This window comes from Sphaerodactylus townsendi, linkage group LG09, assembly GCF_021028975.2.
Source record: "Sphaerodactylus townsendi isolate TG3544 linkage group LG09, MPM_Stown_v2.3, whole genome shotgun sequence".
Classification (NCBI taxonomy): Eukaryota; Metazoa; Chordata; class Lepidosauria; order Squamata; family Sphaerodactylidae; genus Sphaerodactylus; species Sphaerodactylus townsendi.
The window spans coordinates 85,402,542-85,546,720 of NC_059433.1; the positions used below are offsets into that span (position 1 = coordinate 85,402,542).

At 42.0% G+C, this 144,179-nt stretch overlaps 2 protein-coding genes across 9 annotated transcripts; both read left to right on the forward strand.

The window, feature by feature from the left end:
• The first annotated feature begins 6,081 nt into the window (after positions 1-6,081).
• Positions 6,082-91,662, forward strand: UBR5 (ubiquitin protein ligase E3 component n-recognin 5). Of its 8 annotated transcripts, none has more exons than XM_048507414.1 (60): positions 6,082-6,449; positions 17,651-17,695; positions 18,207-18,288; positions 18,453-18,529; positions 19,237-19,356; positions 19,804-19,860; positions 20,978-21,167; positions 24,126-24,285; positions 30,048-30,197; positions 33,386-33,597; positions 36,450-36,566; positions 37,161-37,271; positions 38,633-38,787; positions 39,342-39,459; positions 40,452-40,636; positions 41,096-41,205; positions 41,718-41,830; positions 43,359-43,502; positions 44,280-44,391; positions 44,596-44,750; positions 48,596-48,793; positions 49,528-49,738; positions 51,129-51,255; positions 52,876-53,027; positions 54,590-54,685; positions 54,919-55,042; positions 56,665-56,762; positions 57,576-57,724; positions 58,610-58,701; positions 59,174-59,320; positions 59,416-59,534; positions 60,118-60,244; positions 60,355-60,484; positions 60,646-60,806; positions 61,354-61,593; positions 63,285-63,408; positions 63,496-63,607; positions 64,717-64,848; positions 65,408-65,665; positions 66,278-66,546; positions 67,105-67,316; positions 67,559-67,789; positions 69,505-69,578; positions 70,726-70,898; positions 71,830-71,943; positions 72,955-73,172; positions 74,319-74,439; positions 74,521-74,619; positions 76,239-76,482; positions 78,878-78,992; positions 80,719-80,854; positions 81,851-81,981; positions 82,961-83,021; positions 83,896-84,071; positions 84,251-84,335; positions 85,928-86,083; positions 86,251-86,364; positions 87,321-87,465; positions 87,878-87,963; positions 89,079-91,662. In XM_048507414.1, exons 1-60 carry the CDS (start codon positions 6,388-6,390, stop codon positions 89,289-89,291), a joined length of 8,445 nt encoding a protein of 2,814 aa, XP_048363371.1. In that variant the 5' UTR covers positions 6,082-6,387; the 3' UTR covers positions 89,292-91,662. The 8 variants fall into 8 exon arrangements, with proteins under 8 accessions (XP_048363371.1, XP_048363369.1, XP_048363368.1 ...); XM_048507412.1 differs by having other exon boundaries at positions 51,132-51,255; positions 80,710-80,854; XM_048507411.1 differs by having other exon boundaries at positions 6,083-6,449; positions 80,710-80,854.
• A 5,090-nt stretch (positions 91,663-96,752) lies between these two features.
• Positions 96,753-106,844, forward strand: RRM2B (ribonucleotide reductase regulatory TP53 inducible subunit M2B). Its single transcript, XM_048508348.1, has 9 exons — positions 96,753-96,965; positions 97,921-98,076; positions 99,012-99,128; positions 100,252-100,385; positions 102,044-102,138; positions 103,809-103,942; positions 104,646-104,750; positions 105,137-105,250; positions 106,406-106,844. Exons 1-9 carry the CDS (start codon positions 96,906-96,908, stop codon positions 106,556-106,558), a joined length of 1,068 nt encoding a protein of 355 aa, XP_048364305.1. The 5' UTR covers positions 96,753-96,905; the 3' UTR covers positions 106,559-106,844.
• Positions 106,845-144,179: the final 37,335 nt, after the last annotated feature.

The window sequence follows — 144,179 nt, forward strand, 5'->3', positions numbered from 1 at the left end:
TATTTAGGACAATTGCAATCCAGAAACAAATTGGACCTTGCCCAGCAAATAGTTCTCTGACCATTAATCAAGGTCTCTCAGCACTTAATCAGGACAATTAGCCTCAATGGAATCTTGCCTAGTAGAATTCTGCCATAGAATGCATTAAACTCACAAAAGCATATCCCAGTAAAAGGCTCTCCATTCACATTGATCAGATTCTGAGTGCTCTGAATTGCCCGTTCAATGAGGCTTGAAAAATCCAGTTCCAAACATGGTTCTGCCTGCCTGGTGATATCCACTCCATTTTCTAGTTTGGAAATATTCACAAAACCCTGAAGTTTCCTCCTTATCTTCTTTGGCCAATCAAAGGACATACCAATTGACTACCAGTCAGGGTGGTGCAGTGGTTAAGAATGAAGAAGAAGAAGAGTTGGATTTATATCCCCCCTTTCTCTCTTGTAAGGAGACCCAAAGGGGCTTACAAACTCCTTTCCCTTCCCTCCTCAAAACAAACACTCTGTGAGGTAGGTGGGGCTGAGAGAACTCTGAAGCCCAAGGTCACCCAGCTGGAGTGTGTTGGAGTGTACAAGCTAATGTGAAATCCCCCCAGTTAACCCTCCACAGCTCAAATGGCAAAGTGGGGAATCAAACCCGGTTCTAGAGTGCACCTGCTCTTAACCACTACACCACTCTGGCTCTCATCTGCAGAATGGTGGACTCTAATCTGCAGAACTGGATTTGTTTCCCCATTTGTTTCCTCTACACATGAAGCCTGCTGGGTGACCTTGGGCAAGACATAGTTTTCTCGGAACTCTCTTAGCCCCAACTACCTCACAAGATGCCTGTTGTGGGGAGAAGAAGGGAAGGAGTTTGTAAGCCACTCTGAGACATAGTTGAGAAAAACAGAGTAAAAATCCAAACTCTTCTTCTTCTACCTTGCCCCAAGGTCACCCAGCTGGAGCGTGTTGGAGTGTACAAGCTAATGTGAAATCCCCCCAGTTAACCCTCCACAGCTCAAATGGCAAAGTGGGGAATCAAACCCGGTTCTAGAGTGCACCTGCTCTTAACCACTACACCACTCTGGCTCTCATCTGCAGAATGGTGGACTCTAATCTGCAGAACTGGATTTGTTTCCCCATTTGTTTCCTCTACACATGAAGCCTGCTGGGTGACCTTGGGCAAGACATAGTTTTCTCGGAACTCTCTTAGCCCCAACTACCTCACAAGATGCCTGTTGTGGGGAGAAGAAGGGAAGGAGTTTGTAAGCCACTCTGAGACATAGTTGAGAAAAACAGAGTAAAAATCCAAACTCTTCTTCTTCTACCTTGCCCGCTCTCTTTTTTCCAAACCTGGGAGGAAAGGCTTATTTTTTCAGTTCAAGCCTCCAACCCTACCAGAATCTATCCCCACTAAATCATACCTGCCAAGGACTGTGTGTCGAGTCAGTGGCAGAACATCTCTTTTGACACATCTCATTCTTCCTCGTTGCTCTTCCCTTTTGGATGTAATTCCTGAATTACTGGCTTCCTGGACATTTGGACTATTAATTTGGGAAACAGCCTTTTGCCTGGAACCTGCATGGATATATAGCTATATCCTTGCTTTACCCTCTTCCTCTTTGGCCTGTTATCTATTATTCTTGTATGGAACACATTGTATGGTGTATACTTGGTGCTTAGAATATCTGGATCCTCTTGTTGGTAGGGCTGCCAGCCTACAAGTGGGGCTTGACGTTCTCCTGGATAAAATGGCTGCTTTTGGAGGGTAGACTCCATGGCATTGTACCCTACTTGAGCTTCTTGATTCTCCAGGCTAATAAACTTTTTTTATTTAATTTTATCTAGATCCTCAGTATTCTTTCCAGGTTTCCAGGGGAGTTTCACTGATTTGTAAGCAGATCACTTTGTAAACAATATCTCTCTCCCTGATCTGAGATATTTCCTTAAACCAGACGTACGGTAGTAAGTCATTCACCGGTTCCTTCTTTATGTTCAGATTTAGCGTGAATTTGGTCTGAGCTGGAAACTGGGTCACATTTGCATTGACTTGTATATACTTTACATATTCTCCCCGATAATACATAGCAACAACTTGATTTCGCACATCTAATCCAAATGCCATGAACTATGTTTGAAGATCACAATTTCTGCCCCCATGCCACTTCTTGGCATTCCCTACGATAGAAGAAAATTGGCTTATATTTTGCATATCAAATCCAGTGTGGTGTAGTGGTTAAGAGCAGTGGACTGTAATCTGGAGAACTGGTTTGATTTCCCACTCCTCCACATAAGCAGCGGACTCTTCTCTGGTGAACTGGATTTGTTTTCCCGTTTCTCCACATGAAGCCTGCTAGATGACCTTGTGCTAGTTACAGCTCTCTCAAAACCAGTGGCATATTTGCCCATGTCCCCGGGTGCAACTAATCTCGTCACGCAAAATCGCCCCCGCGTTTACACACATGACCACATGCCATCCTTGTGCCATGGCTGCTGCGCCGGGAAAGGGAGCTGGCCGTGGTGCAACCAGCTTCTCTTCCCTGCCCAGCAGCCCCAGCAGGAGAGAAACTCTTGCAGCCGGTGCAAGGGATGGAGAGAAAAGCCTGCCAGCTTCTCTTCCTGCCCCTCTTGCGCCGCCAGTGCAGATTCAGGTAAGTGGCGCGTAGGGTGCTGGTGAAGGGGTGGGGGCAGGGCTTTGCACCGGCCGCCATGCCGTGCCATGGGTGGGGGGCGGGGGGAGGCGCCCAGAGTGAGTTTTGTCTCCGGGTCTCCATACGCCAGTGATGGTGAACCTTTTTGAGACCAAGTGCCCAAATTGCAACCCAAAACCCACTTATTTATCACAAAGTGCCAACATGTCAATTTAACTTGAATACTGAGGTTTTAGTTTAGAAAAAAAAGTTGGTTAGGAGCTTGGTGGTAGTTGTTGGCTTTGCTTTGAAGCAACCATGCAACTCTTCTAACGTGTGAATCATGGCCCTAGGAGGGTTTGCTCAGAAGCAAGCCTTATTGCCAGCAACTGAGCTTACTCCCAGGTAAAGGATTGCACTTTAGTTCTTTGCATGAAAATCAGTGGGCTTTAACAGCGATTTACAGGGTTACCTACACTGCTTCCCCAAAACTAGGTCTTAGGTTTAATGCTAATATTCGAGCCCAGCGGCCCAGGCCAGCCTAGATGTGGGGGGTGGGTGGGCGGGATTCCTCCCCTCATATGATGAACTCTGTTTGCACGTGCCCACAGAGAGGGCTCTGAGTGCCACCTCTGGCACCCGTGCCATAGGTTCGCCATCACTGCCATACGCCTTTGCTCAGAACTCTCCCAGCCCCACCCACCTGTGGGGAGAGAAAGGGGTTTGAGACTACTTACAGGGATATACATCTAAACTCTTTTTTCTTCTATCTATTTGAAAAGCTATTTCTTTTCTTAAACTGCAGATTGTAGCCAAAAACACTATTGTTCGTTAAGTAACTTGCTAGGTAACATATGATAGTGCTTTTAGATAAAATTTGCGGTTTAACCTTATGTCCATAGTTGCATGCGCTCAGGCCCTTTCCACACAGCAAATGTAAAGCGGGTTGTAGGTGGGACTCTGATATTAGGAATGATTACTGATATTCGGAACTATCAAATTTGGATTCAGATACATTTGGAACCATCTGAGTATGGCATTAGCTAGTGAATTCTAAATATTTCTGAATTGGAATGTGCACATCCCTAGTTAGAACCCCCCAAATTCTAAGTATTGCAAAGCAATCCCAGAGATTAAACCAAAGAGGGCAGATTCTGACCACACTGGTGGCCAGCCTCCCTCCTAGACTTTTAATATCTTTCCCTAAGTCACAGGAAATAACTGAGTGTCACTCCCTTTGTTAGAGGCAAATAGTAAAGACTATTAATCCCACCCCATATTTTTGTTTACTGTGTTACTTGATTTTATCTCTATCATGATATGATCTATATTTTTATAACATACTTTTGTTTCTCAACATAAAAATGCCTGTCAGAACATTCTTTGAGACTGTTATGATTCTGCCATTATTGGACTTTATGTTTTCAGTGTTGCTAGTGGCATCTGGGCATTTTCCGCCGAGTTTCCCCCTTTTAGTAAATACTGATGAATTCTGGGATCTTCAGTCACTCGTTATCCCAAACATGCATGTAATCTGTTATTGGGGTACCCCTTACATGTGTGACATAGTACTGTACAATCTAGTTATTACAGAGATTTCTGATAATCAGGAACCTGTGAACCTCTGTGTGGATGTGGCTCAACAGCAGTTATTTATCTTAACTGAGCTGGCACAGAGTCAGTGTAGCATAGTTTGTTCTCATTTCCCTTTGCAACTTCTGGGCTCTTCCAGGTGAATCCACAGACCTCTCTGCCCCAACCACTGAGAAAAAAAGTCTCTTAAAATGAGATCAGAAGTCCATGTGTCATCCCACCACAACATCCTGAGGGGCATCTACAAGGAAGTTCTTTTGTTGTAAAAATCCATTTGGAAATGACCCAACTCTTCTTTCAGCTTCAGTTGTTTGCAACTGCTTGTAGTTAGATGTAGTTCTATCATTGTCCCCCAGTCTCAGTTTCTGATGAAAAACTACACTAGTCAGGGTCTGAAATAAATTTTGTTCAAAATAGCAGGCCAAACACACAGGTATCACCTCCCAGTATCCTAACTGTGTATCTAGTTATCACATCCCAATGTCCCAAAGGATAGGAGATCAGACTGCGCACAGAAACAATCCCAGGTTCTTGGAGAATGTCCTGGGGAAAGCACATGTGTGTGCACACGCATATGCACCTGTGATCAGTGATGCAGCCCACCAGAGCAACTCTAAGAAGGATAGCAATTTTCACTTTCAGCACAAGTAAGTAAGGAAACAAAATACCATAACTGGTTTCCTAATGCTTGCTTGTACACGATTTCCCTGTAAAAGAAATTGTGTATTGAGAGTCTGTCATCAAACCAGGAGGGATTAGTGTGCACATTTACTCCAAAGCAAGCTTCCTGGGTGTTCACTCTAGGAACTGATCCCAAACCGCTGAGCTAATAGGAAGTGCTGGTTAGAAAAAGGATCCAAAATGGTACATTTATCTTCTGCTTTGAGCTCTGTAAGAGATACAACACCAGTAAATTTTATTTCACCCCTATGTCCAAGTAAATTTGTATATGGGTATAGCCTGAAAGTGAGCAAGTATTCTGTAGTTTTATAACTCAACCTTAGTTTAATGCAAAATAACCCCAGTTATTAGACTCATGATCCAGCCCCAAAGCTGAATCACCTTGGGAACTGGGAGGAGATGACTTCAAACCCAACGGATTGAAAGCACTGAATTCAAGAGACAAAGGCAGTTTGTAGGCTTAGCTCATTTTCAAATAGGGAAGCAACACCAAAGGATGGAGAGAGTTCCCTTCGTTTGTCACAACCTCATGCTAAGAACCGGTTTGCAATTCAGCAGATCTAAGTGGTAAGGGTACGATTATAGGCTATGACTGGGCGGGCTTCCCCACCCTTTCCTGCCCAAAGCAAAATAGTAGGTCAAATAAAACATTATGCTGACAACCCGAAAAACCCACAACATCCTATTATGCTGAGAACTCTGCTCTACAGCGTGCTAATTTCCTACTACTTTAAACTTTTTTTAGTAGGTAAGGCTTTAGACATCCTCTTCCAGCAACCTAAAGTGGTACAGTCAGTGTAGGAAGTGCTTTAACCTCTCTTGATTCTCTAGCCGATTAAACAGTCCATGAAACCGCCTCTTCCTGGGAGACGGCTCATCCATCATTCTTCCTGTCAATTCACAGACCGAGTTAAGCACGCAGTTCTTTCCTCAGGGAGTAGGTGGCGCTGCAGAGCAGCGGCGCCTACGCCGCTCAACCTTTCTCCGCCCCGTGCGAGAAATAAGCGGCGCGCGCACGACGCGACTTTCCCCGTCCCTCCTCTCGCTTTAAACGTCACGTCTGACGCCATCGCACCGAGTCGCCACTCCCCTGGCCAATCCGCGCCAGCCTTACATTGACAGAGTGGTCTTGATCTTCAGTTACTGAGCGCCATTCGCTATCGGAACAGAGACGTCCCGCCTCCCCTCCCCGGCGCGCCGCAAGGAAGGAGGGAGGGAAGAGAGGAGGCCACTGGAAGTTAAGATGGCGGCGCGTGTGAGAGTGGGGCGCTGACCGAACCCTTCCCCGTTGTCGCGAGCTGTCCCCCGCTCCTGGCCCTGCGCCCCGCGCCGTTCCCGCCTCATTTCCTCTCCCGCACGGAGCGGAGCCTCCTGAAGTGTGACCGAGACTCTGTGAAGGAGGCTCCCAAGTTCCCCCTTGGCCGTCCTTCTCCCCCCCCCCCCCATCTATTTCCTCCTTGTGCGCCCGGCCTCTGCCCGCCTCCCTCTGGGAGGGGGAGCGAAACATGACCTCGATCCACTTCGTGGTGCACCCACTCCCGGGCACCGAGGACCAGCTCAATGACCGGTGAGAGGGGAGGCGAGCCCCGGCGGAGGGGGGGAGGGACAAGGAGGAGCCCTGCGGCGAGTGGGGAGGAGCCCCTCGTGTTTGGGCGACGAGGGGGAAGGGGGAACGGGGGAGGGGGCTCGAGCGGGAGACCCCCGACGTGGGGTTTTTTTCCTGCTCTTATCTCTACCGCCCGGGAGGTGAGCGTAAATAAGGATCGGATCGTGGGTGTCGCCTTCCTTTTGGGGACGGATGTCCTCGCAGTGAGAGGCGGGTGCCGAAGAAGCATGCAGTCCTGAGCTTTAGAGCAGATCCTATTCAGGGCAGGCTTTTTCTGAGCGAGCGTGCATCGGGTTGCACTGGGGGTTATGTGGATGTGGCCCTCCCCTATAAATAGTGGCTGTTCTCGCCAATAGAACTTCAGTAGCTGGCTTTCATCCTCTGGTTCCATTATGGTCTATGGGACGCTAAACGTCATGTCCTGGTTTTAAAACAGGAGATCCTTGATATCTTGGCCATGATCTCACTCTCCGCTTGCTTTGCTTTACTGGAATATCTGAGAGGGCCTTATCATGAACTGCTCAAATGAAAAAGGATCTTCCTTACCTTCTTTAGGAGCCCTGACAATTGTAGGAGAGACACCAAAGAGGAACAAAAATGTATTTTGAATGGAGTATGGTTGCAAGGCAGACAATACCAGTTCATACTGGTGATGGGAAGTATGACACAAATTAATATGAATTCTGTCCAGTTCTTATGGAAGTGATATTTACACCGAGAGCAGAGAAGGTATTGTTGAAATAGGTCTGATTGAATGGGTTGGGTGGGAATGGGTAGCCTTGGAACTACTTAGTAAATTAGATTAGGAGGATAATGGAAATATTAAATCTCTAGCAGTTGAAGATATTTTTCTGGTTCTGGTGGGTTTTCCAGGCTGTGAAAGCCTTCAACAATACAACAAAGATATTTTTGTTAATTTTCAATTTCTGTGTGCAGCCTGAAAAGTAATTCTGTGACCATTGCTCTTAGTCAAATAAATATTTACATCTTTCTACCTGGACTCTCTGAATTGCTGCTATACTTGAAAATGGAATAGGCCGGTGTTGTTTCAGTAACGTAAATGTGATAGAACATGATTGAAAAAATACTGTTGCAGTGAAATCCTAAACAGTGGGCTTAGAAAGATGTAATTGTGCTTAAGATTGTGCTGTCGGAAACAGATCCAAGCATCTAGTGAAAAAATTCATTTGGGAATTAATCCTCATGTAGACTGTTAAGCTTCTGACGTTAGATGAGAAAGGGGCCGCAATTTATAATTTGCTAGTGGGGTGTGGTTTCTTCCTTTTGAATGACCTGGTGACACATTTTACGTTGCAGTATGTACTTGCTATATGCTGCTTAGATGTTTCAGCCTCAGTTATACATAGGAACATAGCATGTTGTTTATGGCATGGGGCAAATCCTCACAATTTTTGGAACTTCAATTATAGTTATGTCCTAAATACCTTCACACAGAAGTAAGTAAAGCAGTAAATCTCACTGAGCTCAGGGGGATTTTCTTCCTAGTAAATACATTTTCCACATAGACACCACTTCTTTTGTAGATTATGTGTCCTACCCTGTAATTTTTGTTACCATTACTTCTTCATAAACAGTACACCTGATATCTTATATTAGATAAAGACTAAAGAGTGTATATGAAGCTGTAATGTTACAAACAAATATCTAATATTCTTCTGAGGCACTGCTTAACATCTTTACAGGTGGCATTTTAATGAGCAGAAAATGTTTCTAAAGTGGCAGGAAACCCTTGCTACAAAGTTTCAGCTACAGATGATTACTTTATACATGTTCAGTGTACTTCAAGTATACAAACTGTGAACTGAAAGTTGAAAGAAATCAATAAGATGGATTTGCTTATCTCTATGGATAAGTGCTGATACATTATGATTTATTTAGTTTTGTTTTCTTAAGCCATGCAACCTGCTACAGATTTACAAACAAATGCTTACAAAGGTGAACTAGGTTTATTTCCCGTCCTTCTTTTAAAACATTTTATTGCTATCAAGCTTGGTCTCACAAATTAATATTCAGAATCTGGCTGTAGCCAGAACATCTTATTTTGAGCACTTGCTCACTGTCCTATAAAAACAAAACAAAATGGTGTCATGACCGCATGAAGCCAGGGACAGATGAGTAATATTAATTTTATCTTTTGAGTATATTTGTTCTATGAAGCCAAACAGTGTTTTTGAATAAAAAATATTTGCGCTTAGCACTTGTAACATGTGCCCTCATGGTAATTTGAGAAAGAACATCTGGGCTATATTTAACAGTTTGAAAAAAAGCAAGCACTTTAGAGCTTCTCCCAGTAGAAAGTTGGCACCTGGCTTTCCTCCATTGCCAAAGTAAGAAAGATTTCAGTCATTTTTAACAACTGGAAGACAGCAGAATAGGATGCAGTAGAACTGGGGGTAACCCTACTTCTTCCTGCCTTCTGCTTCTGTTTGGAGGCTGTGATGGTTTGTAACCGTGGTGTTTTGGTGTGTAGCATCTTGAAGAGCCAAACAGATTGACTCCTGAATATGAATTGTTTATTGCCAAGCCTGACTATAATATTTTTATAGTTTTCTTTTAACACTTATGTAACAGACTCTATGACCTTGCCTGGTGAGCAGTTGGGGTGTCATATTTTATAGGCCAGCCTGCTGGATGAGCAAGTGTTAGGGTCAGACTGTTCAGTTATGCTGTTATTCTGTCACTGGAGGGAAACGCAGGTGCTCTCAGTGTAAGAAGGGAGAAATTAGAACATTCAGGAAATGTATTTAAACAAACTTGGTAAATATGAGACTTCTGTTTCATTTATGATACACAGTTTTGCTATCTAAACTGAAAGGCCAGGTGCTATCAGTAAGAGAACACCCACTATCAATTAGTTCCTCTTTCCTTTAACATGATAGTATCATTTACTTTTTGCAGTATTTTCATGATGGGTTTATATGTACCAGCAATAGAGTTGTAAAGGCTAAGAACTGGAGCTGGTATAGCCTTGTGACAAGGAAAATGAACTGTGATCTGAGATTACTTAAGTTGAAATCTCAACTCTGCCACAAACTTACTAGTTGGCCTTAGGAAAGTCACTCTTGTAGCCTCAGGCCTCGACCTTTCTAACTGCAGGATGGTGAACTAACTGTGGTATAATTTATAGAAGCTGATCACTTCTGATCACTGATAGTGCCTTTGAAGGACTTTGAATACTAAATGCTTCCTTATTTTTCTGAGGTGTTTTCGTAGTGGAAATTTTAGCAAGAATTGTGCAGGGGAATCCCTGTTAAGCAATATATTTTTCTTTCAAAATAAGTGAAATATTTTCAAAATAATTTTAAAAACAGTATCATTACATCCAGCCACACTGATGCACAATGCCGAAATCCAAAAGTGAATGGTGGTAATATTAACAATGGCAGTATTAGCTCTGCATTGCTGAACTTAGGGGTGTGTGGAAGGCCCCTTCCGCACACGCAAAATAATGCCTTTTCAAACTACTTTCACAACTGTTTGCAAGTGGATTTTGCTAATCCGCACAGCTTCAAAGAGCACTGAAAGCAGTTTGAAAGTGCATTATTCTGCATGTGCGGAATGAGCCGAAGTATTTCAAAAAGGTGCCGAATACACAACATCTTCAGGTACTGGATCCAAAGTTAGGAGTCTTCTCAGCATATTGTTCTTGCAGCCAGGTGTTGGGTTTCGTTTGCTTTTTAAAGTCTGCAACTTGACACATTGCAAATTCCTCTGTTGTCTGCACCTGTTGAAATAAACTCTGAGAGCAAGAACATAATGGTCAAAGGACAAGTTGAATTAAATGACCTGAAACGATTGAGATACTGCTTTTTATGGAGACCGTACATTTTCAGAAATCTGTGAAGCTGAAGTGGAAGCTCAGAATCCCAACTATGGATATGTGACACTGATTCAAGAAATAAACTTGAGTTGTGCTCATATCAAGGATGTGGTAGAAGCTGATGGATCCAGATAGTTCAGGTCTCGTTATGTTTAGCTCTCCAAGAGGTATCAGAGTAGTAGTAGTCCAATTTGGAAGGCATTTCTTAGATAAAATCACACTCATTCTAAGTTGGGCAACACTGGATTTATAGATAGGGGTTATTTCTCAGATTTCTGCTTACTTGGTTTTGATTCAGATGCCTTCCAGCTTGCTCAATGTTGTGGTGTAGACATGGTCTTTGGAGAGGCGGGCCTAACACATATATAGTCACCCTCTTCCCTTCAGGCTGATTTGAGCTGCTGGATGTGGGGGACATTGCATGGATGGCTAAGAATAATTAATAATGCCCTTTTAAAAGAGGGTACGGTTCCTGGTCAGTTGAAGCTGGCTGTGGTGAGGTTGGTACTTGTGCAACGCTCCTTTAGTCCATCTGATCTTTGTAACTTCCAATGGATAAGACTTGTTATGTAGAAACTGAGTTATGTGCTGAAGTGCATGATGGCAGCACAATTGCAGAGATGTCTGGATGAAACTGCTAACCTTGGTCAAGTGCCTGGGCAGAAACCAAACAGAAATGGAACTTTTACCTTGGTAGTATTTTGCACTGGGAAATGGACGGGTGAGTTCACTGTTAATTCTGCTTCATGGACTCTATTTCAGTGTTCAGTACTATTGAGCATAGCATTCTTCTGAACTACCTGACTGGTTAAATTGGGCCTGAGGTGCCAACTCTTCTGCCTTCTTGTGTGTGGGTGGGACAGGGGGGATAGGTTTGCTAGATTTGCTGTGTGTCTTATGACATATCTGGTTTGACTCTGCTTTGCTCATAATGCACGCTATGTTCTTAAAACAGTGAAGTACATTTAAATTTGATTAAAATATTGCATAACTTCAGAAACCATAACTCTAAGCAGGAGCACAGGGCCACCCTATTGTGGGACAGTGTATGTGAGGGGAGAGGGTGGAGAAGGAGTAAATGATTTTCAGTAATGTTTTCTGTAATATATAGCAGCATTGCTGGAGCTGACCAAACTCTATTATTATTAAACATATTAGCATTAATTGTTTGCCTAATTGTATACATTTAAACAAAAAGTTCTTGTATTTGTCTACAACAGGAGTTTTTAAAATGTTTCCTAAAATTTACCAAATTTAGAAAACTATGGAAGTTTTTTCTGCTGTGCATTTTGAATGAGTGACATGCTTTGTAAGGTGAGTTTTTTTTAACTCAAAAAGTTCTGAATTTTTCATGCTGTATGTTGTGAAAGTGAAGAATTCCTTAAGAAGCATTTTACTCATTCTAAGAGGACATATTTCATAGATTCTTTTTCTGCTTCCATCCCTCCCACATTTTTCAATTTTTTCCCATTGGAAAAATTGAAAAAAAAATGTGAACAAATTCAGGGAGGGAAAGCTTTTCCCAAAGTTTCCCCTTTTCCCATGTAATTGCCAGGTTTTTTTAAAAGGTTAAGGTAGTCTGCTGTGCAAGCACCGGATCATTACTGTCTCATTGGGTGATCTCATATCGTGATGGTTACTATACCGTGTGTTACCAAAAAATAGAAACTCAGTTGTGACCAAATACTCCTCTTCTTCCTGTGGAATTCTCCACTGGCTCTTCAGGGCAGACCTACTAGTGGAACATTTCACAGGAAGAAGAGGGGCATTTGGTGAGCTTCTGTCTTTCGGTGAGACAAGGCATAGGCAGACTATATTTTTGGGTGGTTTGCCATTATCTTCCCAGTCATCTACATTTTATCTCCAGCAAGCTGCGCACACACTTTACAGATGTTGGAAGGATAGAAGACTGAGTCTACCTTGAGTCAGCTACCTGAAATCAACTTCCATTGGAACCAAACTCAGGTCGTGAGTAGAGTTTCAACTGCAGCACTGCACCTTACTCCTCTGCACCGTGGTTTCACTAATTATTCCAGAGGGTTGTAATAATTAGTTGACCAATAAATGGTATCAAAGGTGGAGGAGCACAGCCGAGCCATGGTTTTTGGATCTGTGGTTACCAACTTGGGAGGCTGAGGATTCGTGGGAAGGGATGCAGCTATTCCAAGGGGTCTGTGAATCATATGAGCATTAAGCGTTGTCATGTTGATGTATTTTGCCCTTATGTATTTTCTCAGTTCAGATACTAATAGTCCAATTACTGTCATGTGCAGGCAGTCCAAATTTTTTGATGTTACAAATATGTCCTCATGCTTGAAAAGACTGGGAACCACTGTTCTGGATAATCTAATAATGCATCAGAAATGGCTACTCTCTAAGCACACAGGACTAATGGAAGGGTACAGGGAACCCTTCCCTCTCCCCCAACGCCTGCCAAGCTGACTAAGGCTTTGGATCAAGAAGCAAGACCTGGGACCACTTAAAAGAGCAGAAACAGCCAACTACTTTGATTCAAAGTACTTGACCTGACATCTGATAAGGAGGAGAGGAGAGCTGTTAGATGAAAGAAAATATCAAGAGCAGGTTCTTTTCACAGGAGGACCTGTCTCCTTTAATAAGGGCAACGACAGTTTTAGAACTATTCTGATAATAGGAAACTACTCTTAAAGAAGAATCCCAGGATGGACTTGGGAGAGCAGGGTGGTCTTCCATAGGGCCCAGAGCTCTTGTTTGCCTGCATACAGGTTTTTGAACTAATGGACCTTACCACAAGATTTATCTCAGGACATGCTATGAGAATGTGTTTCTTTATTTCCAGAGCTACTAACTTGACTCCTACTTTTGATAGATATGGTAGTAGCTGCTCTGATTTCAGAGGCTGTTGTCCCAAAGGATGGCAAAATTCCTTATGGGCCCTGTGGGCCACAAGAGTGATCTAGCATTATGAACTCCTCACAAAGCCAGCAACTTTGTTGAAAATTATTTCATCAGTTGGCAATGCTGTATTGGCAAGGACAATTTTAATTGAAACAAATTTAGCAGTGAATTGAAAAACTGAAAAACTGCAAGGAAGCCAAGGAAAAAGTATAAAAAGACATGGCTACGTGGAAATACCATTGAAATGGCACTAGTGTCTTGGCTGGACCATTTAATCATTCATCTCATTCTAATTTTAAGATAAATTACCTAAATTATGCTAGGCCTGTTAAATAAATATAGTCATATTTTCAAGGATTTAACATGGCCTTAGTGGCTCTTCCACCCAGTAGGGAGGAGACAAGAGTAATTTCAGAGAGTCTTGTGATATCCTTTGTCAGACCTGAGTTGGAGACTGTAACAAATGGTGACTCATTAGGTATTCCTCCAGTTTCTCATCTCTCCCTTGTTGGCTCACCCAGGTCAAAGGAACTGCACGACAAATACATCTTGGGATTTGCACAGCAAATTTGTGAACCATCTCTTGGGCACCAAAGGGATCGGAGCAGGTGCCATAATGGGAAAAATTCTCCTGTGTGCTGTTTTCTTCACAGTTCCTCAGAATAATGGAGACCAGAGAGATATCCAAGACCCCAAGTTTGTAAACAGGATAATGAGGTTCAGTTCTCCAACTACAGAATATTTTTTGCTTCTGTTAATTCTGACCATCCCGTTTTATTGGAGATTACTAAGGATTCCCTTCAGGGGACACCTTTTTAAATGTTCTTTGTTCAGCCTAGCTTGTACATCCTGGCTGCTTACCAAGTTGATGGTGGTCATAGAGGTCAGTCTGGGAACCTGGGGGACTTGTATTCTCTGTTCTCATGGCAACTATTTTTGTGGTGGCGCTCACAAACTGGTAAAAAAAAGTTCACATCCGGTCAACTGGGACTGCCAAACCTAGAGATAGACCCTTTCAAATTGGGGATACCTATCATATCACAATAACCACGAGCCTGATAGGCAGAGGAGTCCACAACATGATCATTTACATACAAGGTTTGTTAAATGATGCTAAGATGGCATGTATTTATTTTAAACCCTATCTTTCTCCCTAATGTGAATCCATAGAATCCCAATGTGAATCCTTCGATTGTTCTCCACTTGTCCATTGTATTGTCAAAAGAATTCTGTATGGTAGGTTAGGCTACAGTGGATTCCGCATGGGCCAAAAACAGCGGCGTGAAAACAGTGTAAACCCTTTTACACCGTTTTAAACCCATTTACACTGTTTTCACACTGCTGTTTTTGGCCCAGGCGGAATCTGCTTTAGAATGTGACTGGCTCAAGATCATCCAGCAAACTTCCATGGAAGACCTGGGTCTCTCCGATTTAGTCCGACACTGACCATTTCACCCTGTTGGCTTTGAATCATCAGTTTTATGGAACTGAAGTCAAAAGTTTCCCATGAGTAATCCCAGTGCCTCCAGTGACAGGCCTTCGGCAGAGTCTGTTAAATTTTAAGAAGTCACGTATGATTTACCCTTTGCCTATCTAGGGCGAAGCCTGCTTACACTGGGTACAGTATTTCAGCCACACTCTCAGATGCTTGGTAGAATGGATGAAAAAGATCTTAATATCTATATTTGTTAGTCAAACAGGTCTGTAGCTTGCACGTGAGAGGGGATCTTTTCCAGCATTTAAGAACCGTGGAATATAAGCTTCATATGTTGTTTGTGGTAAAGAAATGAAACCCTGTCTATTTTTAAATAGTCAAAACAGGTGGGAACCAGCAAGGAGTTCTCATTTCCCCCTCCTCCACTATTTCCTCTTTCCTGAAAGCCCCCATAGTTCCTTCTCGTTTCTTGCTTCCTTCTGCCCTTCACACCTGACAGCCAAACCTGCATTTATCTGCTTCTTTGTCCTAGATCCCCACCCAGCAGCCTCTACCTAGGAAAACTATGACACAGTTGGGCTGTGTTGGCCACTGGGCCAGACCCACTTGCATTCTAGAGAACCCTCAAGGACTTGTGGGGGATACCTCCTTTTCTCCTGTATCTTTCACCTGACACTATTTCCTCTTCCCCTCCTCCTGTCAACCTCCATATATTTCCCCTTTTCCTGCTTCATTCTTGCCTTCTCAGCCATTCACCAATTTATCTTTTATCTGCCCTCCATCTTCAGCTATATTTAATATTTATGTACTTCATTTAAATCCTACCTTCCTCCATAGTAGGGACCAAAGCAGCTTAAATTATTTTTATCCACACAACAGCCCTGTTAGGTAGGTTAGGATGAAAATATGTGACTAGTCCAAAATTGCCTATAGCAAGAGAAGGGTTTGAACCCTAGCCCATTTCAGTTGCCTGCCCTCAGCGCTATTGAAAAGGAGATATTTGCATATCTCTTGCTCTGAATGTCTGTGTTCCAGCCAACTGAATGTAGTTGAAACAGGGGAACATGTGTTACTATATTATCCATTCTATAAAGACATCTGTTCCACATATTTTACCCTTACTCTACCCAGAGTCCAGAAAGATCTGGGAAATTCTACACATATCTCCTCTTTGCAGACTGCTCCAATGAGATAGTCTCTAAAATGTTCAATTCTATTCTGAGACTTTGTATGTAAAGAAGCAGATATTCCAGACTTTTTAATAAACTTTAGGCATAATTAATTACAGCACAGTAAGATTATGAATTTTAATTTTGTATATTAATTTTACATTTGTACCTAAATTGTGCTGTTAAAATGTTGATTGGTTTCTTGATTGTGATAAATGTTCGTTGGTTCATAGAAAACAGACTTTTGAACTTTTAAATTTCATGAATATAGCACAATTTTTAAATTCCATGAATATAACACAATTTTATAAGCAGTTCATTTATTTATTGTTTATTTCATTCTATTTATAGGATACCCTTCCTTTTTTTAAGTAATAAAAAATAAGTTTGATAGGAAAGCCGGCATTGCATGTATTTCGATTTTTCCAAAATTTCTAGAAATGTTACATTTCTAAATCCATGACTGATGTGATAATGCTGAGATTCTAGGGAGCAGTGTCGTTGCAAATTCAAAAGCTATGCTTGTTTATTAGAGCAGGCCAAAATGTCATGAATATTTCCTGTGAAATCTGGTACTGAAGCATGGTGATGGTGGGGGGGGGGCGTAGTTTTCATTAGCTAGGCTATTTGCCCTTTTTCAAACCTGCTGTCCAGAGGCTGGGAATGGTATCGTTGCATCCTAATAATTTGGGATGAGGTGCTCAGCAGCAGCAGAAGGCCATTGCTTTCACATCCTGCATGTGAGCTCCCAAAGGCACCTGGTGGGCCACTGCGAGTAGCAAAGTGCTGGACTAGATGGACTCTGGTCTGATCCAGCAGGCTAGTTCTTATGGTATCTCTACATTGAATGATCCAGAAGGTGCTTGTTCTACTTCCAAATGAGATATTGTCTTAGCAGCATCTGAATTATGAGATGGTGTGCTGCTTTTGAACTGGTAGCGCTGTTTGCCTTTGTGGAGTTTCTTTGGGAGCAATGCTGCTGATAGAGACTTTTAAGATAATTTCTCATTTGCTAGGGAACAGTATGCTTAGCATGAGTAGGGAATCGGGTGTCCAGGTAAAAGCAAAAGAGCTGAATGCCAGTTGGCTATTCTTGGTATCATCACACGTTCAAAAGAACAGCTGTGTGGATATATTCAGTGGTATGGGTCTTCTGGAAGAATTTGCACCATAAAAATTTCTTGATTTTTTTTCTGGAAAAATTTCCGATTCTGTTATGAATAAATCATTTAAATAATGTTAGCAAAAGAAGGCAAATATTCTGTGTACCAACTTGGACTGGGTCCAAGCACTGGGACTTGCCCATACCTCATAACCAACTTTTAGCCCGTCTAATATGATTGATTTGCAACACAAACCCTTACAGCTTTAGAGAAAGAGACTATTTTTTATACATATGCGTATTTACAGGTTCTTCCTTCTTGTTTCCAGTATAGAATTTTGTGGAGTTCATCAGAGTTGTTCATTTCACAAACAAATGTGTTTGCACACATTGAGGAAGGCAAGCGACTTTCCTAAGTAGCCACAGAAAACAGTACTTAACCTTTTGCACGCAATGTTTGATGTTGTCTGCCTCATTCAGTACAACAACTAGATACGTGGTTCTTATATTTTTGGCTTAGTGAACTGTTTTTAAAGTTTTTAATGTTGACAGCTATTGTATCCTGTGTGAAATAAATACTTTCCCCTCCTTTCTGACCATTGGAACTGTACTAAGCCCAGTACTAAGCCCAGCCCTCACTATAAACAGATCTCTCGGCCTAAATTGTTGTAAAATCATGCTATTTAACCGAAGCATTTTGTAAATTCTCAAAGAAGGTTTTTTTTTTTAACCTTCCAGGTTAAGGGAAGTTTCTGAGAAGCTCAACAAATACAACTTAAACAGGTGAGATGCGATGCTGTACAATCACAGGAAATCATTTGAAGTAAATGTGTAGTGTTTTCATGTTCTTGCTTTTAAGTATTGGTAACATCTTACTTGAATCACTCAGCTGGAAATGGGCAGAGGTAGAGGTAGACTGCTGCCCTCACCTCCAGATCCCTTCTGATCTTCAGAAGGGAAAAACCTTTGGTAATTGATTTTTTTAAAAGAAAGAGGTATGTGAAATAGATGTAGAAATAGAAATAAATACAGAGAGCCACTCGTGGATTGGAAAACATTAACTGGCAGGTTACGTTGAAATATAATGTTCCTTAATCACTTCAAAGATTTTATTCTTCATTTTTTGTGTTTCATGACTGAAAATATGTCGGTTGTTGCAACTAATGTACATTTTAAGTCATTTTTAGATGTTGTAATTAAATTCATCGAACATTCCATATGCCACTTATTTTCTTTTATTTCTCAGAGTAAAGAGTCTTTAAAAATGTTACACATGCTCACTTTTTGTTTTCAGCCACCCCCCTTTGAATGTATTGGAACAGGCTACTATTAAACAGTGTGTGGTGGGACCAAATCATGCTGCATTTCTTCTTGAGGTAAATTGCTCAAAATACATTCAGAAACAAGTCTTATGGTTATTTAGTGAAACCTAATTTTCCCAACCTCCATTAGATCAACTTTACCAATTACTGAAAACTTGATTCCTCCCCTCATAAATGTTTGTTTCAACATTGTACATTCTTTCTTGTTTTAAATCTAGGATGGTAGAGTCTGCAGGATTGGCTTTTTAGTTCAGCCTGACAGATTGGAATTGGGTAAACCAGATAATAATGATGGGTAAGATTTTTTTCTTTATTCAACAATTATCTTCTTTTTAATCATTGTTTTGTAAAGTAATAATGATTTTGAACTATTAATCAGGTATCTCAGTTCATCAGACTAATGGCGGGTGGAGAGCTCCTGATTAAAAATAAAGGCCAAGCCAATATCTTTGTTAAATAATCAGAACTGCATCTTACAATGCTTAGAATAATACAAGCATTTCATCAAAATTTGATTTCTGAGTTAAATACCCAAATATCTAAGCCTCAGATTATCTCCATCTTTGTAGTAGTTCCATTTGCCAGGACATTCTTTCTGGATTTACATCTTTTTGTGTCACTGCTATAAGATTCAAGTTTGGGTTTAAAGAAGGTTCTTGATTTTGCATTTCTTCACAAATATATTATGTATAACTGAACATGTAGTCTTTTATTTAGACACATTCAGAAAGGGTCATGGGTGCTAATATGCAAAGTTTATTTTTTATAAGAGATCATTTTGTCTTGAAGCAAATGTGTTTGGCGTGCTTTGCATGCTTTGTCTATTTTTTATTACTATTATAGATCACATCCTGCAGGTAAATTTGAAGATTCCCCAAGGGTGTTGCTTAAGCTGGTGTGTTACCAGACTGAGTCCCTGAGAATTTAAGCCTGGGATTCCAGGCTTTGTTTTTAACCCGTTTGGGATTGTATTGTGACTGATCTACCATCTTTTACTTTCAGTTCAAAGTTGAGCAGTGGCTCAGGGGCAGGAAGGACATCCAGGCCAGGCAGGACTAGTGATTCCCCATGGTTTCTGTCTGGTTCTGAAACTCTGGGCAGACTGGCAGGCAACACCCTTGGGTAAGTTTTGATAGGGACAAGGCTGCAACCTGTTTGTACCATACTTGATTGTGTGTGGCTACACATACATTGTCTGCAGTATGTATAAGGACTGTTAAAATGCAGCAGTGGTTTAGTTAGGCTTTTGGGAAAGAGCTGTTAAATGCGGTCTTGTGTTTCTTCAAATCTTAGATTTAATGGGACAATATGTAATTCACCTCTCCCTTCCTTGGGGAAAAAGGTGATAAATTAGGTAGTCCATTAGAATTAGACTTTTTTTTGCCAATAGTGATAACTTGGTTTTGGAAGGAGGTCTGTTGAATTAAATGCTGTACTTCTTTTTGAAATTCCTTTATTGACAGCATGGCACTAGTATTTAAAATATAGTACTGAATTTCTAGTTGCAGTTGTTTCATTGGTAATATATTTGACAATTTTTACTTCTGTTGCAATGTTGATCTGGTATAGGGGTCTGCAACCTTTGAAAGTTAAAGAACCAAACTGTGATGAACTTCAGAGCAAGAGGTATTTGCATAACTGGAACTATTCAGTTGAACATTACTGATAATTGGTATCTTGATCCATAAAGTCTCTGCAGCCCAAATACTGGTTGTTTAAAATTCTTTATTTTGAAGTGGCATGTTCATGATCTCACAATAAGTAAAAAAATAAATAACAGAGACCCTATATTATTAGTGCACTGTCATAAATCTGTGCATGGTTCGCACTTGGATTACTGACAACTGTTCATCTCTATCATTTCCGTATTAGTAAGAAATACTTTCATCCCATTAAAAAAGCTTTGCCTGTCATTTTCTTCACATCCTACTTACTGTTAAATATTTCTTTTTTTTTAAGAGCCAAATTTGGTTTCTTAACTAGCTACATCTGGTTCTATAACCATAGGTCGCAGACTCCTGGGCTGATATATTTCATTAGTTAAGAGTAGTCATTAAGATATTGGAACTTCTTCCTGTTTGGATTGAGTTAAAGTATAGTCAATAAATATTTTAAAAGTTGAGAAGTACCAGTAGATAAAGGATCATACATTTCCATTAATCAAGAAGTTATGACTTAAGATGAACAGTGTTTTTTTTTCTAATTTCACAGGAAGGATGAATAGGAGATGCTTCATAATTGTTTTGCTATTTACCTAATAAGATGCAGAAGTGTGCAGAATGTTAGTCTTCTGTTTTTTACACTTAAAGTGCTACTTAAATTTAAAGGGGTGTTTCCATTTTAATAACTAGTAGGAAGGTAAATGGATTCTTAAATTCAACAGGACATAACAAGCTCCAGAATGTAGAAATTAAGCAGATTGCCCTTTTATGCTATGGGGCTTAATGTTACTTGGAAAAAAATTCAAAAGCTATTTTAAATTGAAGAATGGAAAGAAAAAACAAAAAAGGCGATCACCTTAATTAATGCCAGTAAGTTTGTCATGTTCTGTTCCAAAGGAATCTAATAAAGAATCATATTTAAAACACTGCTGTATAGGAAAGACCTAATTGTATCAGACATGCTAGCTTCAATAAGATAAACTATACTATTAAACTTGTGTGCTGTAGATAGCAATGACATTGAGACACCGCATCTCTTCAAAATCACATTGATCTTGTTTGTTTTTCAAAATATTCCTCAGGAGTCGCTGGAGCTCGGGTGTCGGAGGGAGCGGAGGAGGATCTTCAGGCAGATCCTCAGCAGGAGCTAGAGATTCTCGGAGGCAAACACGAGTGATTCGGACAGGGCGTGATAGAGGGTCTGGACTGTTGGGTAGTCAGCCACAGCCAGTGATTCCAGCCTCAGTGATTCCAGAAGAACTCATTTCACAGGTACAAGCAATCTGTTGTAAACTGCCTTTAAGTCATTTGCATTCTTTATTTTGTAAATATATTTAATTTCTTATATCTATACATTTTTATGTATTCAAGAAAAAATGGGCACTTTTATGTCCACTTAACGAAAGTAGGGACTTGTAGGAGAAGATGCTTCCCGCTGTTGATAACAAGGGGAAAATTCTGCATCAGGTTGTCATGCTAACATTGGCTGAGAGATAGCGCTTTTTGATTGTAGTCTTGAATGAGTTTTTTATGTCAGAGGCTGATTCCGCATGGGCCAAAAACAGCGGTGTGAAAACGGTATGAAAACAGTACAAACCCTTTTACACAGTTTTGAACCCTTTCACACCATTTTCTCATTGTTTTCACACTGCTGTTTTTGGCCCATGCGGAATCAACCAATGTTTGAAAGGTAAGTTTGTTAATTAACAAAATGCAATCATTCAGAGAGGGAGAGATATAAATGGCACCATGCCTAATGCTCCTTCAAAGCAGTTTTTGAGTAAATGCATGAGACACTTATGCCCTGAAGATGATTGATAGGCAATATATAGATCACGGAGGAGTAACAATATCTAGTAGCAGTTGGGTTGGACAAGATTTTCAAAGTGAGTTAGCTGGATAATATTTGCCAAGCCATTTCCTTCCTTGGGAATTTTAGAAGTTAACAGATCTCAAGGGCTTATTTGTGCTGGATTTCCAGAAGTTGATAATTGCTCTGAGTTTCATGTTGATTCTTATTATGCGACTAGGTGATTTTGTCAGACTCTGCTGATATGCCTGGTTATGGTGTTTTGTCACACATTTCTTCCCCTGGGTTGTTTCTTTTTTTCCTGTTCTTCTCCCTCCTCCCCCCAAAAATGTTTAGATTGCCAAGTACCTTGCCAATTATTTTTTAATGAAGATTAAAATGATTTAGCATTTTTTATTTTTTGCATTCTGTTGACCATTTTTTGCATTCTGATGTATTGATCAACACAAGGTCTGTGTACTACATTTCTATTGTAAATCTTCATTTCTTGTTTATACCTGAAATTTAGTATTTTTATCATGCTTCTTATCCGGGGCTATTTTTTTTCTCTTCCCCCCCCCCCCCCCCCAGTTTTATGTACAGATTGTCAGGTACCTAACCAACTTATTTGTTTTAATGAAGAACAAAATACTTCATATTTTTTAATTTTTGCATTTCTTGTTTATTTTATCTATCAGGTGTTTTTATCAGTCTCATTATTCCCAGGAGGGGGCTTCCTATGTAAAAGAGTAGGGACATGTTCAATGATGCTAGGAAATAGGGAAATCAAAAAGCCTCTTCCAACTGGCTGTCTCATCTGCCTTCTTCATTCAGGACATACTGCCCCAGGAATCTATACCCTGCTTGCTGTATGGTACAGTCCTAAGAAGAGTTACTCTAAACTTAACAGATTGAAATCTGCGGCCTTAGCCTGGAGTCATTCTTTTTAGGATTGCACTGTTTGTCTTTGTTGTGTCCAGGCTGGCAATATAGAGATGGATTGAGTAGGTGTAATGTCTTGCTCTTGCCACCTCACTAGAAGAGAGCTTTGTGTATTGACTACCTTGAACAGTGTATGGAGGAGGCCTGGAGGGGCCTTCAAGGAAGGTGACAGTATATTGGCAGCCTCTGTGCATCTGGTTTCAGTGGCGTGAAATTAATTAGGGAAGTCCACATGCCAAACTTACTACAGTCTTGCTTCATATTATGATTATGATCGTTATTTATATTGTATTATTATATTGTTGTGAACCGCCCTGAGCCCTTTCGGGGGAGGGCAGTATAGAAATTAAACATTGCATTACAAAGTGAGAAGGTGAACATGAAGAGTTTTTAAAGATGAGTGAGATGGGGGCATGCATGAAAGTGAAGGAAATGGGAAACAGGAAGAAAAGTGAAAAGGAGGTGGGGGAGAAGACAAGTAGTGGTCAGGAAGAAAGAATTCTGAGCTCAAACAAAATGGTGCTGACAGCATGATTTTGGCAACAAGAGGACGAATAAGTGTGAAATTTGAGTATGGCCATCAAGAATCTGTTTGTATATTATTTTTGGATTGATAGGTTTATGAGAAGAGGTGATACATGTAATGGGGAAGCATGCCTGTGTTTTCAGAGGAGTAATTCCCTATAGCTCCATGAACAAAGATTTAATAACCGTTAATTTTAGGAGACCTGGCAGCCTTCTGCGAAGGTAACAGGCCTTCATTAAGAATATTATAGCTTTGGCTGGCAAAATCTCAAAATATAACTTTGCAAGCTTCTTGATGAATCACTTTTCTTATGTGAAAAAGTCCCTGGCCTGTTACTCTTTTAGTAATGTCTGCCTTGCTTATTCCCAGGATTATCTTAAATGGGTTTTTGTTTGGTGAAATTCATATGCTTTTTGGACATTTGTGTATTATACTTTGTCTCACTGAAAGAGAGAAGCTCAATTGTGACCAAATACCCTTCTTCCTCCTGTGGAATGCTCTGCTGTGGGTGTGGCTCTTCAGGAACAGACCTACAAGCAGAGCATTCCACAGGAAGAAGGGGAGTATTTGGTCACAATTGAGCTTGTGTCTTTCGGTGAGACAAAATAGAACTGTTTCTATAATAATGAAAATATTGATTTGCAACAAATTAGAGGCTTTGTACTGTCAAGGAGAACGATCCAAATTCTTCATCTATGTGACCCATGCATTCTTTGTACACATAGGTTGTAGATTGCAATAAGTGGTGTTCCTGATCACTCCCTTGTCTCTTGGAGAATGTGCTCTCTTATCTCTTAGAGCAATTGTTTTAATTCATGCTTTCATTGCTTGAATTATTACAAGTAACTGTTTCAACACTGGCTTTTTTACATGCTTAGAGTTTACTTTCTGGTGTATTTCAGGGTTTGTTCTTGTCAACAGAAACCGTTTGGAGGATTCTGTTAAACTTTGAATTCACTGTGTTTACTTATAGGCACAGGTGGTTCTACAAGGGAAATCTAGAAGTGTAATTATAAGAGAGCTCCAGCGGACAAATCTTGATGTAAATCTTGCAGTGAACAACTTGCTGAGCCGTGATGATGAAGACGGAGATGATGGTGACGACACGGCTAGTGAATCATATCTTCCAGGAGGTTTGTGTGGAGTGATGCTTCTTCTTCCTTTCTAAAATTATTTTTGTGCTCTTCTGTCAATTTAGAACAGTGGTAGAATGTTTACTTTGTTTTTTCTGCTGCACACAGTACTGGAATATAAAGAATTACTGTTTTTTCCCTTAAAGATGACAAATTAGAGAATCCTAGGTAAGACAAAGCTAGAACTGGAGCATAGGCATTTATGTAACCTTGAATTTCTTCATTCCTAATAAAATGAAGAATCAGTGGATTTGTGTAACAGAGTTCTGCATTGGCCAGAAACTTGTCATATAGTTTTGCCAGGATATTTAAACTAGTCAGAGTACTTTGTGTAACTAGTTTACGGCATTCTGGTGAAGGGATGTATTGCACAGAGCTTCTAATGTCAGAAATGTGGGGGGAGTTCTGCTAGCCACATACTTAAAAATGAGTGGTTATTTTATTCCCATATGAGACTTGGGGCTTTGCATAATTGATGTTCATGTTTGGGGCATGACTTTCCATGCTTCTTAAGAACAAATACTTATTAAAACAAAGTGTTCCCATGCAGAAAGCAGGGTTTTTGTACGCATTATAATTTTGGTCCATTATATTTTTGTCTAAAGCAGGGTTCAGTAACCATTCTAATATCAGGACCCATATTAGGAACAATCAGACTGAGAAAGCTGCAATAAAGTTGCAAATATATTTTGGCAAACAAAGATAAATTGCATTAATAATATTAGCAGTAAAATTTGCACCAGCTAGGCTTTGTTGATAGCGGGTGACTGGAGTAGTGGGGCATAAATCTATGATATGTCAGAGAAAGAAATTCACCTCTGAGTTGCACATGTCCTCAGTCTGACTTTAAGCCATGTGTGCATCCCCTTCATTTCAGTGATTTTGCTGCCTATACCTGGAAATGTGAATCTCAGATGAGTGAACTGATTTCTTATGATTCTAGGAATATTTTGATGTTTCTTGGTGTGGTTTGCAAATTATTAGTCGCCTTGAGGCCTTTTTTGGCCAAGGGCAGCATATATATACCTCTCTAATATATAAATGCCTTCAGCTTCTTTGCTTTTCTTTAAGTGCACCCCCAGTCATCTTAGGTGGGAGTTCAGTGGTCTGTAAATATGCCCAATACCTGAATGTCTTCCATAAAGTTTATTACAACTGTATCTAATTATGAACCTGATCCCCATGTGGATAGAAGAAACAAGTTAATGGGGGCATGTTCAGATCAAACACATACTTCTGCAGATCTGGGTCACCCTCTGGGATTACTGAAAAATGTGTGAAGGCAAAAACAACAGAGCAGACTTTCAAGAGAGTGTTCCGAACTTGTGTAAACAATTTAAGGCAGGGGTCTGCAACCTGTGGCTCTCCAGATGTTCACGGACTACAAATCCCATCAGCCCCTGCCAGCATGGCCAGTTGGGGCTGATGGGAATTGTAGTCCATGAACATCTGGAGAGCCATAGGTTGCAGACCCCTGAAAGGGATTATCCTTGTGGATGGAGGTGGTGGGAGTAGGAGTTGCTACTGCCTGAGCCAAATGGGCATGCTGGCAGGGGGAGAGGAAGGGGAGCTGGAACCACCATGATAATAGGCTTGGGGGTTTGTGCGTGCGTGTGGGACTGGAGGTGCTGGAGTCACCATGACCTGTTCAGCTTGAATTAGAGAGGTATATAGAATCTTGTGAATAGATTGAGTCTGTTACTGGCAGGCCTTATTTAGAGAGTTGTGGCAAAGGGAAGACTGGATGTGTCTTATGGACAGTGTGAATCTCTGCTGCATGCCAGTTACAAATAAATTACCTTGGAGCGAGAAGATAATTCTGTAAACTGGCCCCAAGGCGGCATGACAAAGAGCATAATTTGGTAAACAAATAGCACGCTGATTGGTTTTGTTAAACTTACGTATCAGGTATTTGGTCAGTAAAACATTAGGTTAGTTGACTGGTCCGATTTATTTATAGTAATAACTTCACTAGAACACTGGAAAAGATACTTAATCAGCAGATCTGTTATTTATGGTAATTGCAAACAAAGCAGTCAGCTGTTAGTGTAAACAATGAAATTAACTTAAGCAATGGCAGTGAATTCTATCTTACCATGGGCACTCTTCAGCAGTATTTTTTAATGCTGATTTCCTGCATGGAAGTTCCGGCAGTTATATTTGGTGGCCAATAGAGAACCTTTGATATGCTTTTGTCTTTGCTCTTGACTTCTGCAAGTCTCAGGGCACCTGCCTTTGCTAACAAATAAAGCCATAATGAAAGGAAGAAACATAACCTATATGCAGAATTATATTCTTGTCATCAGAAAAACATCTCACAATATTTGACAGGTTAGTTGATCAGCACATTGAATCCTGCTTTGTTTTTGTAGAGTTTAAGACACTGTGCTTATTGAGTACATTAGTCTTATTTAGTGTGCCAAAGACATGAGTTCCTACATTTAAAAATGATATATCAGCCGAATAACTCCCTTGGATGAGCTGTACCGGCTTTTGAATGTTCATATTGTTTGACCTCATGGTGAGTGCCGGCTTGGCCTCAGTGGTGTTGTATGTGGATGGCTTGTGACTAAATAGTAGCTGTTGTACATATTTGGTAGCACTGCTATTACTGTGCTCTCCCAGTGGCAACGAAGCATTGTCTTTTACAGCATGTTACAGGACATAGTGTAGTCCAATTGTTTCAAAGGGCCCTTCAAAACCTTTATCCAACAGCGTTGTATAGGACTCAGACTGATTTCAAATGGAAGGAACTGTTTGAGGCTTTGAAGAACACAGTAGGAGATGTCAAGCGTAGAGGCTGCCAGAATGTGATCTGGAGATTTTTATTGCCCTTCTGCCTTAAGATTCAAAAAGCAGTTGCTCTTGGAATATATGAGGGTAGTATTTCATTTTGGCATATGTAACTGGATTTAAACTACTCTAAGTACTTATGTGGATTTGGCTACGTATAGGATATTCAGGGGTGATTTGTCGATGTAAGGATGAAGTGTTTTCCTCAGTTATCACACAGCTTCAAAGGATTAGAAGAGGCCGCTCTAATTTACCTAATCATAATACTTAAATGTTTCTGGTTATAGAACATGTGCAGGTACATGATTGGCTCACTTTGGTACATTTTTGTGATTTTAATTGCTGTCAGCTGTCAAGCTATTTCTTAGATTCATGATGGTTAGGTTGTCTTTGTATCTGCCTAAAGGAGCTGGGAAAATGAGTCGTGATGTTCTACATCTGCATCGTCCCACTTGGATGATCTGAGGATGAGAGGCTGACAGTTTAAGTTGACTGTCTTATTGATCTTGAAATTCAAAATGGATTTCGGTGAACACAGTGTCCTTGGAAATACATATCTTTAGTGTAATCCCATGAGTTATAGAAGTTTGGGGCAAACCCCCCCACTGTGTGTTTCTGACTCACTGGGTATAATACAAGCTTTTTAAGCTTGTGGGCACATTTGGAATTCTGACACAGCATGGCTGGCCCAGCAACAAAATGGCTGTCAGGAAATGGCTGCCACAAGAGGCGGAGCCAACTCCAAAATGATTACCATATCTTAACTTCAGTAACAGTGGAGAAGAACTTTGTGATATGGTGACAATTTCTGCTAAAGCAATATTTTTTAAAAATCTGCACGGCTAATCAGAAGCCTTGCTGGGCAAAAGCCCCACCTGGCTCTACTCACGAGCGCTACTGTTGGACCCCTTTGGTTTAATATTTGCTAAAGAGATTAGACTATTTGGTATCAAGTTTTTTCCCCCTTTGTGGGGAGGGGCTGAGAACAGCACATCTTGATGCATCCCCTTTCTGTTCCCTCCCTGCTTAGGACTTGCCTTTTGCAGAGGGAAGTAGAATCATGGACATGTGTTTTCTGATGTTTTCTTTTCCCAAGTCCAGTAGGCATTACTGTGGAGTCTGTAAGGAAGACTGAGCAGAAGTTTGCGTGTGGATGGGTGTGTGAAGGCGAAATAGGGAGGGAAGGGTGCTTTGTGGGGAAGGGGTGAAGCTAGTGAGGAAAGGAGAGTGGTTTGGATGCAGCAGGACGGGGCTTTCTCCTGGAGGCGACTTAGGGCATCTTGGATGGGTGATTTCCATCCCTTCTTCAGGGAGGCAGGAAATAGAATTTTCCACTTCCTGCTGAGGAAAGGAGAGTGGTTTGGATGCAGCATGACCGGGCTTTCTCAGCTCTCGTTTCTCACTGTGGGCTGAAATGCTGCTACTGAGAAATAGCATGAAGGATGAAATGAGAGTCTACAGTTGAAAGAAAAGATTGGTGGACTGGATGCCCCTCCCTTCTGTTTGCAGAAATCTACTGCTGGGACCAATCCATTGGGAAGAGGACCCCTCATTTCATTTATCTCATGTATCTCTACATCCTGACTTTATCAAATGAGTGAGGCTTTCGTTTCAGCATTAAGAAATTAGTATATGATGTGAACTTATTGCTAAGGTTTGGAAAACGATTCATGGAAAAATAGTTCTCTTATTCAGAATATGGCATTGTTGTAATTCACACGTTTGTTCTAGAGTAGAAGAGCTAGCGACTCTTTAGTGGTGAACTTCTGACTCATTGCAACGTATTTACTTAGATATGTGCTGAAGGAATGGCATAGGTCACACAATTTTAAACCCAGAGGTGAGTCCCATGAGGCTGCACGGACATCTGCCTTTTCCTGTGGAACCAAGGGAGAAGGAAAATGTTCAGGCAGTTTATCATGCCTTATTGGTAATAGATGCGCTTGAAAATAGGCAAAAGTCAAGGTTTCTCAGAGTGGGAGCTACGGTTTCATTTGGTTTGCTTGAAAGGGAGAGATGTTAAGTTTGAGAGTGTTTGATTGAGGTGGGTTCGTTTAAACAGGAAATGAAATGGGCAGTGTGTAGGAGCCAGTGAGGAAATTGGGGTTTAGAAGCCAGGTGACTGAAGAAGTCCCACTTGTGTTTGTTGGAGCTGGGAGGATATCTACTATGAGGCTTTTGGGGGATTGGACATGGAACGTCTAGTAAATCTAGAAGTGAGTATGACTTCATACATTTTGAGAAAACACTTGCCATAAATTAAAATATATTTGCTCTCATTGTACATTTTTTACTCTGTACTAGAAAATAAATTCTTTAAAGCATAGCAGAGGAAACTTGAACATTGACAGTAGAGTTGTGTGTTTTCATGCCAGGAGTCAAAGTAGAATTAAGATTTCATCCTCAAATGGAGCATTCCAAAATGGAGGACTTCTGTGCCAGAGAATGCCTCTTAGTATGGCAAATATTAAAAACACAGTACTGTAAAACAATTTCTATGGGGGCATAATTATTAATGCTGTATATATTGGTAAAATTCTGTCAAAGACACTTTTCAGCTTAGGACATTTGTAGAAGGCAAAATGGAGATCGCGTGCTGTCTGGAAGAAAAATTTCCTTTAATTACCTGCTGTGTTCTGGATTTTAAATTTTTTGAGTTTTGCTCTTTTTTAATGTTTCTTAACTGCTCACAGCTTTGTCTAACATCTTGAGTTTTTAGGATTAGATTAGTCTCAGTGACTTGAAGAAGCAATTGGCCAAGCGGTTGACATAGATAATATTGATTTTTGAGGTTGCGGCCTCGTGCTTAACTGCAAGCATGGGCAATAGGCACGCTTGCATGCACAACGACATCTGAAGAATAGAACATCAGTCTCTGTTGGTGGATTTGTCTTGTTTGGTGATGGTCTTTTCTAGTTGATATTTCAAGTAGCTGATTATTCACCTGAGATCCTTGTCTCCTCTTGTAGAGGATCTTATGTCTCTCCTGGACGCTGACATACATTCTGCTCACCCAAGTGTCATTATTGATGCTGATGCTATGTTTTCAGAAGATATTAGTTACTTTGGTTATCCATCCTTTCGGCGCTCATCACTTTCCAGGCTAAGCTCGTCCCGAGGTAATTTTGCACTTTTTTTTTCTTTTGTAACTAAAGTAGTATTGCTGTGGAGTACTGTAGTTATAGCACATGCTGGTGAATTTGTCTTCGATCTGTGTGTACATTTCCCCCCTATTTTAAATGTAGGTATTAAGTATTTTCTCTTAAAGTATATTTCTGAACTGTCATCTGACATAATTACGAGCTGTATATTTGAAAGATCTGGTAGGTGAAATGTACATGGGGCTTTACCTGTGTACGTATTTCATTGCCCAAAGTCACCTTAACTAGACTTACTTTGAGAGTATGGATCTTAAAAAAAACAAGCCCTGACATGAATCATTCTGGAATCTGGAACATAATTTACTTTAGATTGCTCTGTAATCCATGTCAGAGCTGATTTACTAGTAGCGGCGCACAGGACATTTTCTGCCTTCCTAGATCTGGAGGAATGTTTTTGTAGTATAATTAAATGTCCTTCTTCTGTTTTGATAGGTAGCATTGAACTCTGTTCCTCTGCTCATTATGCACTGCTCTAAGAGTAAACAATTTATTTGCAAGATAGAAAACCTAATGAATTTTTTTTTCAAATATAGATGAGAGAGGGTGGAATTGAACTGGATTCCGAAAAACCTTGCAGTGCTCCATTTTTAAGCCAGACATTCTTATCTGCATTTAGGTTTAGAAGTATTTCATTGCAGCTGCAGAATACTTTGCATAGCATCAAGTTCTAAGTATGATTTGAAAAATTATGAAATGTTATATTGGACATGGTATGTGTAGTTTTTCCTCCATAATTTCTTAAAGAGGAGTATGATACTCGGCAGGTATTCAAAACATTTAACCAATTCTTAATCCAACCCTCTGACGTGACGTGTGACTGTACCTCAGTTAATCTTTGTTAGATATTTGGACAATTCAGTGTCTATAGCTGCGTTCAGACACCAGGATAAACTGTAGTTAAAACGCCAGTTGGGCACAGACTCAGCTTGTTGGTGTGTTTGCAAGTTCACCTCAGTCTTCCCCCTTATTCTCAAGTGCAGAGCTTGACTGAAGACTTCCTGGTTTGATCAAGTTCTGCATGTGAGAGGAGGTGGAAGGAACTATGGGAGTGTGTGAGCATGACAATAAGGCATGTCTGTGCCTGATTACTGGCTAATTCACAGGTTGTCATTATGTCTGACTGCAGATGATGTGTATAATGTAAGTTGCTGAGGGGTCAGGGTAATGTTTAGATACATAAAAAGAAGACTTCAACTTCGCCCAAATGTCAGGTGTATCAAAACTAGCTTTATTACATTATTTAGTTTATATAGACCAGGGGTAGGGAACCTGCGGCTCTCCAGGTGTTCAGGAACTACAATTCCCATCAGCCCCTACCAGCATGGCCAATTGGCCATGCTGACAGAGGCTGATGGGAATTGTAGTTCCTGAACATCTGGAGAGCCGCAGGTTCCCTACCCCTGATATAGACCAGGGGTCTGCAACCTGTGGCTCTCCAGATATTCATGGACTACAATTCCCATCAGCCCCTGCCAGCATGGCCAATTGGCCTTGCAAGCATGGTTCAGATTTAATACTGAAATTAAAGTTTGGAAGCAGACCGTGGGATCAGGCATACTTTCCTTCCATCCCTTCCTCCACTCCCAACTTCCTTTGGTATATGCTACCATTACCAGCTCAATAGTGTTTTCATTTTAAGGCTTCATTTTAATGTGGCCACATGCATTGCCATAATTGGTTGTTGGGGGAAGACAATTTCTGTATGAGGGAGATAGACACCATAACTTTGTTCACTGCTCTTAGTATCTGAACTCTGGCTTCAGTGCTAAGTCTGGGTGAATCTGAACAGACCTGGCACACAAGGGGAAAGGAAAAGTTGTCAACAGATTGGTGACTGATTGAACGTTAAGGAGAGGAAGGAGAATATTCAAATGTCTTTTGTGGGTTTTCTGGGCTATATGGCTGTGGTCTGGTAATTTTAGCTCCTAATGTTTAGCCTGCATCTATGACTGGCATCCTCAGAGGCATGTCAGTGTGCCATGGAGAGAAATACAACATACCATGGCATTCCTCTGAAGATGCCAATTTCATAAATGCAAGTGAAGTGTTAGAAGCTAAAATGACCAAACCACAGCCACACAGCTGAGAAAACCCACAATTGCCGTTTGATTCCAGCTGTGGAAGCCTTCAGCAATTCATAGAATGAGCAGAGTTCCAGGGGATAAACAAGGCAGAGATTAAGGTGGCTTTTGAAGAAAGTGTGAAGAAATGCTGATGGGGGAGAAAGACAGGTAGTGTTTACATAAACAAGGATTCAAAGGTTTTATCTGCATTATGTGCATGTACAAATATTCAACCTCTGACATTTCTTAAACACTTCCCTTTTTCCTTTCTAAGGTTATTTCTGTGTTAAGATGAAAAAAATTCTTATTTTCCATGTATCATTTGTCTCTTGGATATTTAGCTTGATTACCTGACTTAGAATTTTAATTGTATGAAAGAACTGGAGAGCACTGGCTTTAGACAATTTGTAGGCCAATTGGAGGGAAAGCATTTTGGTAAGGAACGTCTTCCTTCAAAAATCTTCTTAGAACTTGTTTGACTTCACTTTTTTTTTTAGTTAACCAGCTTTAATGTAAGATTGAAAAATCAAATCCAGTGCCATGTGGTGTTTAAACTAAGGGGTTAAATTAGAAAAATTTGCAAGAGTTTTTTCTTTTTTAAATGTGTTTAAAATTTTGCAATTGGTGTCGGTTACTGGGGAAGTTCTGAGACTCTCTAATAAACACTCTTTTTGGGCTATCTTAAATGTCTCTAACAGATATGATCTTGTTAGGAGATTTATTTTTTGTTACTCTTTTTTGATCAATCTTCCTCAATATACTCTTTGCATATGGTACTTTACAATTTTTAAATTGCCTTTTTATAGCTCATGCTTTAGAAAAGCATTTTCCAAATTTCATTTTTTGGGCAGTTTGGATCTCCCAGATTTTGAACTTTTATTTCTAGTTCCATTCCTGCATTTTCAGATTATTTTGGTTAATAACGAGTACATATGCTGGAAAGGGTCAATTCTTTGAATGTTTGCATGTCATTTTTATATTTAGCCTTTTATGAGACTTAACTGCTGTTAGTTGCATCCTGAAGGGTCTTTACTAGAGAGTGGCTTACTTTTATCCCACTGGTGTGACCCAATTGCATACCAGTTCTCCTTCTTCCCTTAGAGAGAGACTCTGAGCTGTTGCGTGAACGTGAGTCCGTTTTACGTTTGCGTGAACGAAGGTGGCTTGATGGAGCCTCATTTGACAATGAAAGAGGCTCTACAAGCAAAGAAGGGGAGCCCAACCTAGACAAGAAGAACACACCTGTCCAAAGCCCGGTCTCCTTAGGAGAAGACTTGCAGTGGTGGCCAGATAAGGTATTTGGTTTGTTAAATTTTCCTATATAAAGTAATTATGTGCATCTCTGTGCCCGCCTTGCCCAATGGAAACACTGCATGTAATTACTAGGCTGTGCTCGTGTTGGCATTTGAAGCTGATAGATGCTGTTCAGGCCGCTTCTTGATCTGATCTTTTGCTGTACTTCATTCCTAAACCTGATTACTTGGAGTTAAGTAGTACTGATTGTAATGGAGGTGATCTGTTGAAGGATGTGTAGCCGCCTGCCTTGAACTGTAGCTTAGCATTCTTCCAGCTGATCAGGAAGCTCTCTGATTTGGACACTCAGCAAAGTATTCATTCTCTTTTCTGTTTGCAAGAGAGCAGCATTCAAGTCTAGTAGCACCTTTGAAGACCAGCAAGATACTGAACTTGAAGTTGCCCTTCAGGACCTACTAGGCTCAAATCTTGTTCTTTTATTGCAGACAGACATGACCACCCACCGGAAACTGTTTCCCCATGTTACATTTCTTTTTCTCTTTCAACTGAATGTGTGTTTCTTTGGCCTTTTTCTGGGCACCCAATTGCCCTTTCAGCAGTTCTTCTTTTAGTTTAAGATTCCTGCTGGCTAAAGCTCTTAACATTTATTTCCCTACCTAAACTGAGAAACGTGATCTCAAATCATAATTTATTTGTTTTAATGAGAAAAATAACTGAGCTTGCTTGTATTTTCCCATTTTTCATTTCTTAAATTAACTTGGATGACAGTGTGTGTGTGTATTCTTTCTTTTGTGATGTTCGCTCTGCCAGTCAGTCTGTTTGCTCTCACTGCTTTTCACTTCAGTTCCTTTTACGTGTATCTTGATTTGTTAGGAGACTGACTAGTAACTGGTGTAGAACCAGCGTGTCTGCATGGAGTTTCAGATCTTGCCTATTCTATTCATGAGATGACATGTGAATCATGAGCTTTGGCTAGCTTGTCCTGTTGATTTGGCATCTCTCCTGGGTTCAGTGAAGACGCATGCCGTGCTTTTTTGTTTTTTTTCCCTAACAAGAGAGTAAAATGTTATATAAGGCTTGGAGGCTTCTTGTGTCATAATTTATGATCATCTTGGCTAGGGTAGGGCAAGATATATATTTGAGGTGAGGGAACTGGCTCCGTTTTTATATTTTAGATGTTTTGGAGTATTTGCTGCTAAATAGTCTTATCAGGAAGGACAGTTAAATAAAATGGGTGGCTGAAATGGAACTGGGTGTTGCGGCTTAACAGAATGATCTGCTGAATCTGAATGACTTCGGAATGTTTCGGTCAAAATGCCTTTTGCGCCGTTGAAAGCTTATAGAATCTAATCCCAGAAACTTTAGAGGTTCTTGGAGAATGCTGTGTGAAAATAATTCCAAGTTAGCAGAGAACTCCAGTGCAATCTTGTTAGCCTTTGCTGTGGGTTCTTTTTATCGCATTCTCTTCTTTTTCAGTGCTTACTTAAAGCTTCGGATTCTTTAAACTGCAGGCACATTTTGAGTTGCAAATGTCTTGACTTGTGAGTAATCTCAGCATAGTCACTTGAAATGTAGGTCTTGATGTAAAGCCAGCTCAGGGTAGTTAACAGTGGCTTCTGTGGCTCGCCCGTTCCAAGAAGGGATAACAGAATTATTTCATCCAAAACATCAAAGCTGAGAGAGCATTTTAAAAAAAGTTTTAAGCAAAAAATAGGAAAATCTTGGATGTGTCAGTATTATACACCAGACGCGTGATTCTCTAATGTTGTGGGTTGTTATGTAACAATTTTCATACTAAAACTTTATGCAGAACTTTGTTAAAAGAACTTCACTGATTCAAAAAGAGAGAATATTTCAAAGGAGTTTTTCACGACCCCCTAATTTCCATGTTTTTCAAGGCAAAAACAAAAAAATGAATATGGAAAGCATTTGATTTTTTTAATCTGCCTTTCATCCTGGGCTGTCTTCACTGTATGGTATGTTTTTGAACTCAAAGTGGCATTGCTGACCACTGGTGGCTTGCAAGCAGGAGAACATTCAGGTGTTCCATACAACAGCAGCTCAGTTTATTATCATCAGGGAAAGCCTTGACAAATGTAGACCAATGACATGGAAAAAGACAAAAGGACGATCTTATTTAAAGAAAGATATACCAAAGTGAGCCTGATATGCTTCTCAAGGGGCCAGATGTGGCCCCTGGGCTCCATGTTTGACACCCCTGTTTTAAGGTTTTCATCTTAGGCTGCACTTTTTGAAGAGAGGAGGGTGGCCACAAAGGGCTGGGTGTTTTTTTTTCCTGTTTGGCATCTGACCTCTGGAATGCTCACCTGCCATCCCATTTACCTGGCTTCAAAACTGCTGAGTTTTGGGCCCAGACAAAATCTTGCCCTTTCAGTCATTTAGACTGGCTTTAAAATTTTCCTATAGATGAAAGCTTTCTCTGTGCCTGCTGCTAGTTCTTCATCTCTATTTTGCTGTCTGTGGGCTTTGTAGGCAGTTCTGTCTTGATGCTTTGTGTCCTAGGATACTTGTGTTGCGTTATACTGCTTTTATGTGGCTTTATTCTGGAACCTGTATTGGTCAATTTTAGTTGGACAGCATGGTACAGAAATGTGTTAAATATACATAATTGTATACTTCCTCCCTGTTTTGTGATCTGTTGGTTGGCCCAGTTACTTCATAAAAAATTAAATATGTTTTACTAAATCAAGTATTGTTAAACTTCAAGGTCATCTGGTTAAAGAACAAACTTTACTCCGATACAGTGTATGTACCCGTTGACCTGTTTAGAAATCCTCTGCAATTGTTTCTCCATGTAATGAAATCTGGTGCTTCTGAGTATTTGGTACTGATAGCATATTGCAGTTTTAAACTTCTTGATTACTTCTTTTAGGATGGGCTGAAATTCAGTAGTATTGGTGCTCTGTACTCTGAACTTGTGGCTGTGAGCAATAAAGGGGAACTTTATCAGTGGAAGTGGAATGAATCTGAGCCTTACAGAAACACACAGGTATATATCATTTTGTTCAATAAAAGTGAAATATTTCATAGAACCATAGAGTGGGAAGAGACCACAAGGGCCATCAAGTCTAACCCCCTGCCGTGCAGGAATACACAATCGAAGCAGTCCTGACAATTGGCCATCCAGCCTGTTACTTTGCATAAGTTTGGTCATGTTTTTGCCATGATTCAGCAAGAGCACCAAGTTGTAAAGACCTGCTTGCTCTGGAAAGCTCCTTCCAATTTCACCACTTCTTCAGCAGCTTGGCAGTTGGTAGGAGGGGCTGAGAGAAGGATGTTGGAAATGGATGCCTTATGAATCCACAGCCCGTGGAGGGGGGCAGTGGGGCATCATTCACGTCTCTGGAAAAAGGATGTAGCTGTGTAGCTTAGTATTCCAGACTCAGAATGTAACTTTCTGCCATATGTTTGGTTCTGTGGCAGAAAGTATGGTACTGTTTTGAGGAACACCACCTGGGTGGGGGCTGAGATTGCTTCTCCCACTTAGGACTCTGGAAAGGCTACTGGCCTCTCTCTCTGCTAATTGTGATGGTATTTCAGTAGTGAATGTACAAAATGTTACCTGCTGCTTCTGTTTCTCAAGAATTCTTCAATACATCATCCACGTGCAATATCTTTGGGATTAACCAATGAGAAGATTGTCCTCCTCTCTGCCAATAGTATCAGAGCAACTGTTGCAACAGAGAATAATAAGGTATGATGCTCTTGAAATGAAGGGATTCTCTCCATGTTCCACTGTCTTGGTCTAGGAAAAGACTACTGCTAGGTTTTACGAAATTATTTTTGGTGGTTTGTTTCTCTGTAGCTATATTGTTTGCATACAGAAGCAGAAGTGAGATCTGCCAGTGAGAATATTATAAAGATGATGGTGGAGATACTTCTGGCATTAAAGGCATGCCTATTAATGGGTGACTGAACTGAACCCATGTGACCCTTTCTTATATTCAATCAGACCACTGGTCCATCAGGGACAAAATTGTGTACTCAGAATGGCCTCAGTTTTTCAGGATCTCAGGTAGAGGTCTTTCACATCACCTCTTGCCCAGTCCTTTTAAACTGGAGGTGCAGATGCCAGGGGTTGAACCTGGGATCTTTTGCATGTAGAATAAGGGTTCTTCCACTAAGCCCCACCCCTGTGGAATTTGCTTTTGTCTTTACACCGATCCCTAGTGTCTTTGGTCTGTTTAAAATTAATGTATAAAGCAAGAGGGGGATGCTTGAGGCAGCTCTCATTGGCTGTCTTTTGGCTCTGCTTGTTACATCTCCTACGTAGGGTTTATTATGTAGTGATCAACATTTTTTGAGATACTGTGGCTGAGAAGTCAAAGGCCATTTCTGCACGGCCAGAGCAGTGGCTTCCCACCGGCTTAAATAAAGCCGGTGGAGTATCGGGACCGCTCACACCGTCCTATGCGGGCAGTCCCAATGCCGCCGCTGCCTGCGGGGCGGCTCCGCACGGAGCCGCCCAGGGTGTTTATGAGGCACTTACCTTTCCTTTCCTTCCTGAGCGAGTTTTGAAAATGCTATCTTCCCACCGTTTTGGGGGCCTGCACACAGCGCTGCAGGGACAGTGTTTTTTCCGTTCCTAGGGCACCTTTTTTTGGCCGTGCAGAAACGGCCTAAGAAAGACCAGAAAACTAAAAAAGTCCTGAGATACAGCAGTGGATGGCTAAACAAAGATTAACACTTTAGGCCAAAGCACTCCACACATGCTCCTTTGGGTGTGTGTAATTCTCGCCAAATGGAAAGGTTTCTGTTTGTTTCAAAGGAGGGATTAGAGCTCTACCCACATTGGTATTTTTCCTTTGTGGAAATTTAATCTCAGATATTGAAGAACTCGGTAACTGAATTTCTTTTTGCTTCAAAAGAAAATACTTACTGTAGGCCAGTGTGTTCATGGAAGCAGTACCAGGAAGGATTGGAGCAAGACTCTGCTCTAGAAGTGATTGAATGTGAACGATCTCAACACTACTCTCTTGCTATGTAACGTCCTGTATAAATACAGAGTCCGGTGTGTGTGAGAGTGTGCTGATGTGTATGTTTTTGTCCTCTTAGGTAGCAACCTGGGTAGATGAAACTTTGAGTTCTGTAGCTTCTAAACTAGAACATACTGCACAGACTTACTCAGAACTGCAAGGAGAACGGATAGTGTCACTACACTGTTGTGCTCTTTATACCTGTGCTCAGTTGGAGAACAACTTGTATTGGTGGTAAGTGTGTCATATGTCACTGTAAATTTCAGTTCTAGGTGTTATGTCCATTCATAGATTTGAGCACCTTCTTTGATATCTTGGCCTGTTCAGGTGTTAGAACTGACTGACATTTCAATGTACGCTCAATTTGGCCACTATTTCTATTTCACTATTCGATTACTCTGGATTGGTGGATCTCATTGATTGTAGAACACAGATACAGAATTTTGCTTTCTCTTTATGTAACTACAGATGGGTAAGGGGCAGCTGGGAGGTGGGGGGTGGGGTCCCCATGCGTCATATTTTCCAGACATACTAGCATGTTTACCTATGGCCCGTACTGATATTTTCCCTTTAATGAAATAGTAGCTACAGTTGAGCAAATTCTTATTTTAAAGATGTTAAATCTTAGATTTTAAGCTTTTATTAGTGGTGGTAATTCTCCTTAGGAACCTGTGAAAAATTCATTGCCTTTGTTTAATTCATTAATACTCTTACAGTGTGTAACTTGATGTTCAAGATGACAAAGGGATATTAAGCATACTAAAACAATACCCCCCCTTCTCCTCTAGGGGTGTCGTTCCTTTCAGCCAAAGGAAGAAGATGCTAGAAAAGGCCAGAGCAAAAAACAAGAAGCCCAAGTCTAGTGCTGGCATTTCCTCAATGCCAAATATCACTGTTGGTACTCAGGTAAGCAGAAGCATGCTGTAATGGTCATATGTGCTTTATGATGTAATGAGGTGTCAGCATTTCTGAAGGCCTAGTGTCTCAAGTGGGAGCTTTTGCTGTTGGAACTGGGAACTGGCACAAATGACTTAATTGCCACATTCTGTGCTGTGCTTTGTCTCAGCTAGAATCATGCGGGCCTCTTTATCTGTCTTCTCCCTGCTGTTGTATATACAGGATTCCATATTTGCTGGTACTGCGGCAGGAAATCTGTTCAGCTGCTATTTGCTATACTCTCTTGGCATCTCTGCCCTAACTTTTGTATCCATATTTTGTTCGTAGTATACTAAAGTAACAAATACCTTACACCTAATCCCATGATGGCTGTGCCAAACATCTGAAAACCAAAAATAATTACTGGGTTGCTTTGGATATTAAAGGATATCTTTACTGTTGCAGCAAACTCTCCCCCAGCCAATGCTGATTAAGATCTCGTGGGACTATGTTGTGAGATGGTTGCCGGTGTTCTGTGGATGCTAAACAACTCCATACAACTTTGCCAAGATCCTGTGCCTTGAATGCAGTGCACTGTAGAATTAATTGTGGACAAGATGTAGTCCAGTGAGATTTGATGAATGCCAGGAGGGGGCTGACAGAACAGTGGAAAGCAAGGGTGGTAGTAGTGGGGATAGGTGGAATGTGTAGATCAGAGGGAAGCAAAAAGGGAATTAAAAGGGCCTTGTGAGGAAAGGGCGGAGAGAGGGAGAGTAGAAAATAGAACAAATGGTTAAAGGGTTAAACTGGGCCAAGGGAGGGAGAAGCAGGCATTGCAAGGGGAAAGGATTGATGGGTTGGGGATAAAATTTCCCTTTCTTTATGAGTTCTTTTAGGTCTACTGCATGTATATACTGATACCTGTATGTCATACTGAGGAACAGGCATAAAATGAATTACTCAGAATTTCCTCCTTTTTCATTATCATTTTTGGTGTTTCACTTTGGCCTTTTTGATTGCAGGTGTGTTTGAGAAATAACCCCCTCTACCATGCTGGAGCAGTTGCTTTTTCAATTAGTGCTGGAATTCCTAAAGTTGGAGTCTTAATGGAATCTGTATGGAACATGAATGATAGCTGCAGGTTTCAACTCCGGTCACCAGAGAGTTTAAAGAATATGGAGAAGGCTAGTAAAACCACTGAGGCAAAGTAAGTGGGCTAAAGCGTGTAATAAACATTTTTTAAAAATAATAGATTAGTGCCATTTCCAGCTCCTTTTCTGCCAAATTGTCATTATTGCACTTTGGTTCTGAAACCTAATTCTTCTCACGTGCACCAGGGACCTTTGTATGTTTGCAAGAATAAGCCTCTAAAATTATCTAGTAAAGAATTTGAATGTATCTGACTTGGCCCAGTCTTGTTTGAAAAATGCACCTTCTTCAAATCGTGTAAGCGTACACTCTGATCTCATATTTCTGCTTTGTGGATTGAGATTAAAGATAGGGCTCTTAGTCCGCAAAACTTTTAAATCTTCTGTGTATCATATCTGCTTAGCAAAACTTTGCATTCCCTTTAAAACAAAAAAAGCTCTGGAAAGTTAGCAGCTGTGTCCAAAGTGTTGGCTAGGCTTCATGTTATATTCATGTCATATTATTTTTAAAATCTTAGACCTGAAAGCAAACAGGAACCAGTGAAAACTGAAATGGGCCCACCACCTTCTCCAGCTTCTACCTGTAGCGATGCCTCTTCAATTGCAAGCAGTGCATCCATGCCTTACAGTAAGTTGTTCAGAGAAAAATAGTGCAGATTGTGATTTTTTGCCAGTTATACTGATGGATTTATAGTCTCTTTAACTGTGAGTGCCCATGCTTATTGTAGCTACTGCAGGCCACTGCGAGTAGCAGAGAGCTGGACTAGATGGACTCTGGTCTGATCCAGCTGGCTTGTTCTTAGGTTCTATATAAGGACTAGTATTCCATCCAGTACATGGCTGGTTATTTGGAAAACAGAACTTTAGAGAAATATATCCTTTAAAAAGGTTTCATTTCCACAATTAATTGATATTGATGTTTGTGTTCTCTGTAGAAATGTTACTTATCATACCTATTAACATACAAATATTGATGTTAACCATACATAGTGCTAGTCAATGGTGTTTCCAGTAGGCTGGAAGTTATTCTTACTAACTGAGAAATTGCCCTAAGAGTGTTTTTTAAAAAAATAAATATGCATTTGACAGAGAAGTAATCAAAGCAGAGTGGTAACTCCTTGTACTTCATTCTTCTCCCAGAACGACGACGGTCTACGCCTGCTCCAAAAGAGGAGGAGAAAGTGAATGAAGAACAGTGGTCTCTTAGGGAAGTAGTATTTGTAGAAGATGTTAAGAATGTTCCTGTTGGCAAGGTTTGTGTAAAACAGAACTGCTTTCAGTATTCTTTTCATTATTATGGTATCAGTCCCCTCCCCCCCTCCACTGCTCCTTTGAGAGTGCTACTGCTTTACAAACACATCTGAGATATGGCTTGATGCTTCCGTATATGCTGCCTGTGTGTTACCACAGCACGATGCGTGCTCATAGAGCAATGACGACTTCGGTTCTACATGCTGACTCTGGCTGATCTGATCTGTCTCAGGAGAGTTTTCTCTGGAATTGCTTCCCTTTCCAGCATCTTTACTCGGCCAAATGGAGATTTCCCTGTATCAGCAGCTGTGGTTGAGATGGATATTAACACATGCATACTGTTGGGTATAACAATAGCACAAGAAGCTGCAAATAAAATTTATCATACGAGCAGTTGGTTCTTAACAGTGCCAAAGTTATTTAAGCAAGTGTTTTTGTTTGACCAGCCATTTTAGTGAATTGTTTTGTGTCTGGATTAGGAATGAGGTGTAGTTCGCTTGCACACTCTTTCCTTATTATTAAAAATATAGCGATTAGGGTCTAGCAATTCTAAGGTGCCATTTTTCCAAGACCACTGCAGCTGTATGTCTGTTATCAGTTGGCTTAACTGGAAGAAATGCCTTGGCTTTTTACTTACATCCAGATTCTGAGTACTTTTTGATAGCCTTGCTTTAGTTGTGTGAGGAAGTGTCACGCTGTGAGAACAACTCCAGAACGGAGATTGTTTAGGTTGTAAAACTGTATATTTATTAATGTTTATACATTGCCTTTGTGCTCTCAAAGTCATCTAGGTGGCTAATAAATTAAAAGCATAAATAATAAAAAACCTATTAAAAACCACTATAACCTGGCAAAACCCCACTATTAAACCAGTTAACACCAAGTTAAAACATACAAATTCACAGCTGACACATGGTGACCTCATAGGGTTTAGAGGGGAAGAGACATTTGGCAGTAGTTTGCCATTGCCTGCCTCCACATCATGATCCTTGGAGGTCTTACATCCAAATACTTGCCAAGGCTGATCCTGAGATCTGATGAGATCAGGCTCGCCTGGATACACTATCTAAAAATAACATTTAAAACATAGGGCAGGAGGGAGTATTTCAGGGGAAATGCCAGAATAAACAAGAAAGTCTTCACTCACTTGTGGACTATGGTAACCAAAGGGAACCGGCAAGACTTTGTGGAGAGAGTTTCCGAATTTGGTGCCGTGACAGAGAAGGCTGTCTGAGTTGCCACCTCCCTAATCTCAGAAGGTGGAGGCACCTGAAGCAAGGCCTTCAGGAGATCACTGCAGCAGTCAGAGAGGTTCATAAGGGAGTTGGTGGTCCTAATTATTTCACAGAACGTGAAATGACACGTTATTCACTTAGAAAATAAAAGAATATGACCACTGCCGTAAAACTGTCTTGATGTTTCTGGGTGTTCAAAATTCTGAGTGTACTCTTACAACCAAGCATCTGTGTATTCAGCTTTATCATTCAGGGTTTAATTTATTTGTATGTGTATAATATGTTTCCTTTATAGGTACTGAAAGTGGATGGTGCCTACGTTGCTGTAAAATTTCCAGGGACATCCACCAATGCAAACTGTACCAACAGCTCTGGTTCAGACCCTGATCCATCTTCCCTTCTTCAAGATTGCCGCTTGCTGAGAATAGATGAACTCCAGGTATATATGACAATCTCAAGACATGGCAAGTTGAAAATGTTAGTAGATGTTTGCTGAGGGTGTAGCTTGGAATACCATGTACGATTCTTTTATCTGAAGAGAAGGTACAAAATTTGATTGGTGAATGTTCAGGGGGTTAGAACTTCTTCTATAATAGAGGAAAGTCTGTAGAGGTTGTGGTTAGAGACAAGATTACTAAAAGGATACATGATGAAGGTCCTAAATAAAATGAATAGTGGCATGAATAGAACTGTGGGAACCCCCCCCCCCGCATTTATATTAAGCCTGGGGCTGTTCATGAAAATGATTAGCAGAATGTGAATGACAGGCAAAAGTGAGTATTTATGTCAGGTTCTGGTGGTGATACTTCTTCAGTGATATCAAAAGGGAGGATTAATGGAGGATCTCTTGGGTCACTGGATGTTTTCCATAAATTCAATACACTGAATATTGTTTTAATGTTCTATTTGTGCTGTTTTATTGTTTGCTATTGGATTTGTTTTTATAGCAATGATTTTATTGATTTTGTAATTGATTTTATATTGTGACCTGCCCTGGGCCCTGCAGGGATAGGGCGGGATACAAATCCAATGAATGAATGAATGAATGAATGAATGAATGAATGAATGAATGAATGAAAGCCAAATACCTCTAATTATTACATACTTCTGATTATTACATGTGTGAGAGAGAAAGGCTATAGCCGTCTTGCTCCTCTTGGTAGACTGCCAGAGAGTTAGACCAATTCACGGAACTGAAATCTGCTTTTATTTCCAGGTGGTAAAAACTGGTGGAACTCCAAAAGTTCCAGATTGTTTTCAGAGGACTCCTAAAAAGTTGTGTATTCCTGAGAAAACAGAAATTTTGGCAGTGAATGTAGATTCAAAAGGTAAGTGTCTTTCAGCTTCTCAGAATAGAAGATAAATGCTAATCCTGTCAGCAAAAATGGACAAACTCTGTAAAACGGCTTGAAAAACCCACCACAACCAGTCTGTAAACATTGCTCATTTTATTGAACAAAATATTTACCAGACATTAGTTTATTATATATTCTGAGGGTGTCAAATCTGTTGGTCTTTTTATACATTTTCAGGAGTGCATGCCGTACTGAAGACGGGAAACTGGGTTAGGTATTGCATCTTTGATCTTGCAACTGGAAAAGCAGAACAAGAAAATAATTTTCCTACTAGCAGTATTGCTTTCCTTGGGCAGAATGAGAAGAATGTTGCCATCTTCACTGCTGGGCAGGTCTGTTTTTTTTTATTTCATGTTTTGCGATCTCACATCACTGTGAAGGGCATTTGATGGTGTCAAAATGATCAAGTAACAAGACAGTAAAGTGTAGCGTGATTCTGTGGAGTGGTGCAGCTTCTTGTGGCCAAGCTGGCCAAGCTGAGCCCTAAAGGCAAGCTGAGTGTGCTAGAAAAGTGCCAATAAGCACAGTAGTCCTTGTAGGTTCCTATTAGCCTTACAAATAGGCAAGCTGATATGGAGGAACCAGGGACGTAGGTATAGATTTTTTATGGGGGAGGGTTCGGGGGGGCAATGCTCCCACTCGCCCCTGGGGGCGTGGCCATGCCTCCCCAAGCCCCACCTCCGGCCTCAGTGCTTATAAAAACAGCTCTCCTGAGGCCGGGGATGGCCCCGCCCTACCCTGCCCCCCCACTAACTGGGCTCCCAGCCGGCAGCCCCTTCTGCCCTCCCCTCTGGACAGAGGCGTGGCTAGGGAAAATGGAGCCCAGAGCAAAATTTGAGTTTTGCGCACCCCCCCTGGGCAGCCACTGTGATGCTGGAATTCACCACAAACTTTCAATGGTGTTTAAACTGGAGAGCCCAAATTCTCCTTTTAAATCCACCTTAAGGGAGAATCTGGGGTCCCCAGTTAAAACAACACTGAAAATGATGCTGTTTTGGGGTGGATTATCCCCCACCCTGAAACAGCATCACTTTCAATGTTTAAACTGGGGACCTCAGATTCTCCCTTTAATTCCATGCCAAAGGGGGTGGATTTAAAATGAGAATCTGGGGAAATTTGGGGGGTGCCTGCTGTCAGGGGTGCAATAATTAAGCTAGCAGCACCAAACTTTCAGGGTATCTTTAGGAGACTCTCCTAATGATACCATCCAGGTTTGGTGAAGTTTGGTTCAGGGGGTTCAAAGTTACGGACCCTCAAAGGTGTAGCCCCCATCTTCTATTAGCTCCCGTTGGAAACAATGGGGGATGGGTCACCCCCTTTGGGAGTCCATAGCTTTGGACCCCCTGGGCCAAACTTCACAAAACCTGTGTGGTATCAGTAAGAGACATTCCTGATGATACCTCCCAGGTTTGGTGAAGTTTGGTTCAAGGGGTTCAAAGTTATGGACCCTCAAAAGTGTATCCCTCATCTTCTATTAGCTCCCGTTGGAAACAATGGGGGATGGGGCACCCCCTTTGGGAGTTCATAACTTTGGACCCTATGGACCAAACCTCACAAAACCTGGGTGGCATCAGTACAATACTCTCCTGATGATAGCACCCAGGTTTTGTAAAGTTTGGTTCATGTGGTCCAAAGTTATGGACCCTCAAAAGTGTAGCCCCATCTTCTATTAGCTCCCATTGGAAACAATGGGGAATGGGGGCACCCCCTTTGGGAGTCCATAGCTTTGGACCCCCTGAACCAAATTTCACCAAACCTGGGTAGGATCATCAGGAGAGTCTCCCAAAAGATCCCTGAAATTTTGGTGCTGCTTGCTTAAAAACTGTGCCTCCTGCAGGCCAAAAACTGAAAACCACTAAAAATACAAAAAAACTCACGAACGGGGGCAGAGCTTCAGACATGCAATGGGGGGGTTTTGAACCCGAGGGAAAACCCCCCCCCTTTACCTATGTCCTTGGGAGGAATAGATTTTCTAGGGTTGAGCATTTTGCACATTTGCCTCTATTCCTCTTAGTCTATTAAGACTGCAAGTATGACCAAAGAGTAGGTTCGGGGATGGACGGTAAACACCTTAGCTTTTCCCACAGGGACCCAACAATAAGAATTCAGCGACTGTTGATTTTAAAGTAGTTCCTCCCATGCCTGACCTCTGTGCCTCTGTACTCTGAACTGGATGTAGCACAGGGGTGTCCAACTCTGGTGCTTCACATGTTCATGGACTACAATTCCCATCAACCCTTGCTGGCCAGGGGCTGATGGGAATTGTAGTCCATGAACATCTGAAGCGCCAGAGTTGGGACACCCCTGATGTAGCAGATGGTGGTTCAGCAGGTTTCCAGTACAGTGCTAAAGGCTATGGTGAAGTAATAAGGAGCCCTATCGTTTGATACCAAGCCATGACCCAAATCCCTTTGTAAAGGGCCTCATATGAATTAAAAGAAGCAGAAAGGGAAGTCCGCCTGGGGCAGATCTATGAAAAGAAACATGGGTTATGTCTCAGATCACCTTCTGTTTTAATCATTTGAAGAAATAGGCCTGCACACGAAAGCTTATACGAAGAATAAAACTTTGCCACTGGATTCAAACTTTGCTCTAGTCAAGAGTTTGCCCAGTTTGCAGTTCTGGCAACCTTGAGCCAAGAGGAAAGGAAGCTATAAATATTTTAATAAACAAATGAAATAATTTTTTTCCCAGGATCTCAACTAAAAGGACGCATTGTATTGGTAGTATTGGCCAGATCTCATATTGAGTTTGGAAACTGGTAGGCAGGAAGAAAGAAAGGGCAGATTGATAGTGGCAGGATGTAAATTTTGACTTGCATCTTAAAAATATTCCTCATTGTATATTGGAAATCAGCAGGGAGGGATAGTGTTGTGATTGACCACCTTTCCCATTTCATCCACTGGAGAACAATATGTTTTTTGATTAGCAATCTCCTGGTAATTCCAGGGCTAAAGTTTATTCAGCTGTTTTCTGCCAGGGCCTTTTAGGCTATGGCCCCTATTTGGTAGAACACCCTGAGAAGACCCAAACTGAAGAACCTTTTTCAGTTCTGCAGGGTCAGAACTGCAGGGTCAGCCAGAGATGGTGGAGGGCAGCAGTGTTTTCCATCTGATTGCTGACCCTGAGCATTGAAGCTTGCCTCCATCTCTCCTTGGTTGTCTTTAATATTCTTATACTCCATTCTACTATACTCTTATACTCCATTCTACTAAGGGAAAGAGCAGATTGCATACCTGCTGCACCATCATTGTGTGTTTCTTATGGGACCTGGAATTTTATCTAATCAAATCAAATTTTAGAGAGAATAAAAGCTATGGTGTACATTATTAGTACATTATGCGTCGTTGGTTTATTGAATTGTATTATATTGTTGCTGAATCGGGAGCTATCCTGAGCCCTCCTTTGCTGGGGGGAAGGCAAGATAGAAATCTAAATAAATAAGTGAAGTCCTCATAAATGAAAGTCTTCCCACAAGAAACAAAGTCTCTGCTCAGGCAGCGCAAGACCAAGGGGGTGAGGAGAATGCTTTGTCCTCTTCTATTTCCCTGGAGCAATTGGAGAAAGCCCTGGGCTCTTATAAGGAGGAAGCAGTGTTATTGCCAGAGTAGGTGGAACAAACTGAACCCCCATTAGATCATTTCTCTCCATTGGAAACCTCCCCTAGGCTCCACTCCAGGCAACAAGGGGAAGGGGCTGCAGTTTCATTGTACCACGGAGGCTTCCTCCAAGAGTCCTTCCAAGTCCCTTTCCAAATGATTTCAACTGTCATACAGAATGGGACCGGGCGGGGGCAGGGACGTCATCAATCATCCTAAGGTTTATTCCTTTTTTATCTAGAGATTTTCTAACTGCCTTGACTTTTACCAGTCCTTTCAGAAAAATTGTGTGGGTGGGCTGTATTGCCCTCCTTGAGGGATACCCGTGTATTCTACCCCACTCCCCCAGAGACTTCATGCGGCAGGTTTATTTTGGAATAAGAAGGAAGTAACCCTTTCCCAAAGAACTGTTGCAGCACATGAAGCATGAAGAGGATAGGAGAGAGAAACGTCAAGCTGTGTATTTTGCAAATGCTGTAGCAGAAATGGATTTGTGACGCTGTAGCCTCGTGTATGAAACCGGAATGAATGAAGAATTCCCAAAATTGATGTTGTATCAACATTTGCTTTTTGTGTAGGAATCTCCAAGCATTCTTAGAGATGGAAATGGCACTATATATCCACTGGCTAAAGATTGTATGGGCGGTATACGGGATCCTGATTGGCTGGACCTTCCACCTATTAGCAGTCTGGGAATGGGAGTTCATTCCTTAACAAATCTTCCTGCTAATTCAACCATTAAAAAGAAAGCTGCTATCATCATAATGGCTGTTGAGGTAATTATGACCTAATTAATTAATCTTTGGAGGCATTATTCTCCTCCTTTTGATAATTCTCTTCTTTACATTGTATTCTGCCTTTCAACAAATGGTCGCCAACGGAATAAGTTCAGGTGGGCAAGTGGTATATCTTGTGACAGATTAGAAGGGTTTCCTGCTAGGATTACAATGGCTGTTGTCTGATTTGGTTCCTTTTTGATATGAAAACTAATATTGTCTGTATCGGCCAAATGTTTTATAGAAAGGATAGCAATCTGCTAGACAATATGATTATTGCAATCTGAAACACAATTGCAGCCTTCTAAATCCATTGAGGGGAAATTCTTGGTGGCAGAAAATTAGCATTTATCCTCCCAAGCATTTCCCCTCAAAAATCTTGTTGGTTTCTAAGGGGCTGCTGAAATTGAATCCCAGCTGCTATGCGGCAGCTTTTAAAAAGCAGTGGAACATTTAGGTGTGTAAAATGCATTCTACTCCAGTCAGCTGATCCTAAACATTTAATGCTATGTCATAATAGAGTGTATGCCCTACAGGTAAACTTGAGAACAGTATGGCTGGGATAAAAATGTACATGTTCCTGAAGTCTCCCTGGTACAGTTTGTCCAAGTAATTTATGGTCCTCTTTTGTTACTGTGTATACTGTGCCCGTCTTCATTAAGTTTGAAGCCATGAACTTGAATCAGAATATTCTGCAGCTTAGAACTAAGACAAGTTTATTTTTCTGTGTGCAGAAGCAAACCTTAATGCAACACATTCTTCGATGCGACTATGAGGCTTGCAGACAGTACTTGATGAACTTCGAGCAAGCTCTTGTCATGGATCAAAATCCCCAAGCTCTGCAGTCATTTCTTGGCCACAGATGTGATGGAAACCGCAATATTCTGCATGCGTGTGTATCTGTCTGCTTTCCAACCAGTAATAAAGAAACTAAAGAGGAAGAGGGTGAGTTGAAGAATGTGATGAAAAACGTTTTGACTGGGAGCCAGAAGTCCAGCTAGATGCATTGTCCAGAACTTCTCATTTGTAAAACTCATCCTGTGAAAACAGAAGCCTGGATCTGGGCCTTGTGCAGTGTTTCCACACACTGCAGGGCTCTTCCATCTGCCTGTCAACTACAGCCCACCCCTCTATATCACTGCTTCTGTAGGATATGAGAGCCAGTGTGGTGTAGAGGTTAAGAGCAAGTGCACTCTAATCTGGAGAACCGGTTTTGATTCCCCACTCTGCCACTTGAGCTGTGGAGGTTTATCTGGGGAACCAGATTAGCTTGTGCACTCCCACACATGCCAGCTGAGTGACCTTGGGCTAGTCACAGTTCTTCAGAGCTCTCTCAGCTCCACCCACCTCACAGGGTGTTTGTTGTGAGGGGGGAAGGAAAAGGAGATTGTCCACCTCTTTGAGTCTCCTTACAGGAGAGGAAGGGGGATATAAATCCAAACTCCTCCTCCTCTCTCCTTCTCCTTCTCTTCCTCCTCCTCCTTCTTCTAAACCAGGGGTCTGCAACCTGCGGCCGATGGGAATTTTAGTCCATGAACATCTGGAGAGCCGCAGGTTGCAGACCCCTGTTCTATACACTCTATGCACTTGATGCTGAATAAAAAGCTGAAGCTGAAAGAGAAACCTTAACCATTGCAGCACATGAGGCTGTGTTTGATTGTGGCCACCAATCTCATCTTTAATATATGCTGGAATAAAATAGGAACAGAAAGTACTGAAACTACAGGGTGAAACAGTCTGTTAGGTACAGAATTGAGACTTAGGGTTGCAACCGTTGAACCTGCCACCCCCACTCCCTATCATGGAAGAACAAAGCAGAGGATTCCTGCCCACAGGTGGCAAGCGTGCTAACTTTAAAATGCTGATGCTTCAAGAACTAGCAAAAGGCCTGAGATTTCTAAAAACCAAGAGAGAGTGTCCGTCAAAACTGCTTGTAATATAAAAAGATAGCACATATAGCTGGGTGCTTCATTAAAACCCATTTTGAATAGTAGAAAGTAGAATAAATTTTGAACTTCCAAATCATGCTTTATGTAGTATTTATAATCACTTAATATGGCATGTTTCAGAGGAACGATTTATTTGAATGGTGAGAGACTTATTACCGTAAATTGTAGTGCAGAAATTTAACTAACCTGCTCATGCAACTGGAAGCAGAAAATGTCTGATTTTGCCTTTCTTTTGCTTTATATGAAAAGTGTCTTAATCTGTTAAATTTTGAATGTTCAAACTTGTTTCCCTTATTTGATGTGAAAACTTGGAAGAAGCTGAACGTTTCGTTGGGTGTTTTGGATATGAAAGAAATGGATGTCAAGGTTTTTTCTTTATGCTTCAGAAGCAGAGCGCTCGGAAAGGAATACGTTTGCTGAAAGATTGTCTGCAGTCGAGGCTATCGCAAATGCCATTTCAGTGGTGTCGAGTAACGGACCCGGAAACCGTGCAGGATCCTCCAGCAGCAGAAGGTGAGCAAGGGAGAGTGAATCTCTCCTCTTTCGTATCTCTTCTAGTGTAGCACTTCTTATTCATGTGTTAGATTCATTGGTGTCTTCTGAAACCCTTGGCTTTTAAGTCAGACATATGTAATGTACATATCTATTTGTATAAAGGTGTGTGTATAAAAGAGTATGTATCTCACTGGAATATGCTTGATTCTGATGGACACCTAATTTCCTAGTTTGGAAACTTAGGTTTCCTAGCATCTTAACTTTTGCAAAGATTAGTATGGTCCACTTATAGGCGCTGGTTTTGGGGGAGGCAATTGTATTTGCGTGTCTGTTGAAGGGAGTCATGTCTGGTGAAAACTGATACGCCCAAAATCTTGTTGGGCTCTTAAGGTGCTACTGGACTTGAATCTAGTTGGAGGAGCTGAGGAACCCAAATGCTTTTTAGCCTGCCTTCATGTGTTACTGTGGTGACAGAGTTGTCCCTAGCAACATTTTCCCTCTGAAAGAGCTCTCCCACCTCCATAGTCTAATGAGGGACTGAGAGTAGTGATGTGACATGGGAATCTACTAGGGCAGGCTGGCCCCCATTGGCCATGCCAGCAGGGGTTGATGGGAATTGTAGTCCATAAACATCTGAAGCACCAGAATTGGACACCTCTGTACTAGGACATAGGTTAAGTGAAACTGCTAAACAGTGAGGTAGAGCCCCTTCTACAGTCTCTTCCACTATGGGTGACCATTGTGAAAGAGATTTATTTGACACTATTGCATCAGCTATATTGCATACCTTCTTTTTCAGGTAGAGCAAGTCCTGTTGAGTCCTGGTCCCTGTTCAGTCAGTGAAAGTTACCTGGCTGTGAGGTGTTTGTAGATAACATCTGTTTCATTTTATTTTTCATCCTGGTTGGTAGAGACAGCCTATAGCTGAAGTGTCCTGGGCCTTTTCTGTAGTTGCTTGGAGGAGTTTCATTTGCTCTGGCAAAACCCCTGAGGGCTACCTAGTGAACTATTTGGGCCTTTGCTACTTAATGTGACTCACAAAGGGCTTAATGTAGCTCGCAAAGGGTGACTGGACAGTTCCATCACAAGGGTGGTGAATCTTCTTCCAAAGAGGAGGACTGGTCTGTGACTGTCTGAAAGAGGCTATTATGTAATACTTCTGAAGAGACTCACTGTGGATTATTTAGGTTCAGTTAATTTACAGGGGACTGTTTAGCTTTTAAGGGAAAGGTTCAAGTATGGTTTCTTTTGAATTCACGAACTGTTGAGACCCATGGCTAGGAGTTGCCTAATTCTACCATCACTCATAGAAGCTACTTCCCGTACCAGTTTGGAGGGAAGAATCGCAAGGAAACCTTCTCCAACAGAGTCTGCCTCCTGTGTACCGCCAAAATGTGATCTTTGGATTCTCTCTCACTTCTTTTGCTGTTTCCTTTCACTGTTAAATGTCATAAGTCTCCAGCACATTTAAATATGAAAGTTACTTGAGGCTAAATTGTAGTTTCTTTGTACTTATGATCTGCAGATATACAGATTAAAATTTCATTCAGTCTTTAGACATGACTATCCTGTGTAAAGTATACTCTTTTGAAGAAAGCGCAACATGATTTTTAGGGTTTCCCTTCTCTTTTCTCCTAGTTTGAGGCTGAGAGAAATGATGAGGAGATCATTGAGAGCAGCAGGTTTGGGCCGACATGAAGCTGGAGCTTCATCTAGTGATCATCAAGATCCGGTTTCTCCTCCAATAGCTCCTCCCAGCTGGGTTCCAGATCCTCCTGCAATGGACCCAGGTAAGATTATGTAGGCATGTGAAAATAGGTATACAAAGTATATTTAGATGATCATATAAACTGACCACAGCCTTATGTCTGTGCATTGGAAATTAACAGGTAAGAACTATGTAAACCAGTGGTGCAGGCTAGCCTTATGTCATCAATCTCAAGAGCTTAGCAGGGTCGGCCCTGTTTAGTATTTGAATGGTGGGAGACCACCTTGGTTGTCCAGGCTTGCCACACAGAAGCTGCACAATGGCAAGCCTTCTCTGAAAGCATTTTGCCTTGAAAACCCCATGAGAGGTCAGCTGTGACTTGGCAGCAAACAGACAAACAAATAAACAAAAGAGGTAGCAGTTCACGAACCATCACATATGTAATCAGCCTAAACCAAAAGGGTGATGTTACTAGGGGATGCCATCCCAAACACACACACACACAATAATAGTTTACTCAACTGTAAAAGTATAAATGTAAACTTTGAAATGACAAGATCACTTCTGAAAATGTTGGGGTCTCTTCCTCCAGCGTTGTTGAACCTTACTCAGTCTTTTTGTACCTGGAAAAAGCGAAAAGAATCCCTCTCTTGCTTTCTCCCCTAAATAAGGCACCCCAGCTCTGGCAAGAGTAAGATTGCCGAGGTGCCCTTGGTTGAACAAGCTGGTTGTAGAGAAAGAAGGGGGATGGCGATTCGGAGTTTTCTCCCCCCCCCAATTTCCCAGGCTATTCAACAGAGTTGTCTCTCAGCCCCGCCGCCAGTTCCCAAGTCCACGTGTACTTGAGAAGCAGCAAATGGGGAGAGTGGAATTTCTTTGGGTTTGAGTTTTTAAAATGCCCCCCAAAATTCAGTAAAAGCTGAATAAAGCCGATGGATATCAGTGTTATTTGGCGTTACTGAAAAATTCTGGTTTTTTATTACCCGTACCCAAAATTTTAATGAGCACAATTGTTTGCGTTCAGCCACGATGAGTGTGGAATAACCACCGTGCCACTGCGGTCAGCTTCTCCTGGGTGGCTGCCATGGTGGTAGTTTTGGCGGCTAGGATGGGCATTCATGGCCTGCAGCGAAGGGTGGGCATTGATGGAGAGGATGGGCCCTTTACTTCCATCCTGGATATGAAGTCTGCTTCTCAGGGAGGCTTGCAGATTTCCATTCCTTGTAGCGGTGACTGTTTCACGATGGAAGTCACCTGCCAACCACAAGCCCCACTGGGTAATGGCCTAGCCTGCTTTCCTGAAATATGGGATGGGTACCATGCTGGGGAACAGTGCTCACAAGACCCACAAGTAGCACGTGGCTCTTTGACGTGTGGCTCCAGAGCCGCTGAGTAAGTACTACTGGAGGAAAGTGGATTGCTATCTATGGTTACAAACTGGCTACTAGAGGGGGAAACAGGGTGTTAAAATTTCTGATTAGAATATGTAAAATTTGTTTGAGTTGTCATTTGCAGTCAGCTGTGAATGTTAGTAATCCTCAAGTGGTGGGACTTAACCTTTGCTAGAAACAGCTACGGTAGAGGCTGCATTTTGCCAAGGATTTTTAACATTGATCTACATCCTGCTGTTCTTTTTATTAAAAGACGGGGACATCGATTTTATCCTGGCTCCTGCTGTGGGATCTCTTACCACAGCAACAACTGGCACTGGTCAAGGTCCAAGCACCTCCACCATACCAGGTAACATCTGCTATTTTGTATGCAGATAGTGAAAGCTAACTTCTATTGACAGTGTTGTGTAACGTTGATGGTAGAGCAACTTCCAGGCAAAGGAGTGAAATTCTGTGTGCAGTGAAACCCAGCTTTTCATAACGCACTCTTGTTTCTGTTGTAGTCGGAAGCTGTAGATAGTTTGCAGTAAGCCAGCGTTACCAGAAGAGGCTTGTTTTTCACTGACATCTTTTGAATTATAGGTCCGTCTACTGAACCCTCCGTGGTGGAATCGAAGGATCGGAAGGCGAACGCACACTTCATCCTGAAATTGTTGTGTGACAGCGTGGTTTTGCAGCCTTATCTTCGGGAACTTCTGTCAGCCAAGTAAGACTTTTCGTATGAAAATTATGCAGTGCCTTCGTTGTCCGAAGCAGATGTGATGTGTCCTTTCACCTTGATCATCAGCGAAATGAGGAATTTCATATAACGGAACATAAAATGAGACATCTGTTGGAGATAATGCATCAGCAGGATTTTTCTCAGAAAAATTTATTTTAGATTTAAAAACATCCTGTCTTTCCTCTTGGTTCAAGGCAGCTTACAAAAAGTTAAAAATACGTTCAGTTAAACATTGTGTCAGCCAAGGAAGACTTTTCTTCTGAAAATCAGGCAATTAATTCACTATCTGAAGCAGGTATAATGTGTCACCTTGATCATCTCAAACATTGGGATGAGGGGATTTTAAGTGAAGTCAGGAATTTCATATAATGAAACCTAAAGTGAGACATCGGCTGCTAATAAAGCATCCGCAGATTTTTTCTCTCTCGCAAAAATGTATTTTATTTATTTTTAGAAGCATATCCTGGCTTTCTTCATGGTTCAAGACAGCTTACAGCCCAGTCCAGAAGACTGTGGCAGCCAGGAACAGTGCTGCTGCTCTCGTGCCACTTGTGTGTGGGGGTGGGGGAGGGGAGGAGAGAGAGAGAGCGCGCAAGCCAGGTAGTGTGGGAAGTCAGCCAAAAAAAAAGAAGTATCCTGACTGCTGGAGAGTCCCCCATAGACCAAAATGTACTTATTCCACCCTTTTGTGTGCCGTAAGTTGGACTCCTGTACCGGGGTCATTCCCAGGTCAAAAGTGTGGTGGAAGCCAACTAAGGTTGGCTTTGCCCCCAGGAATGCCCTTAGCCTGCCCCCAGCCATGCTGGCATCCACCTTTAGGCTGGTATGGCTCTGGAGCAGGCAGCTCTTCTGGGTCAGGCAGCCTCTTCTGTTTGCTCTCCCTGCCACTTGCACTGGCGGGGTAGGCAAATGTGTTGGCATGAGCTCGCATGGCTTCCAGAACCCCCTTTGGCACCCCCCCCTGATTGGGCTGCCCCAAAAAGTTAAAAGTGCGTTCAGTTAAAAAAATAAAATAGCACTCCCCAAATATCCCCTTCGCCCTTAAAAGATTATTACTATTGATGCCCTCTCAATGTCCTGGCAAAATGGAGGGCGTTGGAGCACCTCCGGAAGATTTCTGAAGAGGGGACGCCCCTCACCTCTTCAAGGAGCTCATTCTGCAGAGTTGGAGCCATGCTGTAAAAGACCAGAACTCTGGTTGGTGCTAGACAGGCCACAGATATCTGCCTGAGGACCTTTATTGGCACACAGAAACATAGGAAGGAGGCTGTCCTTCCTATGTGGATCTCAGCTTGTAAAGGACTTCGATGGTCATAATCAGCACATTTTGTCATGTATGGTAACTGTGGAACAACAATTGTGTCATGCAGATGTTCTGGTCTTCATACACCATGGCAGGCTTGTATATCATTCCTTGACTGACTTTAATAAGTCTTTTCATTTTTTTGGTTCATTTGCATTAATACCGCCCCCTTTTTTGTGCATCAGCATTGTTAACTTTGGGGCTGAAGGCCAGAATAATTCTTAAGTTTGACTCTTGGTAAACTTATAAATGTTCTATTTCTCTTCACTGAAAATGACAGGGGTGTAAATAATTGTTTTTGCAGAGATGCAAGAGGCATGACTCCATTTATGTCTGCAGTGAGTGGCAGAGCATATCCTGCTGCAATTACCATTTTAGAAACTGCACAAAAGGTTGCAAAAGGTATTTGTTCAATTTATTTATTTGTTCAACTTGTATGCTAGTGCTGTCTTTCATTTAGCTGTACCTACAAACAGTTCTAGTTTCCAGCTAAATCATTTCAATGTTTCAAAATATTGAATTGCTGCCAGTTCACAAGTTGTCTGGTTTATCTCCGTTCAGTTTTAAAAAGTATCAGTTTCTTTAGATGTCCTCACTGCACATTCATATAGTAGAGTAAATTTAGATAGCTATCATGTTTCTCCCCTGCCTCTACAGTATTTGGGGGCAGCTTTAGAGAGCAAGTTCTGCATGTCACAGTTTCTTTCAGTGACACAAATATCTGATACTTTGTATTGTCAAAGACTTTCATGGACGGAATCAACTAACTATTGTGGGTTTTCTGGGCTGCTGCGTGTCGCCTGGTAGTTTTTGCTCCTGAAGTTTCACATGCATCTACGGCTGGCATCTTCAGAGGCATGTCATGCTGAGATGTGTTTCTCTCCATGGCTCAGGGCAAAAACTACCAGACCACAGCCACACAGCCCAGAAGACCCACAGCAGTCTTCCAATACTTACTTTTCTATATCTTGGAAGATTTTAGTGTAACAGATCTGATACGAGGTGATTGATTTTTGGAGCTAACCTTGAGTGAGTTTAGCAGAGGCGATATACCCTTTCGGTAATCATTTCGAAGAAGCAGCCGTGTTTTCCTCATTGTTGTCTTTGAAAAGTTTTCTGTGTCTCAGATTCCAAGCTCTTCAAACTGTTTCGAAGCAAACGTTATTGCTGAACTGTTTTCACCCACCCTCCCCTTTTCCTCTCTTCTTTTTAAAGCAGAGGCAACTTCAAGTGAAAAAGAGGAAGATGTGTTTATGGGAATGGTTTGTCCCAATGGCACAAACCCAGATGACTCTCCTTTATATGTCCTGTGTTGCAATGATACCTGCAGCTTCACATGGACTGGTGCAGAACACATCAATCAGGTAAATGTCATCACTTCCAAGCAGTAAGTTTGCATCAGCAAGGCATCCTGTGATAACAGATCGCATATCAAAAACTGAAGATGTTTGCCTAAAGCTGGTAATATTTCATATAGGCCGTGAAAGCCTTCGACAATACAATATTTCATATACCTTGTAACTTATTGAAAGTTGCCTTGGATCCTACTTTGCAGGAGAAAGATGAGGTAGAAGCATTTTAATATAAATAAAAATGAAATATTTGAAACTCTTCCAAAATTTTTAGACCGAGTACTGAAAGATTACATCAAAGTAGCAATTTAACATCCCTGTTTAGGGACAACCTGGGAATGCGTAAACATTAGGATGCATAAGGAGATCTTGCAACTGCAAGGACTTCTGTATTCAATATATTACTTCTGTATTAAATTGGTTATAAGGGTTATAGTTCTTTGTGTGATTCTGTCCTCAGTGGTGTTGGAAACAGTAGAGCAAATATCCTGAAGGGGCTTTTATCTCCAGTAATAACTACAAATTTTGAATCTTTAATTCACTTTCTGCTATAAATGTAATAACTGTGCATGAGGTCTCAAAGGTTTTCCATTTGGTTGTGGTGGGTTTTCTGGGCTGTGTGGCTGTGGTCTGGTGGATTTTGTTCCTAACGTTTCGCCTGCATCTGTGGCTGGCAGAGGTGTATCACAGAGAAAAGTCTGTTTCACACTGTGTCTAGTGAGAAGGGAAAGTTTAGTGGGGTATATTTTCCATGTCCCAGGGTGCTTCTTGTGGTTTTAGTGTAATGTTCAGCATAAAAAAAGGAAAAGAAAGCCATTGGAGCTATACCAAGTCTCTTAAGGGAAACCTCTTATGTATACTTCCTTTTTTTAAAGTGTTAAACTTTTGTCTCCTTAGGACATATTTGAATGCCGAACATGTGGCTTACTAGAATCTCTGTGCTGTTGCACAGAGTGTGCAAGGGTGTGCCATAAAGGCCATGATTGCAAGTACGTATGTGTATGTTTAGTCCTCAAATAAAGACTTTTAATCATTGTGTTTGGAGTCCTCATTGGCGGTTCAATTTCATTGTGCTTCAAAATACTATAGAAGTTGATTTTTCTAAAGACTTTTGATATACTTAAATTGTGTAAGTGCATGGACAGATGGCAATTTCAACTTTCCTATATAAAATAACTTGTATGCTAGCTCCCCAGTGTAAGAAAGAGTGTGTGTTTAAGCACCTGAGCAGCTTTTCTTAAGCAATTTCAGAGTAGCATAGTAGATAAGCATCCATCAGGACTGGTGATAGGGGCTAAGCTAGCATTCACTTATAGTACGTTTCCTGAACTGGATGGTTCAGACTTCTGCTTTATTAGCTGATTATAAGTTACTGGGAATGCATTCATGTTTCTGACATTCATTATGCTATGTGTTGACAAAGAAATCGGTGATGTATAAATGAATCCTTTCTTTTTTCAGGCTTAAACGCACATCCCCAACAGCATACTGCGACTGCTGGGAGAAATGCAAATGCAAAACATTAATTGCAGGGCAAAAATCTGCTCGTCTTGATCTGCTGTTCCGGCTGCTCAGTACCACAAACCTTGTCACCATGCCAAATAGCAGGCAAGTCTGTCTGTCTGTCTGTCTGTCTGTCTGTCTGTCAACCTTTTCAGCTGAGCACATATAGTTCATGTCTCATATTGGTTGATGTATTGCAGGGGGGAGCATCTTCTGTTGTTCTTAGTACAGACAGTTGCACGGCAGACGGTGGAGCATTGCCAGTATCGGCCACCAAGAATCAGGGAAGATCGTAATCGTAAAACTGCAAATCCTGAAGGTGAGATGTACTCTCAGTTACAAGATTTTCTGAGTCACAAAACTTTCTCTTAGGCCCTTTCCGCACATGCACGGAAAAGAACCTCCACCAGCATGAATTGTGCTGGTGGAGGCTTAGAGGCCGTTTGCACACTAGCGTGTGATCGGCCCCAACTCCCCCACCCCAGCCGGAGAGGCAGCTCTGCCCAGAGCCGCCTCTCGGTTGGCCCCCTCCACTGACCTCTTCATCCAGCGTCGCTCTGGAGGGCTGCAGGGACCCGCCCACGCTGCCCTCTGACCTCCAGGAAAAGCGGCGTCTTCCCAGCGGTGCGGTTCACACCGCACCGATGGGATGACGGCGCTTTGCAAAAACCTCGCTCAACGAGAGAGGTTTACAGCAGTGGCTTCACGCCGCTCCCAGGCAGCCAGGACGGCGCTGCTGCAATGCAGCAGCGCCTCCTGTGCGAATAGCAGCCCAGGGACTGCATTTTTGCCATCCTGGGCCACTGTATTTCGCCCGTGCGGAAAGGGCCTTAGAGTGCCCGTCTCTCTGCAGCAGCTACCACTCACATATGGCTTTTCTCTCTTCTTTTTTTGCACTTTAGATTCAGACATGCCTGATCATGATTTGGAACCTCCGCGGTTTGCACAGCTTGCCTTGGAACGTGTGTTACAAGACTGGAATGCACTGAAATCTATGATCATGTTTGGCTCACAGGAAAATAAAGACCCGTGTGTATTCACTAGCCTGTTTCGATTACATTTCTGAAAATGACTTTATCGTAGATCATATAGCTTACATTAAATTTCTTCTTCCCTGTTTCCCTTTGCTTTTTTCCAAGTCTTAGTGCAAGCAGTAGGATTGGACATCTTTTGCCTGAAGAACAAGTCTATCTAAATCAGCAAAGTGGTACTATTCGGCTGGACTGTTTTACACACTGCCTTATTGTGAAATGCACAGCAGACATTTTGGTAATGTACATTTGTGTTAATATGTTGCCAAAGAAGTAATTCAGTCAGTAGTGATTTATTTAATCACACATGCTTAAGTTGCTTTGCAGATAAATTTCTTTTGTCTTCAAATAAAGAATTATTCACCAGTGCATAAATAATAATATACATTTTCTCTACAGCTTTTAGATACTTTGCTGGGAACTCTTGTAAAAGAGTTGCAGAATAAATACACTCCAGGTCGCAGAGAAGAAGCTATTTCTGTTACAATGAGGTTTCTGCGGTCTGTGGCAAGGGTTTTTGTCATCCTTAGTGTGGAAATGGCTTCTTCAAAGAAGAAAAAGTAAGTTTACTTCTAACCTAAATTTGAGATGTATGGTGGGGGGTAAGAACATTTAGTAGTATGTGCCTACTGGAAACCATCTTCTGTGGATTGGCTTCCATCAGCCTGCATGAATGCTGCATCCTGAGGAATGCAGCCAGAGCAAATAGTTTCAGTTCTAGGTATTGTCGAAGGCTTTCACGGCCGGATTCAACTGGTTCTGGTGGGTTTTCTGGGCTGTGTGGCCATGGTCTGGTGGATATTGTTCCTAATGTTTCGCCTGAGTCTGTGGCTGGCATCTTCAGAGGTGTATCACAGAGGGAAGTCTGTTACACACTGTGGACACTGTGATACACCTCTGAAGATGTCAGCCACAGATGCAGGCAAAACGTTAGGAACAAGATCCACCAGACCACAGCCACACAGCCCAGAAAACCCACCAGAACCAGTTTCAGTTCTGTGACTGTGCAATGTAGTGGAAGATCTGTCCCGATTTGTGTATTTCCTGAACCTTTTTGAATAGGTTACCTATTCACCCACTTGTTTCTCTTTTCTGCCTCTGTTCCAGCAACTTTATTCCACAACCAATTGGAAAATGTAAGCGTGTGTTCCAGGCTTTGCTCCCTTATGCTGTGGAGGAGTTGTGTAATGTTGCAGAATCACTCATAATTCCAGTCAGAATGGGTATTGCACGTCCTACAGCACCTTTTACATTGGCGAGCACTAGCATAGATGCCATGCAAGGCAGCGAAGAACTGTTCTCAGTGGAACCATTGCCTCCTCGGCCTTCATCTGACCAGTCTAGCAAGTAAGGATTATTTTCATGATAGCAGTTTTTTCCTAAAGATTTTACAATAACTTTTGAAGGATATCCTTTTCACCCTGTTGCAGATAGATTTGCCCTCTAAGTGAGTTGTATCTGGAAAAATAAATGGCTGAAGAATGATGATGTTGTACACAGAGAAGTAACTAAAAGAGGTCATGTCACATTTTTATCCAGCCCTTCTTTCAAGGAGCTCAAGGTTCACTCCCTTTTTACTCACAGGTCTCCAATATGGTTCACAACAAGATGAAATAACCATAATTTACGTTGTGGTATGAGAGCCAGTGTGGTGTAGTGGTTAAGAGCAGGTGGATTCTAATCTGGAGAACCAGGTTTGATTCCCTACTCTTCCACCTGAGTGGCGGAGGCTTATCTTGTGAACCGGATGCCTTTCCGCATGCTTGCATTCCTGCTGGATGACCTTGAGTTAGTCATAGTTCTTCGGAACTCTCTCAGCCCCACCTACCTCACAAGGTGTCTGTTGTGGGGAGAGGAAGGGAATGGAACTTGTAATCCACCTTGAGTCTCCTTACAGGAGAGAGAGGTGGGATATAAATCCAAACTCTTCTTCTTCTTCTACAGAGTAACATGGTACCATCTGAAAAGCACGAGTGAATCTCAATAAGTTCCATCCCTCTGTCAGTCTAGTTCAGCTTTCCAGAAAGGAAAGTATTTGGTTTAATCTAGGTCAGGGATGTCCAACTCTGTTCTCCAGATGGGCTGATGGGAATCATAGTCCATGAACATCTGGAGGCCAGAGTTGGACACCCCTGATCTAGAAGGTACGGGGAGCGAGTAGTGATCTTGCCTCCAGTTCAGGAGAGACCCACCATCCCAACTGAGATGGCTTTAAAGATCTTCCCTCTGGTAGGTAGCCGGCCAACCCAACCTCATGAAGGCTGGCTCCCATAGGAAGGCAGCACCTGCATGCATCTCCTGTTGGAATAGCTTCTCCTCTCTTAAATGATCCTCACAAAAGCCATGTGAAGTAGGTTTAGGCTAGCAGTGATTGGCCCAAGATCACCCAGTGAATGTTGTAGCTGAGTAGGGATTTGAACTCATATTTCCCAGATTCTTGTCTCCATCCTGCTAAACTGTGCACTATGCCTTACTGGCTCACAACCCTGACCTTTCCTATTACATGTCCTCATTGCAGTGCTGTGACTAGTTCAGAATCCGTGGTTCTCACATATTTTTAGGAGGACAGTGTAGTTTGTTAGAATTCTCAGAGGAGTCTGAAGATCAGGCTGTGATGTGGTGGAAGCTGGATTTAGGCCCCTTCCGCACATGCAGAATAATGCCCTTTCAATCCACTTTCACAATGGTTTGCAAGTGGGTTTTGCTAGTCCCCGCAGTGGCAAAGTGCATTGAAAGTGGATTGAAAGTGCATTATTCTGCATGTGCGGAAAGGGCCTCAAATGGTACAAGAAGGCCTCTTGTTCTCCTGGTTTCAGAATTGGAGGCAGAGAATCTGAGCTCTATAAAATCCCTTCTTTTAATCTAATATTATAGTACTTTTATAGAAACGATTATGTAAGTATTCATCTGAGTAATCTTCTGTCAGGTTGAGTCAGTCAAGCCAGCCAGTGTGAAGAGAACGAATGCACGGTGTGTTAATATTACAATTTACTATATCCTTGTGTTTTTTTTAAAAAAGCCTTTTCTTTGCCTTGCAGTTCCAGTCAGTCTCAGTCTTCCTATATTATTAGAAATCCACAGCAAAGACGGATCAGTCAGTCTCAGCCAGTTCGTGGCAGGGACGAAGAGCAAGATGACATCGTGTCAGCAGATGTGGAAGAGGTAGTTATGTGGATTTTTCTGTTGAATTTTGTTTGCAGTGGTTCCAAAACACTGCTTAGCATTTAAAAAAAACCCTGTCCATTCCAGGTTGAAGTGGTTGAGGGGGTGGCTGGGGAAGAGGACCACCACGACGAACAAGAAGAACATGGCGAAGAAAATGCGGAAGCAGAAGGGCAGCATGACGAGCATGATGAAGATGGTATGCATTGTTTTTGAAATGCTTAGACTTTGCCATATGCCAAGGGCTGTATTTTCCAAGTTGTCTCTTCCTCTTCACCCTGCCTCCCCCCCTCCCCCCTCCCCACATCTGTTTTCACAAGGGCCAGGGCTGTAGTGAATAAGTAACATTCACACATACAACACTTGTGGGAATCAAAAGCAGGGAACAGATGTGTTTCTTATTGCTGCTACAGAAACCCCAAATGAGAGATTAAAATGAAAGACTTAGCTATATGGGATGGCTCCATCTTTGCCCTGATGAAGATGGTCCAGTCCACATTGTTCAGGACAATTGTTCTAGTGCCATCTTCTGTCTGAAACACAACATTACATCTTGAGGCTGGCGTAATTCAGGCAGAAGCCAGAGTTAGGATCTTAGTGTTTACTTACCTGCTAAGAATGGTATTTTTCTTTAAAGGTATTTTTCTGTTAATATTACAGGACAGTTTTGTATCGTACTGGATGAGATTAATAAGTTCTAAGGTTGTTATTCTATTCAGTTAGGTTTCAGGGAATTTCGATGCCTTATCTTGTACGCTTGGAAAATCCATGACACAGAACAGTTTTCACATTGTTGCGATATGACGCTCTTCCATGAGCAGTTACAGACAGGCGGTATAAGAAAATCCCCTTTGTAGAATGTCCGTGTCCTTGTGGGGAACATGTATTGAAACCTCTGAGCGTGTTCTATTGGACTGTGCTTTATACAAATTTGTAGTGCCCTTATAACACCAATAGTTATGGGTCATCCCAGATGACCCAGGCAGTTTTACCTTCCACTTTAACTTTCTGATAAGCATTTTGGAATAACACACAAGGTGGCTAAATTTGGCATGGCAGCGTGCGAGATTAGGCTGACTTTGGCTAACACCATATGATAAATATTGTCTTCAGCAGTATGATTAATGTTAGATTACTTATGGTTGGATTTCTATTGTATTCTATTGCAATTTTTAAAATTTTGTTCTGGTCATTGATCATAAATAAACATTAATTGGTGATACATGGAGTATCTGGAGTTCCCATGAGACAGTGGTAGAAATATAGTTAACATCACTTCACTAGTTGAATTTGCTTCCTATTCATTAGGAAGTGACATGGAACTGGACCTCCTGGCGGCAGCAGAAACTGAGAGTGACAGTGAGAGCAACCACAGCAACCAGGACAATGCTAGCGGGCGCAGAAGTGTGGTCACCGCAGCTACGGCAGGCTCAGAAGCAGGTAATGCCTTCAGTTAAAGTTTTGTTGTCTAAATTTTTGATATGGCTGTTTTGCAATGCATTAAGAACAGTCTCTAATGGTGCGGCAGGTAGATGCCAAGAGGTCCGCGTCAGTGGTTGTCAACATGGCAGCCATCTGCCTGTTTCCTGGTGCCCCTTTTCTTCTTGAGTCTTTGGGGGAGGGATTCAAATGACTGAAACAGAAATAAAATAACATTGTGTGAGTGATGATTGAAGTGCACCATATGCACTGTCATGTAGCTTCAGCTTGGTATCTTCCTTCTACAATGGTGTTAAACTTCTTTTTTTAAAAAACCAGAATATACTAGACAGAGACTGGTTGTTTCTTCATGTTCTGCTTTCTAATTAGTAGCTCCTTTTGTCTATTGGCATGGAGATTCACACTACTCTCTGGAAACATGGTCCGTTTTATAAGCAACAGAAGTCATTGAGATTTGTGTCGCCTTAAAAGGTGAATTGCCCCATAATAGGTTTTGTTCCTTGCAGGAAAGACGTGAGCAGCCACAATCCTTACACAATCCTTACATGTTTTTCTACAGGTGCCAGCAGCGTTCCAGCGTTTTTCTCTGAGGACGACTCTCAGTCCAACGACACCAGTGACTCCGACAGCAGCAGCAGCCAGAGTGATGATATAGAGCAAGAGACCTTCATGCTAGATGAGCCTCTGGAGCGAACAACCAACAGCTCCCATGCCAGTGGGGCAGCCCAAGCGCCCCGTTCAATGCAGTGGGCGGTGCGTAACACCCAGAACCAGAGGACGACCAGCACTGCCCCGTCCAGCACCTCTACTCCAGCAGGTGAGTTTTTGTATCCACTTTCCCCTGAAGTATTAGCTATACTCTGTTCCACAGAAAGATGATAGTTCGGTCAGTTGAGGTGCAGCTGTTGAAAAAGCTGTATATGCTTCTGCATTAGAATATAATCCCAGATGAATATTAGAATTATAGTGAGAATTACCATGCATTTTTACGCACTGTTTTTGTCAAAACCATCATTTTGTGCATTGTTGAACATGTGACACAAGAGCATTTATGCCAAAATGTAGTTTTACTTTCAAACAGATGCAGGGAGCAAGGGTAGGTAGGCACTAGGGCCCAGGTGGAGCATTCTACAACAAATAAGGTCCAGCATGCTTTGTTCTGAGGTGGAGGAATATACAATCTACTCTCATCTTTCTGTGGAACAGAGTAATGTGGTTTTTAAAATATTTTGGTCAAAGGAAAATACTCAGAAAATTTGTTTGCATCTTTGAAAGGTAGCTGACAAGTTATGTGTTGCTTCAACTGTTTAACGCCTGTTTGTGAACTGAGTAGGACCGTGTTTGACTATCTGTCTGTGCGTTGTTTATTGCAGCTAAGTTCTGTTTATCTGATATTAACCCTCTAAATGCTGTCTTTTTCTGTCTTTAGCAAGTTCAGCAGGCTTAATTTACATTGATCCATCAAATCTCCGTCGGAGCGGGACTATCAGCACAAGCGCAGCTGCAGCTGCAGCAGCACTTGAAGCCAGCAATGCTAGTAGCTATCTGACATCAGCAAGCAGTTTAGCAAGGGCTTACAGCATTGTAATCCGACAGATATCTGATCTGATGGGCCTGATTCCCAAGTACAATCACTTGGTGTACTCCCAGATTCCAGCCGCAGTGAAGCTGACCTATCAAGACGCAGTAAACTTGCAGGTATGATGCAAAAACAAGTAAATGGTGGCTCTGTGTTAAATAGTGCCTTTTAAAAGAAAAAATCTGCCTTGCCCTTTAAAACTATTTTGCATGATGGTTAATTGCTTCTCTCTACCACTTCCTCTGCTACTTATTCTTCACTGCTTTTGTTTGCTTTCCCCGTTTGCTCTGACAGCATTTCTTGTTCCTCTTAGATCTTCTCCTTAGACAGCATTTGAGAAACTCTGCTATCCAGGAATTCTGGGAAGTATATGAGTGAATGTATATATTGGAGTACTCTGCCTTTTCCTAGTGGCTGATGCAGGCAGATAGGAAATGATGGCACGTTTAGTTACGGAGAGAGTGGTGCTTGAGTCAGAGTTAGGATGTAAGAATGTGTGCAAATGCAGTGGGTATTTGCAAATTGTATAACCTACCGAAGGAAATGTTGCCCTGGAGTGTTTCCAGCAATATGAAAGACTGTAGGGATTATAAATTGTCAGGAATAGGTTGATCACCTGGATCACTTAAGTATAGGCTTGTTTGCTAATACATTAATACTTAACACCATTTATTTAGAACTACGTTGAGGAGAAGCTTATCCCCACCTGGAACTGGATGGTGAGCATTATGGATTCCACTGAAGCTCAGTTGCGTTATGGGTCTGCTCTTGCCTCTGCTGGAGATCCAGGACATCCGAACCACCCACTTCACGCATCTCAAAATTCAACTCGGAGGGAGAGGATGACAGCGCGTGAAGAAGCTAGTTTAAGAACATTGGAGGGCAGAAGGTGCGAATATTTCTTATTAATTGGATGTTGGAGTAGATGGGACTCATGACTAGATAGTCAATAATGGCAAGCAGATAATATACCGTAGCGCTCCGTACTCTCAAGAGTGTTTAACTAGCTCTCTTAATAAGTAATATTAAAGTTTGTTATCTCTCTTAAGGTATGCTGACATGAAGAGCTTTATCTGTTGAGCCCTGGATATCTTTGTTAACAAACAAGATGTTTTGTTTTTTTAATTACAGGCGCGCCACACTGCTCAGTGCTCGTCAGGGCATGATGTCTGCGAGAGGAGACTTCTTAAACTATGCCCTCTCATTGATGCGTTCCCACAACGACGAACATTCTGATGTTCTACCAGTGTTGGATGTTTGCTCACTGAAACATGTAGCATATGTTTTTCAAGCTCTCATTTATTGGATTAAAGCAATGAACCAACAGACAACATTAGACGCACCTCAGTTGGAACGAAAAAGGTATAGAGACGGAAACCTTTCTTTAACTAGATGAGCTGTGTTCTTGTCAGATGTTTTCAGCCAGCATTGTATCTTTATATATGCATTGCTGAATGTCTAAAGATGGTGATGCATTTGTTGTAAAATACAGTGAAATCTGGAATGCAGCCTGTCCTAGTGAAACATTGGGCAGGCTATGAGAATGGCATCTGCAGTATCTTCACCATAGTGATGGTGAGTGAGGATGCTTTTTCTGCATTCCAGAAAATAATTTGGTGCCAGGAGAAAATAATGATGATTGACCTGGGCCTTTTTATGGATTTTCGTGAACACTAGTAGTTCTTGGCAGTTAAAGTGCAGTGTCCTTCTTCGGAGGCCGAGTTCTTCAGTCTAATTCTTCAGATTGCTTTGGTTGTCCTAGTGTATGGTGTGTGGCTATGCTGACTCTTCTAGATTCAGAGGCTTTTGATACCATCCTTAATGGTATTCGTCTGAATTGCTTCTGGTCTTAAGGGTTGGGGTGACACCATTCAGTAATGATTATTTCATTCCTGTATGGTAGTGCTCGAAACCTTCTTGTTCTCAGTCAAAATTGTTAAAACTGAAATCCCGCAAAACATCTACTGACAGCTGATGAGCGGAAGTCAGTGGGAACTGTGGGGTGCAGAATCATTATTAAACTCAATTGTTTGTCATCAGATTAATCTTCCTTGAATGAATATCAGTGATACTCCGGGTGTGGGTGAACAAATTTAATGTTAAACTGGATGAGAGAGCTGCTAGTAGCAGTGAGACATGCCTGTGCTGAAAGTATTTGTATCTGGGAGAACTTCTATATTCCATTACTGTGACCTATTCTGTGTTTTACAAGTTTTTTGGTTGGTTCAACACTGCTGGAAGATGGGAGCTGGAAAATGGATGATAATCCATGCCAGATTGCTTTCCAGATTAGATTTGCCGCCCTAGAAGACTTTGAAGAGTCAGAAAGCAGGTTGCAGCTCATCTATCATTGGTAGAAATGAACTGTTGTGAAGAGACGTTGCCAGTTTCAGAACAGCTAACCTATCAGTTTATGTTCAAGCCCAATTCAGGGTGCTAATATTAATCTTAAATAGTCTGAATAACAGGTGTCAAATTTGCAGCCCTCCAGATGTTATGGACTACAGTTCCCATCATCCCCTGCCAGCATGGTGGTGGCAGGGGATGATAGGAACTGTAGTCCATAACATCTGGAGGGCTGCGAGTTTGACACCTATACTTTATTTTGGAGACTATCTTCATCCACATGTCTGTCTTCTCCCTGCCTGACTTCGAGATCAACTAATGATGCTCAGCTCTAAGTACATGGTTTACAGATTTCCGATTGTTATTTACAAGAACAGGGCATTTCTGACGCATCCCTGTGCAGTGGAACATCTTCTTTCAGAATCTCACAGCTTTTACTGGCTTCCTTTCAGAAGCTAGAAAAGTTATTCTTATTTTTCTGCTTGTTTTAATTCTGTGCATTCACAAGACGTCCTTAACAGTTTATTCTGTAACCTGCTTCAACACAATATGTTTTGAAAGTACGTTCATACTGAATATTTTATGACTGCAGCATGTACAGTTAGGCATCGGATCCTTTTGTGTTAAATGATGAATTGAGCTGATACGATGTTTAAAAAGTAACTTTCTTATATATTATTGTTAAATAAAACTACTGTTTGTCTAAGACGATGTGTCATTTACGTTTTAAGGACCCGGGAGCTCTTGGAACTTGGTCTTGACAATGAAGATTCAGAACATGAAAACGATGATGACACAAATCAAAGTTAGTATTTGTATTATTTGGGGTGGCTGGGAACTGGGTGGCATGAGCCTCTCACATCAGTACCTTGGGACTAGAAAGTTTCATAGAGTTCTTAGAAGTATCAGGCACTGTTCCAATGACAGCATCCTAGGTATCAGTTCACAGATGAGCACTAGACTCACGTTTTTAGTGTCAGTGCTCATTCTTGAATCATACTACACAAAATGCCTTTGGGCTTGTACAGAGTGTTTCTGCTGTCCACTGAAAACTTCACCCTACTTCCAGACGTCTGGATTTATGATAGCAATGGGAGAGAAATGACTTCTGATTAGCCTGATGGGCTCCCTTGAACTACCTCCCTGTTTGCAGAAGGGAAGGCGCTACTTCCAACCACTTTGTGACTGTGCCACCGTTGCATGTAGGAAATTGAAAAGAAAGGAGGAAGTAAAAAAGGAAGTAAGAAAAAGATGAGGAAGATAGTTTTAATCTTCAATAGTCTGAATCCAAGTTATTTTGGAGAATAGCCTCATCCGCAAGACATGGTGACTAAGCAAACAAATGATTTAGAAAAAAAGAAAAAGGGAGGAGAGAGGAGAGGTCGAGGAGGCAGCTGCAAAACCTGCAGTGATTATGTCAGGAAAATATTACAGGGATTTATTTGTATGTGAATTTGGCTTCTACTTTGCTTGGCAATAAATTTGCGCTGTGTTTGTCTTCCCAACAAACCTGTGAGGTGGATCATCATTCCCAGTTACCTGGGGTAGGGGGCGGTGTGTGGTGGTGGTAGGAAGTTGTCTTGCCTCATAATTGCAAAAGCAGAACTTGAACCTCGTCCAAGTGCTGGTAGACTTCAGGTGTACCTGTCATAAAGGTTACTTGGTCGTTCCTCAGTCCGTTTGAGTCTTCAGCAGCAGGATCCACAAACTTGAGCAGGTGAAACGTGCATCCATGCTGCCCAAATATCAGCAGTTATCAAGTAACATGGAAGACCAGGACAACGGATTGTTTCTGTTAATTATGGTATAAAGGGAGACATTCCAAGTTTGATTGGACAAGAGATCTATAGAGAACTTACAATATTTTGATTTTCACATTTTTTTGAAAAAATCTTTCCCCTCCAAAAAAATAGTGATTGTTTGCTTTCTTCCTCCATGCTTCTTCTGTCCAGGTGCTACACTTAATGACAAAGATGATGACTCCCTCCCAGCTGAAACAGGCCAAAATCACCCATTCTTCCGACGGTCAGATTCCATGACGTTTCTTGGCTGTATCCCACCCAATCCTTTCGAAGTTCCCCTTGCAGAGGCTATTCCCCTTGCAGATCAGCCACATCTCTTACAGGTGACATTAGATACCATATAACAACAAAAAAAGAGATTATTCTCTTATTTCCGGTGGTCGTTGCATATATAATGTTCCTGAGTCTTTAATCATGGTTAAGGAATTGGGAGCAATTGCAGTATGTTATGCTTGCCATAGCCCTTGAAGTTTATTCCACCCAAGGTTTTCTGTTAACCAAGGTTTTGAGACTAACTTCAAATCTTAGTTATTAAAATATGGTTAAAGCTAGTACCGATTGGTGCCTTAACCATTGGAATGGGCAGGAGGGAGGGGAGCGTAAGAAAAATTTATACTGGAGAGAAGAATGCATCTTTCTATATATTGTCGAAAGCTTTCATGGCTGAAATCCCTAGGATGCTTTGGGTTTTCCTGATTGTATGGCTGTGTTCCAGTAGTATTTTCTCCTGATGTTTCGCTGGCATCTTAAGAGGATCTGGGGTAGTGTGGATTCTTTCCTGTAAGAGTCCGTGTTTAGGCGATCATAGATATGGTCAGCCAGTGGTGATTTGAAGGTCCTTTTGACTATGAGAAATGATGGAATAGTCCTTGTGCCTCTGCAGCGTAAAAGAAAAGTTAAGGAACAGAGTCGGTGTGCTTTCCTGATCCATAGTTTTTCCAATTGTCTTGGAACAATTTCACCCCGTAGAGATGTTCAGTGTATTGTAGAAAGCTTTCACAGCTGGAATCACTAGGATGCGGTGGGTTTTCCGGGTTGTATGGCCATGTTCCAGTAGTACTTTCTCCTGACATTTTGCCCACATCTGTGGCTGGCAGCTGGCAGCCACAGATGCAAGCGAAACGTCAGGAGACAATACTACTGGAACATGGCCATACAACCCAGAAAACCCACCGCATCGTCTTTCTATGGTTTGCATAGTGACGTTTGCATCTGCTTCAGTGCTGGATAAAATGTGGATTTTTTTTTTAATAGCCAAATGCTAGAAAAGAAGATCTGTTTGGTCGGCCAAGTCAAGGTCTGTATTCATCTTCTGCCAACAGTGGAAAGTGTTTAATGGAAGTGACAGCAGACAGAAACTGTCTTGAGGTATGCATTTTACTATGACACATACCATAGTAAACCTTCCTTCTTCCTCTCCTTTTGGATGTTCTTTCTGTTATGCTGTGTGTGTATGTGCATCCATGAAATGCCCTTGCTGAAAGAACAAGGAAATCACCACGATGTTTTCTCCAGGCTCTGGGATGGCCATTGCAGTAGCCAGAGAAAAGGTCACATACCTAAGCACAAACTGCCACTATTCTCTGAGCGAGCGAGCATATATTCAGTACCATTCTGGTTTCGTCTTCAAGCACAATGTAAATAGTGACAGTTCAAACTTCTTAAAAAATATTTTACGAACTCCCATCCATTTTTAAAATTACAACTGAGCATTTTTCACCTATTTCCGTTCATTCACAGAAATGAATATGGGTATGCACACAAAATTCAGTTCCTAATAACATAGATCTAAGAAAGAGAGTTAGGAGCCCCATGGTGCAGGGGTAAGCTGCAGTACTGCACTCAAAAGCTGTCCTAACAACCTGAGTTTGATCCCAGCAGAAGTCAGTTCCACGTAGCCCGGCTTAAGGTTGACTCAGCCTTCCATCCTTTTGAGGTCTGTAAGATGAGTACCCAGATTGCTGGGGGTAAAGTGTAGACAACTGGGGAAGACAGTAGTAAACCACCCTGTAAACAAAGTCTGCCCAGTAAACGTCATGATGTGATGTCACTCCATAAGCCAGTAATGACCCGGTGCTTGCACGGGGAACTACCGTTACCTTGTAAGAGAGTGCATGCTTGCTCTTGCAGAATTTTTGTCCTGGCAGATTCCAGATTGCTTTTGGAGTACTTTCATTTGTTTGGAATAGTGTTCTGAAGTTTTATCATATTAAGTGGAAATACGTATTCATAAAAAGATCTTTAGTTCTGCTAAAATAGTTGGACTAATTGGTTTCCAGCACTCTGGTTTAACTGGTTTGAAGGGTTTGATTATTAAGGCTGTACCAACGATAGTGTAGCAGTCCTTGCTTACGCAGTTTAATTTCATCTTCACTTTAGGTTCTTCCAACAAAAATGTCTTATGCAGCCAATTTAAAAAATGTCATGAGCATGCAGAATCGACAGAAGAAGGAGGAACAGCAAAATGCCCCATCAGAAGAATCTGAGGGTTCGAAGCCTGGTCCTTCGGCCCACGATCTGGCAGCACAGCTGAAAAGCAGTTTACTGGCAGAGATTGGGCTGACTGAAAGTGAAGGTCCACCTCTGACATCATTCAGGTATTGTGAAATAGAGACTTCTTTTCTTTCCTGCTTCCTGTGGCAGTCACTCTGCTGTCCTTCTCCTCTGTTCTGTATCGCTCAGAGTAACAGCCCAAAGTGGCTGGCTCCATGGGGTTGGCCCCAACTGCAGATGAGAGAGGCAAAAAGGAAGTGACCTACCCTATACTCGCGTATAAGCCGAATTTTTCAGCCCTGTTTAAAGGCTGAGAAAAGCCCCCTCGGCTTATACGCGAGTCACCATTTTCTATCCATCACAAGGAGGCTAGGGGCGGGGCCGGGACAACCTCCCTGCCACCTAGAAGCTGCTTGTTGCTGCCCTCCTTCTGGGAGGGTGAAGGGGAAACCCCGAGGCACCCTGGCTGGCAGGGAGGCACCCTGGGAGGCAGAGGGAGCTCCTTATTTGGGCAGTGACATCGGGGGGGTCACTGCCCAAATAAGGAACTCTCTCTGCCTGCTAGCTGGGTTTGACAAAGGCTTATACCTAAGTCAATAAGTTTTCCCAGGTTTGGGCAGTAAAATTAGGTGCCTTGGCTTATACACGGGTCGACTTATACACAAGTATATATGGTAATTTCATATGGAGATTTGCATCTTAATTCTGGTCTTCGGTAGGCGAGTAATACTTGACTGGAACTACAGTGAAACCTCGGTTTTCACTGGTAATCCGTCAGTCGACACTCGGTGAAAACTGAAACTGGTGAAAACCGAAGCTATGCCGTTTGCACATGCGCTACACAAACAGAGCAGCAAATTTACGCAAAAAGTGTATATTTATGCAAATAGTGTAGCAAATTTACGCAAAAAAGTGTAAATTTATGCAAACGGCTTAGCCGAAAACTGAGGCGCCTGGCAAAAACCGAAGCAAAAAAAGGCCGGGGGCAACCGGCAAAAACTGAAACGGACGAAAACCGAAGGCGAAGATTACTGAGGTTCCACTGTACTGCTGTTGATCATCTGAAGTGAAGTGGCAAAGCTGACGTAGCATTTCTAACAATCTTGAGGTGGGTTGGGGGAAGAATTCTGTGTATTCCAAATGTGTTACTTGCTCATATTAAAATTTACTGCTTTAGGAAACAGGTACCGTTACCTTTTAATAGATGACAGTAAAAAAAACAACACAACCCTTTTTATTCTGTTTTTTAGGCCACAGTGTAGTTTCATGGGCATGGTTATTTCCCACGACATGCTGCTTGGACGTTGGCGCCTTTCTCTAGAATTATTTGGCAGAGTGTTCATGGAAGACGTGGGAGCAGAACCAGGATCGGTATATGTTTTTCCTTAAATGGAGATTGCTTGGTTGTTTTGTGTGGAGTTTCTGATATTAATGCCAAACTTCTCTCTGTAGATCTTGACTGAATTAGGTGGCTTTGAAGTAAAGGAATCCAAATTCCGCAGAGAAATGGAAAAACTTCGAAACCAGCAATCTAGGGATTTAACGCTAGAGGTAATTTTTTGCTTTTATGTTTATTTAAAAGGTGATCTATACTGGAACAGCCTGTCGCTCACATTCCAATGAAATATCTGTACATTTGATCGTCTAGCAATCTTACTTTTATGTTTCAGGCTATTAAATCTTGAGAAACCTGAGCAGTCTGTTTTGTGCCGTAGATCTGCTGGGTTGAGGAAATGTTTTCCTCATGGTACTTGCTCGCCATCAGCTATCCAAGCTGTGTACCAAAAACCCAGCCTAGGCCTACCGAGAAAAGAATTTATCCTGCTTAACAATTGAAAGCAACTATTAACCCCTGCCCAGAGTTGGAAAAGGCAGACTGGGTTTAGCACTCTTTAAACCACAAAGAAAGTTTATTTGGGCATACATTGAAGCAACACTGGAGTTCCAGTGTTTGATTGTCATTTATCCTCAGCATTTATCCTTTTTTTAATTTAAAATTTTAAAACAATCTTTTATTTAGAAACATAATTAAAACACATCCCAAAATTTATATTTATTTATTTATTTTATTTATACTTTAAATATAGTATATATTTATAGCCCCCCACGGAGGGCTCAGGGTGGCATCTAACACAGTGAATACATAACAACAATTAATGTATGATATTAAAACCAATAACACAAGATTCGAATAAAATCAATAAATTCAGAATTTAAAACTCAGATGGCGAGTTTTAGCAAAGTTGCAAGCCTCAATGAAAAATATCCAAGAATAACTAAATATTACATATCTCATTCTTAATGCAACAGAGATTAATCTCTTCTGACTTCAGAAGCTTATTTTTATCTCGCATATTAAATTATTGCTAAAATAAAACTTTGACGGGCTTCTCCTTCAGTCCTTTTAAGGCTACTACATAAAGAAGATCAAAACAAATCAACTAACAACAAAATTATTGGAACAATTATTAGCCTTACCTACATCCAAAGAGAAAAACACTTATAGGAACAATTATCAGTCTGTTATAACCCTTACTGGGCCTGATAACACAGTATATTAAACATTAATTGTTCATTGTCACTTTTAACCTCATTTTAGTATTCAACTGGTGAAATATTTACATCGTTTTCCTTAGAAACAAATATAGTCCACAGATGCCAGTTTTTGATATAGATCTCTGAAGGCATTAACAATCTGATGAGCACATTTGTCCATCACAAATAATGGTTGGACTTTTGCTTTCTATTCATCTGGCGAGGGAAGACGATCTGATTTCCAGTGTTAATTTATATAATCTTATTGATAGTTCAAGACTTGGCAATTACAACCCAATCTCACATCTCTTGCTTTTTTTGGAGGGGAGGGGGAGGTAACATTAATATAGCTTCTAAGCTCATAATCCATATTCTGTCTTCCTGAAAGAGAAGAATGGGCATTTGTTGAACTTATAAGTGATCTGATGAACTTTGCTCTAATACAGCTGGATTTTGTGGTTATGTCAGACATTACATGAACGTTCAGTTTTGCTGAAGCTTGGCTGTTATTGCTGATAGGTAGAATTCTAGGTGTCCATATATGGTTGGGGCTGGGCTTGGTGGTGGGGAATAACTTTTGATTCGCCTGGTGGTTTCTGCGGAAGCTTAAGATCCTGTTCTTACATGTCTACTAGGTTGATCGAGATAGAGATCTTCTCATTCAGCAAACAATGAGACAGCTCAACAACCACTTTGGTCGCAGATGTGCTACAACTCCAATGGCAGTCCACAGGGTAAAAGTTACCTTTAAGGATGAACCAGGTGAAGGCAGTGGTGTAGCACGAAGCTTTTATACAGCTATTGCACAAGCTTTTTTGTCAAACGAGAAGCTGCCAAATCTAGATTGTATCCAAAATGCCAACAAGGGAACACATACAAGTAAGTGTCAGCGCATGCATTGTACAACAGAAACTTCTAAGGAGTTAGATAGCAGTGGTTATTACATCACTAACTTGTTCTTGCTGTGTTTACAAGCTAACCAAGCACTCTTCACCTCTCAGTGAAATCTGTTTGCTCAGAGTTACTTTCATCTTGGACAGTTAATTGAAACAGTTACTGAAAAGTTGCATCAATTGCTTTTTAAAAGAGGACAGGAGTTAAAATCTCCTGTATAAGATGTAATTCATACACTCATGTTGATTGACTTTCTTACAAGTGTTGATTATCTCATATTTAGTTAAGAGCCAATCACTTATCCGACTGATCGTGGTTATGATAAAACAGATTTAGAAGATATGATTGATCTTTTTCTAAAGTCCTACCTAGGTTTAGTTTTCCGTTCATTGAATCTCCTCAGTTTGTTTTCAGACACTACACTCTGTCTCACAAAAAGAACCAAGGGTGGTCAGTAGTGGTGAGGCAGAAGCGTGTGTGTGTTTCTGCAGTAGAAAATAGTCCCAAAGGACTATGAGCAGGTGGATAAGCGGTGAGTTGGGGGAAGGGAGCAAGCCTGGCTTGGTATATGGGCCAGGGGATGGGTGCGTGGGAATGGGGAGGCCACTGTCCTGTCCTGCCAGCATGGCTTGCTGTTTGGGGTGGGGGGAACATTGCAGGGGGAAGGGGCTTGGGAGGGCTGGTGCCAGGGCTGCTGCTGTCCCATGGGACCCGGTTTGGTGTTTTGGGAGGGGGGCTTGGGAGGGCTTGTGCCAGTGGCCTGCCAGGCTCAGCTTGGTGTTTGGGTTGGGGGGGGGGCTCTGGTGCTGGACCTGGTAGGCAGCTGGACCTGGGAGGGCAGCTGCCACTACTCTGCTGGGCCCAGCTTGGTGTTTGGGACAGTGGAGCAGCCCGTCAGGCCCAGCTTGGTGTTTGAGACAGGAGGAAAGTTGGAGGGGGCTTAAGGGAGCTGGTGCTGGGTCCGACTGGGCAGCTTATTTCTTTTGGTGAGACAGAGTATAGTTCAACAAAGGGATAATAGCTCTGAGATGCATTGGCAATGCAATACAGATCTAAGTATCACAAGCATTTTGATAATAACCTAATAGCTGCATATGAGATTATGTTTGGTGGCTGAATTTACTATTACATAGCAGCAGAGGCATAGCGAGGCAGCCCTGGGCAAACTGTAGTCCTGGGCAAAACCTGAGTTGGATGCACCCCCCCCCCCAATGGGCGGCCACTCCACCACGACCAATTTTTTTTTGCACCAGGACATTGGTGCCAGCAGGCGGTGCATTTTTAGACATATCAGCACCACAATTTCAGCATATCATCAGGGGACTGTCCTTATGCTACTCCCCAAGTTTGGTGAGGTTTGGTTCAAGGAGTCCAAAGTTATGGACTCCCAAAGGGGGTGCCCCATCCCCCATTGTTTCCAATGGGAGCTAATAGGAGATGGGGGCTACAGTTTTGAGGATCCATAACTTTGGCCCCCCTGAACCAAACTGCACCAAACCTGGGGGGTATCATCAGGGCAGTCTCCTGATGAGACCCTGAAAGTTTTGAGGCTGTGCCTTCAGAAATGCCCCCCCCCCCAGCCTGCAACCCCCATGGACAGCAATACAGAAAACTCAATGCAGAACAAAGATTCTTGGGCAAATTTATGGGATGTTCCTGCAGGGTAGCCATTTTTGGATGTATCGGCACCAAAATTTCAGGGGTATCATCTGGGGAAACTATCCTTATGGTGCACCTCCAAAGGTTTGAGATGCAATGTTTGGTTCTTAAGGGGGTCCAAAGTTATGGACCCTCAAAGGGGGTGCCCCATCCCCCATTCTTTGCTAAGGAGATGGGGGCTACCCTTTGAGGGTCCATAACTTTGGACCCCCAGAACCGAACTGCACCAAACTTGGGGGGGTGCCATCATCTCCAGATGATACCCTTAAATTTTGGTGCCGATACATCCAAAAATGCACCCCCTGCAGGAACATCCTAGAAATTTGCCCAAGAATCTTTGTTCTGCATTGAGTTTTCTGCATTGCTGTCAATGGGGGTTGCAGGCTGTGGGGGGCACATTTTGATGCCCCCCACAAGGTGATGCCCTGGGCAGCTGCCCACCTTGTCCAATGGGCATTATGCCAGTGCATAGCAGTAGTGACATTGTGGATCTTTGTGGGACTCTGAATAACTGATTGTAAGGGCTGACTTGCTATCTCACTGACAGCTAACAATGAAGGCTTGGGAAATTTTCCGTAGTTGAGGCTAAGGAAGGCTTCCAAATAAAGCCTCTAAAACATCTGTGTTTGAACACAATGGTGATGATTTCATAATATTTGTGTATAAATATTGATGTACAAATATTGATGTATAAGTTTTGCAACTTTGCCTTCCCCATCAGGTCTCATGCAGAGATTACGGAATAGAGGGGAAAGAGATCGGGAAAGAGAGCGTGAAAGAGAAATGAGGAGAAATAGCAGCGGCTTGCGAACTGGCTCTCGGCGGGACAGGGACAGGTAAGTAATTTTAAAAATATTTATTTATTTATTCGTTTTTTTACCTCACGCAGTCCTGACAAGTAGGGCTTCCAACAAAAACCTCACACAGTTAAAATATATACATACATTAAAACCTCAATTTATAAACGCCAGTGGTATCTTCAACACAATAAGGAGGAGCAATCAGAACAGGCAGTTATACTCTTAATAGGAAAAGGAAAAAACAATGATACAGCAGTAAACGATTAAGGGAAAGAAAGGGAAGAAAAGCCGTCAAGATAGAAACCATTGCTGCCTTCTGCCATAAGCCTGGCAGAACATCTCCGTCTTATAGGCCTTGCAGAATTACATCAGGGCCCGGGTCTCACTTGAAAGAGAGTTCCACCAGGCCAAGGCCGGAAAGCCAGCCTGGTGTAGTGGTTAAGAGCAGGTGGATTCTAATTGGAGAACTGGGTTTGATTCCCCACTCCTCCACCTGAGTGGCAGACGCTTATCTGGTGAACCAGATGTGTTTCCACACTCCTACATTCCTGCTGGGTGACTTTGGGCTAGTCACAGTTCATTCAGAACTCTCTCAGCCCCACCTCCCTCACAAGGTGTCTGTTGTGGGTAGAGGAAGGGAAAGGAGCTTGTAACCACCTTGAGTCTCCTTACAGGAGAGAAAGGTGGGGTATAAATCCAAACTCTTTTTCTACTCTGTCTCTGGTCGAGGACAGCTGGATGATTTTTGGGCCAGGAGCTGCCAGTAAGTATTCTGATGAGCAAACCATTCTTTGGGGGGAATATTGGAAGAGACATTAAGAAGAATGTCTAAAAATTAGAACCAATAATTATTGGGTGTTACTTTTATTAAGTAAGAGGCTGCTAGTCCTTTTTTCATCTACACCCAATAGCTGCTGTTTACATTTCTTGACAACTGTGTAGTGTTTGATTTGATACATATTTGATACATTTAGGCTGTGCATTTATATCCTGCTATTCTAATAAAAATGTCTGTCTACAACAGAACTAATTATGAAAATCAGTTCACTATATCAGCAGCAGATGTATGCATTAATAACTCTAATCTCATTTCCATTGCCATCTGGCGGATCCATTTCACTTACAGTGGTGCCTTCCCTTTAGCAGTCGTGCTTCTTACATCAGGAAAATGTTCCTTGCACCAGAGGAAAACATCTGCTATAATGGATTTACGCAATCCACCTTATTGTCTTTAGATCAGGTTTCACAGTTGAGATTTAGAAAGTGATATCTAGGAAACTAGTGATACCATTGTTGTGATCAGATGTGAAAGGATGATCCTGTTATCTTTTAACACAGGTGTATCAAACATGTGGCCTGGGGGCCAGATACGGCCTCTTCAAGGGGCTTATCAGACCCACAACCAGCTGAGGCAATTCCCACCCCCACCCCACCCCATTGCTGATCGGGCCTAGCAAGCCCAGCAAATGGGGGCTTGGCTCAGCTGGCTTATGGCCTGATAAGCATTTTGTGATGCTCAAGGCAGCCACCCCACTCCTGCTGTGGGCTCACCAGTTCCCCCCCACCCCACCCCGGTGCCATTCTGGGGCCAGCCCAGCGAGGGTCTGGCCTGACCAAGTCACATTTATGTCATATCCAGCCCTCTTAACAAATGAGTTTGACACCCCTGTCTTAACATAATAAAAAAGTATGTTGGTCCTGGAATATGGCTCTGTAAAGTCACAGATGATTTCTGATAACATTTTTTTAAAAGGGACTTTAGAAGGCAACTCTCGATTGACACCAGACCCTTCCGACCTGCATCAGAAGGGAATCCCAGCGATGACCCCGATCCTCTTCCCGCGCATCGGCAGGCCCTGGGTGAAAGACTTTATCCCCGTGTACAAGCAATGCAACCTGTAAGCTTAACCTGCCTTGTTCGTTTTTGTTATATCCTGAACATTTGCTGGTGTGCTGTGTTGAATCATAAATGACTTGGGTATATTTGTGCAAGTTCTTGTCTTGTGCAAGTTCTTGGCTTGTTCTTTTTCTCTGCAGCTGTGTGACTAATACATAAAATGTGTTTGAATAAATATGCAGCAAACCTTTATCTAGCACTTAGTTACCCAGAATGCTCAGTTTACTAACATTGCCCTGTTTGCAAGTCCTGTCCCCTCAGCCAGCATATGCCTTTGTCTTCGGGCACATGAGGCGGGTCTCATTCCTGTTGGCCAGCTTGAGGCCTCTGACTGTTGCTGAGCTTCTGACATCTTGTGCCGCCAGCTGACATACTGCTTGGATGCCTTTTTCCCATTCAGCTACCAAACATACTGCTCTGGGCAAGGAGCAGCACAGAGCCATAGTTACATTGTCCAACATAGTGGATTAATCTGCAACCCCCACTCCCCATGAGTAGTGTATAACAAAGGTTTTAGTATACTGTGATATGAAGATTTCTGCTTCTGCCCCACAATATGTTGCAAATGTTCAGCTCCGAGGACCCAAAACTCTTCTATGCCATGGATTTCCTAGTTGATTCCAATGGAGAGAAAAAAATCTCCATGCATGTAAAGAGATCTATGAACTAAGTTTAGTTCTTTTTAGTTCAAGTCTTTATTGTTTGAGCCATTGGCTATAACAATACAGAAATACATGCAGTTAAAACAGTATGAACTAAGTTGTCGTCTTAATTTAAGTGAGCCATGAAATGAGCACAGAGTATCTGGGTGTATGACTGGGCTGTCAATCAATGGCTTTATGGTTTCTCAGACACTATGCGGTGAATCTAGGGATTATTTTTTGTTGGTGGCTGGACTCCTTCCACTGGAGGAGGGGACTCGGCCATTGTATCCAACCCATAATTACCAAATAAATATGGAAGTTGAAACTTAAGGTATTCAATTCTTTGTGTCCAGGCATTTGCAAGCAAGATCACAGGCATGCTGTTGGAACTGTCTCCTGCTCAGCTGCTTCTCTTGCTGGCCAGTGAAGATTCCCTTCGAGCAAGAGTGGACGAGGCCATGGAGCTCATTATAGCACATGGAAGGTATACTAACATCAGAGCAGATTCCGAGCTACCCCGGGAAGCTTAGAAACATATTTTAGGCTTTAAACTCCTGATGGAAGACAAGCACCAGATCTTGTGCACAGAGAACTTCTGGGTCTTAGGGGGAAGGTTGTTTTTTGAACCTTAATTTTCCCCACAGGAGAAAGGTTTTTCTGAATATTCAGAGTTTCTAAAACAATAGATTTGTGTTGTAAGGGAAGCTCGTAAACACTGCTGCTATTGTAGTTTGACAGCCTGCATGTTTTTAGGAAGAATGGTAAGACTTAGTACAGTGGTTCTCAACCTTCCTAATGCCGCGACCCCTCATGTTATGGTGACCCCCAACCATAAAATTGGTGTATATATAAAATATATAAAGACCGTTTTCCGTTGGTCTTAGGCGACCCCTGTGAATGGGTCGTTCGACCCCCAAAGGGGTCCCGACCCCCAGGTTGAGAACCACTGACTTAGTACAATTCTCGGGTACATAACGAGGAGGGTTCAGGACTGTTTACATTTGAGAAGAAATGGTAAGTGTTCAATGAGATGCATGAGAACTGAGAAAAATCTAGGAATTGATAAGAATGTGACGGTTAATGAAGTTTGGTGTTTGATTTAAAACAAATCCCTGGGAATCTATAACATGCTTTTGCCTTATTTGCCAACGTTGGAAACCTTAAACAATAAAGCATCTATTTGTTTAATGTGGATGAGTTGAAAGGATTGTTCAGTTTTAAGCTTGAATTCAATATTTTGGACTTCCAAATTCTGTATCTTCAGGTGTTGACTACAGGGTAGGACTAGGTAGGATAAGTGTGTATTTCTTCTCTACACTTGAAATAATTAGCAAAAATTAATTAAGAGTTTTCAAGATTGAATGAGAACATTTTTCTTTAGAAACTGAAGGTACCTTTTGATCATGAAGCTGGTGTTTTGGGCTGTAGTTGTCTCTCATGGATGTTTTCTTTTATCCTCAAAGGGAAAATGGGGCTGACAGCATCTTAGACCTTGGATTGTTGGATTCTTCAGATAAAGTACAGGTAAAACATCCGTTTCACTTTTGTTGTGGGGCAGGGAACGTACAAAACTGTTGGCTTGTCTTTTCATTAGATTCCTGGGTATTGAACTGATATATTCAAAATATTTATTCTTGGCCTTATCTTCTCACACTAGGGTTGCCAGAGAAATTATTGCAGGATTTGAGATCTAAAAGAAAACAGCAGATTGAAATATTAGAATATTAGAAATTATAAATAGTTCTATTTTAAATAGATACATGAACCTAGAATGGATTAGAATTCAACAATGAGAAAGCGGGAAGTCATTATTTGGTTATTTTTCTTTCTTTAATTTCATATTCTTGTTTTGTATTGATGTGGAAGGGGTGTATATGGAAGCGTTAATGTTTATTTTTGTTCTTTCGTATGTTGAAGAAATAAAAAAGGTGGGGAAAATGAGGGTTGCCATCCTCCAGATAGAGCCTGGAGATCTTCCAGAATTACAACTGATTCTCTAGGCTACAGTGATCAGTTTTCCTGCAGAAAACAGATGCTTTGAAACTTGAACTGTATGGCATCCTATCCCTGCTGGTGTCCTTTTCCTCTCCAAGCTCTGCATCCACAGGCTTCACCCCCCGCCCCCCCCCCCCCCAATCTTCAGATATTTCCTAACTCAGACTCAAGGCCACTTTAAAACAACAGCAAAAGCTCCAAGGACACAAAACACCATATGAAAAGCATGACCTGACCAACCTTTCTGGTTTAAGTTTAAAAATTAAAACAAAAGCAGTTGTCTGCATGATTTTGATGTTTCTAAATTTAATACAGAACTTTTTTAGCTTTGAAGAAGATTTCAAGTTGCTTAAATAAAACAGAATTTAACACCCTCTTTTTCTGTTTTTCTTCCCCCTAAAAGGAAAATAGAAAACGGCACGGTTCCAGTCGCAGCGTAGTGGATATGGAATTAGATGATACTGATGATGGTGACGACAATGCGCCGCTATTCTATCAACCTGGAAAGCGTGGTTTCTATACTCCCAGGCCTGGCAAAAACACGGAAGCCAGGTTAAATTGTTTCAGAAATATTGGCAGGTGAAGTATTCTCTAGCTTTTGGATATTACTGTTTTGAGTGAAATGTGAAAATGCATGTCTGCCCCCACGATCATTGGTCAGATACTTAGAATAATATGCAATTACAGCAATTTCCATTAAGATTTCTCATTTTCAGCATTTCTTTTTTGTACAATAAACCTTCTCTGTTGCTTCTCAGAATTCTAGGGTTGTGCTTACTTCAGAATGAACTTTGTCCAATCACATTAAATCGGCATGTAATCAAGGTGCTCCTTGGCAGAAAGGTATGTATTACTATGGGAGTTTAATTGCATTGCACATTTTTAAAAATTCACTGAATCAAGATTACGTGTACGTTAATCTGGTCAAAATAATCAGACAAACTCTCTGTTATTTGAAAGTATTGCAGCACAGCAAAGACTGTCTTTATGGGATACTGGCACAATTTACCTCTCTGCACTGGCATGTATCCCCTCTTTTCCCACTTGTGTGGACAGGAGAGCAGTGATCCCCAGCATGGCACCTGTGGGCACAATCACACTCAGCAATGGGACTCCTGATGCCCAGTTGCTTCTTCCCCAGTGTATATAGCCAATCCTGGCTTTCCTCTGCCTCATAGGAGAAGGAGGTGCTTCACAGGAAAAACCCAGGAGCCATCATCTTTACCTTTGGAAACAGCAATGTTCTGTCAGTGTTCTTAAAGTTCTAAAAGTGCCCACAGTCTTAGTATGATTGGTTACCCCTGCTGGAGAACATTGTCTTAGCCTGAGCATATTTGGAAGCTGTATGGCCTATAAGCTGTTCATTTACCACTGGACCTCCTGGACACAAATCTTCCCAGTAAAAGACTCAGTTGCCTGGTTCATTTCAGCAGTAGAGAAGGATAATAGTGTGGTGAAAGAGGTGCAGGAAGACACAATTTGTGGAACATGCTCTACATTTTAAGACAAGTTCACAATTGATCAGAGAACAATATTTGCCTTGCCAGATTGGATCCTTCTTTCATAAATAGCCAAGGGGAAAGATTGCTACATTTTCTTATGGCATAGAATGACATAGTGAAATGATGAAAATGTCTTGACATTTTAAAAGTGGTAGAAAGCCATTGACTGTATTTATACATCACCGCAAACCGCAAACATGTATTTATACATCACCGCAAACATGCATTTTGTCATGCCCATGCACACCTTTCCGTTTTTTCCCCTTCTCTCAAAATTCAATTTCTGTAGAGGAAACAAACTCCAGTTTGCCCAGGTGTCTGCATTCAGGTGTCTCTGCAAACTGGAATTTTTTTTTGCAGTTTTCCCAAGTCAGGAACCTTTAATTGTGCTCTGAGCGAGTTGAGGAGCAAGGAAATGCACAGCAGTGGAACATATCTGTATTATCGTAAAGAGCAGTCATTTCTTCATTTTATAAAGCGTGTTCAAAATAAGACAATAACTACAATTACTACAATTTGTACTGACTTCATGTATATCCTGAACTATACTCGTAAAACACCATAGTATTTCAACCCTGACCTCAAACCTCAGTGGTTAAGTCACGCAACTCGTAAAGTTGTTTCAAACTACTGTTTCTGATTCTAGCTTTGTTGACTGATCAAACTATGTTTTTTCAATACAGACAATTATGCCAAACCATAGTTAAGCTTCTTTAGCCATACTTTGGTGTGATGTCTGAAATGAGCCATTTTGATTATCAAAGGATGGGGTGCCTTCGATTTATCTAAGTCCTAACTCATTTTGTAGCATGGACACAGTATTTGGAAATTAATAGCAGACTGATTAGTAGTGTGACTATTTCATAAGCAGACAACAGACTTTTTAGTTCCTTGACAGTTTTTATCCCTGAAGGCTGTGTTTTTTATTTTCAGGTTAACTGGCATGATTTTGCGTTTTTTGACCCCGTGATGTACGAGAGCTTGCGGCAACTTATCCTTGCTTCCCAAAGTACAGATGCCGATGCTGTTTTTGCAGCAATGGACTTGGCATTTGCAATAGATCTGTGCAAAGAGGAAGGTGGAGGACAGGTAAGCACTGCTTGAACAATTCATAACCAGCTGCACGGGTGTTTTAATAATTTTAAACAGCAAATTAGAAACATGAGTCAACAAGATTTAAATGTAGGTGTACTGTATATCCTAATCTTATTTCTTAAAAAAAACCCAACACTGCTGTTTTGTAATATTTTCACCAGGTTGAACTTATATCTAATGGTGTAAATATACCAGTCACTCCACAAAACGTTTATGAATATGTCCGAAAATATGCAGAACACAGAATGTTAGTAGTTGCAGAACAGCCTCTACATGTAAGTGATGTGACTTTTTTTTTACCATGGATGTATTGGTTGCTTTTTATTGCTGCATGATCTGTGTAGAATTATACATTTAGATACATGACTATGAACTTGATTTCTGTGTAAGCCGTTTTTGGGTGGGGAATGATTAACAGGAGAGTTCCCAGTAAACACAAAAACATTCATTCTGGGTTTGAACATATTCTAGGTGGGATAGTTTCTGTTTACTTTCTGGAGGAAAGAGACCTCTTTCTTTCTGGCCCACTACCTTGAAGTTTGGCTTGTTTTTTTATGGAATTTCATTCACCTGAGAGTTGAGACTGAATTTTTCAGTCACTTTAGCCTTTCTGGGAGAAGGAAGGGAAGTTACAAAATTCACATTAATAATGTAAGATGATATATCTTAACTTTTAATGAGATGTACCATGATTGGATTCTGCTCCAAACTATGATTAATAGCAGATTACTAGTTGAGCTGTATTTTCTTCTCAGTTGTGATTCATGGCATTCATGGGAGGTTGTACCGATGAAGTTGGGACCTTTTTTAGAAAGGAAATAAAAAGTATGTGTTCTTGTGTTTAACTCAAACAAATGACTAATTGCACAGGAACTTCCTGGCCCCTCAAGGTGACCTCTCCACTGGCAATGGAGAATGGCTACATGCAACAAGCAGAGAGACTCACGGCCCAGCTAATCAGTCCTATGTTAATACTACCCCAACCTATCTGCTAAGAAATAAAGAAGCCATCCAGCATTCAGACTTGCACTTTCTCTCTCACAGCCCAGGACAGATTCCCTGGTTGCTGAAGGAAGAAGTGATGCCTTCTAGGGTGGGACAGGCAAAGGTTTAAGGATAGCACTACTGTAATTGACCATCCTGCAATTTGGTAAACACCCCATTGCACATCTTATTGCCAGCCAGCTCGTAGTTGTGGATGTTGAAACTGTAATTCTCATGATTCTTTCAGGCAATGAGGAAAGGTTTGCTGGATGTCCTTCCAAAGAATTCTTTAGAAGACTTGACAGCAGAAGATTTCAGACTGCTAGTAAATGGCTGTGGTGAAGTCAATGTGCAAATGCTAATCAGTTTCACTTCTTTCAATGACGAGTCAGGTATGAAATCCTTTGTTAATTTCAGTGTTTCAGGATCATACTATCTCTTTTGTATGCTTACTTGTGAACCAGTTAAGACAAGTGTTAACTTACCATAAGCTTCCATAATACTTGCATATCAGAAAATTTTCACACCAAATGGTGAGAGGACATGGCACATTTCAGAAGATGATGTTTCTCCCCAAGTGAAACCTCTCTGCCTGCTTAATTGAAACTATGATTTAGCTGTACCGTTCATTTGCTGATATTAGTCCTTACATGCTTGGCTTCCTCTCCTCTGCAGTCTTCATTAAAATTGTAGAATATAGTGAAGTGTTGCCTTTTGTACAACTGTATATTTTGTGTTGCATAAATTGCTGATCTGTGTAAAAAAAAGGTGCTGTGAACTGTCTGCTCTTTTATTCTGAAACAGGAGAAAATGCTGAGAAGCTTTTGCAGTTTAAGCGCTGGTTTTGGTCCATAGTTGAGAAGATGAGTATGACGGAGAGGCAAGATCTAGTAAGTACTTTTTCTCTTGGCCAGATTTGTAAGGCTGATTTGTTATCTGCTGGGTCAGGGTGCTCGATTCTTCCACTTGAAAAAGTAGATACACTAGCTCAGTTTGGGCTGAATCCAAGGAGCTATTTTCACACAGTGAAGGAAGCTTTAGCTTTGTTGTATTGTGAGAAGGCTCTACGTTCAGCTGAGGCAAACTTACTGGTGGTCCCTGGCCCCTCTATGATGCGGCTGGCCTCCACGCGGGCCAGGACCTTTACGGCCCTGGCCCTGGCCTGGTGGAACACTCTCCCTCCAGCTGTCTGGGCCCTGCGGGATCTTGGTGAGTTCCGCAGGGCCTGTAAGACTGAGTTGTTCCGCCGGGCCTTTGGAGTAAATCTATATTGAGTATGGCGCCCCTGCTCGTTTACACCCAGACTATCCTCCTATGGAGGAGTCCGGCTACTCCCTAGGGGAGGGTTTTAAGAGTAAGGAGTTACCGGGCGCCTTTTTATTATGATTACCGCTGTTTTAACAAAAATTTAGTATGTTTTAGTATGTTTTAATGATGGAGCCTTATGGATTGTTGTTGTTTTAATTATTGTTCGCTCCTGATTTTGTTGTATTAGTTTTGTTGTACACCGCCTAGAGCCCCTGGGGATGGGGCGGTATAAAAAATTCTAATAATAATAATAATAATAATAATAATAATAATAATAATAATAATAATAATAATAATAATAATAATAATAATGATGATGATGATGATGGCTGGATTCAACTGGTTGTTGTGGGTTTTCCGGGCTGTGTGGCCGTGGTCTGGTAGATCTTGTTCCTAATGTTTTGCCTGCATCTGTGGCTGGCATCTTCAGAGTGTATCACAGAGAGAATTCTGGACACTGTGTGTAACACTGAGATCCTCTGAAGATGACAGCCACAGATGCAGGCGAAACATTAGGAACAAGATCTACCAGATCACAGCCACACAGCCCGACAGTACATTAAGATATTTGAAATGATTACCCTCTGCCGTAACACTATTAAAATTTGTAAGATGTTAGGCACAAGGGAATTGTCACTTTACAAAACTTGGGTGTTTGTGAAAGTTGTTAACAGCTTACTTTTTATCTGTCCCTTAGGTTTATTTCTGGACCTCAAGCCCGTCCTTGCCTGCTAGCGAGGAAGGATTTCAGCCCATGCCTTCCATCACAATAAGGCCGCCAGATGACCAACACCTTCCCACAGCAAACACTTGCATTTCTCGCCTTTATGTCCCACTCTATTCTTCGAAGCAGATTCTCAAACAAAAGTTACTACTCGCCATTAAGACCAAAAATTTTGGTTTTGTGTAGAGTATTTTTTGAAAAAGTGTGTATTGCTGTGTAATATTACTAGCTAGTTTTTGTAGATTTTTCCATTTGTCTATAAAAGTTTATGAAAGTTAATGCTGTCATGCTCTTCCTGCTGGTACTTCAGTGATTAAATACAACATTCCTCTAATAAATTTGTACCCATGGGCCAGAGGTGCTCTAGCAATGTTAGACTGTACCCATTTGCTAGGCGGCAACTTCTTGGCCAGACTCCAGCCAAAGATGACAGCAGAACAATATAAATTACACTGTGATTTAGCTTTTATTTTTATTTTATTTTTTTGGGCTGAGGGGGGCAAATATGTAAAATGTTCTAAAAAAAATTCACTGCTTGCCTTTGTGGAAGGTGTTTCAGCAAAGGCTCTTGTATAGAGGGAGTAGGGAATTTCAAAATAAAAGATGAAGTATGTTTTGTGTTTTATTTTAACTTTTTTTAAAAAAGGTGTTTAATTTTGTGGTTGGCTGCAGTTGTGCATCATGTATATTGAACTTGTAAAAAGTTCTTGCCAGTTCAGAGCTGAGTTGAAAATCATTCATGTTTGCTTACAAAAACCACTGCCATTGCAATTTTTTTTGGTCTGGTTGCATTGGACTCTGGCACATGAGATACCACCACTAATGATTTTGCATGTAATCTGTATACGTTAGTGAGGGTCTTTTTGTATATAACAAGGAAGCCAATGCACAGTATTTAATCCTTCACAATCAACACTTTTGTATCCCTTTTTCCTTGAGCAGTCGGTCAGGAAGTTGTTCCATTTCCAACTCAAAACCCGGAACCTTGTTCTGCTGTGTCTCAGGCTGTGGGAGCTCTCAGCCTAGGCACCGCCTGGTAACTGTAAAATGTTTATAAGATCATGATTATTTGAAGGTACATTTTGAAGAAATTTAATGTTCGTGAGCGGCTTAACTACTTTTGTATCTAGCCTTTTTTAAGTATCTTGTTACAGTTTTTAATAAATTACAGACAAAGTACAAAGTCAGACTGAAGAAACAATAGTGTTTATTTATGTAGCCTGTATATTTTTAGTTATCACTGCGCACCACTCGTGCACTAAACCGCTGTAAGTTTCATAAATGGATAAAAGGTCATTCTCATCTACAATCAAAACAAACAGTTCAGCCCACATTTTACAGTTAGCAGAAAACCCTTAATTGCCTGGGCCTTGCAAATTCTTTCTTCTCTCCAGACTGTGTGGATGGTTGGCAATGTAGTTTATTTAACTAGCACACAAAAAAATTTTTTTTGCCAAATGCATTGCAATGTGTGTGCAGAATGCTCACTTTTGTATTAAAGGGTTTCCTTTTTTAAGAGTCCTGTTGTACTTCAGTATATTAGGATTCCGTTTGTCAAGTACTAAAATTTTATATCAAAGGGAGACTCTTAGAAATAGCTTGTTCACTGTCTCATGGCTAGATGCTAGACTGGAACTCTGTCATGACGATTAGTAGTAATCTCACCGATTCACTGGGTTCTTGGCATGGGGAAAGTGCACATTATTGAAAACTTGCCTCAATTTCTGCCAAAGTGGAACATTCTTTCCTCTCTTCTCTCCAAAGCATTTTCCCTTCCTGCCTTAGCTTAAAAATAATGGTTTGGGGGTTTTGTAGAATGTCTAACTCTGGAGCTCTCGGATCACAATGCTAACCTCCACGTGGCAGACTCTGAAAACTGTTCCTCCCCTTTAAAAGCAGACTGTGCCGGATTTATTTTTTAAATACCTGCAAAAATTACCCCTGGGCCCTTTTTTAAAAGTTGGGTTTTCTTCTGCATGTTCCGATGGAACAGTTAGCGACCCCAAGGACAGCCCTTCCATGCCTAACAACAGAGGCGGCAATGATTTTTTTTTTAGCAAAGAATTTTGCATTCTTCTCCCGAGTCTGCCACTGGCTTCTGGCAAGTTGCTTCGTGTCTCTGAGCCTATTATATTCTGTAAAATAATGATAGCTACCTACCTCACAGAGGTATTGAGGCTTAAAAAGGTTAATCTCCTCCAGTGCCCTCTTACAAAAAAGGCTGTGTAAATTGTAAAGTACTGTTATATATAACCTGTGTATATATAGCATATACATATGTTATATGTATGATTCTGTATATAACATATAACTGTTTTAACAACAATCACAGAATAGACAACACAATAAGCAAGCCCTTTACAGTAGCTTAACAATTACACATATACACACTTAAACGTTTTCTGACACTCTAACCAAAAGGGAAAGTTAGAATGATTTATGCTGTAGTCATTGACTCGAGATGTATATGTAGCTATATAAATAGCTTTACTCTGTATATTTGAACAGCATCAAGCTTTTAATAAGAAATGTTTATTAAAATTGTACACCGCATTAACTGTCTGACTTAAGCTAGTTTCTTTTAATATGTGGCAGAAAAAAGTTTTGTAGGAAAATTTGAGTTTTGTTGATTTTCACCCAAAGTTTGCAAAAAATTGCAGATGCAGTTTCTGTAAATGTTTCCATTTGCTGATTCATGGGGCTTGTTTTACAGCTAACTTTGAGGCTTTTTAAAATTTTTGTTTGGTTTCTAAACTGATCTGGGTTTCTTGTTAGTCCATGCTTCAGATGTTACTGAGCCGTCTGGCTTGTAAGAGGGTTTAATACCTCCATCAAGATACTTGGCTCTTTGAACCACAGATCTTTGATCTCACTAGCTGGATAATGGGGGGTGGGGGGTGGGGACTGGTGGGGAATAGGCAGCCTTCCACTGTGAGGTCTGTACAAACCATAATTGTAAGATATGATCAAACACCATTTTCCCTGTTTGCCTGATATGCACATAATTTTTTTGCTTCTATTACCTGGTTTTCCCCCCAGTGGTCATTAAAGCAAGCTTTAGTAATGTGAGCAGATACCATAATATGATTTTTAGTTTTGACAGAGGCAATTTAAATCTAATAAGAATTTGCAAAACCTCAATCAGCATGTGTGTGTGTGTGTGTGTACGAAAGAGAGAGAGAGACTGAAGGGTGTTTTATTGTGACTTGCTAAATTTAAAACTGAGCACAGGACTTAAGTATGCCCTGCTCCTTTATTTATTCTTTCATTCTGGCCGCTATGAGCTCTGCCATAACTCAGATCCTTCTACTTGAACTAGGAAAGAGGGTTTTTTTTGGGGGGGGGGGGGAATTTAGCACCCTAATACTGCTTGCTGTTGTGGGGAAGAAGGGGAAGCAGTTTATAATATAATAGCTATTAAAGTGTAATGTTTGTATCATTGGTAAGAATATGAAATATATCCGCTTCTCTCACAGTAGTCAGAAGTTTATATACTATAATGACAAAAGCATCGAGAAAGTCTGGAAAGAGTAACTTTTTTTTTTATGCTCATCTTCCAGCTTTGGCAAGAAATGTATTCCAAAGCACTCATTTCCATGAAGCCCAGGACTCTCCAATCCGGTGCTTAGCTGCAGTGGGAGATATAAATAGCTGCAGTGGGAGATATAAATTACTGCTCCTTCATATCTCACTATTTAGAACTCTTGCTGTGCTCTGTGCTTCATAAATTGGGGGGGGGGGGGACCAGCATTTCAAAGGCATCTTTCTCCCTTGCTATAGATTCTTTATGGGGTATCACACTGATATCTTAGTGCCTCCAGTTCACGTGAAAAGTCCCACTCTTTTCTTCAGAGTTTGCCATCCTCTTGAATGCCAGCTTTTTGCTGGGAGGTACATCTCGGATCAGGCTCAGGGAAAGCAGTCACTCACTGGCTGGCCCTTTAGTAACAAATAACACTCGCTCATATGGGGAGGGGGATCTGCACCTCTCAAAGGTATGCTGGTTGATCCTATGCAAATGCTGGGATTTTTAGCTGAAGACTGTCTTGTTCTCTTGGAAAAAAACTGGTGAAATTGTTATACATCCTTTGTGGTCCTTATGCATTTTTTCACCTACTGGGATTATTTTAAAAGATATTTTCCCCAATTGCAGCAGTGATTAGAAAACCAGTATGGTGTAGTGGTTGGAATGTCGGATTAAAATCTGGAAGATCCAGGTTTGAATGCCCACTCTGCCATGAAAGCTTGCTGGGTGACTTGAACCAGTCACTGTTCTCAGCCTGACCTATCTCACAGGGTTGTTGTGAGGATTAAATGGAAGGGAGAACAATGTCATCTGCTTTGGGTTTCTGTTGGAGAGAAGGGCAGGGTATAAATTAAATTAAGCAAGCTATACGTAACTCTAAAACTTTTCCAGGAATCATTAAAAGCCCAAAAGACTGAGGCGGATTCCGCATGGACCAAAAACAGCGGCGTGAAAAAGGTGTAAACCCTATTACACCGTTTTAAACCATTTTACACCGATTTCACGCCACTGTTTTTGGCCCATGCTGAATCCGCCTTAGTATAACTCTTACTGAAATGACAGTATTAAATTGCAAATTCAGAGCTATGCAAGATGGTGGCTAATGAATGTAACCTTACAAAGGTTGATCAATTAAGGTGTTGATCTGATGTGTTGTTACCCTGCATCTTGTTTGGCGTAGACTCAGAGTGAAATAAATGGGACATCTAAGTGTTTTAAGGGAGTGGCTTCTTTACAGTGGATGATTTTCGTTGGTTGCCTGGATTTGGTAAGCTGCCTATAGTTCTGCACAATATTTCCAACGGCTCTTCACTGCGAAAAAAACTCCAAGAAAATATACCGAGGGAGTCAAGGAAAGAAAGATCAGTGAATACAGAAGTGTTAAGTATGTGAGAGATAAATTGTGTAGATTCTTTCAATACTATTTGTTTCTGAGAAGTTTGAATGGACAGTTTTTGTAACTGACCAGACAAAGCGAACTTTGGAATCAAGCAGAGATCATATACAAGTGATTCTCCTCATAGCACATAATGCCAAACGCATTTGGGTGGGGGTGGGGGAGCAGGCAATGGTGTAATACCTAAGCAAATATACCTGATGACAGGATAAAATGTGAGACAAGTGTCCTTGTCTGAGATGGCAGAGTTTAGTTTTAGATTCAAGTGAGAATTTGGCTGTGATGATCAGTCTAGCTTGGAATGTTGCAGGCTGCTTGTAACAAAAGGGCAAATGGTTGTTTTGAGTTAATAGCTTTTCAGAAATATCAAGGTTGCAAATATTGCAGATATTTCTGTTCCATTATGTGGTCTCTGGTTGGGAGTTGGTATATTTCTATAGTGCTTCAGAAATCAAAGCCTGTTTCACCAGAGATGATAGGGCAATAAAAATGAACATTTATATTGTCTGTTGCCAATGATAGTTGAATATTGTTACTTTCAGGTATGATTGCATCACTTTCAAATATGTTTATAATGTCCCTCTACAAAGCCAAAAATGCCATGTGCGCAGAGAGCCATGTGTAGCTTCATGCTTGACATATTGATTACTGTTCTCTTTGAAAAAAAGATTACTACAATGTATTTATTTTTGACCCAGTTTTCCTATGTGTCATCTGGCGTCATCAGTGCCTCTAACTACCTGGTGCCCATTTCTGGGAAACGATCAGTGCACCATGAATTTCATAGGGCTGCCTTGGAAGAATGTAAATACAGCTGATCTAGGGAGTTGATGGAAATGTTTCCAAATGGCAGAAGCTTCAGAGACCACATTCTCAAAGAATTAGTGAGGCCTGGGACCACTTCATAATGTTTTTAACATTTAAGCTCTTCCATATAGTCCCCTCATAGTCTGACAATGAGATCTTCAGGAGAAATGGGTTCCCTTCATTCACAAAATTTCATGGAAATGAAGTGATCCTTCAGTTTAGACATGCTTCTCAAAGTTGTATCCAAATACCATGTCTCTCAGGACATAATACTGCCTATTTTGTCCCACAACTGAAATCTATTGCTGAAAGAGCACTGCGCTCATTAGACATTTGTAGAGCATTAGTATTTTTTTTTCAAATTTACATCACACAGCATCATTCAGGAAAGACAACCTCTTCATTTGTTTTAGAGTTCCAAACAAAGGAAGGCTGTTTCACCTCCATCTCTTTTTTATGTGGGTGACCTCTGCTATCAAGCTAGCACACAACAGGGCAAAAGTTAGACCCTCCTGTGCAGCTCCAAGCCCATTTCACCAGGGCACAAGCTTCCTCGGCTGTTTTTAGCCCTAACATTGAGCTGCGAGATCATCTGCAGGGTGGCAACCTGGTCAACACCTTTTATGATCATCAGGCCCAATGGAGTGGAACTCCAAGAATGAGGCAGCTGTTGGGAGAGCAGTTCTTCCATCCCTTCGGTCAGCAGTCATACACCCACCTCTTTGGTAAGTGAGCCTGCTACTCTCCCATGTGACATTGCACAGAAGCCACAAAGATGAAAACCAGGTTGCAGTTACTTGTAGCTGTTGTCCATCAAGTGATCTTCTGGACAGGGGCACATCCTTCCCTCCTTTCCCTGCTGCGCACGGGACCATCTGCTGCTCCACAGCAGTGACAGCAGAAATGTGGGAGAAGTACTCCCTACCCTCTGCCAGGAGACCATTTGGTGGGAATTGGCTCCAGCTTCGGAGCAGAAGCATGGAATGTTCCACGAAGCTGATCTTTCTAGAGATGCTCACAAGTTAAATGTGCAACCCATGTGTGCCTGCACAGAAGATCCCTTGATGAACAGTTAAGTGCAACCCTATTTCACCCTCATACTAAGCATCCATTCTAATGCAAAACAGTATCCTTTTTTTTTTTAGCTCTTAACATCTGGGTCCTTCTATTTAATGGGACTCGCCGCTCCCTCCCTCTTGGGGAGGATTTAAAATCAGGGTTTTTTGGACGCCTCTTATTATCTTACTGCTGTTTTTAAAGGTTTTAACTATATTTATTTGTACTGAGATTTGTGTTGTACACCGCCCAGAGCCCTTTGGGGATGGGGTGGTATAAAAGTTTAAATAATAAATAAATATCTCCATACCCTTTCTGTTCACCCATTGGCTAAGGGTACTTAAGAGTAACATCCTTCTGCTCCGCCTATTTACATGTTCTCCCTGAACATGTGGCCACTTCCCATATTCCTCCTGTATGTTCATTGTAATACAGTTTGTCCTCAGAGTAGAAGTTAATATGTATTAGCCTACTAAGCATGCTCAACAGTACAATCTGATACAAACCTAGGCTCTTCAGCCTAGTCAACCAGCAGTCTTATCTTGTCCTGCCACAAGCACCCTCCCTTAAGACTTCTCCATTCCTAGTAGAAAACACATTTCTCATTTATCACGCTGAGGTACTCTGGCCTTTCTTGTGTAGCCTCACGTAGGAAACTGCGCGTGTGGAGTAAAACAGTAGTCCAGTGGCACCTTAAAGACCAATATCTATTCTAGCCTAAGTTTGCATGACGACAAATAGGCGCATTTTCTCTTTCTCTGTTGTGTGAAGATTCCTGCCCCTCCTCCGCGCCAGCAGGTGCAGAAAAGGTTTCTGTTTGAGCAGCTCACGGCCCGCCCAAGGGGCTCCGCCGCCGCCGCATGGTTTGCAAATCCGCCCCGCCCCCTCGACCAGCAGCACCCCCACCACCAGGGCCGAGGCCTGCTCCGAAGCCGCCGCGCTTGCAGTTCCGGCGGGGCCGATTGTAGTGTGTTGGCGCTCCTCTCCGTTGCCGGTTGCGGCCTGCCCTGGCACCATGGGCGAGCACCGGGCTTGCTGCGAGTCTGGCGGAGCTGCTAGGCCGGAGGGCGAGGAGGTGAGTGAGCGGGCGGCGCCGCCATTGGAGGGAGGAGGTCGACTCTCCTTGACGCCGTCGCTGGGGGCGGGGGCGGGGGCAGCCGGTGCTCCGTTTTTGAACGGAGAAAAACGAGCTGGAGAAGATGCTGGCGCAGTGGAAGCGCATCAGGCTGAGGCGTATGTGGGAGGAGAGTTAACCCCTCGGGGTCACTTCGAGCTGACTTCCCAGTAAACACGCCGAAAATATCTGATGGGAGGTTTTGCATAAACTGGGCTCAGAATATAGCGCGCGCACAAACACACACACACACAGATGTAAAACATGTCACTTGACTGCCGTTTGTTTTTATTGCAGCAGACTCATAATAATTCCTGGGGAATTATTGCCAGAGAGGTTTGAGTGTGTAAGAATCTGAATAGGTCTTGCAATAAAACTAATTTTGGGGAATATTAATTGATCAGATCAGATGCAGCTGTACTGTGGAGCTAACTAATAGAAAATAGGGTAACCAGGCAGACTCCTAGTTCAACAAATACAAGAAGCATTTCCATCTGACATTTGTTTTGACCATTAATGTTATATATTATCACAGTAGGCAGACACTCAGACCTGACAAATAGCTTGCTGTGGTGTTGTGGCTTGTTGGCATTAGTAAACAGAGAGTTCCAACTTCTAGCCATACCTGAAAGTTTCAGAAAAAAGTGGTTTAAACTCCAAGATATGTCTTAAGTAGGACAAGAGATTGTAGTTTAGAAGAGTCACAGGCAACCTGGACTTTGGCCTGACACCTCCCAGTCAGATTAATCCCCACAGAGTTTTTCTGTTAAGCATAGCAGAGAATGATCTGTATAATGCATTGGTTTGAATGTATGGATCTTACTGGGATTCAGATATTTTCTTAGGCAGAGATAAAAGAAGGAACAGGGTGATCTAGAAGGATGACATATCATTTGACTTTATGCTCTTGCTTTAGAGATTTTCTCCTGATGCTGCTGAAAATGGGTTTAAGTCAAATGAGGAACCTCTCTTAAGAAAAAATCCCCGCCGATTTGTCATTTTCCCAATCCAGTATCCTGACATATGGAAAATGTACAAGAAAGCGCAAGCTTCCTTCTGGACAGCAGAAGAAGTGAGTAACATGCTGGGTTGTGTGTTTCTCAAAGTACCAGCTCCTCCATAAAGGGGGCTTCCCTTCTGGTTATACCACCAGCTGCTCTTTCCAAAGCTATAATGCATTCAGCTGTGAAAAAGCCATGTATGTGCTCTTGACCTAATTGGAAACTGCTTCATCTGTGCGCTCTCAAGAGAAGCAGCAGAGAAAAGGTTCGAGGCAGGCAGGACAGAACTGCTGTCTCTACACCAGTTCCTTCTGCCCCCCCCCCCCCATTGGTGGAGAAGTACTGTGATTTTGAAGGTGGTGTTAAGTTCTGTCCCCTTCCCTCCAGACTGACTCTGCCCATGACTGTAGCACAGTGTTCTCCAACCTTTTTGAGGTCAGGGTACCCTTGACCTCACTCTTCATATCTCACGGTACCCCTGCTGCCACCCTCCACCTTCCCCTCCCATTGCCCCTGCTTGCCACACACCCCACCTTCCCCTCCCAGGGTGAAGGGAAGCACTGGGGGGGTGGGGGGGTGGCTGCTGACCTTGTGGCAGGCCCTGTCCCATGGGCCAGCTCCATGTCCTTGCTGGCGCCGGTGGGAGACACCACAAAAATGAGGGGGGGCAGTAGTGTTGCCGCGGTACCTCTGGGACATGCTCACGGCACCCCAGGGTACCATGGAACCCTGGTTGAGAATGGCTGCTGTAGCACCTTTAAGTCAGAGCAAAGGAGGTTTATCATAACTCCAGCTTAAAATGAAAGCCCCACAAACCATGCTTGGTAAGAGTACAACTTCACGTATGAGCTCCTCAATAAAATGGGGGCATGCTGCGTTTCACCTGAGGAAAAATCCCCACAGCATTTGAAAACAGTGGGAATTATGCATGCATTTCAAACAGCAGTTTATTTTGACTTGGTGTTAACATTGCACGACAATGTAGATTATCTTATTCTGTACAAAGGTTGATTTATCAAAGGATCTCCCTCACTGGAACAAGCTGAAACCAGAAGAAAAGTACTTCATTTCACATATCTTGGCTTTTTTTGCAGCCAGTGATGGAATAGTGAATGAAAATCTGGTGAGATTTTGACATTTTACACGTCAAGTAGCTATATAGTGTTGATAAGTGTGCCAGCTTTGTTATAATATCCATACTTTGGGTATTCAAGCAGGGTGGATATTCTAAGGGTGTATTTCCTTAGTTCATATTCACTACATGATAACTGTACTGCTACATGATACATCCAGGCAGGAGAATATCCTGGGTGGGCAAAATGGTCTGGCAGGCTGGATGCTTCATCCATGGCTGAGGCAAGCTGCTGGGGATATTCAGACAAGTTCATTCGGAGTTATCAGTCCTACTTGGCAGCTTGATAGTAAAGAGATTTTGCGCTCTGGAAGACTTGCATTTGCTGACCATATTACATTGGTAGACAGAGGCATACGGCCTATAGGGACATGTCACCCATGTCCTTGGGCGCACGCCTTTTGGTCACTTCACCGGGCGCCCCCTCACATGCGAAAAGGCGGCACTGGTTAGCTGCATGCGCAAGGCTTACCCGCCCCCCCGCAGGGAGGTGGGGAAGCAGAGCTCGGTGGCGGGTGGCCGTGGTGCCTGCCTGGGCCACCTGCCACCACAGCCAAGCCCCCCCCCCCGGCCTCCACGCAGGCTGGCTTTTGCCCTCCCCAGATCCTGGGGACGACAAGAGCCAGCCTGCAGAAAGGCAAGGGCGCAGCTTGGTCCAAGCCGCCCCACCCCACTGCTGCCAAGCCCCCCCCCCCGGCCTCCACGCAGGCCAGCTTTTGCCCTCCGCAGGCTTTGGGGATGGCAGGAGCCGGCCTGCAGAGAGGCAGGGTGGGGATACCCCCAGAGGAGGTGTGGCCCCTGGGTGTCATTTCCCCTCCATACACTTCTGTTGGTAGACCAAAATGGGTATCTGACTTTGTGAGCTTTCACAGAGACAGGTAGATATGCAGATGCCCCATCAGTGGACCAGTCTCCCATGCAATGTTTTGACCAGCTGGTGTGACTAAGGAGAGCTATGGCCTCCCCTTCTCTGACTCAAGGCATTACTAGCTTTCCTGAAGCAATTGCACAGGTGTGAGTTTAGTCGAGAAGAAGCTGGGGGAAGGGAGTCCTTGGTAATAGAGGGATGAGTTTTTGAGAACATATATGAATGTTTGAATTGTCTTGTTGGCAGGTAGAGCGTTTTAGTCAAGAGGTGCAGGTTCCAGAGGCTCGCTGTTTCTACGGCTTCCAGATACTAATAGAAAATGTTCACTCAGAGATGTATAGTTTGTTAATAGACACTTACATTAAGGACCCTGAGCAAAGGTAATTGCCGTAAGTATTTTATTAGTGCTATGAACAGCCAATCTGGAAGACTTGTGCATTTTCTCTGCATAGGGTTCCTGCCACCTTGGTTGGCTCTATGTCTCTTTGATTGAGCTATATGTTCTCTATACTGGAGTAATCCAGATTCTAAATTTTTAAAAAGTTGAGACCTGTGAAGATTTCTGAAAATTGTATTTTCATTTTGTGTAATTTTTTCTGCCGGTCATGTGCTTTAGCTCATAACTTTGGCTCATAACTTCTGAGCTTTTTCCAGAGATTGCCCAAATATTGTCATTTGAATGTCATTACACTATATTTTTTGAGGATTGACTAGTGCCTAAAGGCTTGTCTGCTCATGATTTTCTCATGCTGTGACAAGCTTGGTGTTTTAGTTCCAAACTGGAATTGGAAAGCAATAGCCACAAAAACAAGAAGAGATGACATTGTAAAGGATTTGTGAAATGTCTCTCTGTGTAAACTCTACCACCTGAACCATCTCTGTCTTTTCCATGGTTTACTGAGTAGGCAGATAGAGATCAGGACTGAGGTTGGCATTCTTGCCATGTATATCGTGGCATGGTATTGGAACTTTTAAACCTCAAGCTAAACTGTACGCAGACATGAAAGAAATGATTATGATTACAGAGTAGTTAACCTATGTGGGGAAAAATTTAGGATTATGTTTTACTGCTTTGAATTGTTCTCTCTTTCTCTACCATCTTAGGAAAATGCCATCTTTTCTTTTAAAGGTTGCTTTAGCTGAATTATGAGATAGGAGCTCAGGAAATTAGTGCAAATCAAACATTTAAGAAAGGATCCTGGTTTGTTTCAAACTTCAGTTGTCCCTTGGGGAAAGATAGTTATACAATGGCAGAGCTCCTTGCTGGGCTGGTCAACTTAAAAAATATATAAACATGTTCTGGGTATTTGTTCTTTCAGTAACGAGGTTATCTGGTGGTGTTTCCCTCCATGTTACTTCTGTTCTTAGTTAATCAGTTTGTATTACGGGGAGCTCAAAGTCTGGGATCTGGGAGTTATCCAAGGTGTTCTTCCACTTAGTGTTTGATAGTAGGTTCTGATAAATGCTCACTTTCTAGTGCTCCAGTATGTGGGAACTTATGGTTTTACCATATATGGATACTTTCAGAAGAACACTTTGTCAGGTTGACTATTAGAATAGGACAGAATCAGCTGTATGGTGACATCCCCTCCGCCTAGACATAGTCATGAAAGTGTTCCTGCCTTAGTTAGGACTGGCCCTTTCAAATCAACATGAGATTTTCCCATAGGCTACTGCACTGCAGAGCCGTGGGCAGCCCAGAGCAAGCTGATCCAATACCCAGTGGTGCTGGGAGCCCTTGGGGTTTCTTGACTTGGACCCAGCCAGCAGTGGTGAAGATGGAGGCGACAGGCACGCCCTTGTCTGCTGTAATCCTGGTGGGCTGAATCTGAGCTGAGTTATCCCTGCAGAGGTGCCAGTGCATCAGGAACAGCTTTGGCTTCGTCTTGAGTTTTTATATCATCCCAGCCTATCTTTATTAAATTATTAACTCTCCAAAGTGTGCATGAATGTATATGTGTGTGTGCATGCGCAAAGAACTCATCTCACTGCCACAATGCTACATCACAGATAATGACGATTATTTTCTGATTGACAGGGATTTTTTATTCAATGCTGTTGAAACACTGCCTTGTGTCAAGAAGAAAGCTGACTGGGCACTGAGATGGATAAAAGACAGGGAAGCTACTTTCGGTAGGTGACCTTTGAATAACAGATTGCCACTATGTGTGTTTAAGATGAGGCTGGGCTAGGTTGACTTTATGTACAGTGTGTTAGTCTATTGACCATGAATTAATTGGACCTTGAATGTTTGGGCTGCTTACATACAGAGATTTATCTGTGTTTCATTTACAAAAACGCAGCACTTTTTGGGAGTATTCACATTATCTCATGGCTTAACTGCATTCCCTGTCCATATTTTTCCTATCCTTGGTATGCTCTGTCCCAAACCTGCTTTTCTCCAGAGTTTTTGGAAAGAGCTTGGTCAAGAATGTTATTGGGCAGCGTGAACAGGAAAGTGTGCGTAAGCTAAGTTCTGTCTACACTGGCCATTTTCCTTCTCTTAGCCATTTGTAACAGCAATTTTCCCTGTGGCTGTTTGGGGGCTTAGAAAAAACAGCAGTTTGATTGCTATAGCTTTATAACATCACTAGCAATAAAGCCCGTTGTTCGAAAAAAGTACAACAGGCTCTAGAAAACTGATCCTCCCAGGGTAAGAGATGTGGACAGGAAATGGTGGCTGAATCAAATACTGAAATTACACCCCCCCCCCCAACATCCCAGGTTTGCCCAGGAGGAACAGCAGGGTTCTCCCCATTTCCATTGTCACCCCCCCCCCCCCCAATTTGCAAAGCTGATGCTAGCTTTGCAAAGACAGGTGGAGCCAGCCAGGTGCCTGTGAAGATGAGGAGAGTTCTCCCCATCTCCATAGGCGCTTCCCCCCAATTGTACACATGCCATACTCAGATTTTTTTCCCCTTATTTTTTTAAACAATCGTATTTTCATTTTTCATTTAATATTTGATGTATGGAAACATCTTGTAAACAAAAATGAGAGCTCAAGGTGAGGAATTTTTTTTAAAAAATGCATATGAGTTGCTCCATGACTAAAACTTGACATAGTGAAGATATCTAGACCAGGGGTGTTCAACTCATTTGTGACTTGGCCAGGTCTGGGGGTGGCTGCCTTGGCTAGTTAGCCCCTAGCTTGCTAGGCCAGGTTAACACAGGGGTGTGTGGCTGCCTTGACTGTCGATCCCCAGGTTCAGGCTCACGTAGCCCAGATTATGGGTGGGAGGTCAGTAATGGCTGCCTTAGCTGGCAGGCCCACAGCAGAATCACTAGCTCAGATCAGCATTGGGGGAGGGGGTTGGCACTGGGGGTTGGCTGCCTCACCTAGCGAGCCTGCAGTGGGCTTGCCAGCCCAGATTGGCACAGGATGGTGGTGGTTCACTGGGGCAGATTGGGAGTGGAGGGTTGCCTGGACAGGTGAGCCTGAAGTGGGGTGGGGTAGGTTGGAGTGGGGGGTTGCCTGGACTGGCGAGCCCTCAGCAGGCTCACCAGACCAGAGCAAGAGTGGGGGTGGGATGCCTCAATTTGCTCAGGGGCCTGATAAGCCCTCTCTAAGCATCCAAATCTGGTCCCCGGGTCGCATGTTTAACACCCCTGAGCTAGAACTGAGTTAGACAGTTGCTTTGGGGTCTGGGTCCAGGCTGTAGCTTGTCAGTAACTTTCCCTCCTGGATATAGTTCTGTATCTTTACAACCTAGAATCAAAAATGTCCTCTTCAGCAACTGAAGGAGGGTTTGTGAGTTGTGTGACTAAAATGCTCGTTTCTTTTGTCTTTTATCTTTTTGTCACAGGAGAGAGAGTGGTTGCTTTTGCTGCTGTTGAAGGGATCTTCTTCTCTGGTGCCTTTGCAGCCATATTTTGGCTCAAGAAAAGAGGACTGATGCCCGGGCTGACTTTTTCCAACGAACTCATTAGCAGAGATGAAGTAATATGTGGCAGAAAACAGTTAAAGAACTGTTGCAGTTTGGTGGTTACAAGCAAAACAGAACAAAGTAGCGATAGATGCTAGGAGAACCATATACATAATGTATGTTAAAATAGTGTGGTATCAGCAAGCAGCCCGAGAGTGTAATTGTTTTTGAAAGGAAGCATATGTTTGTTTTTCCCCCTCACCTGTTACATATTGCGGTTCAGTTATTTTAAAATATGAAAAATGAAAGTGGGGTCACAGCAAAACTGTCTTGAATGAAAAATCAACAGTTTATTGGTCTAGTACATTTTTGTTCTTCCTTTCCTCCAAGGATCTTAGAGTGTCATACAAATTCCCCCTTCCTCCATTTTATCCTTACAACAACCCTGTATGGCAGATTAGATTCAGATAGTGACTAGTCCAGTGAGTTTAGTGACAGGTTTTTTGAACCCAGGTCCCAGTCTTTCACATTAACTCCCTGCACCACGTTTGTAGCTTCCGGTGATTTTTGCATGTACAGGGAGTTGTTGCAGGTTGGAAAGATGGTACAGTGGGAGGACGCTTAAACCCTACCCCTTTTCCTGGTACTGTTTTCTTTTCCAGTTATGTATGAAAGTACCCAAATGGAAGTGTACCTCTTAATTATATTGGAATGCATATTAATAACTAATTGGAATGCACATTAATAACTAATAACATTTCCTCTCTTCTTTTTCAGGGTCTCCATTGTGACTTTGCCTGCTTAATGTTTCAATATCTAGTGAATAAACCTTCTGAGAAAAGAGTCAAAGAAATCATTGTCAATGCAGTTGAAATTGAACAGGTGTGCATATAAAGCTGTGCTGCTTTCTGTAGAGGCTGGGAAGTTTTTGTGTAAGAGTGTGTGTGTATGTCTGCGTGTGCCAGAAGTACTAGGCAATTATGAAAGCAATCTCCCCCCCCCCTTTCTTATGTGAGCTGTTGCTAACTGTGCAGGCAGGACATTGCTAACTGCTGTTAATTAATATACAACACCTAATACAGAGTAAGCAATGTATAAATAACAGTTTGCTACTTCAGTGGACATTTGCCGTGGCCTGGTGAAGATTGCCAATTCTGTATGGTGAGCTCCTGCAGGTGGTCTGCCCATGACACTATTTAAAGTGGCCACAATAACATGTTAATCTTAATGGCTTCTGAAACATCCATTTTTTTCTCCTAATTTTCCAGGAGTTCTTAACAGAGGCCCTACCGGTTGGCTTGATTGGAATGAATTGTACTCTGATGAAACGGTATATTGAGTTTGTGGCAGACCGGTTGCTTCTGGAACTAGGCTTCTCCAAGGTACAGCTGCTCATTGATCTTGGGTTATCCTTTGAATTTTCCCTTTATTTACTTCAATACTGTCCACAACTGCATAGTCACTTGCAAATATCTCTTTGTCTCTTGTAACCCAAACCATCATCTTTTTATCTCACCCTTCTTTCAAGGAGTTCATAGCAATCTGCTCAAGGGACTCTCCCTCAAATGTAATATTACTGTAATTGCATGAGATCGGGTAACTGAGTGAGAATGACTTGCCTATGATTTCCTGGAAAGCTACTTGGGGATTTAAGCCCATAGCTTTTCAAAGTTCAACCGTATCATCACTATACTACCCTGACTCCATTTCCCTTTTTAAATCAGAGTGCTGGTAAGCTGAGACGGGTCAAGAAATTTGCCAGGTATTTGCTGATAAAGCAAGCTGTTCATCTCTTGACTATTTCTTTCTTTGTTCAGTGGTGCCTGGCAAATTTCTTGATCTGTCTAAGCTTGTTATTCATTTTATTTGTGGAACTAGATGCTGTTGTGATACTCCTGGTTCTTCACTCACTCAGAACGCACACAGTTGAACAATCATATATGAGCTAACCTTGACTAATGGCCATATCAAATATGGATTTTCACATGTCTCAGCCTTCATTTTTACCACTAAGAATTACCCACACAAAATGGAAGCCAAAAAAACTTACTAGAGCAGACTCCATTACCTGAAGAAACGGAAACACATAATCCCCCAACTTCCCCAAAATATATTTTCCTGATAAATTAGAGTTGCAACAATGCACAATAGTTACTGCAGCAGTGCCTTGTCAATTTCATTCACTCCTAACTGAGGACATAGTGTATTTTTGCCTTAACATTACACCACTAGTTAGATATGAAATTGATAAAGCTGATCCAGTGATTCCTGCTTTTTAAATGTGTGCCTGAATGTAAACATGGCAAACTCCAGGTGAAATTGACAAAGCTGATCCAGTCACCCCTGCTTCTTATTTCTGCCTCAGTGCTACATCGCTAGTTTAATAGAGATTTTTCTCAAAATCCTTATAAAAATGGAGAACAAGGGTAGAGGACACAAATTTGGGTTTTAGAGGCCTCTTGTATATTGACTCAGTAATCTTGTACCTCTTGTACATTGACTCTTTCAGGTTTAACAACCATTGTGCTTCTTCTCAGGTCTTTCAAGCTGAAAACCCCTTTGACTTTATGGAGAACATCTCACTGGAAGGAAAAACCAATTTCTTCGAGAAGAGAGTTGCAGAATATCAGCGCTTTGCAGTGATGACTGAAATGAATGATAATGTTTTTACTTTAGATGCTGATTTCTAGTCTTGTGGGAGGGGGACATCTGGCTGAAATGTGCCGTTTCTTCAGCTGGATGTGGTGTGTTGTGAGAAGCCTGGCTGTAGCATGCCAGAGATCTGGGATATAGAAGATTCTGCCAGTTCTGGGAAGAGTCCGTGATGCCAGCTGCTAAGCAAGGATTCCAGAACATTATTCGACATCGATGTATTCAGAGTATTAAACATTCCTGGAATAACTAAGTCTAACCCTTTTTTTAAAATATCAGGGCTTAGCAGTGAGGTGGAGGCATGGCTGGGGTGAAGCCAGCTGGCTCCCAGCCATTCAGTGTGTAACACTGGCAACTGGGAATGCAAACTTATGCTACCCTTTTTGGTGGTGTGGGTCTGTTAAGCCCAGTGGGGGCCTCTTGGCGGTGCTGAGCCAGGCCCCAGCTCTGCAACTTCCCAACTTCCCAAAATCCTAAAATATTTTTTAAAATACACCTCACTCGCTGAGGTCACCATAGCCCCAGGAGCAGTGATTGGCCTTGACCAGAGCTTGGGCTTTTCCTGCCCTGGCTCCAGCTGACAACAGGGCCTGTAAGACAGAGATGTTCCACAGGGCCTTTGGTTGAGGCCACTTGTGTGTCCTGGTTACATCTGCTGGTTTCCCTGCAATAACACTCAGCCACTAATATGTTGCCTGTCTATATCGTCCCTTCCTCTTAGTCTCTCCCACACTTGGATAGTATCTGAAGTACGGGGATTGTGTTCAAGGTGAGACGAGTGGGGTTTGCGTAGGTTTTTGGAATTGTTTTGCCATCTTGCATTTTAATACTAGGAATGCACAAGTTAGCTTTATGAATTATGTATGGAATGTTTTAAATATGCTTGTACACCGCCCTGAGCCCAGCCTTGGTTGGGAAGGGTGGGATAGAAATAAACAAACTGTGTTATTGTGGTTTGGTGGATCTTGTTCCTAACGTTTCGCTCGCAACTGTGGCTGGCATCTTCAGAGGTGTATCACAGTGTCCACAGTGTGTAACAGACTTCCCTCTGTGATACAACTCTGAAGATGCCAGCCCGGAAAACCCATCAGAACCAAATAAATTCCTTGTTTTGCACTGTTTTTACATAGTATTTTTTTTGCAAATTGTGATGTAAGGGTTTTTTTGTTTGCTCTCTAATAAATGTTTTTACTTTAAAATCATGCGACTTTTGTACTTAGTAGAAATTAATATACCGAATATACTCGCATATAAGTCAAATTTTTGTGCTGAAAAAGCCCGCCTCGACTTATACGCGAGTGAGGTGTATTTTAAAAAATATTTTAGGATTTTTACTTTGTCGGCCACCAGGGGGCAGTTTTTAGGCTAGTGGCACCAAATTTTCTGGGATTTTTCAAGAGACTCTCTTGATGATACCACCCAAGTTTGGCAAAGTTTGGTTCAGGGGGTCCAAAGTTATGGACCCCCAAAGGGGGTGCCCCATCCCCCATTGATTCCAATGGGAGCTAATAGTAGATGGGGCTACATTTTGAGGGTCCATAACTTTAGACCCCCTGAACCAAACTTCACCAAACCTGGGTGGTATCATCATGAGGGTCTCCTAAAGATACTCTGAAATGTTGGTACTGCTAACATAAACATTCCTCCCCTGACCAAAAAATCCAGTTTTGAAGGATTTTAACTCTTGTGTTTTAGCTTGGTTGCTGATTGAGCTAAGGTTTTTGTACTTTTAAAGTAATTGTTGAGACCATATTGTTTTTGTTGACCCTCTTTTCCACTTACAGAGCTAGTTTACTGTTTTTCTTTGAAATAAATATTCAAAAGCATTTAACCTACTGATGCCTCACTTAATGTAATTTTATTGGTATCTATTTTAATTTTTGAAATTTACCAGTAGCTGCTGCATTTCCCACCCTCGACTTACACGCGAGTCAATAAGTTTTCCCAGTTTTTTGTGGTAAAATTAGGTACCTCGACTTATATGTGGGTCGACTTATACACGAGTATATACGGTAATCATGGCATTTGAGTAAATCTCATTGTTTTACATAGAGCAGAGACAAGAGTGGGTGCCTGCTTTACCCCCTTATGGGAGGCTGGTCTGCAACATCGTATCCTCAAGAGCAAGGGGACTGGTTGTGATGAGTCCAATCACTGAATGGGTTCTTATCCGGAGAGACATTCCTTCCAGTATTAGAGCTTCAGGTCATACAAAGCTGTTCCTGAGATTTATGACATAGGCTGTGAAGATGTCAGTAGGTGGGACTGACAGATATCTTGCCTCACCCCCACATGCACACATACGCAGAGGTTTTAGATAGTACGGCTTGTTTATTTCTTAATTTATTTTATTTACGTTGTTTATCTTCTGCTTTTCTCACAGGGACTCAGAATATTATACATAGTACAAAATGAGACAATCCGTAGACAACACATTAAGAGGGGCAAATCCACTGGTGGTGTAGCAGGGGCATTCTGGAGATGGCTAGGAGTGGAACTGAAAGGGAAACTAGTTCTATCTCCTTTTCTTGTTGGTGGACAGTCTCTGAACCATTCCGAAAAAAGTGAGAGGGCACCATTCTCATGCTAGCCAAATGAGCATCCAAAAGAGCTCACCCTCTGTCCTTAAATGGTTCTTGTGAACATCCTGGTGTACCATTGTAGATTCCCAGGGCTCTATGGAGTCCAGTTTGAGAAGCGTTGGTATAAAATGCAATGGAGGAAAAAATATACAAAATTATAATACCTGACTGTATCAGGTACTTTCCAGCAGCTCCCACTTCTTACTGTTTTAACGGCCTTCATCTAGCCTTCATTATTGTCTGTCTGAAATGCAGCATTTAGTGCATGTTGTCACTAATAATTCTTAACGTTTCAAGCCAGATATGCCACACTGACTGAAAAAGGTATCTTCAGATTATCCACAAGGTGGAGTGTTTGAGTCAATGTTCTGTGCTCTCAGAAATCACACTTCCTGCAAAAATAATGCTCATTTAGAGAACAGGCATCAATAGCATTGTGTGTTCAAATGGCTAGTGTTACAGAATGTTCCCATGTGCTTCTTAAATTGTATGGAAAAGGATTATGACTACCAACACTCTGACCATTTGTATGTGGAGGGGGGAGGGGCCTATGGTAGATGCATCTGTTCTGTGATTAGGATATAAGTTAATGAATTCTAGATACTTTTCAGCGGGAAACTAATGTAGTAATTACCTCTTGGGGTAAAACATGATTCAAGTATTCTTTCATCTTTTTGCATATGTGCTTTTTAAAGGTTATTTTACACATTCAACAGAATAAAATGGTAATGCTTCTTAAAGAATGTGGGCAATGTAAGTTAGAGATGACCTGTGCTAATATCTAGATTTAAATCAGCAATGTGCTATAAATTGTTCTCCCATTAAACTGCTGTACACCGCCCAGAACCCCTCGGGGATGGGGCGGTCTAGAAGCCCAAAGTATAAATAAATAAATAAATAAATAAATAAATAAATAAATAAATAAATAAATAAATAAACAAACAAACAGTGTAGGAAGCATGGGCCTTCTAGCCCCTGATGGACACTTGTCAGCCAGGTTATATAACACCAATCCTCAATGAGCTGATTATTGTTGCTTTTGAGATCGTTAGATTAGTAAGAAGATACAGCCCTTTCCTATTAATGAATACTGTGACTTTTACAGTTAGCGTATATATTTCCATGAATTACCATGAGGATACAGGGTTTTTGTTTTACTTAGGAATGTATGAACATGGTCTATATATTCTTTATGTAATTTGAAGAAGGGTATTGAAATGAGCATGGACTTGGGATCTCATTTTTATTTTACTTCTTATGATTTACAATTTGTATATTTTCAGTTGTGGAAAGATCATTTTTCTATACCATTTGTTATTTTGTATTGTTCACATTATTACTGGACAGCATACCTAGCATTTGTAAATACACTTTGGCAATTTTAGTTAGTTTATTACGGTCAACTAACCCATACAAGCAACCATGTGCAAATTACAAATACAGTACAAAATAAATTAACTAAATAATAAATAAGTTTTGTAACTTAGAAAAATGAATAAACTAGAAAAATGAATAAACTAATAAGACCGCGATACTCCGAGATTTTCTCGGAGCTCAGCAGGTGGACCTGGCAGGCATTACCGAAACCTGGAGTGCTTGCTTGCTGGTATAGTAGACAGGCGTGGCCTTGGGTGAAGTCGGCGCCCGGGTTTCTCGCGATACCTCCACCGATCCACCGAACACAGGGCCGGGGGGGTGGGGTGGCATTGTTCATCCGTGAATCTATTCCCTTTAGGGCAGTCCCCACCCCGGAGATCACCGGCATAGAGTGTGTCGGCCTGGAGTGGTTGGCCCTGGAGAGGTTGGCTGTTCTCCTGGTGTACCCGGATTAAGCCTGGCGCTTTTCCGAGGAGACAGCCTGCCGCTGACTGCTGGAGGTGGTGGTGTCGGACTGGGCGTTGCGGTTCCCCAGACCTCTATTGTCTTGGGACTTCAGCGATCCCACGTCGGACGCCACCCTCATGTCAATGGCGACCCGTGGACCTAGTGTATCATCCATGGCGACATCTAGGACTCTCCTTAATAAACTCTGGCCCACCCATGAGGCCGGGCACACGCTGGATTTGGTCTTCGGTCGTCGGGATAAATCTGGTGGTATCCTCTACTGGACAGAGTGCGCTATGGTCCGACCATTATGCCTTGAAAGGTCCGGGTGGACTTAAGCCACAACACCCCGTCTAGGCTGACGGGCTGATTGTTATGCCCGCCAGCTGTGAGGAGACTTATGGATCCACTTGGTTTCCTGAGCGGCTCTTCGGGACCCTGACCCTACCGGCACACTCAATGAGCAGGTGGAGGACTGGAATGCCCGGCTCTCCGATGCCATCGATGTTGTTGCCCCCCGGTGTCCTTTTCTAATGTCCTCGTTCCCAGACGCCTCAGCTCCATGGTACACAGAGGAGTTGGGCGCCTAGATGGAAACGAGGGACTTAGATCGTCTAGGAGCGAAAGTGTGGAGGAAATTCTCATGGCAGAAGCTGCTTGTGAACATCTTATAGGGACGTTTATGAAAGCTCTATGAGATGGCGGCGAAGGAAGCCGAAGAGGGAGTTTTCTTCTCCTCCCTCAAGGCCCGTCCGCTAGCTCTCGCCCAGCTCAATTGTTTAAATCGTATAGTTCGGTCATTGACCTCCCTGTCGGGGAGTTCATCAAATTCTCAATTGGATATTATTAGCTGTAGAGGCATTCATGAGCTTCTTTATGGATAAGGTCGGCTGTCGGCTCCGCCATGACCTTCCACCCACGTTGGCTACAATTAGTGAACTGGAGACTCCCACTTGCCGTCTTCGGGCCCCTTGTTTGGCCCGGTTCTCCCTGCTCTGCTGAAGCCGCTTGTCGACAGTGCCTTAGCTGCTGGTTAGACCTACTACCTGTCCTCTGGATCCGTGCCCGTCACTGGCTTGTTCAAAAGCTTGCCAGGGCGGAGCTACTGCACCCCATCTGTTGAGTATAATCAATGGCTCCCTCGAAAGCAAGGAGCCAACTTCCCAGATGGGTTAGTGAAGGAGGCAGTGGTCCACCCACTCCCTTAAAAAAAGACCATCGTTAGATCTGAGGGGATCCTGGCCAATTACCGCCTGCCGTCTCGAGATCTTTTGTTTCTGGGAAGGTAATGGTGAGAGTGGTGTTGGAGCAGCTTCTCAAGGTTTTCTGGATGGACGCATTGGCTTTCTGCACCCCTTCCAGTCCGGGCTTCCGTGCTGGGCATGGGGCGGAGACTGTTCTCAAGTCGTGGCTTCGCTCCAAGCAGAATTACGCCTCCGCATCCAGACTTGACCCGAAGGCGGATCGCATACCTGCTGGTGTTGTTAAGATCTTACTGCAGCGTTTGATATGGTCGACCCGCGACCTTTTGACCCACCGCCTGGCTGTCTCCAAGTACGGGCACTGTCCTTCAGTGGATAGTCTCTGTTTCTCCGGGGGCCGGAATCAGCAAGAGTGAGGTCGCGGGGATCAGGCCTCGAAGTGCCCGCTTCAATGCGGTGTACCCCAGGGGGCACTACTATCCCCGCTGTTGTTGCTAACTTATCTATATCGCGAATTCCTTGCTCAGCTGAGTCGCGGAGTTTTGGGCTGATTTGCAGTCATACAGTATGTAGATGACACTCAGCTCATTCTGTTGATGGAGGGGAGCAGCCGCTTAGCTTCCCCGCGGCTGCTACAGCACTGTTTGGAAGGCGGTAGCTGGTTGGTTCGCCGACAAGAGCAGGTTAAGCAACTTTCGAACCCATCGAAGGCGAGGAGATCACTCTGAAAGCTTGGCCGTGATGAGGAGAGGGGGGGGGGACTTTTCCAACCGCTGGTGTGGGGAAGGGGCCACATTGGCGCCCGACCCCTTCCGTCCGCAGGCACTGGGGAGTCCACCTGGATTTGTCTCTCTCAATGGAGACCCAGGTGGGCCCATACAACCCGGGCTGCTTTTTCCACCTGCTCGCCAAGCCCGGTGGCTGGCTCGCTTTCACTCTCCCAAGCAGACCTAGCCACTGTGATCCACTTAGCGGTCACCTCCAGGATTGGACTAATTGCTTGGAACTTCGGGCTCTACGTGCGGGCCTTCCCGCTATTCGCGCCTGATCCGGGAGATTAAGAAACTGGTCCAGCGTGCAGCGGCGCCGCCCTGCTGGCCGGGGTAGCGCCACCCTGGGAACATCACATCCAGCCCGGGTGTTGCGCCAGCTTCACTGGCTCCCCAGTAGAGTTCCGGATCATTTTCTTCAAAGGTGTTGAGGTGTTGGACCTTTAAAGGCTCTTACGCTGCATTTGGGACCATCGTGATCGCCGAGACCGCATCACCCCATCACGTCCCTGCATGAAAGCCTCTCCGGGTCAGCTGAGGCCAATTTATTGGTGGTCCCTGGCCCCTCAATGATGCTGACTCCCTCCACACGGACCAGAACGCTTTACGGCCTCCTGGCCCTGACCTGGTGGAACGCTCTCCCTCCAGCTGTCCGGGCTCCTCGCGGGACCTATGGGCGAGTTCTGCAGAGGCCTGCAAAGGCGGAGGCTGTTCCGCCCGGGGCGCTTTGGAGGAACTGGCCGCTGATGTGGTGCCCCCTTCCCTGTTTGGCCCTCGCCCGACCCGGACAATTGGGTCATTGTCATCTAGCGAGACCACCATGCCTCCCCTGGGGGTGGGGGGTGGGGAGGGAATCTTAAAATTAAGATGTTGGGCCCATTTATATTTTTACTCTTCTGATAATTGTGGTTAACTGTTGCTGCTTTTAATGTTTTATTTACCTATACTATTGTTTTTATCTGTTGTACACCGCCCAGAGCCCTTCGGGGATGGGGCGGTATAAAAGTTCCAAAAATAAATAAATAAATAAATAAATACAAGAAGTCAGTTTTCTGTGGTTCTGTGTTTTTTAAATCTGAATACCTCAGCCAAAATTTTGCTACTTCCAGTGTGATCCTGAAGTTCTTGTCTTCTAATAGGTAGTAAATGCAAGATTGTTCTGAACTGCCTCTCAGATTTGTCAATTGGGAGAGAAACCTTTGTTGGCATTCACAATGGTGAAACTTGTAAGATAAAAGAACGTGTTGCAGGGTTTCAGTGTCCTGGGTATGTCAGGGTCACAGTCTAAGAGAGTATGGCATACCTATAAACCAACCATGAAGGTTTTCTGATGGGAATACATTTAACCTTGCTTTTGTGAACAGCCTATGACAATGAAAACCAGTCAGGGTCTTCAAATAATTTGCAGAGCAAATAGGGGCCACATAGTTTATATGATAAAAGGCCAGAGAACAAACAATGTGGAAACAGGGCCAAAGATTAATTGAAGTGATATCCCATAGTCTCTGCTCTATTGGTAATTTTATTCTTGTGTAACTTATCTTTATTGTTTCTTGGAATTACGTGATCTTGAACAAAATATTCCAGATATGGTTTGTTATTGTTCTGCCTTCCGTACTTGCTAGATTTTGGTTTTGTCTCTTGTGTGAAGCTAAAACATTTACGTGACAACTTTTGCCACGTACCAAATTCTGCACTGATCCAATCAAGGCTCACATTCGGCATTTTAGTCTTCATATTCAGATTGGCCTCCAGGCAATACAGGATTTTCATAAATTTGTTTTTATAATACCTATCTCTCAAGCAAGATAAAAATTTCAATTCCAGATAACAATAGTGATGAAATCGTTATATTTTTTCTATTGTATAGTTAGACAAACAGCTGAAGAGAATTATTTGTGTTCATAAATATTTGAACGGCAAAAATGCCTGCAGATTGATCCTTTGTATTGGTGGAAACATCTAGCACTGGAAACAGAGGGATACAGGTGCTATTTAAGTCAACTCCTTTTATCCCCCAGAACAGCTGTTATGCTTTCATTTATTCATTGTTCAACCAAGGTTCTTGTAAATCATTGGAAATACCTGCTCAAGGCAGAGAGAAACAGAACAGAAGGTCATAGCAATGTGGGGATCAAAATTCTGTCTGCAATCTTAAGTCCACAAGTGGTGGGTCAACTGTGCACTTCAGTATCCTTGTGCCCTTAAGGTTACATCATCAGTCATAGTTGTGCAGCTTTTGGCAGCTGGGACCAAGGTCAGCCCTATCCAGCAGACAGATCAGGTGGAGAACATTGGATGTTCAAAGTGAAACTAGAAGCCAAGGGGCACATTTTGGGAGTGATTTTCCACCTCCCTAAAATCCTTTCCCCCTGTGTCTAGAGCGGAACCGTTTGTTTCTATCTCAAAACATTATGAGGTTGTTGTGGAAGCATTTGGGCCATCTACAGGTGAAGCACAATTGCCCAAAAATCTGACAAGCCTTGGAGAAGGGGCATGAACATCCCATGAATGGTCTCTATGATACTTCCAGAATGGTTTCTGGAACCCCACCTGCCCCTACATAAAGGAACTCTCCCCAGTTTCCTCCTGGGAATAAGCCAATATGATAGCTAAGCTCTGGAATTCAAGTCTATAAATAGGGCTACCCAGATGTTTGTCCTCTCCTGTCCTGTCCATGCTGATAGACCAAAGAGGAAAGCTTGACCCTGGTGTTTGCATCATCTCAGTCAATTTATTTAGATTATTATAGGAATGTTTAGCTAGAGTCTAGACTGATTTGTTTATGCTTTTATTTCCCTTTGCCTTTGTATTTTGCCTGGACCTGCCGGTACACCAGTTAAGATTGAGTTTATTCTAAATTCCACTGGTGCGTTTCTCTTATGCAGTAGTTTTTACACCACAGTTTCTGCAGTTATACCATATAACTTGGCACTGAACTGCACATTCTGAATTTGATATTTGGACTTGCAGGTCAAGTGCAGGGATGACTGTCAGACATCGCAGTAAATCCCAAATCTCTATCTGCAATCAGTTTAAAAAACACGTCTTGAAGGCAGAAATTCAATTTTGCTGTATCAACTCTATCCAGAAGGTGGCAGTAAAACACATCACATTTGGAGTTTGACAAGGGTAAAACATACTGTGGCAGTGAATGGCATCCTGTCAAATATCACACTTTGCAGTCATTTTTTCCCTGGCTATTTTGTGTAGTTTTAATTTCCAGATCATCTCCTATTATCTCTCTTTTTATCTGGAGATTTAATAAATCAAAGCCAAACATTTCTGCCTCCTTCCATTATGTCACACTGGCAATCTGTCCTCTTCTCTTTATAGGAGCCACAGGTGCAGGAAGAAGAATCATTAAATTGCTGCTTGCTTTTTTCACTCAGGGTCGTGGTGAGCCTTGAATCAATTAAGCCCCTCCACACACTAGAAACAGCAGTTGTGTGGAGTTCAAATAACAATTTGGTTCTGACAGGTTCTTTTCTTGTATGAGGATAGTGTGCTTCCTTTACAATTTAAACAATCGTTTTTTCCCCTGTCTAGAAACCTCTCATGGTTTGATAAGAGGTGGGAACCATTTCCTCAGTTGTGCTTTTTCCTCAGAAACAGACATCATTTTCTTTTGCTATCCCCAATCAGGACCCAAACACCGTTCTTCTGGGCTGCAACCTCCCTCACCCACCCCTCTCTGATAAATTTCAAGTGTAGCAAAGGAAAAACATTCCATTTTAGAATAGAATAGAATAGAATAGAATCTTTATTGGCCAAGTGTGATTGGACACACAAGGAATTTGTCTCCGGTGCATATGCTCTCAGTGTACATAAAAGAAAATACATTTGTCAAGAATCATAAGGTACAGCACTTAATGATTGTCATATAGGTCTAGTAAGCAATCAGGAAACAATCAATAGTAATAAAAACATAAAATGTAAAATCATAAAATAAAATGAAATAAAATAATTTTATTATTTTGAAATAATGAAATAAAATAAAAATAATTTTATTCGTGAGACTAACGTAAAGAGACTACCGCTCTGAATTACGCTGGTAATGTGAACCCATTCCTATGCCCTCACATTCTTGGGGCCTGTTTCCAAGGCCAATAATGCCCTAAGCTTAGGATGTTCCCTTCAAGTTTTTGCTGTGTTTTCTACTCATCTAATTTCTGCAAAATATTCACCAAACAAGGCCAGAAAGAAGCACATATAATTGTGCTGGGATAATTGTGCTCTGTTTCTTTATCGGTGTTTTAAGCTAAAATTTTTTAACAACCCACGTTCAAAGGCATAGAAATACATGATTGTTCGATGGCACCATGCTGTTCTTTCTCCCCCCATCACCAGCTTTACTCTCAAGGTTACATCTTTTTGATGTAAGAAGCTTGCTGTATCCAGTAATTGCATCGTTTTATTTAAACAGTACGCCGCCTAAGACACCATCTCAAAGTCAGGGCTTGCTCTGGAATAGGTAAAGAAGCTCGGGGGGATGGGGACACACATATTTGGGTATCCTCAGCTGAAAAATAATTGTCTGGCCATTACAACTAGCAGCTTTCCCTAATCCTGTTATTTCTATTCTGCAGAACACACATAAGTAGCTATGAATGTATGGAACGGATTTTTACTCAGTAAGTTTGAAGGTACCTTGCTGCCATAACTGATTTTGTGCCAGCAACTGAAACTGTTCTTCAAGGTTGCAGACAGAGGTCTTCCCGAGTCAGGCAAACTAACATCCGTTAACTAGCACCTGTTGGTACTCTATCAGCAATTCTGAAAGCAGAGACAAGACTCTCTTCTATTGAATCTAGAATAAATAAACAGATGATTCAGAGCTGGTGCAGATTAAATAATACAATAAATGCAGGGTTACCAGTGAAAAGCTGGTATGAGCAACTGAGATTGGGAGGCTGGTTCCAGATTTGCTAAGATAACTGAGGCAATATTGTAACCTTATCATTTCATTTCATTTTAACCTTTAATGGCATATAATGTAACCTTATCACAAACAATTACTTATAGGTTCCAGCAAAACTGGAACTGAATCATAGCATCAACAGCGCCTGGTAGTACTCTTGAACTACCAAGTTAATAGCATGCACCACAACCTTACTCTCCAAATTATGTCACTCCATGTTTTGTTCACTATGTTACAGCTCCTTTCTCTGCATCTAGGGACCCACTGCCTGGTGTGTTTTGCCAGTTGCACGAAGTCCTGCCAACAAACTGATCTGCTAAATGTCAATGGATTTCTGAATTCAAACTGGAAACCAATTACTGCAGTGACCCTTTCCACACAAACCCTTTAAAATGTTTTGAGGTGGGAAATAAAAAGTTTCCTCCGTGGAGTTCCAAACATTTTATTTGCAGCCTCAAAACATTTTAAATGAATCCCCTTTTAAAATGATTCTCTGGTTGAAACGTTCTGAAAACATCTTCAGCTGCTGTGTGACCTATTTACACTTCTCTGCTTTCCAGTGAATGTCCTCTATTTTCCTAGCTCACTCTCTGTCCTCCCTCGCCTGTTTATTTGCTAATTTCTGTTCCTTTAAACAAAATGGGGGGGAGGGGTAATCTTCAAGGTATCAATTACAGGAGGAACTGAGAACTGTGGCAAGGAATTTTGAGGCGAAGAACTTAGAACAAAAGGGGAAAAAAATCATGTAATGGTACCCAGGAGGTGAGTGCAGTCTTATGTCAACGTAAAGGGCGGGACTGAGAATGTTTTCAAAAAAAATTCAGTGATTTGTGCAGAAAGAGTCGATGTATTTCTGTCTCCCGTCCCAATTTCCACACTTTGCATCCCAACCATTTCTTGAACCTCCAAGTCACCTCTTATTAGTGCTACCCAGCTTAATCAACAAGCACAACTTCCTAATGAATCATTGAACTCATTTTGTTTTTGTGCTTGAGCTGCTATGTTGTAGGTGGCTTTAAACAGCCACACTGTGGGAAGGGGTCATGACTTATTGGTAGAGAAGAAGAAGAAGAGTTTGGATTTATATCCCCCCTTTCTCTCCTGCAGGAGACTCAAAGGGGCTTACAATCTCCTTGCCCTTCCCCCCTTACAACAAACACCCTGTGAGGTAGGTGGGGCTGAGAGAGCCTGAGAAGCTGTGACTAGCCCAAGGTCACCCAGCTGGCGTGTGTGGGAGTGTACAGGCCAATCTGAATTCCCCAGATAAGCCTCCACAGCTCAGGCGGCAGAGCTGGGAATCAAACCCGGTTCCTCCAGATTAGATACACGAGCTCTTAACCTCCTACGCCACTGCTGCTCCCAGAACCAGAGGATCTGCTTGGCATTCAGAAGGTCCCAGGTTCAATCCTCAGCACCTCCAAACAAGTAGCGTCAAGTAGCAGGTGATTTAAAAGCCTCAGCCTGAGACACTGGAGAGCCTCTGCCAGTTGAGTAGACACTACTGATCTTAATGCCCAAGGGTTCAATTCAGTATGAGCCACCTTCATGCGTTCTTGCCCATGTTCTTAATTAATGAGCTGGCTGCCAGGTGGAATTGAGAACAGTTTTCATTCCAATCATTCCTTCTTTTGACAAACTTATGAATTTGGCACCAACAAAGAGAGGGCTGCTGTTTTTGCCAAAGCTGTTAAGCAGCTCAGCATCCCCTCCTTCTACTTTCAGGTTCTACGGGTCTGGGTGCATTTGCTATGCATTTGCTGTCAGTGAATGCCGTAGTGGAATGCTGCCACCTCTTGGGGATCTTAATGGGAAAATCTAAATTTAAGGCCACTAGGTCGGGGGCTACTAGACCAGCTTCTAATATAGTTGTCCCATCCATCTGATGGTCGAGCAGGTGTTCTACAGGTATGCATAGTGAGAGTTTTCTTGAATATAACAACTTCCTTTCTGCCAAGCTAAGTGCTTCTGTATGGTAGTTTTCATTATATTAATGAGAGTCTCAAAGGACCTTATTCAGTAACAACACAGTTTCCAAATACAAATTGCATACCAACAAAACAACATGTAGATGCTTGTCAGATTCTCAACAATAGAAGGAAAGGGCAGAGAAGTTCCCTTTCCCACTAATCCCACGTGAATCAATTTTTGAGAATACCTGCCCTGTACATTACATTATGAAATGATGTGGCGGGATATCCTACTACAGCAGCGGAAGGTATTTAAAAACCAGGGCAAAGCAATCAAAAAAGAATTCCCTTTTGCGAGCTGTCTTAGGTCTATTTATTAAAATCCAGTGCTTTGCATGCATTTTTTTTCGCCGTCAAGGCATTTGGAGGTGGTTGCCATTGCTTGCCTTTGTCTAGTGACCTTGGACTTCTTTGGTGGCCAACCCTGCTTAACTTCTGAGATCTGATGAGATCAGGGTCGCCTGAGTCTCACTGCACTTAATGAGACTTACTCCAATTAAAGTATATAGGATAGAATTCTCCATGTTCACTCCCGTATTTCTAGAAAGGGATGATTGGGATGACTATGCCTCACATACCGGTGCAATGCTTTCCCCATTCCTCCTAACCCACCATCCAGAGAACAAATACTTATTTTGAACTTTTCTACCCCGTTTCCCCAAAAAAACTCAGTACAAATTTTATTCAAACAAGCAAAAAAACCCAATAGAAGTCAACCCTGTGATGTGCTAATGCTGATGGAAGCAACGGAGCTCTCTCCAAAAAGTACATTTCAAAAACTTGCAAAGATGCCCAACAGTCTAGAAAAATTGTAGAGTTGGAAAAAGAGGTTTCCTTTTCCAGTGAGGAACACACAGAGTAATCCTACCGTCCTACCTCCTATTTGGTTTCTCTCTCACACTCTTAAGTGAAGCAACATCAATGTTAACTTTGCTGTGGTAGAAAAGGAACTCCCCAAAATTAGACTTATTTTGCTGATGGTGCTATATTGTACATGACTTCCATTACCTCTAGAAACCTCCATTCTGCAAATTCATGAGGAGGAGGAGTACAAATGCAAAATGTCTAGATTCAAAATAAACTATGAAAACTCATAAATGATCAGTGCAAACTGAAACACAGCCAATGGATTTAAAGCTGGGGATGGTGGTGGTCAAAAGAACTCTGCTTAGGATAGCAATGGATACTGTTAAGATATCTATGCCAGTTGAAGAGGATTTGATAAAGCATATGACCTATAGATGACTAACATTGCCATAGAAACATCTGCCGGTCAACATATCTATGATGCAGGGGAATAGGTATAGAATTTTTATGGAGTAGGTTTGGGAGGGTGGGGCTCAGAGGGTCCCGAGCCCCGCCTCCAGCCTGCAAGGCATCCAGAGCCTGGGAGACTGCTTCATGAGAGGCGAGACTTTCTTTCCTGGGCTCCGACTGGCTTGCAGCTTGCAAGCATGCGATATGGGCTGTGCCTGTGTAGGTGCACAGGAGCGCCCCGCCGGATATGCAATGGGGGGGGGGGCTTAAACCCAAGAACATCCCTTTCCTACATCCCTGCTATGATGGAAACAGAGCTACTGAAAGAAAAAAACAACTGAAAAATGGATAAAATGACACAGTTATGTCTCAGTGGAAGAACTGGAGTATTTTGTGGTAAAACAGAATAATGAAAGCTAAAATTATTCTAAAATTGCTATATCTATTCTAAATGATTTACATTAACATTTATTCTAACTGGAAAATATATTTGAGAAGTTTATGTAGGCTGGGGAAAATGTCAACTTCAAATTTATCATATCGTACCATTCTAAAAGTAGATGAGGACTGACCTCTTCTAGCCTGAGGAAGCAAGTTTCTTAAAACAGTATTATCATACGGTGAAAACTCAAAAGGAGCTGAAGTGTCTTGATTTAGAGAAAGAAACAGTTGGGAAGCCTTTAGAAGTGTTAATCTGGAAAGATAAACAAAATAGGCTGTATATACGTGACCCATGTATTTAATTTACACTGAATGTGTGGAATAGATGAAGAAAACAGCCAGCTCCTAACAGTTCACGAGTACACTGCAGCTTTAGATATAGATCCAAAACATGTAGAGTCAAGAACTGGGAAAACAACAACAAAAAACCCAGATTCTGGGAAATTGTGCCCAAAGACAGTGTGGTGTACTGGTTAGAGTATCAAACTAGAATCTGGGAGACCTAGGATCAAATCTTCACTCTGCCTTGGAAGCTTCCTGGGTGACGTTGGGCAAATCACACTATTTCAGCCCAACCTATCTCACAGGATTGTTGTAATGGTAAAATGGAAATGAGGAGAATGATGTAACCTACTTTGAGTCCCCACTGGAGAGAAAGGTGGGGTATAAATGAAGTAAACAAATAAATACGAACCCAGGACATCTTAAACTCCAAAAAGGACTCATAATTCTATGGTATCAATACTGCAAATAGAATATTTTTTGCCAGTCTCTACTTCTTAAGAAACAATTAAGCAGGGACTTTGAGACCCCCTTTGAGAACTTGATAAAATTGAGAACTAATGACACATGGCACCTGGGTTGTCTGCCCCCTTTTGCCCCTCTAGATACGCCATTTCTGTTGTACTTGGATGTGCACTTATGCTCAATCAGCTTCTCCCCCAAACAACTCACTTGTTGGGAGCCGCACTCCTGTTAGGTCATAGGTCTCTGTGGCACTTCCTTCTTTCTCCTGTAACTATCTATTAAGACCATTATACTGGAAGGGAATGACAATCTACTGAGACTCTAGAAGACAGACTTGGGAAGCCACTTAAAATGATGAACTCTTCAACAAAACATAAAGAGGAAAACCACTGACTTCAGTGTCCTAATGTTGGAAGAAATGCGCGTAAAGCGACGTCTCCTATTAAATAATGTTAGATGATGTTCAGCAAATGAACCCACTCTCTTTGGGAGATGATGTGAATAAAATTGCACTCTTTACCATGTTTGATAGACTTGCCCCAAGGTAAAAACGATAATTGACAAGAGTCCTCTACTATAAATCAGAATATGTAGTATCATTAGACCCCCAAATGGTACTTTTAAATTGAATGATTAGAATTCAAGTCTCCTCAATTAGAATCAAACTTACTTCTACACTATTAGAGGCTGCATGATGCTGGAAAAATAAAGTACTCCTATGCCCTCAGCATAAGATTGTGCTACAGATAATAACACCAAGAAAGTTCTCCTGCAACACCTGAAAAGTGATATCCTCTTTAATGAGTATTGCAGACAGTCCCTCACATTTCACTTATATTTTCAAACACTGAAAATGACATGCATCTATAGATTATGAACAACATAATTCTAAATCAACCCCCTGATGCTATAAAATCACACACCACACTGATTAATAACAATCCAGTATCACAAGCTTGTATGCAAAGTATTTCTTGCAATGTCAGTTCCATGGTGTCTTTTTGCTTTATTTTTCTATCATTTTTTTTGAGAGCTTAAGGTGTTGGACTAGAATCTGGGAAACCCAGGTTTACGTCCCCACTCTGGAGACGTGCTGGGTGACCTTGGGCCAGTCGCACCTTTTCAGTCTTGACCCTGGCAAGTATTTGGAGGAGAGACCCAGAGGCGTAGCTCCAAGGGGGGGGGGGGTTGTGCAATGCACCAGTTGCGCACCCCTGTGGGGGTGTGGTGAGGGCATTTGGGGGGCGGGTTGGGGGCATTCTGGGGCATGGCAGGGGCGTTCTGGGGAGGAAGCCATGCCCTTTGACGACAGAATGTGTTGGAGGCCATTCATTCATAGGGTCTCCATAAGTCATAACGCAGAAATCCAGCATAGAAACACAGAGCTGGAAGGGATCTAGAGGATCATCTAGTCCAATCCTCTATATGGCACAGCAGAGGCATAGCTAGGGAAAATGGAGCCTGGGGCAAAATCTGAGTTTTCTGCCCCCTGTATGGGCGGCCGCCCCCTCCCCACACACACAACAAAAGAATAATTTTTTGCACCAGGTCATCTCAAAGTCACCATCACATTATAGAACATGCCCCAACTCACAAATCTGAACACACCGAGGGCTCCCTAGTTTAAACAACATTGCAAGTGATGCTGGGTTTTTTTGGCGGAGGGGGGGGATCCACCCTGAAATAGCATCACTTTTAATGTTTAGACTAGAAAGCCCAGATTCTCCTTTTAAATCCACCTTAAAGGGAGACTCTGGGCTCCCTAGTCTAAATAACATTGAAGGTGATGCTGTTGGGGGGTGGGGGGTGGAATCCCCCCCAAATGCCATTACTTGCAATGTTGTTTAAACTAGGGAGCCCAGAGTCTCCCCTTCAGGTGTATTTAAAAAGAGAATCTGGGCTCCCTTGTCTAAACAATATTGTAAGTGATGCTGTTTGGGGGGCGGGATAGGGGGAATCTACCTTGAAACAGCATCATTTTCAATGTTGTTTCAACTAAAGAGCCCAGATTTTCCTAGAGAACCTAGATTCTCCTTTTAAATCCACCTTAAAGGGAGAATCTGGCCTCCCTCTCATGATCCACCTAATTCACAGAATCAGAAGTCAGAAGTGACTTGACAGCACTACACACACACACACACACACACACACACACACACACACACACACACACACACACGATTGTACTTATATTTCATCTTACCACTGGCTTTATACCCTGCTTCTGTAACATTCACCATGGTTGGCACACCTAGAAGTTACAGGAAATCCAAACACATCAGTTTATCTTGAAGAGTATATTGACATCAGATTGGATTAAACACTGAACAGGAAAAACACTGGGTTCATCTGCTGGCCCACAAAATTCCACAATGACCCCATTCCCTTGAGGCAAACCGGGAAGGGCTGGGGTAGATGGGGGCGGGCCCCCATGCTCTTGCGGCAGTTTGGCTCATGGGTATGGCTCTGGAAGGGCAAAGGCAAGGGAGCTAGGGAGCTATTCCTTCCTCTCGGGAACGGCAACAGCGGCAAGAGGTGACCGCCCCTGCCGAACCAGGCCGAAGGGGAACATCTCTGGCCAAGAGCGTCCGCCCGGCAGAGCCCCACAGCAGAATGAAGCTCGGGACAGGGCAACTGCCCTGCTGAGCTGTAGCACGTACCTGTATGACCAGATCCAGACCCGTGCTCAGCCTCACGGTTCTGCTCAATAAAATGGCTATGGCCAATTTATTACCCCAGCAATTGAGTAGTCGTGTGTATTATTGGTAAAGGGCCTCGCACAAAAGAGACCCATCCTCGGACAGCAATGACCCCATTCCCTTGAGGCAAACCTGCACCCCATCAACGAAACGTTAACTTACTTCACATGAATGCTTATTTAATTCCCTTTTTGTTTTTAGAATATCCACATGGGCCTTCCATCCGGGAAGTCTGCTTGCAACATTCCCATCACACCCTCAGTTTGCTGATGTAGCCTTGTTTTGAGAAGTGGGCTGGCAGTTGTCGTGCATCTGTGGGCTATGCTTTTTGAGGCTTATCCCCATGAAATCTATTGTCAAAATTGCTTTCACTTAATACACATAATGGTTTGATTTTACAGACAAGCAGGTGGAAAAGCTTTCTCACCATTCATAAGTGTGCTAAAGAGATTAAACAAACAGATATGAAATGCTTCAATGGATTTTCGCAAGAGGCAGCTTTAGCACAATTGATAAAGTAGCTTTAACTGTCAGAAAGAAAGGAAAGCCTGGATTTCTTGCAGCAGAGCCCCAGTTCTGCTTGGATACAGGTTACTTCAAGATGTCTCTGCAGAAATCCAGCATTGGCACAATTTCCCTTTCGGCTAATCCGGAAAATCTTCTCCACATGCATAGTAACTGTGCAGATGTTCATATGTTGTAGGGGATTTGTTGCCTGACAGGTGATACTGTATTTTCCCAAGAGTTCAATTGTGGTAGTAAGAAAAATTTCACTAAATTTATACTCAGCTATAGCTGGTCACAGCTCTTTGTGGTGACATCATGCCTGCAAACAGATCCATTCCATCCATGGTGGGTTTTTTTAAAAAAAATCATGGATGCACCCAGATCTGGATGAAATCTAGTCTTATGCTGTGTGGGAAAATGCTGATCATTTGGCAAATGGCATAGCCAAGTCCAAAGGGCTGCTAAATTCTGATCTATTAGTTGACAGACAGACAGACAGACAGACAGACAGACAGACAGACAGACAAGCAAGCAAGCCACTTTGACACTTGACAGCAAAAATCTTCATAGTGGCATCTGTGCAATAGTGGTCCTTTCTGCACAGACACTTTAAAATGTTCTGACGTAGGAAATAAAATATTTCCTCCATGGAGTTCAGCATTGATTTTACCCCAAAATGTTTTATTTGCAGCCTCAAAACATTTTAAATGAATCGCCTTTTAAAACGATTCTCTGGCTGAAACATTTTAAAAACAACTTCATTTGCTATGTGGTTCCTTTAAGACGTTTCCTACACCTCTCTGCAGTCCCAGACTTCCTCCTCTGTATCATTTTCTGTGAACACTCTACTTTCCCTGTTTATGTTTTTGGAGCCTTTCTCTGCTTGTTTGCCATGGGGGGGCGGGGGGGGGGGGGGCTACACTTTGATAGATGCAGCAGGTGCAGAGAATCACAACATGAAGCTGTAAAGCATAGAAGCCAGGAATAGACAACATGCCATTAAAAAAGGGCGAAAATAACAAAATGGCGGCCAGGAATCATTTTGAGGGGGTGAGTGCAGACATAAATCAGGGTAAAGTGGTGGACTGAAAATGCTTTATAAACATTTTTGTGGATTTGTGTGGACAGGGACAGTGATTATATCTAATGTAAAAGCTGCTAATGCTCAATATGTCCTTACAAGTCGTGATGTTTGCATAAACCACCTTGAGTGGCATCATCAGTCTGGGATCTGTAGAAAACATGTTTGGTGAAAGCCATCAAGATGTTTCCTTCGTGAGGTTTGACCAGTGCTGTTTTTCATTTAGGGGTTTGCAAGGGGTTACATGTGCTGGTCTACTGAGCCAATGGCTCCTCTCAGTAAAAAAGAAAAAGCTAGAATATTCAACAGCTCCCAGATTTAACTGAGGAAAGTAGTTTAGCTGGTAATGCTCTTGTGTATGTTAAATGCTGTCAAGTCGCTTCCGATTCATGGCAACCCTATGAATCAAACATCCAACTGACAACAGCATTGCTCAGGTCCTGAAAACCAAGGGCAGCGGTTTCCTTCATGGAGTCAATCCATCTCATATTAGGTCTCACACTGAGCCTTCCTCTTTTCCTGCTGTCAACCTTTACTAGCATTATTGTCTTTTTCAGTGATTCTTGTCTTCTCATTAAGGGCGATTTCCCACTGACGATTAATCCTGGGATAGTCACCCAAAATATCCAGGTTTCCTCGCAATCTCCCCACTGCCAGACCGTGGAACAAAGATGGTCCCATTTCTGGTGCTCCCCCACCCCCCCGCATCACGGGATTTTCCTGGACCTGCTTATATAAGCACCTTTTTGAAAAAACACTCCAATGGGAGATAATAGGAGATGGGGGCTGCACATTTGAGGGTCCATAACTTTGACCCCCATGAACCAAACTTCACCAAACCTGGGTGGTAACATCAGGAGGGTCTCCTAAAGATACTCTGAAATTTTGGTGCTGCTAGCTTAACAATTGCACCTCTGACAGCAGGCATCCTCCCCCCAGGGGCAGGCCTAGACACCTTCACTAGAAACATGCTGCAGTGAGGATGTTGGGACCTGGATGAAAAGGTGCCGATTCTTTTGAAACTTGGTTGTATTTAGATTAAATTTTCAGTGGGAATTCGGCCTAAGTGACCAATGTAAGACAGCCTCAGTTTAGTCATTTTAGCTGCGAGTGAGAATATTTGAATTACTGGATGGTCCAGGCTAGCCTGATCCCACCAGATCTTATGACCTAAGTCTGCTCCAGTTAGTATTTGGATAGGAGACAACCAAGGAATACCAGGGGCGCTATGCAGAAGTAGGCAATGGCAAACGACCTCTGATAGTCTCTTGCCTTGAAAACCCTATTCCAAAGTACTTGTAGATGGGATTCAGCAAAAAGTTTTCCTGATGGACAAGACCCAGCAAGTATGCTGAAATGGCCAGTATATTTCTTTAATTCATTTATAGCCCACCATGCTTCCATGAAGGCCATAGCAGCAGATACCAGGGTGCCACACACTCTTGCTTGCATGCATCAGAGTCATATCTGCTTATCTATAGCAAGGCAGCTGCATCTGGTGCTCTTTGGACCTTACCACATCCTAGTTCCAGTTCACAAGGTGACGAACACCAGGTGACCATACGATTTATATGGAATCAGCTATCAGGCTGCACTAATAGAAACCGCCGTGTGACAGATGCCTGCCGCTTCTGACTTTGGTTTGCCATTTCTGGGGTCACTATTGAAAGTGACATTAATTGCAATGAGCTTATCCTGCTGTATATAATTGGAAACGCCGTGCCTTAATTGACTGCTTCTTCGTCTTCATCTATAATGCATATATTTCTTTTTCTAATAAGACTTGCCATTTAATGTTAAAGTTAAAGTGGTAGGTATCGAAATGTCATGCTTTCTTGGGTAACAATGGCAATCAATGAGAATAAATTCTGTCATAAGTTCTTTCATTTAAGAAGTTTTTAAAGGGTTTTGGGGGGCTCCTTGGTCCAACTCTGCGCATACACAGCAGCTGTTCCTCTTGGTATCATGTAGTGTACGGTTTGGCAACATCAAATTTAGCAGGGGGTCAGTTATAACACACAGAAAAGTAATTTGGTGGATGTAAGATACCTGGATTTTTGAACACCTTTTGGCAAAACTCTTCACAATGTTTCAGTATGGTATAATAATAGAAAATTAAGGAAGAATATTTACAGAATATTTGCATATGAAGGAATGCAGAAATATGTATTAGGCTCTGTATGATGAGTTGTCTCTTTATGTAAATGTATGTCTTGAAAAACATTTAATAAATTAAATAGCTTTAATTATGTAGCCCTAGTGAACATGCATCTATAATTCTGGCAAATGAAACATCAAGACTTGACCTGTAAAATGTCACATGGAAGTTAAATGCCATAAAATGTCATGACGCATTATGGCAAGAAGACCAGAACCTTTGATTCCACATGTACCTGATCAGACGTTATCAGATTGAATGTTTATTTTAACTTTGTACGAAGTAAGAAGTGTTACAGTTCAGAGGATGTCTGGACCACTTGCATTTCTGGCATTGAGGCACATAGGAGAGTAATGTAGGTTAGTAGACTTTAATTATGTATGTACAAACAGTAGCAGCCAAAATATGTAAGGTCTGCTTATTTGACAGAAGGTGGATTTGTGCATTTCTAATTAGTGCTAATGAAGCAACTCAAACTCAGAAGGCAGCTATCCTCTATAATTTGCCATGCTGAGAAGAAAAAAAATCTTGTATATATGTAGAGAGAAAATGCATTCAACCTGGGAAAGGACCAAGCATCACAGAATCTTTATAAATAACATTTGTAGGGTTTTTTTTCACTCCCACCTCTTACCTAACATTTCTTGGAAATGTAAAGGGGTTTTTTGTAACCTTTTGCCAAGGAAATGTACTTGGCAATTTGCTGTTTCTTGACTCTCTGAGCATGTTGGTAAGTTACCACTGGTAACTTATCCACGCAACTGTTATTAATGCAAACTCAATACATTAAGGGGAAAAGTGCCATTTTCAAAGCCCTTTCATTAAAGCACCACAGGAAATTGCAGACTGTTTCATTAGCTTAACTTAAGAATGCATGAATAATTTTTGTTTGGTTAACATGAACATAGATTTGCACCCTCACAGCTGTGCTCGTTGTTCAACCAAATTCAGTATAGTACTTTCTATAGCACTTCATCCTACACACTGTTCAGATTTAATCTTTTGACATTGCAAAAGTGATTATATGTAACTAAGTGTTAACAACCCACCAGCGTGGCAAGTCGACTTACATAACTAGGCAACAAGAAGAAGTCTTGATTGCTAAAGAGACTTGAAAATATACAGCCTGTCTTAGCAAATTACAAAAAAAAAGTCCCACATGCAAACTTATAATAATCTTTTTGTATTTCTGCATTTTTTCTTTTAAAAACTTTAGTAAAATTTTAAAATATTTCTCTCTTTGTGTATACATACAATAAAACTAGCAATAAAGATAATTTTACTTGCTTCTTATTTCTTACTCTAAGCCTGGTATCTAAAGAGCTTCTGAACACACACTCCAAAACTTTTTGAAGTCACTTTACCTCACTCCCCTCAAGTAGGGGAACAAAGGTAGGGATCTGTTTGATATCATATCCAGCCATGGACTGCTTTGATTCTACCTTAAGGTTTTACACTACAGAGATAAACTGATATGTCATTCCCTCTGCCCAAGGAAGCTTCAGAGTAGATTTGTGAGGGGACATGGGTGGGAAGGGATCCTAACAGAAACTTCTCAACACCCTCATCAATCTATAGTTCCCAACCAAGGTTAGGAACCAGCTGTGTCCATCTCATACAACATGTAGTCCCATGGTTCAGTCTTTGGTATCATCAGGTGAAGGATTTCAGATAGCAGAATTTGGAGAAGACCTTTTCTTGCCTGAGATCTGAGTGAGGATGTATAACACTGAGTCAAACAAATTAGTGATATGGATCTGGGTAACCTTTATAAAATTTGAACTAATAGTGATATAAGTTTGAGCTGTAGCCATGGATTGGGATTTTGTGGGGGGGTTTTTTATGTGCTGATCCTATGACACATTGCATGAAATTATAACTCAGAGCATTTTAACCATAGTGACTAATGTTTTTGCATGGATGTTTTGATCACTGGTGAAATAAGCAGAAGTATGATGGGCCACAAAAGGATTATAGCTCAGTGGTAAATTTCTTGGAGGAATGTAATTTCCTCCTATATCCTTTTGAAGACAGAGATAACTACTGTGCCTTCTATATGTGTGATTGTATGTATGTGTGATGAAGACAGAGATAACTACTGTGCCTTCTATATGTTGGCAGTGTATGTATGTGTAGTAAGACAGAGATAACTACTGTGCCTTCTATATGTGTGATTGTATGTATGTGTGATGAAGACAGAGATAACTACTGTGCCTTCTATATGTGTGATTGTATGTATGTGTTGCCAGCAATACCTAACCTATTTACAACAAAATATGGTCTAAAACATTGCTCTGTGAAATACAGGCCAAGATACAATTAGTAAACTTTAAGTAAACTTTAAGGTATTGCTGGCAACACATACATGAATTGGCACTATGAAATAATGAAATAGTTCATCTCAGTTGTCACTTGCTATGTATTCATTCATTCATTTATTTATCATGCTGGAATGATTTAACTGGAAAGGGTAATTTTTTCAGTAGGAAAAGCAAAGGAAATGCCACTTCATTAATGTGTCAGAAGTGAGCCTTCAACAGATAATGTTGTAAAGGAAGGCTAGTGAAGACTCTGATCCAAAAGATAGCTTTCTTCCCCCCCTCATCTCATTGGCTTGTCAAAACAAGAAAGTTAACTTCAGGCAAATCTGTAGTGTGGTTCACAGATTCTCAAAGCTGACATTTCAGTTCTTTCAGATTTATTTCAGTCCGTTTATATGCTGCCTTGTTGTTCCAGAAGTAGCACTCAGGGGTCTCAGTGCCAAAATACATGATATACGTGACAGGAGTCAGGACGTGGGGTGCCCAGCCTATCTTGTCACATGTAGGTTTGGTGTAACTCACTTGGAAAGCATTGTGTTGCTCTGCAAGGCTCCGAATGGTCTGAGAGGAGAGGCCTTCAGGCTTCTCTGCCTGGCTGTTTTCATCAGGGGAAACAGCAGTGGGGAATAGACATATAGAGCCTGAGGAGGACACTCTTGGTGTTTGGAGCCATGCAGAACAATGTAATCCTTTCAAAGTGAGTTACGCCAATCCTACGTGTGACAATGAATCAGGCTGGACACCCATGACCCAACACACATCACACATATTGTGTATTTGGGCCCTCAGATACTGTTCATAAAGTATTTTGTCAACAGGAGAGGGTAGCAAATGGACTTCAGAGGGGTAAACAAGAAGGTGATTAAAACACCTCAGGGGAGAATGTAACTGTTTCCTGCCGCCATGAACCTGAGGGAGTGGGGAACAAAGATGACTTTGGGCAATGGGGCCCAGTACTGGCTGTCAGCCAGTCAGCTCTCTAGCAGTTGCCTGTACCCTGACTTCAGATGTCAGCCCATCATGGGCTGGGTTGGGCATGTGGAACTGTGGGTTCTCTCTGGTATACAACTGGGACTGAAAGGACCTTGCTGAAGAGGGGCTGGGCATTCAGCATCTCTCTCTCAGCAAGATCCATCCTCCTACTGTGTGCTTGCAATTTTAATTTTCAGTGTGGCTATTCATCGTTTGTTATAACTGCACTGGGCCTCTGGTCAACAGGGCCAGGAAAGGATTTTACCCAGAGCTAATCCTTTCACCTTTCCCAAAGCAAAGAATATATTTACTGTATATAGCTGTTTGCACTGTTAAAAAAATCATAACAGTTACAACTGGGTGCTGGTAGTTACATATTGATTGGGGAACATAGTGCAGGTTGTGCAGGGCCGGCACTCTATAAGACCAAAAGTGGAATCCCTTTAAGGGACTCTGGGTGATGCAGAACAGCCAGTCTCACGGCTGATCTATTGACCACCCCACCAGATGCTGATGGCTAGGAATAGTGTTTTCCACTTCTTCTGACCTTCATACCTGTCCTTTGCCCTTGGTTAACCCAACAGGTGGCTTGGGGAAAATACTGATAGTTGAGCTGTTGGCCCAACCCATCGTCTTGTGCTGCGCAGAAAGCCTCTAATCAATAAAGGTGTGACCAATTCTCACCAGTGCATGTATCTGTGTTATACTTCTCCCCTCCCTAAAGGGCTATTCCCACTCCGGGCCCAAGAAGAGTTTTCAAAAGGCTGTGAAAAGTGCAGAGAGACAGAGAGAGAGACACAGAGAGACATATTTTTCCATGCAAAACCCAAAATAAAATCTATGTAATGGCTTTTACGAGGACTAACCACTGTGCTTTTGAGCTTTCAATGAATGTATTGTGTATTTCATGAATGTTCCCCAGTTCCGCGCTTATTGGACAGAGGCTACCATACTCACCCCATTTCTGCCCTTTGGGAGGAAGAGGCACCAAAGAAAACAACTGGGGCTGATTTGCATCACGTGTAGCTGCTGATTAGCTGTTCTCCTGCTGATTGAGCAGAAGAGGTGAGGACCCTGGAGTGTGTGTGTGTGTGGGGGGGGGGGGGGGGCTGCTTAAGGAAAGCACTTTGATTTATTTTTAGATTGCTGCAGAACAGGATGTGTCCAGCTTGCAGCAGGCAAGGAAGTTCACCAGATCGGTGGCGGCAGGAAACAGTCAGGTCCCTTGCAGCTTCAACAGGCTGGGAAGTATGTTGTACACACATGTTTGCAGTCAAAAGCAATTTCCCAGCTGCTGGATCTCAGTTTTCAACTCATTGATAATGGGGGTTTTTTGGGAAGAAAAAAAAGACACCCACCAATTAGCAATTCATGTACACTAACAATGGGCAATATGCCTAGAATTTAGAAAACAAAGATTGGGGCTGTAGCAACAGGAAGGCGGTGGATGTGCATGTCAAAAAATTATATATATGCTGGCTCATATTGGGGCTGTAGCTTTTCTCTTATTCTAGACTCAGACTCTTGCTTACACGGCCATATTTTTTATTAGGCTCTTTCTCCTTAGTCCAGCTGTGAAAGTGACACCTTCTTGGCCTGATTGAGACTACTGTACAGTGCTGCACATAAAGCAACACAATCAAGGGTCAGGGAAATGGTCATGGGTTCTACAGCAATGGAAACAAGCAAACGAAAACAAGCCAGCTCTCTGCAGATGTTATTGTCTTTTTAAAAATTGGACTTAGAGACCTGGGGATGGGAAGATTTTATCATAGAGGCTGATTAGGTAAAGATATGGATCACCCCTTATTCTTATTAAAATTAAATTCCGCCATCATTTTAATCCAAATCCCCATTCCTTCGTCCTCCTACCTCCCCTTGAGAAAACACAAAAAGGATGTATTATTTGTGTCCGTGATTGAAAAAGTTGCAATGGCAAAAACGGTCACTATTGGACATTCCTTATTCTTGTTCTCCAGGAAAAAAAATTCCTACACAGTTGTGTTGCAGATCACACGATAACTGTGTTGACTGGATAAGCAGAGCAGCTTCAGTTGCCAAACTATGGCTTGCAACCAGCAGGGTGGGGAATGGCACTGTGATGTCACTTCCAACTTTTTACCTGAATCATAGTGTTGCACCAAAATGACATCAGTGACGTGATGTCACTTTCAGATATTTGCTGGAAGTGATGTTGCACCATGGTACCATTTTTTAAAAATCCTCCTGTTGGGGCATTCAGGGAGGGAAATGAGAAGCTTGGTCTCCCTAAAAGCAGCCAAAAGTTAACCCGCTTCGGCATAGTTCCAAAAATGGATATCAAGAAGTTTGCAACTATTTTTTAAGATGAATTCAAAGTTGTGCAATGATCTTTTCTTCCAGAAAACCCTTTGCAGTTCCCAATCAATGTGCACTTATTACTGACTTACAACTGCTGTGAGAGGCCCAGATATCCATTTTCAAGATATTTCTTCTGGGTGGTTGGTCACATTTTCCCACCATTTCAAACTGCAACACAATCTCTGCCTAGATGGCCCACTAGTTGTGATAGAGAATGCTGTCCCCCATTGGAGATGCAGGAACAGTCTGTTGACAGGGGTAGATGTAAGATGCTACAATCACTCAGGAACATGACGAGGGGCTTCTTCAGCAAACACAGTATAACTTTATTCATAATAAACAAAGGGACATGAGATTTATCAGAGCACTTCATAACAGCTGGCCTAGCCAGTTCAACCAGAGCAACCCATAACCTGGTTTGCAATGTTTCCAGATTCTGGTACCCCAAAACTGTAACCAAAGATGTAATAGATTTTTTAATATTACAGTCATTACTTGGAACGACTAATGCTCACAGTTGCCAACTCTCAGTTGAAAAATTCCTGGAGATTTGGTGGTAGAAAGTGGTAAGGGTAGGGTCTGGGGCGGGATAGGGAGGGACCTCAGCTGAGTATAATGCCACAGAATTCATTCTTTAAATCAACCATTTTTTTCAAGGGAACTGATCACTGTAGTCTAGAGATCTGCTGTAAGTCTGAAGATCTCCAGGCCCCACCTGCAGGCTGGTAACTGGATTCCTGCTTTTGGCAAAGTATTTGTGCCTAGGAGGTTCCTTACACTGATTTGATGTTGGAACCTACTTTTCTCCCCCCCGAGTCCTTTTTATATGCTGCATTATTCTAGCTGGGGCATTGAAATCTCCCCCAAAATGTACCTGTAAAACTGTAATCATCAATGTCATCATTAAGGTTGTGAGGTATGTCATAGATCTTATTTTGAGCTGCCCCCTCTAAGAATGTAAAAAGCTTTCCCCAGCATGTGTTTCAAGCACTGCGGATCTTGCTGAGCACCAAACAAAAGAGACTAGCTGACAGTCCAGATTGGTTCAGTTTTAATTACTTCAGGTAACTGCAGGCTATCATATCTATTTCAGCTCATGATACTACCCAGGAGTGTGCAGGTGACATCCTGTGCAGACAGATATGTGCATATTTTGCAACAGATCTGAATAACATACCTGCATGTTTCACTAGAACAAAAAAAAGAAAAAACACAGTTAGAGGGATGGATTTTACAAAGGTAATATGTTCTATGCAACATCACAAAGAAAAAATCTTTACCCATTGGCAGAAGACAATGACTGTCCCTGGCCGGGTTTTTCCCCCCAAAATGTTGGTGCTGCAACCAAGAAGGCCTTTCCTTGGGTTGCCAACTGTATAGTCTCAGATAGTGGAGGCACCCAAAACACTGCCTCTGAAGATGACCATTTCCCATCTCCAGCCCTGATCTACATGCTTCTGTGAAACAAAGAGTATGCTAATATGACTTCATCAAGGAGTTCCTGCCAGCCATTCTTCTAGAAATAATATCTCATTTTCCTAATTTCTGACTAACTTCTCCCAAGACCACCTTAATTTACATTTGGCATTGTCCAGAAACTGTGATTGAGTCAACTTCCCACTACCTCTGAACACTCCCTGGCTTAGAACATTAAGTCAAGTGTCCAGTCAAATTACCACTTAATGTAAGTATCCAACATTTAAGTGCCCCTCTCTTGCCTTCCCTCTGGAAGGCAAGAGTCTGCTTTGTGCTGGGAGATCAGGATCACTGAAGGCCCATTTCTCCCTATAATGAGTCCCCTCAGCCAACACTCAGCGTTCAGTATTTTCTTGGACATCTCTTTGTTTGGTTAATACTGTCTCCAGTGTGTTGCCTTTCTTCTCCTACTGGAGCTCAGTGTGGGTTGCTGGACTCTGCTTAAATGGACCATTCTGCTTCTAGACTAGGTAAGTATCACCCAAACCCCTCACTTTTACAAATCTATACCCTCAACTCTATGTACATCCCAGGGCTGTGTGAATTCTTTGTATGTCATGATTATTATGTACTTATATTTTCATTATTTTACTTTTTCCTAATAAAATGGTGACACTTTTACTCCATTTTCCTATGGATTTCTTGCAGAGATACATCTTTGTAAATGTTGGCAACAAAGATCTTGAGCTTACCTGACCTCTAGTTAAAGTATGGACTTCCCATAGCCAATTCCCCATTTTAAAAAGGCAGACTACAGCATTTTGGGTAAGAGATAGATAATATGGGAGTGGTCAGATCTTTAGTTCCCTGATGTTACATGCTTTCAACCCAACTTGTTTCACACATGTTATCTAGTTTGGCCTGTGGGTGAATCAGGGTTAGGTAACCCAAACAAGTTGGTTGGGTTCTCATGTTTGGGTAGCCAGAACATCAGCATGGTGTAGTGGTTAAGAGCAGTGGGCTCTAATCTGGAGAACTAGATTTGATTCCCCACACTTCCACATGAGTGGAGGACTCTTATCTGGTGAGATGGATTTGTTTTTCCTCTCTTCCACTTGTTGACTGCTTGGTGAACTTGGGCTAGTCACAGTTCATAACCCTCTCAGGCCCACCTGCCTCATATGGTGTCTTCTGTGGGGAGAGGAAGGGAAGAAGTTTGTAAGCTACTTTGAGACTCCTTATGGTTGAGAAAGTGGAGTATAAATCCCAATTGTTCTCCTGCATCACTGATAAGAAAAAATTAACAAAAAAGGCAAGCTAGGAGTACATACTAAGGCATTCAAGAGAAAATGTCATTATATGCAACTATATGAGAATATATGTGTTACATAGACATGTGCATGTGAGCATGTATGTTTCTGTCCATTGCAATACAGAATGAATGTATGTTATCTGCATCCTGTATTTCTTTCAAGAAGATTAAAGAAGTGTGATGTTGAGTTCCTAAATAGGTGAAACAAGAGAACAAAAAATGGGGTGGAACAAAGAATACAAAACAAAGGAACCTACCACATAAATGGCTATAAACAAGACTATATTGTGTGTAATAATATAAAGGTAAAGCATAAGTAAAGAAATACAATAACAGGAAGAGTAAAATAACCACAAATATAGCTAACAAAGAGAAAAACAGAACACTCACACAGAAAAGAAGCTGTGAAAGAGGCACCGGGAATGGAGATAAACAAAGCAAAAAAACAAGCTAAGTCCAGGTAAGTAACAATTTCTCCAGAAACTGTGCTATATCTTCTATAATCAGAATCCAAAGAACAGTGTTGTATCTTCTATACTAAAGGTCAGGATATTTCAGGTCTTTCCCTTTTCGCCGAATCAAATCTGTTTCAGTAGTGGCAAAGTATCTTATGCCTGCCCAACCATGGAAATATATAGACAAATCATTTAAAAGGCTAGTACAAAATTCCAATATTTCAAGAGGCTAGGCAAAATGACATGCTCTTATGCTCCAGATTATTTTACTTCTCCTGTTATTGTATTTCTTTTCTTATGCTTTACCTTTATATTATTAAAAAACAATATACTCTCATTTATAGCCATTTATGCGGTAGAGTTCCTAAATAGGTCATAAATTGGTTCACTAGGGATAGGGAAGGCTATCAGGTGCTTTCCCGTCATTATCTGTGTCAGGCAACCTGCTAGAATTTTGAAATTAATGACTCTTCTGCTGAACTCTTTTTAAACTTTAATAAGATCACTTTCTCTGCATAATTGTGCTGACTCTGTGTAGTTTAATGAGCCATTTGTGATCTCCTCTAAGCAAACTGTCTTGGTAAAGTCGTTTGCCTGCAAAGTCTTTTTCTCTGAGATGATGGGTACCATGTGATACCAGAACAGGAAAGGCCTTCATTAGGTGCTACTAAAATATTTAAGAGAAATAACAAAACTTGTGTTAAGACTTAATATCTATTACATTTCAACAATGAACATGATTACTTATGCTTACATCAGCACAACCAAATTTGTTTGTACTGACATAAAAATGATATTTTATGCAACCGAACATGTTTTCAATAACTATAGGAAAACAATCTACATGGTGCTTATATCAGCATGAATATGGTATTTATCACACCCAAACATATCCATTGCATATAGGCAACAGGCAAACAAACAGAAAGCTAGCTATACACTGTTTCATAAGCTTCATCAGTATTTGCCAACAAAAATGTCAAAACAGTTTCTGATGCTGAGATAGAAAGATGCACTTGCTTGCAAGAGAGAACCCTCTGCCTAAATGCAGCATATGCCCCCTTCAACTGCTAAGTGTAAAATAAAAGAAGTATTAGACCAGTCATCAAAAAAGAATAGTTAATGCCAAACAGAGGCGTAGCAAAGGGGGAAAGTGCCTGGTCCTCTGCCCCCGCCCCCGCCCCACCCTGGAACACCCCCGCCTTGCCCGGAACGCTCCCACCCTGCCCTCACCACACCCCCACAGGAGCGCGCGCCTGGTGTGTCGCACCCCCTGCCCCTTAGATCTACGCCTCTGATGCTAAATAATACAATATAATCTGGCTCCATTTTACCAGGTTAGAAGGAAACAAAAACGCTGGTTGCTGGATACAAGGTTCTTATGCACATGTTTCTTTGGAATGCACTAGCCATGCTCATGTTTGCTGAGAAGCATGTTTTCTAGCGCTTTTTAAAGAGATTCAGTAAGGCTAGGATTCATCTTAAGAATTTGCCACACTGATAGAAAAATGCCTGTCCATTAACATTTTGACAGTTCATCAATAAACAATAGATGCATAGCCCGATTACAAATGGAACACATAAGAAACAACTATAATCTATATTTGTATTCGGTTGTTGCGCAGCCATAGTATTGAAACGGTGAATGAATCTGACTTTCTGTTGAGCAAGAATTCTTTGTGCGTCCATGAAAGCTGAAAGTCTATAGCACCAGGAATTTTACATTCTTTTCAGAATGCCCAGCTTCAATGCAACCTTGCACAAGAGGAGTTGCAAGGACACTATTCTTCAGACTTGACTTGTACTCACACGAACACAATTTAATGGAACTTGTACTTAAACCTTCCTGTAATAATTTATTACAGGAACATTGAATTAAATATATTATATGTTTTCTATTAAAATTGCTTAAGTGACTAATTTCTTATTTAAAGCCTTTATGGCTCAATTGACTGCAACAGTAATAATAAAAAAATTAAGTCAGTGGCAGGACGAATGTACTTTTTTGTAACAATGCACAGATTGCAGACCGACCACTTTGAGCATTTATTATGATCCCTTATTGGGGAAATCTAAGCTAGGATTAAAAGTTATATCTGAATGAGTAACTATGTCCCTTAAAGACCAGGTACATTTAAATCCTAATGGGGTGGTAATTTACTACCAGGCAAGGAGCTGACAAGATGCCAATTTTTAAATATGACCTTCTTAATGTCATAAGACAATTGATTAATCTTACAATAATAGGTTAAACATTTTTCCTGTGTATTTTTGGTAGGTTCTAAAAGCGATTGTCAAGTTATACTCTAAACCAGAGGCATAGCTCCAAGGGGACTGGGGGGTGCTCAAGGCAGTGGGCGCGTGCCTATGTGGGGGTGTGGCGAGGATGTTCTGGGGGCATGGTGGGGGCGCTCCAGTGTGGGACGGGGGTGAACGATGCACCAGTGCACCGGGGGGTTTCCCCCTTGCTACGCCTCTGCTCTGAACATTTCTTCTTGCAGAATTGATTGTAGGGATGGGATACCCATGTGCTTGTTGTGTTAATGTAAGCTGGTGGGATGATTGACTGCCAAGTTTGAATTTGAAATTCATGCTCTGCACATGTCAGCCTTCAATGTTCAGATGGCTTTAAAATTGCACATGGGGTATTTTTCTTCTTGCATTTCCATTTCATGATTCTTTCGGGTAATATAGCTTCAAATATTCACTGTGGATTTGATGAAAGACATTTATTTATTACTTCTGTGAACAAACTAAACATAGATCTCTCTCTCTCTCTCTCCATCTCCCAGGTTTCTGTGTCAGCCTTCTTTATCCACTGGCATATGAATAATTTAAAATTAAACTGGCAGTATTAGTAGCTGTATGCACAGATTTTTTAAAAAAAATGGAAAAAAGAGATCTGACATGGAATGTTTCTTCTGTGTATTGAATGACTGACCTAGAAACATCGATGCTTCATTTTCATACACTCGGTTGGAAAGGCATATGTTCAAAGGCACTGTAACTGTAGTTTTTTTAATTCTCTGCAAAGCTTTAATCTTTCTTGATAGAAGGATCTAAGAGTAATCATATATTGTGTACTTCATCTGAGTTTTCATAGTTGCCAGAGAGAAATATGAGTGCTGTAGGAGAAGAAATAGTGTTTTTGCTTTGCATACAGGAAGTCCTAGGTTTTGGATGGGAAAGGTGGGATAAAAATCTAACAATCAACTAATGAATTAAACTAGGTTGAATTCCTGACATCTCAAGACCGAACCAGCAGAGGCCTATTGGAGGAAAACGTCACCCAGAGACAATACCTTCTCTGGGCACCCCCACCCCCGTGCTCAGGGGTGGGGCTTGGGGGCACCGAGCCCTGCCCCCGGCCTCCGTGCAGACTGACCCCTGGCATCCTCAGGACCTAGGGAAGCCAGGAGCTGGCCTGCATGGAGGCCGGGGGATGGGCTCAGTGGGCAGGGGATGGGGCTCACTGTCATGTGGGTGTGATCCAACCAGTTCTCACCACTTCTCTAGAAGTGGTTACTAATTTTTTCTGAGTGGTGAGAAGGGGTTACTAAAGCAACCTCCCTGCCCAATAGGGACTGGAGGTGCGTGTGTGCGGCAGTGCCACTGTTTGAATCCCACCACCATCGGAACCTGTAATTAAAATTTTTGGATCCCACCATGGGAGGTGGGGGGTGCCTGGTGACTGAAAGGTGTGCGCCCAGTGGTGGGATTCAGCAGGTTTGCACCACTTCGGCAGAACTAGTTGTTAAAATGGCGCTTGTAAACAACCAATTGTTAAATTATTTGAATCCCACCACTGTGTGCGCCTGGGGACATGGGTTCACCCATGTCCCTGTAGGCTTTATGCCTCTGCAAACCAGAATTGGAGGGTCCTGCTTCTTATTGTACATTTTTGAAGACTGAGCCTGTATCTCTGTTGGTTTGTAAGCTGAGAGGAATAGCAGAATGTAAGGTGAGATCACCTTGAGGAGGAGCGGCTCTGACTCTTGGTTTTCTGGTACATCTCCTGATGGCCTATTTGAATTTTCTGTTCCCAGATCTCTTGATCAGCTGCCCACTGTTGCCTTGACACCCAAGATCATAACTCTGGATCCCGCCTTCCTGTGATATGGCTATACTATCACATCCTTGCAGCTCAGTGAGCCCAGTGGTACTGCCTTGGAGTTACATATGGGCTCCAGCTCTGGAAAGTTCAAAAACCACTCCCCTAGAGGAAATTAATGGCTGCAGAATGTTTTTTAAAGTGCCACCTGTTTAGAGATAAGAGATATTCTTTTAATTTTTTCATTTGGCAGTTAACTCAAGGATGATGCATTTCCACAGTTCTCCACATGTCTGTTTGCCCATGCCCTTAGGCAAGTTTGAAAAACACATAATTTTGGTTAGTTTCATGGAAGAAAATGATACTTTTTATTGTACATACAGTCTCTTGTTGTGGAAATGGATCATTGGATTAAGATGCTCTGAGTGTGAGAGGCTTGCTGGATTATTTGGAAAAATTTATAGCAGTACACTCCTAAATGGAGTTATGTCCTAAATTGGTTTAATTGGCTTAGAGAGGGATGCAACTCTATCTAGGATTACACCGCAAGTCTGGAAAGAAGAAGGCTTGACAGGTGACAATTTCTGCACACTTCCTAGCAAGCTGGAGTAAATTAATTAATAACTCCTCCGTTAATTTAATTAGGAAATTAATGCTGAAAGCAGTTCTGCATGACTCATTTGATTTTTGTCAGTCACAGCTGTTAACATCTCCCTTAACAGATGTTAAAACCCTTTCAGGGTTTTCACCCATAGTAAGGCACGTTACTTGGTAATCCCGCCTCTTGTGTACACTTTTTGTCAAAAGCATCTGAGCAGCAATAGACCTGTTGATGCAGATTTGCTCTCTGAGAAGAAATTTTATTTTGTCAGCATTAAGCTTGTAGTACAATTTGGTCCTTTACTACCTTGCGGTTGTGTACCACCCCTTTTGCTCACTATGGTGGAATCACAGTTGGGGGCTTTGGCTTCTACTAGTTTACTGGCATTTAATGACCAAAATAAAGATCGGATTTTACAGTCTTTACAAAATAAAGCATTTAATGACCAAAATAAAGATCGGATTTTACAGTCTTTACAAGACAGTAGCACCCTGTCTAACAGTTACATCAGGGTCCCCTCATATTGAGGGGTCCTGCCATCCCCCCCCCCCCCATGGGGGTAGGTTTTAAATTGGGGTCGGACGCCTTTTATTATGTATTGTGGTTTTTTGCTGTTTTATGAGTTTTAAGCTATTTTATGGGATGGAGCCTATGTGTTTATATTTGTACGACCGCTCCTGTTGATGTTGTAGTGAATGTTGTTCACCGCCCGGAGCCCTTCGGGGATCGGGCGGTATACAAATTAAATAAATAAATAAATAAATAATAATAATAATTAGTTTGAAAAAACGTTCCACTAGGTACCATTTACATGGCTTAATTTTGAATGACTATGTTAATGACAATATGGTACCAAGAGCACCATGAATACAAAAAGGTCCCGCTATGTTTAGTGGGGATGAGGTGTTTAAATCTAAATGAGCAGCAATCCTTAACAAATGTTCTCACGATTTGACGTTACTCCTAATACAGAAATCATTAGCAGAAATGACTACAATTGACAAGGAGTTGGATATTGTGTAATCTAAATTTAAAACTTTTATTTCATCAGAGGAATTTGCCGGGGGGAACCAGGGGGCATACACTGAAAATGCTGGGGGGAAGAATTAGGACTAATAAAAGGAAACATTTCTTCACACTTGATTAGTGTTTGGAATATGCTGCCACAGGAGGTGGTGATGGCCACTAACCTGGATAGCTTTAAAAGGGGCTTGGACAGATTTATGGAGAAGTCAGTCTATAGCTACCAATCTTGATCCTACTTACAGGAGAGAAAAGGGGGATATAAATCCAAACTCTTCTCTCTTCTTCCTTGAATGCTTGCAAAATGCTTTGCGTCAATTTGAGTGGTTTTAAAAGGTATTACATATATTTGATTTAGGCTTGCCAGCCCTGGGTTGAGAAATTCATGGGCATTTGAGGGTGGATCCTGGGGAAGGTGGAGACTGGGTAGGGAAAGGACCTTATTGAAGTATAATACCAAAGAGTCCATCCTCCAAAGCAGCTATTTTCTCCAGGGGAACTGTAGTCTGGTGATCAGCTGTAATTCCAGGAGATCTCCAAGTAGAGCTCAAGAAGGAGGACAGCTGTCAGGGCCCAGAGTGAGATCAATCCAAGGGAGCCACATCTAGAACACCACAAATTACAAGGAACCACAGCAGTGACCCATTGTCTGGATGATATCAACCATGGGCCATTGCCTTGAAAAGTGGCACCAATAAAGCAAAATAAAGCTTCTGTTAACGCTCAGGTGTCAAACTCACAGCTCTCCAGATGTTATGGACTACAGTTCCCATCATCCCCTGCCAGCACCATTCTGGCAGGGGATGATGGGAACTGTAGTCCATAACATCTGGAGGGCTGCGAGTTTGACACCTATGTTAGTTTATGAAGCAATGGAAGGGGCTTTAGATATGTTCTTCTCTCTGCATGGGGCCCCCGTCTTCTCCTGCACTACCCAGAAAGTTTTGGTGACATTTAAGGGGGGAAGACATCAGTTGTGATTGGAGGTCTCACACACACTTAAGCAGGGGAC

Coding starts and splice junctions, on each gene's coding strand:
- UBR5 (XM_048507411.1), top strand. CDS start 6,388: ATGACCTCGATCCACTTCGTGGTGCACCCACTCCCGGGCACCGAGGAC. Junction 41,831..43,358: donor AGAATGTTCCTGTTGGCAAG/GTTTGTGTAAAA, acceptor TTTCCTTTATAG/GTACTGAAAGTGGATGGTGC. Junction 73,173..74,318: donor CCACCTCTGACATCATTCAG/GTATTGTGAAAT, acceptor TCTGTTTTTTAG/GCCACAGTGTAGTTTCATGG.
- RRM2B (XM_048508348.1), top strand. CDS start 96,906: ATGGGCGAGCACCGGGCTTGCTGCGAGTCTGGCGGAGCTGCTAGGCCG. Junction 103,943..104,645: donor AACTCATTAGCAGAGATGAA/GTAATATGTGGC, acceptor CTTCTTTTTCAG/GGTCTCCATTGTGACTTTGC. Junction 105,251..106,405: donor TGGAACTAGGCTTCTCCAAG/GTACAGCTGCTC, acceptor GCTTCTTCTCAG/GTCTTTCAAGCTGAAAACCC.